Below are 133080 nucleotides of genomic sequence, written 5' to 3' on the forward strand. Positions count from 1 at the left end.
TTCCGGGTGAGGCAGATAATGTTATGAAGTTACCTAGTAGCATTACCTAACTGTAGCCTTACAAAGTTCCTGGTCATAACAACGAAAAATAAAACAAACATTTGTCTTGAGCACTGTGTGAATTTCATTATGTTTATACTGTGTTCCAAATCCTTAGCCCAGTTGTCATTGTTGCCTAGCTGTGGCTCAGGTGGTAGAGCTGCCAACCTAATTGCAATGTTGGCAGTTCGATCCCCTGCCCCTCCACCGTTGAAGTGTCCTTGGGCAAGACAAGACACTGAACCCCAAGTTGCTCCCAATGGCAGGCTAGCACCTTGCATGGCACCATTGGTGTATGAATGAGAAAGTAAAGTGCTTTGGTTACCACCAAGGTAGAAAAAATAGAAGTGCAGACCATTTACCATTTGTTAAGCATGGCTTTTTCATGCCATCCAACTAAACTCAATAAACAAAGCAACTCTTCCTCTGCTGTCAGAAGATCACATATCCAACGTTGCAGTATGCATAGAAGCATGTGTGAATCTGCTGTTTTGAGTTTGAGTCCACAGCTGTCCATGAATTCATCTGAAAAATGCAAAGGTACACTTATTGATAAACCTTTTTACCTATAAGAAATAACTTGTGTTCTTGTTTCTAAAACTACATCATTTCTCGTTAAATGCATACATGAATTTCAGTCATTTTCCAGTGAAAATATTAATTGATGGCCTATTTTCTGGACCATTAATTGATTAATGATTAAAAACTAAACCTTCATGTGAAATACAGACAAATAGACAAAACACCTAACTGTGATTTTCATGTTTAGTGTTGTTCATTAACCTGCTTATATCTGTGAAAGCACGCTCTGGCTTCCAGATTACTGAAACAGTGTCCTTGTAGCCCAAAATATCTGTTGTCAAGTAATTGATTTACTGCAGCTGCTGCTTGACCGGAGACACTTAGGAGCATCAGTATTCATAATGTCCCTGTCAGACATGTTTTCAGATGATACTGTTTCTTTGAAGAAATAGATTTATGGACTAAACTGATTTACAATCCACTGAGAATTGGACAAGAATGTGGCAGACATGCAGGTCAGAACACCGGCACTTATAGGAACATAATGAAATGCTGTGGATGTAACATTACCGTGACTTTCAGTCTGCTGTCTTTCATGATGCTATAAGAAGGAATGAAAAAGTTCAAAGATTAATGGTGACTGTTAACCACCTAAATCTCCCTTTAGATGCTCCTTAAGAAATGTCACCATGTTATCTGACTGCAGCTTCGAGATCAAACAGCTGCGGTGACGCTAGGTGAGCAGGAGACAGGTTATTAGATTAGCGAGAGGAGTTCCATCCAGACACACAGAGTTTGGAAATCTCAGCTGGGTTTTCTGAGGAGAGTCAGTCTGTTGAATCATTGCAGAGCGGAGTTACATGGACGCTATGTGTGTGGACAACTCAACTAGTGCAGCGAGTGTTTTGGGTGAACGAATCGGAACTGAATCACTGCTTGAAGCGATCCATTCATTTCTTTGTTCAGGTTACAATGCATGGTGAAACTTTGCTTCTACAATAACATGAGGTTGAAACTGTTCAAACTCAGGACCAACAAGCTCAACTGTAGATCAGTTTAAAAAAAAGGAACATTAACAGTAAAGTCATTTAAAAACAGCAGTCATTTCCAATATTTAGTGAGGGGAACTTTTAAAATATCAAGAACCACAAACAGATTTTGTTTTTCAGAGCAACAGTACTTACGGTTCTGGACAACAGAGATCATGAGGTTGTTCGGTGAGTGCTGCTTGAATACTGATTGAGTCGGTGAACAAATCTTTTGAACACATCTTTTTAATGTCCTTATTCTCGTGACTCGGACACAAAAATGAGCACATTACTGACTTAAACAGTGCCTCTCCTACCAATGCAGACAACAGCGACACTGTGATGTAACCAACCCAGCCTAACCCAACAGAGGCGGAAACAGCTTTAATCTGAAAACACTGGAGTAAAATGTCTGTGGTTTCTGTTGACTAAAAGCACCGACACGACACAGATTCCTGCTTCACACTAGTTTTCACAGCCTTCCTCCACACACATCTCACGATGTACTGCTGATGTTAAAAGGCAGATAAAGTTGGAAATGATGGAGAATATAATGAAGATCTAAGGAAGAGAGCTCATTGCTGCCCTTTGAGAGGCTGGCTGACATTTCCTCCACCTTTGCCAATCAGATCAGCACAAATGTCCCGGGGGTGGAGGTTTCTGCACTTTGTCAGCTTTAGTTTGAAGGATGTAACCCCCAACAAGAAGCTGGCTTTTTCTTTTTTTCTTTCGTTTTTCTGAAAAGTTTGATCAGAAAGTTGGTCTTCATAAAGTATGCATGTGCACTTTATGGGAGGAGCGGTAACTGTGAACGGGTCAATTTCCATCCTGTGTTTTAGTGTCTCAGTTTGACCGAGCCAGTTTGAGGAAGCCTTTTTTTTATTTACTTTGACTTTTACATCTGAACACGGTGCACTTCTGAATCAATCGGAATTTGTGTTTCGCAGAAATATTTAAATGATTCATATTCACTGGCATTTACTATCAAGTATTCAAACGTGATGAAATTTTATAATTTCTCGATTCCGTGCTTCAGTTTCCTTCCCCACAAAGAGTACAAACGCACAGCAGTGTATCGTGGGTCTGAGTCTCGGTAAAGCCTGGTGGTAAAAAGAGCAACAAAAGGTTTGTTTCCAGCCTTCTCTGGCTGCTGAAACCTGCGGGGAGTCGAGGTGACACAAGCAAACATGTTGATCACAGCTCAATAAGCAGCGCTGAGGTCATCAAGAGCTTCTTTAAATGAGACAGGCTGACCGTTACCCCGGCAACAGGCTACACCGACGAGCAAACAGGAGATCCCCAGACAATGTGAACGTGCACACGTCTGTGTGTCTGCACATCTTCATGTTTGAATGTGAGGCTGAGAGATGTTGTGTTTATACCTCAGTGAAGTCTGGATGTCTCGGTGTGTGTGGGCTCCAGCTTACCTCCAACTGAGGAGTCATGGGTAGTGTTTTATCTTTTTGTGGAAAAGGAAAAGTGACTGCAAATTGTTCTGTATTAAAGTGCAGATTATCCTGCATGAAGTAACCAGATCATCAGTGATAATGGCAGTCTTTCCATAACACGCTGTAGTGAGTCTGTGATTGGCTGAGGCACCACACCATGTGACACCTGATACACCAGTAAGATGACTGAAAATGTAGATTTGAATGCAGGAGCTGGTGAAGAGATATTGAACTCTTATTAAACTTTGAGACATAAGATATTTGTAATACATTTCAGAATTAGTGATTTTGTATTTGTACCTGCTGTGTCTGTAATTTGTGAAGTTAAAAACCCTGGAACAGAATCATCCACCACACTTTCAGATGAACCTCGATAACGCTGTTTCTGTCCAAACTGAACACTGACTAATTTCTATTTGCTTCATTTCAAGGGGTGTTGAATGTCTCTCTTTCTGAAAAGCAGCAGTTTTGACCAAGATAATCATACTCATCATGTTTGTCATATTAGAAAGTGACATTTCAGAAAAGGACGAGCCAAAGAAGAAAGACACAAACAATAGTTAGATTTCTTATTCTGGTATGATAAATCAGCTACCAGGGTTGGGAATGATACTTTCAAAATTTATTCTGGTGCAGTGATTTCCTAGCTGGTAAAATATGTAGTCAGTAACCTCATACAGTGTTACAGTGACTGTAGTTCTGTGATCATGTGTCATTTTGTTGCGGCTCTGCTCTGGATGTCCCTGTTTTCTGATTAGCAGCCTGTAAGCCTGAAAATAACTTTTGAATAATGTACTATTCTGTTCCAACCTACCTGAATTGTACTGGTGAGGGTTAAACATGCTGTGTTTGTTTAAAATAGCAACAGATTCATTCTGTGTCAGTGTTTAATTACCTCTAACAATGGATCCTGGCAAGTTTTCAGACACTCACATGAATGTTATCTAAAAGTAGGAAATTGGAAATTATGGAAACTTTAATATAATGTGAATGCAACAGTAGCCTGTGAAAATTGAGGCTTTTTTTGACCACAAAAAACATGAACATTTTCATAAACTTCCAAAACTACAGCTTTCTTAAATATGAGTCACCAGTTATACTGTTAAGAAGGGCTCTGTGCCGAGGCTGCATGTGTGGTTATCAGTGTAGTTACAATTGTCAGTGTAGTTTTTTGAGTGACGTTTTCAACTTTCTGCGCCTTCACTCTTTTTTATGACACAGTTTGCAGTAAAATGGTTTATTTCAGTTGCAGGTGCATTTACTTTGTATCGTCAGCTCAGTGCCGACTGTGACTGTTTTTAAAAAAGGGGGGGGGGTTTGCCAGTCAAACCTGCTGATCGGTCAAAACAAATATGATTTGATCAAGACCACACAAGATCAGACTGTTGCAATGTCAAGTGACAGGAGGTTTCAGTAGTGTGCAACTGTGTTAATATTTGCTTACTGCTGCCAATACCAAAAGTATTGAAAGCAACCAGCCTGCTCGGGATGAAGGTCCGATGGGTTTTCCACAGAATGTAACCAGCTTCAGTCATGTTGCAGCTCCTGTAACGCTGTTTACAGCAACAGCTGCTGATGCAAGTGAGCGGAAATATTAGCCAAATGTTAATGCTGTGTGCTAACAATAGCAACGCTAACATGCCCATGCTTAGCAGGTCTAACCGAAGTTGCAACACTTCATACTTAGTGCTAATTGCAGAGTCCAGCTGAAGCTGATGGGAATGTAGTGTCAGTTTTGTATGTATTTAGTCATCACCTAAAATGCTGGGCGAATGAAAATTGAAAATGTTGAAGTGGTAATATGTGGGCACAAATGAGGGTCAAAAAGACTTAAAATAACTCGAGAGGCTGTGGTTGTGAATCAGCCTTTGTAAACCTGAAAAACAAAACTGCAAGATAAAGTCATGGCCACACACTTTCCTGCTCTGTATCTGTACACAGATGCAACAAATTACCTACAGGAACACATTGTTTTCTTTTACAAGTACAAATCTTTTCAACAAATACACAAACCGGACTGTACAGATTTATTGTACAAGTTTACAAAGGCTGATTTACAACCACAAACTACAGCACACAAACTCAGAATCTTGGAAGCCATGACGCTGCACCAACAGTTACAGTATCATCATTTCATCCTGTGGAGAGCTTGAAAGTCTGAACCAAAGTTCATAGCGAATTCACCCAATTAGCTGTCATTCAGCCTCGTGGTGGCTCGACGGGACAACTCGGTGGCTCACCAGCGTCAGCAGGGTGCATCCTCTGAGCACCGCGGTTATTTGAACCAAATTTCATGGAAATCCATCTCAGTGCGTTGATAAGCTGCCGACAAATATTTGAGTCTGGCTGCTAGCCTGGCTTAACACGACAAAGTTACACTTCAGCCATTAAATCATTGCAATGAATGTGGTGTGAACATCATGGCTGTAGTATAAGAACAGGATTTACGTTATACCTTATATTCTACTTTGTACTCTGCCAGCTGCTTTTGTCTACAGTGTGGTCTTTAAGTGTGGTGGTGGCTTCCTGCAAACTGTGTGAGCCTTCTGGCCATCGGAAAAGTTTGTGTATATGTGTGTGTGTGTGTGTGTGTGTGTGCGCATTAAGGCAGGGTCATTGAGGAGTAATAGGATTGCTCGGCCCCGCTCCTTCTCTGGACACCCTGGCAAAGACAGGCCTCCTAAATCATCCTCACATCTCTGAGCAAGATGGAGGACCTGGCACCGCTTCTCCCCGCCCTCCGTCCCCGCTGCAGCCGTAACCGCTCGCCCCACCGTGGTGCAGATACAGCTCGCAGCCATGATTTCCCTCCAACCTCCAGGAGGACTGAAATAATATCTACTCAGCATTCTGTAAATATCCACTGGGAGAATGTACTCCAGTTCATCGCAGCTGTGCCACATTTACTGTTTATGAGTGCGGCTGCTAATCCTCAACTTCTGCTCTTTGTTATTGAACTTTTCATCTTGTGACTCCTCAGAAGGAAGCAGTGTGTGAGGTGAAGGAGCTTACTCAGCTGCTGTAATTCATTATTCATGTTCTGTACGCTCTTATTCCTGTTCAGGGTCACGCAGGGGCCGGAGCCACTTACACCTGATGTCTGCACAACATCCTTTGCAGACAAAAGCCCAAGATACAGAAGCAATGACTTCTTCTTTTTTTATTATTTAGGACATTAGAATAGTAAAGTTGAACTAGCAGAAAGTCACAAGGCAAGCTTTTGTGGTGAATGCAAACCGTCCCCAGGTACCAAAGTTTACCACAAACAAGATGACAAAAACTTGCCACAGGATTCCTCTAAAAAGCAGCCTGATGGTTGCAGTCCACCCCCCATAGAACACATGGAATCCAGCTTATTGTGAGCATGAGAGGTAAAAATCAGCTGGGCCGAGGAAGAGTAACACCAGAAGTTATTACTGATGCATTACGTTCCTTCTTTTTCTTCTGTTGCGGTGCTGGAAATGAACGTAGGACACTGAAGTCCTGCACAATTATGTATTTTACATGAACATTTGTGCTTTTTAATTCTACATCCCCCACATTTCAGTTAAACGTTAAATAATATCATTAATAGCTGCTTTGCTAATTAAGATATTACATTTAAACAACACACAATCATCTTATAAAACATGATTAATTGCTGCAGATTAAAGTGGAACAGTATATAAATTTAGTCAAATAAGCTCTACCCTGACTGCTGCTACATTAAAATTCTGCTTACAAATTAAAGTGTCAGGAGAAATCACATAATGCTCAAAGGAAGCTCCTAGTCTGCAAACTGAGTGCTCTTTTTATCCTTCAAGTATATTCAACTGATAAAATGTAGTGTATTATCGCTTAAAGTTACAAGGATAAGTATTTTATTGTGAAAGTTGTTGCTAAATGCCCCAAGCAGCCATTTAAGAAACAGTTTTGACCCTTCCATACTGGCTTTATTTGTCAGGCCCAGAGGTTGCTACTTGGCTACTGTGCCGCAAATCAGCCTCGCTGCCAGTTTTTTCCAGCACCTAGAAAAGCGTCTTTTATTTACATGACATCACGTACAATGTGGAAGCTAGATCACTGTTTTGACTCATGCAGCAGGCTCTGATTTTTATTCAGTGTCCTTTTTGAGTTGTGTATCTAATTTTCCTGATCAATAGGGTAAACACAGGAAGTTATTAGTTGGTGGAGACCAAAAACAGAGCTAAAAGCTGGCAAAGTCAGTGTTCACAGCTTGTTTATGCTGCACCCAAGTGGACAAAAACTGCAGGTTTGTATTTTTACACTGTGGTAATTATACTTAGATGTACAAAAAGAATCTTCTTCAAGAGTATGATCTGAAGTGGTGATCATCCTAAAAGTCTTTCTTTTCTACTGAAAACAGGCGGCGTGAGTGGAATTAGCTGCAGAGCGACGGTCTCTAAGTGAAACTGACGCCTTCTCTATAACAGATCATTCTATTGGAAAGTGCTGATGCTTTGATTCAGTTGGCTGTTAGCTAAGCTCAATTCAAAGCAGCTTTCAAACTATCAATTAGACAGATTTAGATAGTTATCATACGACAATAATTAGCTCCGCAATCCCAAATTTATCTTATCTGTGGCAGATAATTAATAAATCTGAGAATGTACCATGAATTCTCCGCTGTTTGTCATTATTCACTCAAGCCTCGCGGACTTATCTGCAAGAGTAGCACAGCTTTTTCCCTTCTTCTTCTTCTTCTAAGATATGATGGAATTTTTAATTTGGAATATTTATAGCTGTGCTTTTATTTCCCTCTCACCCCTCTTTCCCTCTCTGTCTCTGAGTTTTCACTTCTCATTTCGCAACAAGGGCCCCATGTGCCTCTATGTTCCTGTCACCATGACGACCAGAAGCGGAAGGGGCTATCTAGTTTTCTGTCATTGCATCTCACCAACAGACCTGCTGCTCCTGTAAACCAGGAGTAATCTAAAAGAGATAGGAGGACTTTTACAGTGTTTTGCTCCGACAAACAAAATTTACACTGCACCTTATCAAACCACCGACTCCGTTTGGTCTTATCAGCCGGTGTTTTGTCTCTGGCGTTTATACGTGGAATGAGCAGAATGGAGAAATATTTAGACGGATCCCACAGTGAACCTGGCGTGACGTACACGATCCTACAGTGAAGAAAAAAAAACATCTCCACAGTCGAGGTTTCCAGAGGCAAAACACTGCAGCGTGGAGAGCACGGAGAGATGAAAGCAGCTGGCTCTTTATTTATCAGGAGAAATGAACGCTGCTGTGTGCAGCCACTGCTGTCAATCCATCAAGATCTTTGTCAGCTTTTTCCTCTGGCAGTGCTGCTCAAACTGCAGCACCACAACTAATGGAAACAGGAAATCAAAGCATTAACAGACTTTAGCAATTTAATTGCCTCTGAAACAAAAAAGTGGATTAATGAGATTTCTTTTTTCTTTCTTTTTTGTGATAAAGCGTCCAAAACAAAACAGACAGGAAAAAAAAAAAAAAGAAAAAAGAAGTTGTTTAATTGCCAAGTCAGGGCATGAATACAGATCAGGACGGAGGGAAGGAAGAGGAGGAATTTAAAATAAACTGATTACCAGGCTGGATGACCAACTGGACAAAGTGGGCAGTCACCCAGGGGCCCCAAAGCCTCAGGGGCCTCAAGTTCACTGTGTGGCGATCATTTATTTAACGGACAGTGACAGTTATCATTTATATAGCGGCTAAGCCAGAGTCCAAATTTCAGCAGAGATTCAACAGAGAATTTATGGTTGCACCTTTCCTCATCAAAGTGAAGTGTCCACATGTGCCACACTGAAATATTACTGGAGGCTGGAATTCCTGCTGACCGAGAGATGATGATATACAAACATGTGTTTTGCATTTTAGAATTATAATGAATTTAAAATACCTTTAAGATCGTATGTACAACCTTGCACAACCACTGGATGGCACTAGAGAAGCGGCACCTCACACCACAACAAGTGGGCGTGTCAGCAACACCTCCCCCTCCCTTACATTTTACTCACAAGCAGAAAGATTGTGTACATGAGGGTCAACAAAAAGCATGCAGACAACCATTAGCCCGAACTAGCATAGCAAAATATACTGAACAGCTGTAGTGACTAGTTGTTTTACTTCACTTGTCTCTCCTTTTCTTGTGTGTTTGTTTCCATGGTTTCCAGGACAGGAGCAGAACTGTGGATGAAAAAATCACTCCTGTTTATCCATTAGTGTGTGGAAACAGACACACAAGCACGGGAGCTGAATAGAAACCTCAAAATATCAAAAGAGATGCTCACAATGAGCCAAAATGAAACCAGTGCAAAGTAATGAGTTAAATAACGTAAATTAAATCATTTGTTTTTTAAGTCTTTAGATTTTGGGGCTAAACTGCACTTATACTATTCTGACACATTGAGGAGCTCACTCTCACAATGTTTATAAATGCAGAGAAGACCAATAGTTTGAATGAGAGGCATTCACTTGCACTAACATGCATGCACAGCTAAACCAGCGACTGAAACGTAGAACAGAGAAGCTCAGATTGCAACACCAATGGGTGGAGTATCACATCATTCTCCACTAAGGACAACATTACCCTACTGTATCTATACAAAGCAGGCACCTGTAGTTATTTGCTGCTATTTGAATGTTCAAACTGTTGCACCTTTAAAGGGCATTTTTATGTTGACCAGAACAGAAAATATGAACATTTTGTTTTCCTCAAGTAAAAATATTATTTGACTATTTATCAGAGCAACACTATATGTACAAAATCAAGGCCTGTAACTGTTTAATAAGGACAAACAAGTTAGTAAATCACAACAGGTTGTTCTTAGTGTTACTAATTTTTATTAACATTTAAATACCCTCCAGGCAGGTTTAAGAAAAAAAAATGCTCTGCCTGGAATAATAATTGGCATCTGATAAGATTTGTATTCTCATTGAGCAAAACCCTCCATGTGTGAATATGCAAATATTGTTCTTTGAAAAGTTTGCTACTGAACACGAGATGCTTTCATTGAATCCTTTCTCACTGTCAGTGAAGTACAGGTGGCAGGTGTCCATATCACAAATTCCATGTCAGACCACGCGTCACTAAATGCAGCACGTCTGTTTGATGCTCTGATGTCAAAGTGTATCATCAAATGGACTCAAACTGAGATCACTCTTGTACATTCAGGTTTAAGGCGAGCACAGAGAAACTTTTCTTTCTCAGCAGATTGAAACAAAACAGCCTTTTAGTGTCAGACTGCACAGTGAAGCACAAACATGACAACATCAGAAAACACAAAGTAACAAACCCCAAAACACTCAGTATGTGTGTATTATGATTTTTTTTTATTATGAGAGAAATATGCCTTTACATTGTTCATCACCCCGGTGGTGAGAATAAAACATAAATAAAACATTCTTACAAAATGTTGCAATAAATCACAAATCAAACAATTAATTTTTTACATTTGATTTGTTTTATACATAAATCATATTTACACATTTGCCCTTTTTTACATTGTTGAGAATGAAACGTCTGTGTACCATTTGTATAGTACAGACACTTCCTTCGTTTCAAAGCAGAGGTATAAAAGCTCTCCTCTCTCTCCTGAGGAGACGCTGGGTTCTACTCTAGTGCATTTTATCATTAAGATTTAAGGCTACGCAGGGTTCACCTGATGGACACACTCGTCTCTTACGGACAGGCTTATCATCATCGTTTTCCCGACTTGCGTCTGCTGATTGTCCCTTACAGAGACAGGTTTGTGGTTCTGTTGGTCGCTCCCTCCAACCTTTATCCCCCCCACATTAAAGCTGCTGCTGACTGGTTCCACTGAATAACCAATTACAGTCTCTGACAACTTATTTGTTTCTGCAGTCAATTACAAATGCCGTGGGGAAAATGTCACAGAGTGTGAGAGCCCACGCTCATCACATTATCTCTGTACGGCTATGACCTGCTGAGAAAAATATGTCAATTTCTCACAGCAGGGAGAACATAGGAAAAAAAAAAAGAAAAAAGGAGGAGATCATTTCATACTTTGTGGTTGTTATTGTGTGAGGGAGGGAATTTATTTAGTTATAGGTGCAGTGCTCCCTAGTGGTCAAAACACACCTAAAGCGACAGAGAAAAAAAAAAATCCCATTCCTCTCTGTTTCTTTGACAGGATTACACCAAAGCCATAAACAAAAGACATGAAGCAACTAATTGGCAGGCCCCGTAAGCCTCTTACAAGACACACTATAATAAACCAGCCTGGACATGAAGTCAAATCCTCAACACAGACGGGGAGTTAACAAACAAGCACTTAAACATGAGACAAAAGAGGCAGCAAGGAAGCAGTTCAGTGTCGCCGCTCTTCACGGGTTAAGGATCCTTCTTTAACTTCCTCTGTTTCTCCTTCCTACCTGTCCAGCAGGTAGTTGTGTGGCCCACAGTGTGGGCTTAGTGGATTTAAAACACAGGCATAAACATTAAGACAGATCACCTTGGAAACACTCCATAAAAGCTACCAGCCTCTTCTTTACTGCTGAACCGCAGCATCTTTTATCTACTAGAACACATTATCTCTCTTTGGATCATCGTTGCTGCCCCCGATTAAAAAAAAAATCCACTGAATACAAAGATCTCCTTGATTGATATCTCACACCGACAAAAATAATGTTTGAACATTTTAGGACCAAAGTGCTTAACAACACTGATGAGTGTTGATTAATGTAAAATGATCAGAGACTCAGGTCTAGTCATTAAAAAGGGACACATAACATGTTTTAGTTAATGTCCTTTCTCATTTTTCCTAACCAGCTGCTTTGTGCCTAAATTAACAGCCTCCATTTCCTAAAACCATCAGCCGTGTGCGTCTATCGAGTCTATTATCAGAAGTGAAAGACGGAGACAGAGAAAGTTGAACTCTTTAACAGACAGAAGCCATTAGTATGCTACCTGCAGAGTTACATGCAATTAAAAAACGAAGGAAAGCCCCGCTTGTCTGCGTTCAGATGAAAGATGAGGGCTGCATAAAAGCCCATTGACAGGCAGATAAAGCGAGGATCAAGCTAATATCCATCCAAGGCTCTAAAACACACTAAAGGATATGAATTGAGCCATTAGACACAGGGAGATATGTCTCAATCCGTTCATTACTGTTGAGCCTAAAAAATACACACGCTCATCTGAAGAGTTTCACTCCAAAATGGAGATATCCCTAATTCAAATAAATTAAAACCTCGTCAAGCAACGTGATTGATGGCTTGAAGTCATCGTCGAGGATTACTTCAGTTATCATGTGCCAGCTCCATTATGCTGACAAACTGGAGACAAAATTAGGGGATGCTATCACATCCGAGTACAGGAATGTCAGCCTGCGATTTCCTTTTATTGCAGAAGCATCTTGGAGTGAAACACTGGAACCAACACTAAAACAGCACTGGGCTTTCTGGATTAAGAAATGTTACTAGGACACATATTGCCTTCTGGGGCTTCAGTCTTCAATTAACTGTCAATGAATATGATTAAGAGTGAGGCGTTTGCAGTGCCACATGGAGCCTGCTGACTTTCATGTCTGTTTCTGAGTGGCATTTGGACACGGCTAGTACGTGCAGTTGAAGTCACATGGAAAAGGCCCTGCTTCTGTAAATTAACATAACAGCCTGCTGGTGTGGGGCTTGATGCCAGGATGGACTGTTGAAAAAAGTCGACCCTAACAGACAAGCAGACAGAGAGGCAGTGAAGCCTTGGTCGAGCTTGAGAGGCAATTCACTGTGAAATGCTTTCAGTGTGATACTGAGCTGTCAAAAAATGTCTGATTCTTCAAAATGAAGAAATTCTGACCATTTCTTTGGAAAAAGGAAAAAGGCTTTTTGGACAGAGAATACCCAAAAGTGCACAGCTAATCCACACCCCCTATTTTTATGTACTGCGAGTGTATGGATGAATGCCTAAACGCACACCATGACAGAATCCCTAAAATATTCTATTTTCCAAAAACTAAAAGCTGTGGACTCCAAACACAAGAAAATACATTTCTCAGCTTTTTCTTGCGTGTACTGTTAAATTGTTCTACGTTATGATATGGAAAATTCACTAAAAGCCTTTTCAAGGTGCCAAATAGCCTGGCAGTACACTGCAGTATCACATACTGTACAGTATGTAGAGGAATGTACTTGGCAGTAACACATTCCTCTGGGTGTCTGAACGGCAGGATGGGTTCAGGATGATGATGAAGAGGAGGATGAGGAGGAGGAGGACAGCCACTTCTCTCAGCAGAAGAAGATCTCTCCATCCAGAGAAGGCTCTGGGAGGTGCTGGGGGTCTGGAAGGAGGAGAGGAGAGGCATCAGTGTCACCGTCATTTTGATTTGTGATCTGTCGTGGGGAGATTTAGTGAGCAGCAGCACCAAGCTCCACACAGTACCATCAAGAATTGTCAAAAGCTGCCATGGTGAGCAGCTTAATATGCTGCATGTTAGCTCACTGCTCATATCACAGCCATCAGTTCACACCTACAAATGTATTTGTATTCTCATATGACTTTGTGCTTCTCATATCAAATACGTGTTATGCTTCTTCTACTGTGTCTCTCATTTTATTCAACGTGCTGCTGATCTGTAAACATAGGGAGACTGAACTCTTTGTAAAAACAGCTTTACAGCAAAATATACATGCAGCTGTGCAATATTACTTCATTTCATAAACTCCTGCTCATGCTGCGAGGGTGTTTAAGCTCCAACTCAAATGTAGGACAGCTGAATTATTTACTTTTCTGACTGGTTTAATATTGCAGCAAATCTAAGCTGTGTCTCAGACCCATATGATACCCTAAGCAGGTTGGATTATGTAGCGAGTTCAAACCCTTTTGGTTTGATTAATGCTGTTCTTACACAATGCAAAGTCAAAGGAGAAGCTCTAGAAACACCTCAGACAACAGATTCTACACCAGCAGCAACGTGATCAGACTATCATGTGTGCTGTTTAAAAAAGAAAACTGTTGTCAAGTGATTTATAATCTAAATTAACAGCAGTTAAATTATGATCTTTTAACGGCTGAAATGCTTTCCACGTGTGGTGATTATCTAACTACTACTTTACAAACTGTAAAATAAAAATATCCTGACAGCTGATGAAACTCAGGACTCAACCTGAGGATGGCTGCTGATCCTGATCGATCCTGTTTTCATGTCAGGGATAATGTACAATTACAAGCAATTAATGAAGTTAAAGCTGTTGTTACTTTTGCATAAATTTCTCTCTTGTGTTCTCTGTGATGTCTTTGGACCAATATCGGTGCTGAAATGTGGAAAAAGTCCTCCCAAAACCACTTCACATAACTCAAAGTTCTATTAATTGAATGTTGGTATTTGTTAATTTGACTACATGCAGTTCAGACTTGTGCTGCAGTTAAAGTGATTCAGGAATGTTCTCGGTCTGAATGAGTCAGACTACCATTGCGACATTTATGGAAAAATGAGCAGGCTGGTCATTTAGACACGAAGCCGGCACATTGACATTCTGTCAGATTAACAGAAATGAAAGAGGCTTAACAAATATCCATACCACTCACAGACCTAAATTAGCTCTTTTACATTTCTCTGTGTCTCCTTACAGGATACGCTCACAATTTTTCAGTGTTTTAAAACAATAGCTCGGCCCCCATATGAACACTGACAAAGGTTTTTCTTGCTGTAATCCTTCTGCCTGTGCATACTGGACCTCCTCATGCTCTTCCAAGGGAGATAAAATCCACAGTCCTCATTTAGTGCAAAAAAAAATGTATTCCAGTGTCTGCCAGAAGCATATATGAGGCTTCAGAAGTCTGATTTAGTTCAATCAAGAGGGTATCTCCTAAAATAACTTTTAGTCTAAAATTCCCTGTTTTCCGAGAGTGTGTTCGTACTGAGCAGCAGTGGAAGAATACTAACAAAAAGAGGGAATTTTGTACTAAAACAGGATAACTTTGGAAGATTTCCCCTTTGTTTGTGTAACTCAGACATGCTGAAGTTTCATGTTAGCTTCAGATAAAACTTGGAGTATATTTTTACACAAAGGGAACGAGTGTGGATTTTGTGCCACATCACTTACAAGCACAGGAGGAACAGTCTTGACAGAATTGTGAACCTCACCTTTATTTAATACAATAGAATTGTGAGTTTAACATGAGCAGTTCAGCAGAAATAAACTGTGGAAACATTTAAACCTTCCTGGGTCAAACATAAACTCTCATAGGTAATATTGTCATAATAATAAAGTTCTTTTGTCACTCATCAAAGTCAGAGCGAACAGCACTTATTTGGGCTGGTTGTTTGAAAATTTCCACTGGGAAATAGATGATCTACCCAGAATGCACTGTGGCACGAATCACAATGATAAAACCTTGAAGCTTTGCATGCAAACGGCTATAGAGCCGACGTATTCATTCTCCTCTTTCCATTATCCATCTAACCGCGCATCCACCCATCACATCTTCTTTTCAATACTAACCAAACATCGTGTGTCTGATCTGAAGCGTCCTTGACAAAAACACAAGCTCCAACTTGCTGACTCATTGTAGGACACTGAATAATTCAGCTAAATCCATGCAGTACCGCCTCTTCGCCGTTCTCTACCTGCTGACTGTGCGCTCCCTCCTTTGCCCTTCTTCTTCTTCTTCTCCTTCCCGTCTTTGCTCTTGTTCTTGGCCAGCTGCAGGAGGCTCTTTGAGATCTGGTTGTTGGCTTCGCTGCCCTTGAGGTTAGTGGAGGATGAGGTGAAGGGATTGAGGCCTTTCCCTTTGGCCTTGGTCCGCTGGGGCTGCTGTCTGGGCAGCGAGGAGGAGAGCTCCAGAGGGTCCAGCTCCAGAGAGTGAGAGCTGCCGGGGAACTCATCAGACGTAGAAGAGGGAGTCCTCTGGAAGGAAACGAAGGAGAGTAGACAGATGAACAGCTGCTGTCTACATCTGTGAGTGAATATGTATGAAAGGTGCATATTTTAACGTTTTAATGTTAATAAATGATGGGCATAACTGTTTCCAACAAAGTTCAATGCAAAGAAGAAAATGTAAAAATGTTTATGTACACACACACAGATTTTGGCATTAAAGCCTGGAAACATGACTCGGCTGTTTGGAGTGTGATGCAGCAGTGCTTGCTGGTTAATACATTGCCAAGAGCTTTTTTAATTTAACTTTCAAGAGGACCCAGGTTCAAGCCTTTGCTTTAAGCATCTATAAACATCCACGCTGCTGAAGTGTCATTGAGCGAGTTACCGAACCCCTCCCAGCTCACTAAGTGTTCCCCTGCAGCCGAGGGGGTGACAGAAGTGGCAGTTTTCCTGCAGGGATCAGCAGATCATGTCATCGGAATTTGTAAAACTTCCCTGCTTACCTCAGACACCCGGACCTCCTCCATCTTGTCGAGCTGTCGCTGCACAGCCTCCCTGTCCCTCTCCAGCTTCCTCTGGGCGTCTCTCAGCCTCTCCAGGTCTTTCTGGTACTCCTCCTTCCTGCTCTGCAGCTCTTGCTTCTCCTCCTCCAGCTCTCTGTGCTGCTTCAGCATCTCCTCCTCCTGCAGTGGTTGGGAGGCACATTGATTGATTTATTGAAAAGACACAAGTTGGAAACATGAGACATGCTTTTAGGACTGGTAGAAATGCGTCGTTTCAATAATTAATTCTCTCTTCATGCCAAAGAAACGTAGAATTGTAGATTTTGCAGAGGCTGGAAAAAGTTATTCTGTGTCTGCTCATATTTCTACTAGTAAACATTTACATTGGAGGAACTTTACTTGAGCATTTCCAATTTGCAACCATAGAGTTGTACTCACACAGTCAAAAGGATTTATTTTTTAAACTCAACTACATTAATTTGAAAACTTTAGTTACCTGTTGCTTTGCAGTCTTCGATTAATAATCAGTCAAAATTTGAAAAGATAAGATGTAAAAGGCCATAAGTAAAATTGAAAACATTAAGTCATGGAAGATGAAATACGATTGTGGTAATTTACAGCAGCTTCTCCTCCTGTTGTTCAGCCTCTCACAAGTCATAAGCAAATTCTACAGCAAAGTGCTAAGTTTAATCTAATCATAGAGTGAGGTCTTTTTATTACCACTGCAATGCTTTTGACACTGTAACTTTCATCTCAGTGAAACCAAAGACAGTTGTAGAATTTTTAGGGTTTTTCAGTCAAAGCTATATTTTTAAGGCAGCCTGCCATCACTAATAGCACTGCAGGAAACTCTGACTGTCTTGCACAACTACACATTGTAATTTGTCAGGTAAAGCACTGCACACAGTGAATTACTCCAGTATGAATCCATCCCACTATTGAGAAAAATGGCAGGGGTAACATTAAAAATTACAGCCGCCAAGAAACATATTAATAATAAACAGACCTAGTAGAAGATGATGCATAGCTACCTGTACGTGCACCAGGGCCTCTCTTTCGGTGAGGTGCTGTTCCCTGAGCTCCCACGCCTTCTCCCTTCTCCTCTTCTCCTCAGCATGAGCTGCCTGTTGTCTCTGCAGGGATGCCAGCTCCTGCCGCTGCTTCTCCAGGCTGCGCTGCTTCTCCTGCTCAATCAGCGAGCTGGGCCGCGAGGACGGCCGCGATAAAGACGTGCAAGAGGAGGAGCGCTCGCTCAGGGCCTGCCGCTGGTCCTCTATGAAACTGTCCTGCTGGACCACCACCGCCTGGGTCGGACAGAGCCAGAGATATTAGGACGGACACCTCTCTCGGTGCTGTCACATTTGGCTCTTCAAGATATTATTATCCCTGTCTATATGGCTGTGTTCACACTGTACCACAGATGACCTCAATTCAGATTTTTTTTTCTTCTTGCTTCACACATGAAGACAGACGTTCAAATTTACATTGACAGCAATCGCTTCACAGAGTTGCATCATCTCAATTCTGATCTGGAGGGCATGCATGCACTGTAATGCCCTGTATGGAAATCATCGTACCTGCAGCGTGCTGAGCAGGAGGTGCAGGTTGGAGACACTGTGGAGGACCTGCTGTTGGAAAAGAGACAACACTGAGTATCATACAACATCGAAACATCCTGCTGTGCTCTTGTAATATGGGAGAAAAATCCATTGCACGAGGAAAACGGTTTTATGTTGCCTTGCTTATTGCTGCACTCGACTTTGCTTGTTCAAACACACCATTAATGGTAAAAGTGCTTCATGTAATGGGAATTTACCACACAACTTTTAGATAAATCCAACACTGACTTGAGTTAAGAGAGATGGGACCTTTTCTCTTTGCAAACACTGATAGAGGGACAGGGACACTGACCTTTTGTTTGCCACTAGTGTTTACTAGGACATAAAAATGATCCAAATAATGTTACTGGGAACTCCATAAAAAGCTTTTATGAGACAGCACATCAGGAGATAGTGTTGTGGCATCCCACAGAAATACAGAGAGGCTGTCTGTACGACAACAAATACCGAAAAATAAATGATCAGACTGCACAGCTGCAGGACTTCTACCTTCGTTGACTTAACACCGTCGCCAAACATTCTGAGAACTTGAAGCCATTTTTTACGTATCTGCTTTTCAAGTGTTTTGGAAAATATATATGCGAAATGGAGGCATTTAGTGAAATATCCACAACTAGTGGATGGATTGTCATGGTATTTGGTCGAGATTTGGTCCATGAGCATTTGGTCCATGCGGCTCAACTACTAGATTAGATTGGCACTGCATTGCTTACAGATACAGTATTACTGGCTTCCTTAGAATGAATTATAATAACGTTGGTGATTCTCAGATTCTTCCCGTAGCATTATTATGAGGTCAAAATTTGAATTTTCACACTGCTTTGCTTTATGACAAAATGCTTTATTTCCATCTGCCTCAGTGGTTCTGTGTGTTTTGTGCAAATTAGCAAACATTAGCATGTTAAAACGCTAAACTCAGATGAAGCCCTGGTCTGCCAAACAACAATTGTAATTAGGGTGTTAACTTGCTAAAGCCTGAATTAAGTAAATACAGTTTCACATAGCTGCCAGTGTGGCCGTTGTCTCGCATTCACTGTTCAAAGTGTTCTTTAAAATATGTGTGACATAAAGGATGCAGTCTGCAATACTAGAAAAATGTTGTTGATGGTTAGTTAGTAATGATATTTAGACAGCTAGCATGTTCCCGATTTACAATCCGTCTCCCTTCCACCCTATCTCCCCCCTCTCACCCTGTCCTGTGCACGAACATGAACAGAGCACACTGGGAGAGTGTAGTGTGGATCGGTTTGAGCCACTTAGTTTGCTTCCCATTTACAGAGCCAGGACTGTGTAAAAACACTTTTGAGCATTTTGAGCAAAGAATTCTAAGACACGTTCTGGACATATGAGACTTTCATTAATTTGGTAAGAAGGGGAACAATATGAGACCTTTAAAGACTATATTTTTCTTTCTTGGTAACTAATACTGCTGCTGTGTTTGAACTGCTTGGGATTCTTGCTCACTTTCATCTTAATTTTAGTTTAAAATTCATCTTACAGCTTCTCTTGTCTTCATTAAATGGCTTCTTCCTCTTACAGTTTACTTTGCCACATGTGTTTTGGCTGTCAGCTGGAGTCATTCTGCTTTTTATTGCTTGGTTTAGTGTTGCATAATGCTACAAACATGGAATGGTACCACTCCATCATCTGTGGTTTTACTGCTGTTTCAGCTAATGAACTGATTAATGCCAAAAACAATGATGTTGACAAAGAGTTTTGACAGTTTCCATGTAAACAGCAGCTCTAATTGAGTTAGTGACAGGAAGTCGGTGTTACCTCACTGTTCTTCTTCAGCAGCAGCAGCAGGTTGGCGTTTCCTCCCTGCACACAAACATGAGCACACAGTAAGTAAGCAAGAACATGGTGATGCTCTCACATGCACACATCTGCTGGTGGGTCTTTTCCTGTATACTGTATGTGTACATCGGTCCATATACTGTGATTTGCTGCGTGAATGTGATTAAAGCTGCACATGTGGGTGTGCTGCAAAATCTAATTGTATCCGGCTATGATTATGTATGAGTCATACAGTAATACAGCACCCTGGCAGCTTTTTTAAAATTAAGATGAGTTGAACATCTCTAAAAATGTATTTTCCATTTACAAAGAGGAACACAAACGAAAGTGAATACAATAGGAAATGGAACGGTTGAATTAACGGCATTGTATTTTTAATGATGACTCTGACTTCTACACAGCCTTCTTCTTTTACTGCTGAACTGTCTCTGAACTTTGGCTCCGTGCCCAGGATAAAATGTTCAGAAAAAATCAAATGCTTCCCTTTTGTTTTGTTCAGGGAGCAGGATTTACAAGGAATGTCCTGGAGACTAGTTTGCTCAGGGACCAAAAAGCTGCTTTTGTTAAACCACACATTACAGTAGCTTGGCTCTGCTAAAACATTCACGAAACAATTACGTGCAGTCCAGCTGCTGGATGTATGCAGGATAACTGACTACAAAGGCTAGCGTACGGTGCAGAGATATAATAGCAGCACCTAAAGGCGGTCCATTCATTTTCATCCACTATTGAATTCTTACACAACGGATGGTCGCCATTAGCAACGGGACCTGGCAGGAAGAGTCAAGAGGCTAATTCACTGGAGGGAGAGAAGCATCTAAATTCATCTTAATGGTATTGTTAATGTTGGAGGACAAATACACCCCCACACATGCCCTCAGGTTCTATCTGCGACGTCGGGGCATAACAGCTTCAGAGTTACGAATAATTGGCTGCTGAGATACCAACCTTCTTTAAAACACTGTCAGACTCTGTCCTGCGCAAATCTCCTGCCATATCCTCGCTCTCGTCTCTGTCTCCACCTGACAAAAAGGGAAACCACAAGAGAAAAGATGAATCAGTCAGCGAAGAATACACATTGAAGAACAGGTGTGGTGCAAAACTCTATGAGAACAGGGGCACAATGCACAAATGGTGATCTTACATGCAGAAACTATGCCTTAAAGATAAAATAAATATGTATGTCTGGTGAAAAAAATGAATGTTTTATTTGATGTTGCAGTTCTTTATGTAAGTGAATGTGAAATAATGTAGTGATGATTAACAATGTGTATCAACCTCAGCCTGAAGCTGGTCATATCAGATCAACACCCACCTGCATGGACTAAAATCTATCATGTTTTCACAAATACTGTTTTTTTTTGTTGTTGTTTTTTTACCCTCTTTATTTTATGGAAAGGGGAAAACTGTAAAAATTACATCTGAAGATTTATTTCTGACAGGCCTTACAGGCATTTTGTGTTTACTAGTAAAAAAAATGTGCACGCTGATTATAGTGAATATCTATGTTTATCACAAACAGACATGATACAGATAATCCTGGGTGGCTCATGCTTTTTATACTAAGTGCTCTTCCTCGGTGGCTATCATCTCCTTGGGTGAGAAAAAGCATGTGAATCTATCACATACAATGATCCTATTCATGGAAAAAAAAAAAACATTTGGTTGCTCTACAGTGGAAAGAACAGACTTACAGATAAGATCGGAGAACGACTCAGACACACAAGCTTTCTGCCAGTCAGTAGACAGACAGTGAACTTGTTTTGATGTTTTTGACACGTGATGCTGTGATTATCAGCCGATTGATTTCATCATCAGGTGTCTCTGATGTTACAGTCAGATGATTCATTGTCATGTTAGAAACTGTTGGTTCTTAGATGGAAGATATTTAAAATATTAGAGAGCATAGCCAACTGTTTACAATGACCATTTATGTTAATGTCGCTGTTAAAGTGCTATTATGAGTTATGTTTTCAGTACCATTACATAAACATTACCCAGCCAGATTTTATTAAATGTGGTGGAAAGGATGACCATGGGAAGAATTGATAACATTTTGGTGCGGATCTGGATCAATTTTTTTTTTTAATTGCAGGATAGGCTATTGAACTTGTTCAGGCCTGTGCTCTTCAAGCGAAATTCTGGTTTACACTTTGACTTCCTTTGTATTTTATTTCCTCCCCACTCACACAAATTCTTTAAAAGTCTACATGTAATCTAAAACGTGAATGCAATTAAACTGATCCTAATATCACAGACACAGCCACACATTTTGTCTAACTGCTATAATGTCTTGACAGTCTGTAGTGTTTACATTTGTTATGTTTACGTACTGAATCAAATAAAGGCTAAAATACAGTTGTGAAAGACAACACACTGATAAAGGTGTCATTGTTTTGCATCAGTTCTCCAGGTACTGTTATGGATGTAAAGATCTGGAACTTTTATGGCTCAATATCTGCCGCACTTTCAGCTTGCAAGCCAACAGTTCAGAGGTATCGCCCCAGGCCACATTTCCCCCAGGAAGCTTCAGCTCTGCTGTCCAAGCCCCCGTCTAAAATGTTTTATCTAACTGCACTGAACAGGAGCATTGTGGGAAGTGCTGAGTGTGGTGCCTGCTGTTAAGGGACCACCAAAAATCTGTTTTAAGATGAAAAATGAAATATTTTACTTTTAACACTGTTCTGGGCTTTCAGCAGTGTCAGCACACATTTGCAGTCCAGTCACTGAGTCAATGCAGTTATCTGGACAAGCAGGTGGGGGTTCAGCATGTTTCACTGTTACAGGCTAACCACCAGACTGGATTGCACAATCTTTCTGTGAGAAACGACATCAGCACACATCCAGAGCAACAGACTTACTCTTACTGCTATGCATCTGGTGACTGTCGAAGCCTCCGAAGGTTTCGGCCCGACGGGGCAAACACACCGGCCCTGCCCCTCCTCCCTCCTGGACGCTGGCCATCGCCCCTCCCAGGCTGCCGTTCACCAGCGCCTGTAGCGTCTCCACTGTCATGCACACACAAACAAACACACACAAGCAAACATCAATGTTGAGGTCAGTAAGTGAATTATCTCTGCTAACTGTGTTACAGTTCAGCTCTGCATGAATCCTAGCAGGCACTTCTGCTTTCAACCTGGTACTGGCTCCTGTTGCTAAGCAACTATTGACAACCTGTTTGAACCAAAGGAGCTCTTTGGTTACTAAAAGCTTAACTATCGTTGCAATCTGAAATTCATATAAACTCTGGGAAGACGGACATGTTGCAATAAGCATATGGTGTACACTGTAGACGCAGCACTGTGACCTTTCCGGTGAAAATCAGGCGAATCCAAGCTGCTGCTGGGGGATGCAAACTCACAATAAAACACAATAACCTCAGGAGGAGAAATTACATTACTGCTGCCAATTCACATATCAAATAAGGACAATTACTGCTCCAGGCTTTAGGAGGAAGAGGTGAAAAAGACATTCTGTAGAAGTGTAGCTAAACATTTGCTGCTAGTTTCAAAAGTGAAAATCATTAAAGAAGTTCTTCTTCACACATCTATTCTCCATGAGAGCTGCAGACTACTTCTCTCTCAATTGTCACATAGTTACCAAACCTGTAAACTGCAAAACAAATCCTTGGTATTTTTAACCAATTTTGTCTTTTTGTGGGACACTCTTGGCCTGCAGATGTACTTAAAAATCAGGGAGAGCTATAAAAGACTTCCTCACATAGCTCACAGCTCTGACCACTACAGTAACTCAACTCTTTCACAAGGAAACACCTGCTGCCTGTCAGGAGACTGTAATTTTATTGTTGCACATTTTTTTAAAAGGAAAGCAAATAAGTCAATGTTTCCGCTACTAATTATATTGTTGTCTGGACAATAATTACGACTACAACAAATCAAACTGTCCTGGAAACAAGTGACATTAGGTTTTCCTTCAGAATACTTTTTTGTCACACACAACCTTGAAACACTTGCAATGTGTGCAAAACTTTTATTTTTCAGTCTTTCAAAAATGTTTCCAGACCCAGTTGTTTAAATTTAAAGTCATCTTAATGGGCAGAGAATGCAGTGTGCTTCGCTGTCTTTCTCCACATTTCCTTTCTCTTTGTCACAACATACAGTAGCTCTCTCAGTTCACTTCTTAGCTCATACTTCTTTCTTCTCATGCACATTTGATGAACAGGGCTGCCAAGCAAACTGGAATAAAATCCCAAAACACACCCTGACTTCCTTTAATGTTTTCTATACACTTTTTTAAAATCATCCCATAACACAAACACTCTTTCTTAAACTTCCGCTCTCTGAAGCTCTGTTGAGATCTAACTACCAAGCCAATTAGTTTTGAAACAGAGTATACTTCCATCTGAAAGATCTGAATGAAGAAAGAGGTTTTCTTGCCATACAATTCAGATCTGTGTCATGCAAAATTGATTAGTAGTGTAGGGCGTCCAATTTTTGTTTTGGATCAAGGATTAGTGACCATGAATCCCTCCAGATGGTTGCCAAAGTAGAGCCTATTCACATGCCGACTCAAAAATGAGTGGTAGGGAAAATTTATGCAAATTGCATTGTAAACTGTAGATGAAGCTGGCTGAAACCGCCAACATGTGCCAGTAAAACTGTGTCCAGATGCAAGTATTTCTTTACAAACAATAGGGCTTTTTCACAGCAACATTTTTGACTTGTCACACCATAAAAACCACAAGTCTAATTAATGATATGAATCAGCTACACAGTATGGGTGCTTCAGTTTTGCTATTTTGCTTTGCGGCTCGCTGGCAAAGCTTAGTTGGACACTTGATATGGAATGGAGCCATCATTAATTTCATTTGCAACAAGTGAGTGTTTTTCCACTGTGACAAGTCGTAGTTTCCCCTGTGAGAAAAAAACTATCGCACAAAAAACCTGCTAAATCTGCTGTATTGATGGTGGTGGTGGTTTAATTTAATACATGCAAAAGATTATGCCATCGATCCCTCATGTGAAGCCCGTTGTGAATTGCTATGCACACTACTAACAGATAGTGGTCATGCTATCAGCGGTAACTACTGATGAATTTGCCGGAAGAAACTGCAAACTGGTCTGTTACTGTTATCTGTAACTACCGATGGGAAAAAAAAAAAAAAGTCCTATTTCTCGCTCTCTTCTCTGTTCTGAGGTACAACCATACAACTCATGAGGTTTTTGAGCTTTCTTTGGTATCAGAGTAGTCCAGGGAGTTGTCTGTATATCAAAACAGGAACTATTGTACGCTGGTTAATTCTACACACTTTTAATGGTGCCAATCTGAAAAATATCTAGAAAATGTGGTTTAAGGTGCACTTCCTGTTTACGAGGGGGTTGAGGAACGTGGGGTTTGGAGCCAGGTGTAAAAATGACGCCCTAACATGCTGCTATGTTATTTCATGCTTCCTTGCAAGAATGAAAACATCATTACATGCCAACAATGTGTCTACAACCACAGCAGGAACTTCATACAGCATGTGGGTGGCAAAGCATGTGTGACATTTCTGCAAGCTGACAACATTGACATTGCGTATTTGTTAATTTTGAAAACCTTGTGTGTTCATGTTAAATGTTTCAATCATAATTTACCATGATATGCATGAATGGAAACTGAGAAAAGGTGCTGTCTGCCTCACTCTAGCTTCAGTCCATTCTGTATTATTGCTATGAACACTCAATGAACCCTGCGTCTACAGCGTTGTAGTATTGTAACCCCGTCTCTTCCTCTGTTTTACCTTCCTGCAGGGCATCTTTCATGATGGACGCCCCCCTGGGTGGCTCCAGGCTGCAGGCTGACCGAAAGAAAGGCTCGACCTGCCGGCAGGCCTCTTCACCTGCGTTCAAGCCCTCCCACATCCCTCTGAAGAGCCGCACCTTCTCCTCCAGCAGAGACATGATCTCTGTATCCTTCTGCCGCAACATATCTGACCAGCAGAGACAGACACACAGGAAGACAGGCAGACAGTGAGGAAAACATTTTGTGGCATTTGGAGCAAATGCATGTCTGCTTTCTTTCACACAAACACAATGAACGTGCTTCTCTCACCTCTCATCTCTTTGGCTTTAGTCTCCAGTTGTCTCTTGTCATCTTCTGTCTCACTGGGAATCCCTTCATCCTCATCCTTCTCCCTGTCCAATCAGGGAATAAACAAAAATAATGTACTACATCTAGCAAACAACAATTAAACTGATTAATCAATTAACTAATCAACAAAAAGCAATCACCACAGACGTTGATATTAGAAAAAATATTGCAAGTCATTTATCAAGCACAAATGCAGAACATCTGTGGGTTTTGGCTTGTGTAAATATTGTGTAAATGTAAATGAGAACTGCTTTCTCTATAAATTGAGAATTTGGAACCTTTGTATTGTAAGTCAGACGAAAAACAATCGATTTGAAAATGTCAGCTTAGGCTCTGGGATATTTTGAACTATTTTCACCATCTTCTGGCATTTTTCAGACATACAGACTTCTCTAAAAAGAAAAGACTAATGAAAACAATGATTAGCCTTAGTCCTATCTACAAACAACCACTATGTGTAACAATACTACCACAGGACAACAGACAACCCTGGGAGTATGTGATGTTTTTTGGTAGAGAAGACAGCCAGACCATCACTTTTGTTTTTATCTCTATTCCTGCCAATAGCTTGATCTCAATTTTGTGTTTTGACAGAAGTCAGACAGGGAGGGAGCGAGACAGAGTGCTAAATCTCTCTCCTTCCCGCTGGCTGCATTCGAATAATCCTCTGCTTATAGTGAGCTGCCCTTGAAGCCAATCCAGCATTAGACTGTCCCTGAGTACATCCCATCCCCAGGTAGAGTAGTGCTAATCCCCCTGACAGCACAGTTCTCTGTCACAACTTCCCGTATATTACTATCTAGAGAGCTGGGCTGGGTCTAACTCCTGGTTTACAACACAGATACACCGTAGGTAAACTCTAAGAGGCCAGCCTGAGAGTAAAGCACCGTGAAGACTGAGTTTGTTTGGCAGCAGAGCTTACAGGTTAGAGAAAATGGGGAAGATTAGGTCAGAGTGGAAGTTTGGGCTTACATGCTGGAGTAAAAGTTTGAATACAAAATTTTAAAATACTCCTCTGGGAACTGAAAGCCCTAAAGCTTATAAATATTAGCATATTTATCCCACAAATGTATTAAAGCAGAAACACTAAAATGCGCACACAAATGAACGTCACTTACATGGACTGCATGGCTTCCTGGATGAGCTGCATCCAGGTGTTGCGTTCGTCCCTCGAGCTGGCCAGAACCTCCATCATCTCCGGCTTCTCTATGCCTGCCGTGATGAGGAAGAGGCCACGCTCTTCGTTAGCGACCTCCCTGACGATCAGCTTCTGGAGGGAGATGACCGTGGAGCGCTGGTCCTATAGCGAGAGAGGGGTGAGGAAGAAGGGGAGGGTTGGATAGAGGCGACATGGGAGGAGGATTGGAAAAGAAAAAAAAACAATTGATGACAGTGGGAGGGTTGAGAGGGAAGAAAGGGGGGAGGAGGGAAGACATGAGGAGAGGATGAGAAAGGCAGGAAGAATGGTGGGTTGAAAAGCAGAAGAAAAGGAGGGGTGAGGGAGCAGGAAGATAATTATGGGAGGAAAGGAAAGACAGAAACAAGTGCAGTGAACATAAAGGGACAGACAGAAGGAAGGTCAGTATGAGAGGAAGGTTTATAGAATGAGTGAGGAGGTGGGTGAGAGAATAAAGACAAACTGAGATTCTGATTCAATGTTATCACGTCAGTCAGCCGATTTAAAGAGAACTCTGCATCCTTCAGGCTGCCAACACTGTGCAGCACATGTTAGTACACTAACACCACAAACTGCTTTTTATTTCTGCTTTATCCACTAAAAGTCTAAAGTTGTAACCACATTTTTCCTGCAACCACTTGTTGCTTTAAGAATAGGCTTTTCATGTTTGTCTTCCTAGTGTGACTTCACTGTAAACAACTGGAACAAAATCCAAAGCCCCTGTTCTGAAGTTCAAATTACATCAACTGGGTGTCTTGTAAGAGTGTTTTTCTGGTCAGAAGTGTTTGTTTTTACCTTTACCCAACTGCGGTTCAGTAAGGGAATACTATTTGTGGAAACAGAATAGTTGAATTTGCACTAAAAAAACAGAAGAAAGAGAATGCTCCGTGTCTAGTATAAAGAAGACAGAAATATTACAGAGACCAAGTATTCTTGCATGTAATAGATGAGTGTTGTTAGAATCCATATCTATCCATCAAAATGATGGATTCATCTCTTGCCTAAAATCCACTGTCATTTTAGCTTTACAAGAAAATGTTCTACCAGGTGATGGTGATCTATGACCTTGCTGCTTCTAGCTGCATGCAGTAATCCACAGAACTGAAGACTATTCTCCCCAAAACACAAGCCTGTTCACATCCATTTAGAACCACATGTTATTCCCCTTTTCAGTGTCAACAGCCCCAACTCAAACATGCCAAGCCTTTTTTTCCCCTGATGGATGTGATTATTATGCCACAGGCCTGCCTCTGTTTTCGTTCCCCGTGATGCGAGTGTGTGACTGCGAGAGAGCGTGCCATGCCATCAAACTGTGAGTCCTGTAAACATGGAAAAAACGACTCAAACCTATATGATTTATCACAGCTGGGTTCGAAGCCCAGGGCCAGATCTGCTTTATTAGGTGCAGTGAGTGTGTTAGCTAGAGGCAGGCATTATTGCATTGTTGCACAATGGGAAAGCTAAGCAGGGCAGCTAATGCTAACAGCAACAACAGTGGGAGAGGAAAATATGACAACATCATCTCTGGTAGCGCTTTTAAGATGTTTATTACGGGAGGAAAGGAGAAAGAGAGAGTTAAGAAAGACATATAGAGATGGGGGAAGGGAGAGCGAGTGCTGACAGTGAGAACCTACCAGCATGGCAAACACATATTTCTGGTCTTTTTCTTGGAGGAAGACGAAGACATCTGATAGGAGCAGAGCATGGACGTCTGCAAAACCCCCAGAAGAAAGAGTTGTTTTGATAAGTAGGTAAGGTTCAAATACATGAACATATTTCCACATTTCACACATTTACAAAGAGAAATAGAAGTATGTCAGCCAGTAAAAACAACAATAAACATCTCCTCACCCTTTAGTCTTCCCTGGCTGTTCTTCAGCTGCAGCGCTCCATCGTGGATCAGCCTCCTCCTCAGCAGGTCTTCCCTGGCAAAAATCTGACCGCTCTTCATCATCATGATGGACTTGCTGTCCGTGCGGCTGTGAAATTCCTTCAGACGCCGTCTTTTCTCGTGCTCGTTTACCTTGCTATCAACCGCCGCTATCACCTCCTTCACGAGCCGGACAGCCTCCGTCAGGTCGTCGTAGTCTTCCTCGCTCTCTGCAGTGGACATGTGAGAGGTCAGACGGACAGCAGTGTAGCTCAGGTTTCATTTCACCACTTAGCCTTGTACCAGATTATCAGTGGAATACGATTTTAATCCAGCAAGGGCACACATGCAGGTCCATTATTTTTGGGAAAGTCCATTTGGCAATTTAGCAGCTCCAGACGAATACACTAAAACCTGATGGGGAAAGTGGCACAGCTGAGAAGGTGTTTATGCACAGCGGAAGATGAAGTGACATTTCGGTTCTCATTGTGGCATTTAACTGTGTCTGGATTTCCACTCGCTTGCAGAGAGTGCTGAAAGCTTTCTTATGGTTTTAGTTAATTGAGTTGGGCACACTGATTTCTGTAGTCGGCTACACTTCATCCATTTGCACTGACGTTTTTCTCTTTTATCCCTTGCATTATTCTTGTTCCTGTATAATTTAAAAGAAAAAAGAAAACAAACTACAACTTAATGGAACTGAGATGAAGCTGTGCCAAAACTGCATTTGCACATGTGTGCCTTGCCCACATTCCTCCTTCTCCAGGAAAGGAGGTGAGTCCTTTGTGAACTTCAGCAAGATTATCGCATCTCAAATCATACACCACTTGTCTTTCCTGTCAGTTGAGATCATCTGTATGCAACATCAGCTGCATTGTCTCTCCCAATAGTTTCCGCTCTGTAGGTTAACTAAAATGTACTTCCATTATTCTAAAAACAGCATTCAACATGTCTATGCATGTAGAGTGTAGACGAGCTTAAAGAACGCATGCTGATGATTAGTTGACATTTTTGCACAAAGCTTATCATCACTTGTCAGGTTCTCCACTGACTTTTGCCTTAGACTCACTGAAAGGTAACTGAATAAGGACCCCGCTGGACCTGCAAGTGAGAAGCTGACTGAGAAAATAATACCTTCGAACAATGCGGAAAGCACAGGTCGTCTAAATGTGCTTCCATGAAGGTGGGCGTTTGACCTCTCTGCAGGTGTTTAAAGCGGGCTTTTCCTTCAGCTGTTGCTTTTTTAACAGTATGTCATTTGGCCAGTTATCATCTGTGGTTGTTATATGCTGTTTTTTGTTTTCTGAATTAATTTATGATCTACTGTTTTCTAGTCAGCCAGAGCGGCATCATTCTTCTCATGTAAACCTTCGTAAAAAAGTAAATAAGTAAATTTTTCAAATATGATATATTTAATTTATTTCTTTATATTTTGTGTAACTGAAGTTTATTTCTGAAGCCTCTCTTTTCTCAGACGGTTACACAACTTTGGTTATTCCTGTTCATGCTACTATGTGGCTCATCTGAATATCCACTGTAAACTGCACATATAAAGGCTTTCACTACCTTGGCATTGGCTGAGTCATTGTGGCGTGACTCAGAATGAACTTTTAATTGTTTATTGTTACCTTGTTTGTGTTTATTGTTCTCTGGTTTGGTGTTTGTTTCTCACTGCTATGCTTTTTGCTCTCTACTCTCTTCTCACCCTAACTGGTCAAGGCAGATGGCTGCCCTCCCTGACCCTGGTCCAGCCAGAGGTTTTTCCCCCTGAAAGAGGAGTTTTTTCTTCCCACTGTCACCAAGCGCCACTCAAAGGAAATAATAATACTCTCTATAATGTAATAGTGTACGGTCTCGATGTTGCAATGTGAAGTGCTCTGAGAAGGTTTGTGTTGTGAACTAGCACAATATAAATATTGAGTTACTACAGTGTACACTGTGATACAGCAATGAAACCACAGAATGACCTTCAGGGACTGCCAGGATGACAGTAAAATCACAAGTGGCCTCAAGCTCCGCACACTGAGGGAAAATACACCGCTGATATGTCTCTGATACACATGTTTGCTCTTGAGTTTTGAATGCAATATGTAACATTTTTCGCAAAAGTGGAACATTTTTCTGCTGTGGCTGTTGTACTTCAGTGCTTGTAAGTACCAAAATACTATCTCTAACTGTGAGTGTACTGCGTTATTTCCTCTCAGTATATGTCAGAGTTGGCAGGAGAGACTCTTCCTAAAGCACCTTGGGGATTAAGGCAGAGCTCCCCCATCCCACATAGAACTATAAACAGGCTTTGGGGAAGGATTAGAGAGAATGTACACAGTGGGAGGCCAGCTGACGAGCTGCTTTAAATCAGATATAAATATGGTGTGAAATATTTCAGCTCCTCGAAGTATGCTTGATCTATTATCCCGAAAACATCCATCCAACACATGTCTCATTTTTCTTAAAATATATAAAACCAAGTGTGAGAAATTCTATTTTTCAGGATGTTTCCTAAAACAAGCGCCACAGTGTGGGATGCTTTTCAATATACGACAAGAGCTGAACTCTTACAGGAAAAAAATAGCAATAATGAGGCATTTTTAGATCATTTAGTCTTTCCTCAGGATCAAAATGTTGTGACAAATACTAAAGTAAATAAATATTTTAAAATAAATATGAATCATAGGATAATATGGAAGAGAAAAGTATTATTTAACTCTAGATTTTGAATTTTCTTTCTACAAGTCTGGCGATACTGTTTCACATGAACAATTAACTCCAGCTGAGTTAAGCTTGACAATGCTTCACAGTAAGTTGGCCTTTACACTTCTTATGACTTTTAACATATGGGTCAATGCCGTGAAATTTACACATCTCAACAACTCCTAAAACTTTACTTTCCTAATAAAAAAAAAAGAGAACTGCCTTACTAAAATGTTTAGAAGTAGTTTGGACTGCAAATCAACTTGTTCCTCCAACAATCTATATTCCAGCACCAGTTTCTGTATACTAATGCAGTGATTGGCCTTATTCTGTCCTGTTTCTGACACATGTTTATGGGAAAATCCTTTCAATGCAATTAAGGCACCCCAGGGAAGAAAAAAAATCCAAGAACATAGTGTGATATTTTTCTTTACTGACTTCAAATCTATGACTTTAAATGTGCTCTCTTGCTCTGGGGGGAAATATCGTAATACAGTATACTAGGCATAAACTTTAAGGCTTCTGCACTTAGCCTGCAAATATCAGTGTGTGTTTGTCCAGGACCTTTCTTCTTCCACTTCCTCCAGTGCTAATAGTTATGTATACACAGTAAGAACATGGATGACTAGTGAGAAGAGGCCAACATGAAACTCACCTTTAGTGTGTTGCAGCATTCTCTGAATCAGCACAGGGTACTTTGTTATTCTCTGGGTCACAAGCAGGATGCATTCTGGGATACCAAGCCTCCGCACAATGCTGCTACTCATCTTTTTCTGAAACAATGAACAAGAGGTGCTTCAGTGAAACATGCCCACACAACAGGTAGCGGGGTTTCACATAATCCAGGAAGAAACCTTAAATTCATTTGTTGTAGAACAATGAAGCAGTAATACTGAGATGATCATTGTGATTACGCCCTGGTATTTCTATAGGAATACTAGAAAGTCTCAAGCATAAAGTGGCTTTTTATATCTTTGTCTACTATACACACACCGATTGAAATGAAGCATAGATACAAAAGTACAAAAGCAAAAAGAACACAACAAAAAAAAAAAACAACACAGAACAAGAACAGGCCTTTTGGTTAACACTTGTTGTAGCAAGTACTCTCTACAAGAGAAGACAATATTTGTTTAGAACCCTATTCAACCAAAACAATCATGTTTGGAAAGCTAGACATCCTCTACAATAATTCTGCAAAAAAAAAAAAAAAAAAGCATGAAAACATACTACTCCAGAAAGTATCACTGCTTCTTGGCAGATACTTGATAAATATGTGAGAGAAAAAGGCTCACACTAACTTTGTGAAAGGCTTTGAAGCGTTTGTCTTTGGTCAGGAGGTCCTTATAGAAGTTGACAGCTTCGTTGTGGCGGCTGCAGAATCTTCCATAAACCCTCTTCATACTTTCACCGTTGGATCCTGAGAACTAGAACAAGATTTGACAGATATGAATACACAAAGCAAACACTGGTACAGCAGAGCAAAGGAAGTTAAAAAAAGCTATAATGCTGTATGTGGTCAGGGTCTAATTTCAAAGTTTCAGAAGTTTAACAGTGAATTGAGAGAAATATTTGTGATTTGTAGGCACTACTTGGTGCAATATTTGGCTTGGAATGTGCAACTTTACATACTTTACATATGAGGTCTATGTATGCTGCAAATTAAAAGGTTAGCATTAGCTGAGGATTCAAATTATTGGCTGTATAATACTTACGGACAGCTATCTTTTACAAAAGCCCTGAAACTTGGACAAAATCTAGTTAATGTTTCTTGTGTATGTGATTTTTCAGATGAATGCCCTTTTTACACACATGTTAGATTCATACTAGCTTGGGCAAAAAATCCTGTAAAAAAATACTAAAACAAAATTAGGACCACATTAGCACCTCCCTCTACTGACCTGGCTGAGCAGGATGTCTCCAATCCTGCTGATGATGAATCCTCCCTCAAAGAGTCGCCCCTCCAGCTGGCTCTCCCTCTTCCTCTCCAGGAGGCGCAGGAGGTGCTGCGTATGGAGCTCCAGGAGTTCATCGAGAGCAGGAAACAACTTCTCCACTGTCTGCTGTTCTAGCTGCACCTCCTTCTGCAGGCCTTTGCTGTACACCTCTGACATGATGCGCAACGTCCGGATGTGATGAATCTCTGTCTGCATCAGCTCTGCAGGACATAAAAGAAAGTGACACTTATTCAAAGTAATCACATAAGCAGCAGTTTCTATATCCTTCACACATCTAAGAATCTACACATTCTATGTCAGAGTTCTGCAAAGAGTTTTATAGAATTCATAATATGATTTTGCAGATCAACACACAGCTTATATAAATGAGAAAATGCTTTTCAGAATCATGTCAATAAGATTTGTCACAAGTAGATTCACATCAAAAGCAATAGGGATCTCAAGGACCTTAACAGAAAGCAGGATGTATCTCAATGCATACTTAAATTAAGTACATTAAGTAAAGCCTCAATAGACCATTGAGACTTGGAGATGCAACTGAAACAAACTTGAGACAAAGTCATCAAGGCTGGCTGAGGGAAAGTAGGTCTGCCACTGAATCAAACTCCAACATGCTTGAAAATAGCTATTGCAATCTCAGGTGACATAACAGTGACTTTTTTTTCTTTTATACTGCTGATCTAGGGCTTAAAGGCATTAATTCATGTCTCTAGGTTTATTCTCATGTCTCATATTACCATTAATGGTCTACAATGACAAAACGCTTTCTTTTTAGTTGACATAAAAGGGAAAGGAAACCAACCAGGCCGAAGAGAGATCATCCGCACTTAAAAAGCTTGTGTCTTTCCTAATTTATTAACATCCTAAGAGCAAGTCAAGCACATATAATGTTCAGTCACCCACTCAAAGTCACTGCATTAAGTGTGTAGTAATCAGATGTACCATAGATGACATCTTGTCTCTTCACCAGCTCTTTATCCAGTTGCTGCAGGAACTGCTGCTCCACACCTAAACTCCATGAGTCAGCCTCCATCTCTTTGGCATCTGCCTCAAACTCTCCCATCAGCTGCCCGTCCATCATCTCTGTTCCTAAACCAACAACACAGATTACACTGACAGTATTAGCAAAATATCTTTTTTTTTTTTTAAAGTTGACTTTCTGTCAGTGTGTATTGACCTTCATCAGTGAGCGATTCCATGGATTCCGTAACCTGGTTGGTTCTGTTGAGTGAGTCGGTGGACTGAGAGAGATACCGCAGGCCTTTAATGGGCATCTCATCAAACACCGGGCTGAATGGAGAAATGATCATAATGCAGTGGTCAAATGAATTGTTAAAGCAATCAGAGAAAGCAAATAAAGACTCAACACCAAACAATTAAAAGTGACTTTATACAAAGGTTAGACAGCAACAGAAACATTTTCTGTCATTTAAATGGAAATGTGAATGCCTGAGGCTCCTTGTGCCACTACACACGAACACACAAATACACACAAATACACACACACACACACACAGCTGCTCACCCAGCGATGTTGCTTATTGAGAGGCTCTTTGAGAGGTTGTTTCCATGGAAAGTCATGATGCTGGTGTGTCTCCGTGATGATGGCAATATCAGGGAAGAAGAGTCTTCAGGTGATAAGATGGCCGACCATGGACGTTCCCTCGTCCCACCAGCTGGACCAGAGACAATTTATATTACAGTTTACACGTATACAATCAGAACCTGCAAACCCATTAACAACCACATGGAATCGTCTTTGAGGAATCTTTTTGTGCTACGAATGTTTCTCTGTGTAAGTTCTATCCTACATCTCCATAATAACAACTTTGCGAGAAAAAAACTAACTTTTGTTTAGTTTGCTGATTAAACAGCTCACAATATGGGTTCTTAAAAGCTTTGAGTATAGGCTAGAGGACTTGTTTATTCATTCATATCCTGTGTACTGATGAATTTTCTCGAGAGTAACCCTGTGATAGAAAAAATACTGGATCCAAAAACAGCCCAAGAAGAACCCCTTGTTTTCACAGTGTACATACAGGAAATACTCTTCTCGCTAATTGTGCGGCAAATAAGAAATAAAAAGTAAAAATATATATGCCCTTCTATTAGAGGTTTGACAGTGAATCTACAAATAATTCTCTGACATGATTATTATGAATTATGGATTTTTTTACACCCAGTTAAGTTTGACACTCACATTTGTTCCTCATCGTGACTGTAGGGAAAGAGCTTGAATCTGGCACTGCAAACTGCTGTTTGGGCAACTAAACAGAGAGTAAAAAAAAAATCGATATTAGCTGCAGGACAACAGAATACTACCAAATCAGTGGTGGATTAACAGTGAGGGAAGTTTTACCTTCATCTTCACCTTGGCACAAACAGGCAGGCTGTCCCTGCAGCCCTTGTGGACGGAAGCATTGCAGTCTGGAAAGAAAAGCAGCTGTGAATACTATGAGCCTGGTGAGGGTGGTGGTGGGGCCAGTGAGGGTGTGTGGAAAGGTGGGGGCTAGAATTTCTGACTGGTTTTCATAGCCAGCCAGGAAACTCCACCAGCCCGCTAATGAAAGCCAGACTGGAGCAGAGCATGTGATGCAATCGGAGGGTAATACTGCTCGTGGACGAAGGGGGAAAAAAAACTGATAGACTGTGGAATGACACACACACACACATAACCACTGAATTGCATGGGAAAATTTCAATTATGTAAACATTCCCAAATCACTATTTGGGAACAAAGTCATCATTTGAGACTGCTAAAATAAGATCTACTCTGTAATCTGATCCTGTTCAAAGAAGGTCTCAAATTCTCCTGTTTTTCTGTAGAAGCAGCCATGTAGTGTTCACATTTCATACTGTCAATTGTTTACATACTTGCAGAAAAAAACAAAACAACTGTTGTGGTTAATCAGGAAGTGCTTGACAACAAGAGGAAGAACTGTTTCGGGTTGTGTCAAAATTCAGCCGTGCAACAAAGCTGCACCAAGTTTCCACTAATTTTCACACCAGCAGGCTCCAGTACACAGAAGCATATTTAACAGAAATGTTGCACAAGTGAAACTCACAGATCCACTATCAGATCTTGTCATCCTTGCTAACATGCAGACAACATTTCCGCTCATGGGATTACATCAACAAGACTTGTGCTCTCTGTCAGGGTGAGAAAATAATGCTGTGTAACTCAACAAGTACAGAAAGGCAGCAACACTGTCACAATAAGAGGTTAAAAAGCACCTCTACCTAGCACCCAAAAATAGTCTCCTGTGTTACTGAGAAAAAACACTGTTGGGAAAAAAAGTATGTGCCTGGCAGATCATGTGATATCTAATTATGACCTGCACAGTAAAAACATCCAAAATCCCTGCAGTGATTTCTCCCTTTCTCTCTTCTTTCTTCGTGGTTTTATTGGGTACTCTACTGCTTTATGTGGATGTCCATTTAATTCCAGCTAATCTTAGACAAAGGATCACTGTATTGGTGTGCTGAATGGACACCAGCCAGACATCTGCAAGTACAAACCTCCAGAACACACCCTCACAACTGTCAGTGGCTTTAATGATCTGAACCAGACCGACTGAACACAACAAGAGCTGTTTTCACCAGTCTGGAGTATCTGAGGCAGCTTGTGACCATTGAGACGATCGCTGCGATCCATCGCAATGCTGGTTTCTCCTTTTTAGGCTTTTTCTGGGGTTGTGCCAAAGGCTTGTGCAATAAACTACATCCTCTTTAGGGCTGCTGCTGCTGCTCCAGTGGAAAAAACAATGCAAAAGCTGTTTTGTTGTCTGTACTGAAAGCCTGACTTGGGTGCATTAGAAGTAGCACTTTAGGGAGTTTCACTACTTCACACAAAATCATGAAGCTGGTTCAGACAAGTAGACCCATCCAGCCAGACAGCTAACTGCCAATAAGAAGGATACAGAGTACAGTGACTGGTCTGTTCTGACATGGCAACACCCTGGCTCCACAAAGTTAGAAATACAAAACATTCAGGCGTCCAGGTACTATTAAAAGCTTTGCTTACATCACAGGCACTGGTGGACCTGTAGTTTAAATTGTGATTAAATGCCAAGCAAAGAGTCAATGATATTTCCCTATAAATCTATCTTTTTAAAGACATACGTGCTTATAAGATGTAGAGTGCATGGTCCGGAAATACACACTGAACCTTTACAGTGCATTGACATGACCTGCTGCACAGCTGTGTGACTCATGGCTGATCATGTATGCCCCTCAGGACATTTTACTTTCCACTATGGCATTCTGCTTCTGCTCTCTGTATGTTCACTGTTGTGTGTTTCTGGCAGTGTTCACAGCTGAGTGTGTTTTGATATTAGAAATGACATTATAATAGGATGAATCCTGTTAATAAAGGGTCACAGCACTTAATGGGCTTTAATTTGACTTAAAGCAACAGGAGTCCTGATCACTATCAAACAGCCAAAGAAAAAGACTGGAGCAAAAATCAGTGCAAGAAATGAAATAGAAAAGAACAAACAGAGGTACTTACATGTGCAGTAGAAAACTTCCTTGTTGTTAAAAGCCTTATTGCACTGGGAGCACTGGGCAGCCTGATTTAAGCTGACTGGTGCAAAAAGATGACCGTTCACAGTCTTCTTGTCTTTCTCCTTGCCCTCCTTGTCTTTCTCCTTTTTATCTCGGTCCTTTTCCTGCACGAGTGGAAGTACAACAGTCAAGAACATAACCAAAGCATGAACTTTGCTTCAATAATTACTTGAACTTTTTACAATCCAATTAGAGGTTTAGAAAAGAATCAGACTCCCAGTGAATCAAGGTTACATGTGGAGCAGACTAACATACCAGACACTGACAAAATGTTTCACCATTTGGCCAGTTGCTAACGTTAAATTCCAATCTAAACCCTGCAGAGCAGCATTATTACTCGGATGTACTACACAGCAGGGGGTTTTGCATATTAAGTGATGCATTATTTATGCTGACAACAAACTGTCTCATTAAGGGACTCTTTTAAATGAAAAGTGTTTTTGTTTTAGACAGTTGTTTCTGGTTTGTCTCATTTAAAGACAGTGGGACTTTTCAGCCAAGACTCTGATAATTTAGCTTTTTTAAACGTTTGTAATGCTTCAGATGTCTGTAAGTAGTACAAACAGTAACTGTTTCTACTGCAGGATGGCACTTTCCATACTACACATTGTGTTGTTTTCCCAGTTACCGTAAAGCTCCTATTCAGACCCTCTTATGATGAGACTCTTCTGCAGAATGCACGACTGCTGACGGAGACACACTGTCTGGGAATCAAATCTTTGACCTTTCCATAACAGGGCTGTCTTTCTGATGCCTTGGCATTAATAGACGAGGTCATCCTTAGATGTTGGTCATCTCTGTACACTGAGCTGAATCACAATCCCATAAAGTGATGCAGAGAAGAACAGAGCTCTTATTCTCTTGGATTTACATCACAGAGCCTCCACCCAAACCCAGAGGAAATGGGAAAATGGAGTTTTCCAGTTCGTTTTAATGGCCAGCCCTGGGCCTCTTGGTTTGAGGGGACCACAAAGCTCTGACACACTAGAGCACATTTTGTTCAGCCGTTTCAAGATACCGAAACGCTGACTGGACCACAGCATGTTTTATAGCCATTACAACACACAGGCATTACAACACACAGCGTTCGTTCTCGACAGCAACTGTCTTACCAATGATGAAACTAATTACCAAACGTCTATGAATTAAATGGCTAATAAAGTATCCTTCCCAGCAGCAACAATCGTTATTTGATATTTTGTAAGTTTATATTAAACACAAAATACAAAAACACTTCAACTTATTAGAAAAAGGATGATTCTCAGAACGCTTTTCATTTGGCTACAAGCAAACACAACAGGAGAAGCAATCACTTGTGACATCTAAACCATAGATTTGAACAAAAAGACATTCTAGTGAAACATATTCAAGCAGGCAATGACTTCACTGGAAAAAGCCATCAGCCCAGAAGGGAACACGAATCACTTTTAACATGATACTGTGACAGTTTCTTTTAGTACAATTTGACTGGGAAACCAGAGCACTGTGTTAGCCTACCTCTAGCCAGCTTTTCCATCTCAGTGAGAAGCAATGGCTCCCTGTGAATCTCCTGTATAACATCCCTGACTGTGGCTGAGCGGCTGCAGCTACTACCAGCACCGAGGCGCCATTAGGAAAGCTGCAATGAGGAAGTGACTGCCTCGCTACAGGAGGTGCTATTTCTGCAATGACCCTTTAGTCTAGTACGGACGATGTCACAAAACTGCACAAAGTAGATCCGCTTGTTGAACATCTAGACTTTCGATATTGTGCCAAAGCTGCATCTGAGCAGTATGTGCAAAACAACGGAGGAGTCAAAGAATAACTTCAGACAGTCAGAAGAGCATGGTTCCCTTCCTAACAAGTCCTATTCTTGTTAGTTTTAATGTGGTATGTAGCTGTTTGCGGACGCTAACTGTAACCCTGACAAGGCCTAACAAAATTGAAAATGAGTCCATTTTTAAACATCAAAGTTTTATTGACAGCCAATAATTTTGACCTTTGACAGAAACGAGCAGCTGCCAGCAGTACCGAGCTTTCAGAATCCTGTCACTTTAAAAGCAAGGCGATGGTTGAGGTTACAGAAGAGATTCTAAAACCACAGTCAACTCCATCTTCCTGTTTTACTTCCTGTTCACCCCTCAGTGTCTCTTTGCAGGAGCTGCATGTTTACAGAAAGCAGACATCTTGGTAACTATATATGTCTACTTTATTTCTCAATCCGGAATATTTACCCAAGGTTTTTACAAGGTTCACTACACTAACTTCAGGAATTTCCAAACCCTTTCAATACCAGAGAGAGTGTATTTTACTGCTTGTTTCATAATCATTCCAATTATGGATGACGGAGGAGCAACAGAAAAGATACGGACAAGAATTTTTTATTATTATATCATATTTTTTTCAGTACTTCCGAGCAGTATGTAACACGAGTTCCTTATGATGAAATTAAGTGCGTTAATGAGATCTCACGTAAGCAGCATTGCATGAGTAGATGATTAACTATGAAAATGATGAATTCATTCCTCATTTTTCTAAAGTCGGTTTTTGCGTACTACGAGCAGATGAGCTTCCAAGTAACTCGTCAGAGTGTCTGTGTTCACTTTAGGTCTGACTCAGAGTCTGTGGCACAATCTACTGTCGCAGCCACCACGCAGAGTTTATAGCTGTGTAATGTCTCCTGACAGCCTACAATTGGATATAAAAACACCATTTAACAAAAATTACTGTCTATAATGTCTGTAAATTAACTGTAAGACTTTTTAATACTTTCTATGGCCATTTTTGAGGAAATCCAATTAGGTGCTTTTTACTCTTAAGGACCTATTATGAGTACAGTTTAAAAGTCCAGATTTTCACAACTGTATTCCCTCATCACATTAATGGTGATGACAATAGAGTATGTCAGTGACAATTTTGAGAGAGCAATACTGATCAAGGTGTTCCCATTAAGATTTTGATGGTATTGATGTGAGTTTTTCTTTCACTAAAATAATTTTATCTAATAAATATTTCATCTAACAGATAATGGAGGATGATCGTCCCTCTACATGTATGTATGTAGGGAATGTTCTACGTTCTCACAGGAAACAAGACATTTTAGGTCAATCATCTAACATGCCCTTGTCATGTATGACAAAGAAAGATCATTTGGACCACATCTTACAAACAAAATTCAGATTCCGATCTGTGACCACAAAGTGTTGTGCGCTCAAAACCAGTCCTACTGGGGAAATGTGAATGAGGGAAGTTACAAGGAACACTGACTTGCCCTTAAGCAAGACAAGTAACCCCCAGCTGTTCAACTGGGGCTGCTCAGAGGCCAACAGAAGAAGATGCGCAGGGCAGATCCCAGTGTGAATGTGTTCAAACATACAAATGTGGAGCAGTGTGAAGCTGAAAAACAGTCTGGTGTTCACTCATCCTCAGTTAAAGGGATAAATGTTTAAGGAGGAGGCTGAAATTTGACTAAGCATACTGCTGAAACTGGATAATAACTAACATATAGAAAAGTACAAAAATGTTCATTTAAAGTCTTGTAACAACTTTATTAAGAAGAATTAAAATCTCCATGTTCACCCACCCTGGTCTTTTTGTACATCTTGTTCTTGAGGTAGCTGAAGGTCCGGCTGACTTTTGTCACGCTTTTGCCCTCAGTGTCGCTCCGCAGAGGCCCAGGCTCCTCCTCTGAAATACTGGAACACACACATGTGCACACACACACACATTTAATTTTAGTCTCCAACAGCTGCATTCACAGAGCATACCTGTTCACACATTTGGAAATGGTTCTTTACAGCACTGTAATAGTTCCATGGTCCCATGGAATCATTTGACTGCTTCTCCACACTGTTCTTTATAGGACTATAAAGGTCCCAGAAGCAGTAAAAGTCTAAAGAACAGTTTTCTGGTTATGTGTATGCTCAGAATTGGACTGACCTGTATGCTAGTGACCCAGAGGTGCTAGAAAACGACCTCATACCTGGAAAGAAACAAGAGAGGAAGTGAGCAGGAGGGCAAAGATTCAGGAGCAGGTAAAAACAGGACAGGAGTTTTTTTGGTTTTTTTTTTTTCATTTTTTAATTCACTTCATCCTCTCAGGTGGAAGGTTTTCTTGTGCCCTATATTTAAGGTGGTGGAAATCTCTGTGTAGGGGCTGACCACACAAGGCACCATGTCCTTGAATATACAGTCAGTGAATGACCTCACTAACCTAATGGTTAGGAAAACATTTTTGACCAGGAGGCTGTCAGTTCATGTCCTAGCTGCAAAGATTTGGCTGAGACTAGACTGAGCGACTTTTAATGCCCTTGGGCAAGGTTTTTAGCCTTTAGATACCATTGTAGAGCTCTGTGGAGGCTGACAACCAAATGACTCTGGCACAGAGAAGAGAGCAGCAACAAGGCCAAAAGCTAGAGCCAGTATTGCCTTCCTATCCAGTGCCATTAATGTCTGCTGGATGGATACTGACTCCAAAAAATCTCTGGTTGTATAGAGGTACAGCACCACAAACTCTTCAAATTAAGTCCATGCAATACACACACACACACACACACACACACAAATATATGTTTGTTTGTTTTGACATGCAAAACATTATGATCTCATTACCAAATATATTTCATATATTCTGTGTCTATTCAGCTTATCACAACACAAAAGCCATGATGGTTTCAGCTAGCTTGTTCTATTCAGATATTACATTATTCAAACTGTGATTTTCTGGCTTCAGTGATGTTGCTGTTTTTAATTCATCTCTGACCTTGTTGTATTTTTTCAACCGATAAAACATGATACATATTCAAAAAAAATGAATACTTAAAGCACACACTGTGGTTTCTTGTCAAATAGCAGCCATAGTGAAATATAACTCATGGATCTTTTCTAGAGAGAAATCTGCTTTATCCTGAGCAAACATTTCCACCCTGTGTTTAGACGCCCAGGAAAATATCCAAAGCATTGTTTGCCTGCTCTGCATCACAAAGTCAAACCCAAAACAAGATAATGAGGGCAAAGTTTTGGCCTCCCCATGTTGCTAGCAACAGAGTCAAGGAGACAAAACACTAATGGAAATATCTCACAGATAAAAAAAGGAAGGAATGCCTCAGTGTTTTTGAGTAAAGGTGACAGGCTCATATTAGTCCTGCGGGAAGAAAAGGCTCCCTAAGTTCACCTGCAGTGTTTATGATGATTCTTTTCCTTGTTCTCTAGTGACTGTGTTTCATTTTTTCCACAGAGACTAAAGAAAGGCAAATTTTCTGTAAAGGTCAGTTAAATGCTGGGCTGTGTAGGGGACAGGAGAAGCCAGGGTCTTATTTAGTCTGAGCAACAGGAATTATTACCCCAGCGCCTGCTGCTGAGGTGAAACATGGTTTTCTACACCAATGAGTACACTACAAGCGTATACTAATTGCACATTCACACTGTAAGTAGCTTAATATTAACAGCAATTAATGATTTCCTGAGACAAGTTTGTTGTATTTGAACATTCAGGCTTCCTTGGCTTTCAGCATTTAGTTATATTCAGGCTTAAATTAATTTCTTTCTGTCCCTGCAAAGACATCAGTTCTATAGAGAGCACTCTGTGCAGAACTGTAAAAGCCAAGGGGAAGTTTAGATACAAACAACTGAATCTTTCTTTTAGGACACATTGGTTCTTCTATTTGAGTGATTTCAGAACGATTTCTGACCCGTCTGGAGAGGGGGCACAAACACCTTTCATCCAGTCACAGGTGGGCACTTCAATCTGGGTACTTGGCTGACTACCTCATTATATTTGGGTGTGTCTGTGAGTTTAATGTCTTCCCCTTAATAAAACACAAGTTTTGTTTGGCTGCACTGCTTGTGACCCTTCTTAGCAGGATAAGCCATCATTATTTTTACATTCACATCGTGAATGGGTGACAGTCACTTCTAGATCCAGGGCTCTAACGGGAACAGCTACTGTTCTGATACTGACATCACATCTATTTTCTACTGCAGCTATGTTTACAGTTCAGTACTTACTCAAGTTATCCTCATCATCACTAGATGAGGAGTCCCCATAAATGAACTGAGACTTAGATTTAGTGAGAATGGGGGAAAGGTTGAAGGAGAAGGAAATTCGCCTCTTACGTCTCAGGCGTCCTATTGCTGGTGGGCAGGGAGGAAAGAACCAAAACATGCACTGATCATTTGTTAAAATTAAGTAACTACAATGAACTATTGTGACTGCGGATGGCAAATGGTGATGTCATGACAGCACCTGATAAATAATAACTGATAAAGATCAAGAAATCTGGCAAATTAACAATTCTGCTGCAGTACCTGCATATTTAACTGCCCTTTTACTCTTTTTATGTGGCATTTTATACTTTATCTTGTAGTTATTTCTCCATCATTGCTCTGACTGACACTAGGAAAAAATACACATCTGGCCCCTAAAATGATTGTGTCATTCTGTGTACCGGCCCTTTTACAAATAGGCGCATACAAAGTAAACTTAAAGGTAAATTCAAAATTGACACTTTGAATGCTCTAGTTATAATCAAATAAGGATTTAAAGCAAGAAAACAGAAAAGAAACTGACTGACATAAAGTTCAGAGGGGCTGAATGGCACAAGTCATGACTTGAAAGAACTGGTAAATTTCATGTGGTACTGATGTTAAAATAGCAAAGCAGCCTCCTAGCTTGTCACTTACCATCTATGTCTCTCTGGCTGATAGCAAGCATGGATACAGACTTGGTAAGGGGCAGGCTCATGGGAGGACAGCTGTTTCGCAGAGGCCGATACCGCCTTGATTTCTGCAGAGCAAGAAGACACAAGGTTGAATCGAACCTAATGCGTGACGATGTGAAAAAGCCAGGCAGACATAATGTGGAACCAAACATCATCAGCTGCTTAACTGGAAACAGGAACCGCAAACTAAAAAGGGAAACTACACATTTGATTAGTGAGGTTATGTTCACAATTTGTTTTAAATTCAATGAGAACAGAGTAAGGTCGCCTGAGGAAAGTGATGTTTATTAATTCTCACTAATCCCCACACTGACAAATCTCAAATTTCCCCTGACTGTTTATACTGTAAGTCTTGTTTATGTACAAGCTTTACAAATCCTTTCCTCCTCTCATGAATTAGGCTGAAAATGTTTTTGAGGATTCCTCTGGGCTAACTGTGTGATACTATGAAGATCTGACATCTAGAGGACAAACTTGATGTGCATGTGTTTGCGTGTGTGTGTGTGTGTGTGTGTGTGTGTGTATCAGCTGACCGGGTCATACAGTCTGCCCTGCTCCCCTCTTTCCTCCTGTTCCTCTGTCAGAGAAACCAGGGAGCCTCTGTCATCACTGTCATGCCTGGGCATCCTTGAAGGCTCCAGGATACGGGGCCCCTGGGCTGTGGGGCCCCTCAGCTCTTCTTGGACCCCACTGAGCCCCTCCAGGCTGTAACTGTGTGGACAAAACAGAAGGCAAAGGTGACCTCAATGAAGGAGAAATGACGGTACTACAAACACACACACACACACACACACACACTTCACTAGCCTCTCTGGACTATTAATCACAGCTTTCTGGATACACACATGTACTACTGCAACAAACACAAGCAGACACAAACATGCACACATGCACCTGTTGACAGACATACACACACAGCTGGTCCTGCACACTGTTTAGTCAGCTGAGTTATCACTGGGCTCTGGTGCAGATTTACAGCTGAAGCAGCTGCAAATGACTTCCAACATCAGCATCAGCATAGCAAGCTGTGCAGCTGTGATTTACAAACCCAATTACATCGATCTATGACTGGAAATAAGAGGCCTTGAAAAATCCTATACAATGATTATGGAGAGGAAAACTACAGCTACATTTCAGGATGAGCTATGCTACGAGGCTGCAGCTCTATCCGCTTCAGGACCGACTCCGTGATAGTTAAAGCTCCAGCAGTAAATCTCTCTTATCTCCAGCCCTTGGCTTTGTATGGTACTCCATTATCCAGCAAATCATCAGTCCAACATATTCAAGCATCACTAACTAAAACTGGACTAAAAGAATCATGAGTTGGTGATTATCAGTGACCAGTGTGAAGCTGCACTCACCTATCCTCGGGGCTGTAAATGTAGATGACTATATCTGTCATATTAAGGTGTCCTTCTTGGCAGTATTATTATATACTATCCTACAGAGCCAGAAGGTCTTCCATACTGAAACATGAATAACACCAGCAGCTACTGCAACTCTCTGCTGTAGGAAGCTACTGACTGGTTGGGCAGGGCATTCACACACACAAACGCAGGCATATACAGCCAGAACAACGACATATGCAAATCAAGCAGCATGTAAATACGCCCTATTCAAAGAAGGTCATGTGCTCTTAGCAAAAAAGGAAATATCTGACACACACGAGCACACTGTACCTGAGGGATCTAACTACCTCCACACCGTGGCTGTGGGGAGCAGCAGGAGGGCACCAGCTGATGCTAACAGAGAGTGAGGGGGAGCGGTCAGGAGATTATGAGATAAAGAGGAGCAATGGGAAGATGGACAAGCGAGTATGGCAGAGTGACAGTAAAGCAGGCAGAGGCGGATGTGGAAAGGACAGAGGCACAGGGTTGTCTGAGGACATTCACACTGTTCTGGAATTAGTGGACAGAGTACGTACTGTACAATCACACTTTCACATTGTGAAACATAAACATGGTAAATGGGTTCAAGTTTTTTCCTGCTGCAGTGTTGTGTTTAAAATCAGCAGCACATAGGAGATCAACCTCAACCCAAGCTGCTTCCCTGACATGCAATAATGGCACAATAGCCTGGGCACTATTAGCACTGCTGGAACCACTGCTGTGGTAGCCACTGCTTTCTTGAATGTGACAGATGTGGCCAGATGGTTACAGCAGTGGCCTATGACAATGAGAGACACGTCTTAATTAGAGCCTGACAGATATGGAGGAGCCCTGTTATTATCGGCCATTATTAACTAGTCACAGATGCAGTGACAAGAATTTAGAGCACAAATGTTAAAGATGTATGTTTCAGGTCATATTTAAAAAAAAAACAGTCTGGCTGCAGTTGTAACTCTGTGAAGCTCTAATTTCAGCTGACTTTAGATCATTACTGGCACCAAAACATTCTGTTGATGAAAGATCAAAATCTTACTGAAGAAACAGGTATAAGCTTGAATAGCCCTTCACAATCTTGAACACCATCAAATGAGCCACTCCTTTAATCTGTTTTGTACAGAGCCAAAAAAGGTTACTGGCATAAATTTCAGTGAGAAAATCACTCTGTCTTAATGATTTTGCATGCCTCTTATGTCTACACCATTGCCTGGCCAAGTATCTCATTCTGGCCTCCATCTAGAATCTGTGAGGCTTGAAAGCTGTTGTATGCGTGCACAGAGACAGTCATGATCACGTGTGTGCAACATGCATGAGCAGCACTCTGCCATAAACAGTGGAACCTGTGTTTTACATGTTTTCGTGACAACTGGTAGGTGTACATTTGCAAGCACAAAGGACAACATCCCCTTCTGGGTCAGGCATCACAAAGATCATTACTGGTGACCAGAAGTGGGTCTGCAGCTACCAACAACAAAACAAACAGCAGTTTTCACAGTGTAAAAGCCCGCAGTTTCCTAAACCAGACAAGGCATGTCAGTTCAGAAGCACAGCAGGAGCATGCTTGTTTTTTTCTTTAATATTTACATGGCTGTTCACCGGGAATTAGTCCCACACAGTTGGACAATCAAGGTGGAGTTCTACTGTCACCTCCTGAGGTGTCAGGAGAAAATTCTGCAGTCTGAACTGAGGTGCAATGGCATGTGGGTGGTCCAATGCATTTTGCATAAAGTTACAGCATGGTGATTACATATCGCTTCTTTTGGCCACAACAACGCAATCATTGCTCCCTGTGTTGTTGCAGGAGCACTGGGAGCACTGTATCACTGCAAAAGGGGGCGACTTCTACAGGGATGGTGGCGAAATTTATTCCGGGTACAGTTTTTTGATTTTTATAGGTACAGTCTCTGAGCTTTTTGATCAACCCTCATACTATAAGCTGTACTTAATGCCAGAAGGCTGAAACCTAAAAGTGATGTGTGGCTTGGATCCAAACCCAAAGGACTACTCTACTCTACCCTTGGACAAATTTGTGACTGCAATCATCAGCCCTAACTAGAGAGGCCTTTCATGGATATGGGCATACTGCTTGAGTACAAATTCAAGGCTATTTCAAATTCAACAACCCTCATGTGCTCAGGGTGAGAATTTTGGATCAGCCTATAGAACTGAAACAGCTTTTCTGTGGGTCATACTAACAAGATTACTTAATGGTGGAAGCTGGCTGGCTCCTTCTTCGGTGCTTCCTCCTCGTTACTTCTGGGTCAAAGAGCACCAATTCACACAGTCAACAAAGTCATTCTACAGCTAAAACAACTTCCAGTCTGTTTTCACTGCTATGGCACGCTGTCTTCTCCAAGATTGAATTTAAAACTTCTCTGATGGTGTTACAGTCTTGAAAAATTCTCTACAGGAAGTTATTACATCAAAAAAAAAAAAAAAAAATCTTGGTGCATTTCTACCTCAATGCAGCTGAGTGTCCACAGCTTTCTCTTTCTGTGGCTCTGGCTGCTTGTTATTACCACTGCAATACAAAACACCAATGCCTCAACCATCTATTTGCCACTGTATTTTGTGCACATTTCCACAGGGGTGAAAAGAGAGCAACATTTTTCAGCGCAGTAGCCTGCAGGGATGGAGCAGAATGCAGCAGCAGTTCAGCAAGCATACATTAAAAAGTGAGGGATCCACAAAGGCCACAGCTACATAAATTTGCCAATGCATGTCACCAGGAAACAAGTGAATGTCAGCAATAGATGAACTGGTGGAATGTGATGTATTAGTACCTTCTCCTGTGAAAGGCCGGCTTCCCCTCACCAGGGCTACGAATGGAACTGGAGGTGATGGAAACAGAGACAGCAAGTGGTGGATGATGGGTGAGATGAGTTGGGATTTGAAAGGATGGAGCATCAGCAAGAACACATGCGACGTATGAATGAATTAATTATTCTAATTGAGGATAACTCCCTAATCCTTTTTGCATGACAGATTTTTATGGGCACTATTGTGTGCGTTGGGCACATGCTACCATTATGAAGTGATAAAACTAGCGTTTGTTCAGAATAATAATTTGACAGGAAAAGATATTTGCTTTCCTGCAAAGAGTTTCAATTAAAGGACTGACACTCTTCTAATATCTGTCCATTAAAACTGAAGCAGGAGTAAGGAGACAGCTAACTAAGTTTAGCATAAAGACTGAAAACAAGGTAGCCTGGCTCTAATCAAAGCACAATTTCTAAACAAGGAGCAGTGATTTCCTGGAGTCTCTGCTGGTTGCCAGACAACTTCTGATGTTAATATTCAAGGACGTTGCTGTACCCAACAGAGAAATAGCAGTGTGCATAACCCCCTGTAATGCCACAGATAGCTATTTTTACACTGTTTGTATGGGTTAAACTAAAAAAAATTGATAAAGGACATGTTTACAATTTTCAGCATTCCTGTCAAGTTCAGTGTATTGTATTGTATTGTATTGTAGTGCATATACTTTTTAATTAGTGAGCCTTCAAAGAGAACCCTTGAACATAACCAGTTCAGGTGTTTATCTATGCTAAGGTAACACCCTGCCGCTGAGAGCACCATGTTTACTGTACAGATACCATCCTTTCATCTAAAGGCCAGTTAAAAAGAAACAAGTTTTTAGAGGTGTTTTGATCTTTGTTACTTGTCCATCTTACAGGCAGACTTCTATTCTTCAAATGCATCAATCCATGTCAACTCAGAGAAATCCACCTGAGAGCCTCACAATTTTGCTTTTTTTTTTCTCCTTTCTGATATGCTTTGTGGCCTGTAATCGCTACGGAAAGTTGTTTAAATCAATCAATCAATCAATCTTTATTTATAAAGCGCTTTTCATACTAAATATAATTCAAAGTGCTTTACAGATTAAAATCACCTTAAAATCATTCCCACCCTTCCCTCACGCACAAACAAACAATATCACACTCATACTCAACACACACACACACGCATACACACCAGCACCAACAATATGGACATGGGGCTGAGTACGGATGAACCAGGTAAGTAAACACCACCAACAGGAGCCGTCTGTATCGAGGTATAAATGGTACAAGTATAGTCAATTCAATATACTCAATAAATATAATCATATATAGTGTATAACATAACAATGACACATACATTGCTGATTCTGTAATGCGGAGACCACATGAAGAACTACTTTTATCCAGCAAACTTCTGTCACTCTGTCATTTTGCCTGGCAAAGACAGTTTGAGCAGCTGCTCTCCTTTGCCTTCGTCTGTGCTGACAGACAGACAGACAGCTGGTTCTGAGGGCAGAGATGCTGAACAGAGAACAGTCATTGTGGACTGAATGAATCAAATGCTTCGGTAGCATTTATGCGTTGCTCACTGTTAATATCAATTTCCAGTAACTCCTGGCAACTCCTGGTTGCTTTTAAATGTTCCCTGGATTGTAACAGATTTTGGTAAAACAGCATTCTCCTATCATGCACCATGGTCGTGGAATAACCTTCAAAAAACTCTCAAACTAGAAACATTCACATCCATTAATGAGTTTAAGAGCATCATAAAGAATACAGTAAAAGAGGAATGTCACAGTTTTTCATGAGAGCCCACTGTCCTTGAATAGCTGTCGATCTGTTTTATTGTTGTACTCTTCATTATTCATTTGTGTATCATGTATCTGTTTTATATTAGTTTTTTTGACTTTGTATGGCTGCTACCTTGGCAAGGTCTCCCTTGTAAAAGAGATTTCTAATCTCAGTGGGACTTCCTGGTTAAAGAAAAGTAAATAAATAAATAAAAAGCAAATAAGCACAACTTCCGAATGTTAAACTTCTGATTAAAAATGGGACTAAACCATAGACAACTCAAGACAAATCCGACATAACACACTGATTAAATGTTTTTCTCACCAATTAGCTCTTATTACATTCATTTTGCTATTTCTGTAAAGAGCTCAAGGTTCTCTAAATGTGTGTCTTATTTACAAATCTTTAAGTGACTCATGTTTGTCTATGAAGTGCACCTGCGGTCAAAAACTAATTCTCTTTTCTGCCATTAGTTACACTATAAAGCAAGCTTGGTGGCCTGTTTTTGGCCCAACTAGATATCATAAAAATAGTCGCTGATAAATGCCTGCAGTAGCCGCTATTTATTTTGTTTGGTTTGTTGTTCGTTTTTAGTCCTTCTCTGTGGCACAGACTTTAGGAATATAGATTATATATCACAATGCACAATATTTTTACATAACTCAGAACAGAATATATTATTGTGACCCTGTTACACAGAGCACACACTATTCCTAAGTAATAAAATGCAATGATCGCTGGTCATAGCATAGTAGAAGAAATTTAAAAACTGCCTCTGCAGATAGTCTGTAAGAGGCTGCTGTTTAGTCAGTGATGGAAAGTTTGTTGTCAAGGTCTTGTTCCTAATATGTGCTGCTGGAGAGCCACTGAGAATGAAGTAATAGTAACTCTTGACGACCGTATGTGCTCCGGTGAGTGCGGTTGGGTGTGTGGTTTTAAATGTAGAAGCGTGAGAACATGTGCATGAAGTGGATGTGTGTATCTGTGCTGTTGTGTGCATTTGTGTGTACAATTTTGGTAGCTCCCCACCAAAGCCAGACAAATGGCAACACAGCTGCTCACAGCAGGAGGAGGAAACACACAAAATAGCACAGAGAGAGTGACATCAACAAGCCCTAATAATGCTGACATCTGCACACATCAGGTCTACTGACATCTACTAACACCAGATTAACCCCAAGACTCAGCGTCTGGGACAAAAGAGCAACATTCCTATCTCACACTCTATTCAGTTCCATCCACAATGTAATTAGAAAGTCTTCATCTACCAGCCAATCCAACATAATCCAGTCCCCTTCCCACTCTCACCTCCTCTGGTTCATCTCTGCGTCTCCTCCGTTGTTCTTTCCAGGACCCCAGCTGTGGCGGCGAAGAGGCGACAGGGAGCGGATGCTGTTTCGGAAGAGAGAGGAGCGCCGAGGCACTTCTGTCACCCTGTCCTTGGCCTCTTCTTCAGCTTCTCCAGCTCCTCCTCCTCCTCCTCCACCACCACCACCACCACCGTCCAGTCCTGCAGTGACAGCAGCCCCAGTCTGGATGCCCTCCTCTGGGCTCCAGCTGCAGCCGAGGCCCTGACTTCCCTCCGGACTGGAACTGGACGGGCAGACACTGGCAGTGTCGTCTGTGGAAGAGCAGGAGACGGAAACCTCGCTGGCACTGTCGCCTCCTGTCAGTGGTTCATCATTCTGCAGACATCAGAAAAAGTAATATATTAGTTTTATTAAACAACATCACTGTCCAGCATCATGCCTCCACAGGGAACTGTAAAAGTAAAAGAGGCAGTGATAGTTTATTATGAGCCACATGAGCAGCTTCGTCAATTCAGAACAGAGTAAATTCAACGCCAAACTCTAATGGAATGTTGATTTATCATTTCAAGGAGCTTATATGTGTTAAAGTAACTGCTTTCTCTTGAAATCATTCACTACTATCCCAGATTTAATCAAGTAGCGCTCTAGTGGAGAGTAAACTATATCTGGCAGAGCTAGGAGTCTTGCTCTGCTCACAAAGGAACACAGGAAGCAGAGCCTTTAACCCTAAAACACGGGAAAATAACTTGTTGGTCGTCCAGCTAAAATAACAACGGAATCTTGAAATCTAGAACCCAATTTCAGTATTTTATCATGCCCATGACTGCAACACAGAGCAGAACATAACAGAACGCTATACAACACAATTAAAATACATATAACACAACAGAACAGATGTCCTTCAAATCATTGTTAATTACCGAGGCTATCACATTGTGTATCCATCAGCATTTCTTCACCCAAGCATGAGATGAATTAAGAGCAGACTGGAAGAGCTTTTTAACCCACAGGAATGGAATATAATGAGGACCAAATGGCAGGGCTTAAGGATAATGAGCCAGAGCCACTTTATAGCAACACTGACATTATAACAAACACCAATAAATGATAACAACCTTGTTAAAACAAACCTTTCCCAGGAAAATGTTTCTAAGTGATACACAGTCTTTTCAAAGTCTATTTGTCATTGTCGCAGGATGGTATCATTGACCCAAAGCCTCGTATAGTTGTCATTTAGCAGCTGGCAAATATGCAGTGTGTAAATGGAGTATGTTGTGTATTTGTAAACTCATATTGGCAAATTAATCAGCAAAATGCTAAATTTATGGTGGAGAAGGAAAATATTTCCAAATTTCCTGGGATTCCTTGACGAGTCTCGCTTATCTGACAGCTCTGTAATATAAGAAATGAATAACGGCATGAAAACAAATTAGTACTAGTAAAACTACTCTTTGGCCTGGGACTGGTGGGAATGAGCTCTGGCAGGCACACACACACACACACATACAAACACACACAAACACACACAGGTTTGGGATAGTCCTTTTAGAGCTAATTTGTAGGTGTGAGCTTTAACTGGGCCTATTGTGCTGCCAGCTGCAGTGTGAGCGCCAAGCATAGAGCTGCTTCTGTTGGAGAGCTGGGAATGAAAGATCTGCTTTATGCTGTGGACACAACTTCCTCTGGGAGTGAGAGAATACATGAGTTTGTGTGTGTGTGTGTGTGTGTGTGTGTGTGTGTGTGTATGTTGAGGGCAGAGAGTGCATGTGACTGTCGTGAATGTTACTGAGTCACATGACCTTAGTTTTAGAGTTAGGGGAAGGTTACAGCTGAGTTTTTAACTTTCTTTTAGATGTTTGGCCTTAATATCTTCATTTCTTTATACACAACCTTTAGTGAGCAGTCAAAGTTGCGCTGTCTTGCTCAAGGGCACATGAGGGATGTTCCACCCACATTTTACTGAGATCAAACCAATGACCTTCCTTAGCATTATGAAACTGTTTCTCTGCCCATTATTCTACATTTACAGTATTGTGTCTTGCAAAAGAAAGACACTTTCTCTTCAGAGAGCAGCAAAGACGCTAATCCTCTTTTTCAGAATTTAGCTCCTGTGGTCTTTGCTCAGAATCAAAGCCTGTGGACTTCATGGCACATTGTACCCATCACTGTCTATCTACAGTGTCCTCAGCATCCTCTGGTATACTCCCAGGCAGCTGATATTCTCTCCTCTGACTTTGTCTATTGTTGTTTACAACAAACAGGACACATGGTTCACATTTCCATGAACATGTTTTAAGAGCTCAACACAGCATAAACTAAGAGATACAAGTATTTCAGCTTCAACCAAATGGTATCTGGCTTCAAACTGAATTTCAGCAGCAGCAGAGTGACAGCAGGGACCGTGGCTTGCACTTCCCCAACAGCAAAGCAGCGCTACTGGCCTAAAAAGATTCTGCGTAGATGCTTGGCATCTCAACCTCAGGGTGCTGATAAATAAAAAACGAGCAAAGACTGAGAAACTATCTCCTTCATAGATACTGCATAATCCCTATAGGAGTAGTTGCAGAGGCAAACACAAAATATATTCTCGCTGTTCAACATGAGTGAGCCGGATGTTTGGACCGCAGCCAGCAAAGGCTTTGGTCGACATTGAATTTGCTGGTAAATCAAAGTGAACGCTGCACATTTTCCTCTTTTTTAAATGTATTTATTGATGTTTCTGCAGCTTGGTTCTCTAACAAGTTGGCTCACACTTATACAGCAACACGTATAGTCACAAATGGGAGCTAAGTCTTTGTTTAAGTTATATTGACATATTGAAGACATATTTTGTTAATTTTTCTAGTTTATTTCTGTCTCGGTTATTCTTGATTTTCCTACTTGATATAGAGTTTTGAACCAGTAACCAGCAGATATTGTGAAAACACAAATGCATTATTAAAGAGGCCCTCTGCATTGATGTGATTTTAGGGAGGTGGAGGTCAGACCTTTCTGAAGATGCTGTCATAGCCCGGCTCTGCATTCAGGAAGCTTTCTATGTCACTGCCAGAGTCTCTGTGAGCTGAGGAGGGACAGCTGCTGGTTCTACTGGGCAAACTGGGAGACGGTGAAGACTGTGGAGACCCTGAAAGACAAAACAATAAAGTGTCAACACCTAAATACAGCAGGTTGAAAACAAAGAGATGGAGAAAACAATGCTAAATGGCAAGCAGTGTATGTTCTACCTTAAAAAACTAATATGAAGATAGCTGAAAAAATCTTGACATTTTAATCAGAAAAACATTCTTGTAAAATATGCTTCAAGTCACATTGTTATTTTCTCAACAACAGCAGTTAAACTGAAAAAAACATGTTTCCAGAAAAATGTGCCTTCATTCTCTCTGAAACATAAGCAAGCCTGCTAGACATCAGTGAAAAGACTTCTGGGAATCTGAGAAAGTGTGAAAAGCCTGGTGGATCAATGGCCGACTGTCCTGACTGAAGCGGTCTGTGCTCAACTGCAAAGGCAAACAACTACTGTCTGTATGTTTAACAAGGTATGAGGGCAGAACTGAAATTAAAATCTAGCTCAGAGAAAATGATACCGAGAAATGTTATTGATGTCCTGCATAACAACTTCCATAAAGGAGCTGCATTAGTCACCCTGAGGCCAAATGGACACTGTGGCTTGTAGAAACAAAGACTTTCTGGAGTACTTTGTTTTACCTTTAAAATAAGAAGTCATTTTCACGTCCATTAGCAGCTATTTTCTCAGTCGAAATGACATCTATCACACAGATAGTTTGAAGCCTTGTGTCTGCAAACACGAGTCACACTGATGTGTACTTAAGTCACCACTTCCTCACCTGAATCATAGCCAGCACATGTAACTCAAATCATTGCTCACACTCTAAACACTCAGCTAAAGATCCAAGTTCAGTTTTGTGTGCTCTCTTCAGTGCTCTTTAACCATAACAGGTATTTACCAGCAGCCCACTGTGAGACATATTTTGGTTTACACCCACTATTTCTCATAGCCTTCTCACCAAATATTAAACAATGCACTCTATAGTCAGCACACAACACAACAACTCTTATGCAACGGTGTTCTGGGCATGCAGGATTTTGTACATGTAAGGACATGTACAGACAATATTCCAGCACAAACTAAAAGAGGAAGACTGTACCCAGCCACAGATGTATACCAGTGGGCTTACTTTAGCCAGCTGCCAAAAACAACTGGATGAGCTCATTCACCGAGTTTGTTATTTTGCGTTCATTTGACGTCTATTTCTGCACGAAAAGCGGAAGTTGTTCTTCATCCCTTAGGAACATTTTGCATTCCCTGAGCTCATGTGAGCTGGAGGAAGTTGTATATGTATATGTATGATCATCTTTCAAGACCCTCAATTCTGTGTAGCTAAATAAGTACAAATAAGGAAATAAAACATTCATGCTTAGTGGTGTGAAGTGAATTGTCACTGTCAACATCCAAAGTAGAAAACCATAAAGATGTCAACATCTACTGATAACTGAAGGAGTTACAGAATTAGAGTTTGCACCAGCAGCAACACTAAATGCAAGTGACCTCTGGCTACACCGAGGGGTTACTATAGGAATCCTGACGCTGGTAGAAACATGAAGCTACAAAATTCAGCTCTAGTCAGCTGCTTTAAAGGGTGGGGGGTGGGATGAGGGGTTGCAGTGGGAGTGGTCTGTTACTCAAACACTTGACATTACAGCAAGTTGTCACACTGCTCTAACAAGCCAGAAAATGAGGGGGCACCATTAAGAGACTTCCTGTGACAGAATTTCTAACATACAACTGACATAACTACTGCAACTGTTACACCTGCCTGCAACTGCAGGAACATGTAGGCGGTTGGAAGAGGTGACGTATCGACATGAGGCCAAAACACTCAGCCCTGACTGAAAGCCTGCTAAGCCTAAGAAGCCAGGAGGGATCAACGGTCTTCACAACACTGACCAATGCAGTAACACAGCACTGACACACACACACTACACATTAAGCAAAAACACATGATAAAATCAACTACATCAGCATCTTCTGCTGCCAATATATTTTTCTCAGACACTTAAGAGTTGGTGTCACGAATAAGCACATTCTTGAGCCGAAAGGATGGACTAAACAGCCGTTTTAGATTTTGATGAAAACAAAAACATCCCGATGGCATAATGTTGCACAGATTTGAGAACCACTGATATAAAATATCAACATTTCTAATTATAGGGTTTCAAAGACTTCAGAATCGAAGTAATATCAAATTTTCAGTTTGAACTATTTTGTAATCAGAAGCGTCCGTAGGTTAAATCCTATTTAAGAAAGTAATGTCTCTATATTTTCATACAACACTCAAAGCTGTATGAATGCAGCAGCAAAGCAAAAGACCACAATATGAAGGGCACAGGATTATTTCTGTTTTCTTTTTTAGGAAAAATAGTTTTCAGCAATAGCAAAGGTCAAAAGTTTAATTACTGCAACTGTTTCTACTCGTCAAGTAAACACTGGGTAAAACACTACACCACACCGTGTTCCCTCATACAGTACGCAGCATGTAGCAATAAGCAATAATGCAAACAAGGAGGTGTCCTATTGGCTGCCACATCATGACATCATTACAACCATATTTGTTTTCAATACATAGTACAATATAGTGGACACGATAACGCTCTGAAAATGAAATCCACACCGACCTTTGACCCCAAGCGCTGCATCAGACCTTGACCAAAGTGGTTCTGGAAGTTGATGCAAAAGCATTTGACCCTTCATTTGTCATATGTCTCGGGTCACAAGTCCACTATGAATGGAAAATCCCTCACTGGAGAGGTGAACTGTGTGCGAGTTTGTTTGAGGAGTGGTAAGTGGGAAAGACCCAAGTGGATGCTGGGTGTTTATCTCAGACTCCACCCCCTCACACCTGTCCACCAAAACTAGCAGGGGACTGTGAGCTTTGACAGCTGTCTTCCTCCCTCTGTTTCAAACAGACCCCCAACACCACCACACAGAAAGAGCACAGAGAACAGGTGTAGAGCTCTCTGCGGAGTCAGTGGGTGGTTGAGGATGAATGTGATCCAGCTCACATGCCTGTGAATATTACATTAAATCATATATTTATATCATTCATTTGGATTCAGTGTGACTAATGCTGTACTGTGGTGTGCTGTGCTTACTCGGGTCAATCAAACATTGCTTGCAATCCAGACAGTCACTCTTATCGGGGTTTCGACATGGTTTGAAAATGTAAGACAGGAATAAAAGAAGTGAAGTGGAACTTAGGTTGAGAAATGTGTTGTTAGATGAACACAGCAGAAGACAAACTGCGAAGTAGATATGATCCAAACAAATCATCCAGTCCGAAGCAATCAAGGTGGTAGGAAGTAACGGACAAGATAACGAATCCATTGGGCCTCCTTGTCTAAAACACTTTTCACTGCACATTTTTACTGTTAGTCTCGATAAGATCATTTAAGTGTTTTCTCTAAATGCAGATACTATCAGCACTTACAGATAACACCTTATTTATTTTTCCTTATACCTTATATTTCCTATTCCTGTATGTCTCAACACATATCATGCTGAAATTGTACAAGATGCTCTGCGCAACTGGGATGACTTTTGCACATTGGGGGGATTTTAGGAGATTCCAGTCAGTTATTTTTCAAAGCTGAGAAGCCACCGGGGGCTGACTGCACTGGATGCACTTCTACATCATCAAGTGTGCTGCACCGACGTCTTGTTGTGAAATGATTCAGTTCATAATCAGCTAACACTCTACCATCTGCAGTTCAACGTGATGGGTAATACACACTCAGAAAATTAAATAACTATTGTAAAAACGTTAATTAATTCATTTATTAAATGCGGAATGAAAGTTTTGTCAAGAGGTTGCTGAAACATAGCTTCCCATTTTTCACTGTGATAACAATCAGCGTGCACACAGTTTAGAGAGTACACTAAAGCAAACTGTAATTCAGACCTTCACTATGATTTATGTAAAAACAACACTTACTCCTATATCTTTGTTTCCCGTTTTCATTGGATTATTTTCTCCTTGAGTTTAAGACACACCCTGCGAGTCCCCTCCTATGTAAGTGAGGGTTGAGCTGAACTAAACCGGACATGGCTTCACCCATAATGTATGCAATGTCATGCAACATTAGAAGCAATGCTGTAAAGCTGCAACGTGACTCAACAACATGCTCATAAACCACAGGAAGACAGGCAAGCTACCAAACTGTAGCCTTGTAACGCAACATGAACTAGCAGTAAAACAAACAATACACAAAAACATGTAAAATGGCCTTGATTGTTTTTGTTGTCTTTTGGATGAGCACATCAAATTAAATGTAAGTGTTTAGTCACTAAAATAAGGTTTTGCACAAACGTGTAAACCATTTGCCCCAGAGCCCCCTCTATGCTGTCCTTGCTAAGCAACACTTTACTGAGGTCTCAACCCTGACCTTTTTTCTAGATCAATCCGTTGACGCTGACCTTAAACACTGACAGAAGGACTTCAACCCCTCCAACTCCCCACCTCACTTGTATGGTTTACTACAGCACCATGTAAAGTTTAGTTTTAGTCTAGAACCAAGCACCTTTTAAAGGCATCTGAGCTTTGAACTGTATCTGAAAAAAGCCACGGTTCACTGACACGCTACGACTTACATAATTAAACTAAGAGTCTAAAGTCGTACTACTGGCTCCACAATGCTGTGTTTAGGGACAGCGACACTTTGAGCTAACCTCTATTGTCTCACCATGACAATGGTATCATCTTGAGGGAAAGCAGGTATCACATTTACCATAAGCACCACTTTATATAGCATGTAGCATGTCAGTCTGCTAATGTTTACCAATTAGCACAAAGTAAAGAGATTGATAAGGACCAGAATCAGGTTGACTTTGTAAACAGTTGCTTAAATGTGTAAACGTTGTAAGATTTTATAAGATTGCAAGAAAATATTGGAGTCTGAAGTTTCATGTCAACAGAGTAAATCGCACCACATGGTTTCCACTTTAACAGAGAAAGGATGTAAACGGCAATGCATATATAAACTCCTGGACATGCGGAGTGGCCGTAGCCCCTACAGCTGGCAGTTCGCTATCTGGACTGCGCACACATTCCTTCACGATAATGCGACCAGGGTGGCACCACTTGTTTTTAATAAAAGCGGCAAGCCCTCTGCCTCATTCCTTACCACCCTAAGATTTATTTCTGTCTGCCTGAACAGTCTGAAAGCTGACGACGGTAACGATGGGATCTGGAGTATTTTCCTGTATCCATGTCTCTGAAGCACATAACAGTACACTCACAAAAAAGTTCCTCTATGTCTCACTGGGCCTGTTAGCTTATCCATCTTATTGTTCAGGGTTCTCACATTGTCTGTGATGATAGAAGAGGAGATATGAGTTATATCTCCTCTTCTCTATCAGTCTGTGTTGTCAGGACCCTGCCTTTTTCCGTCACTGACTTGTTCTTCCTCCGCTTCCTCTGCATGTTCTCCTTCTGATTTCTGTGGGGATGTCCGTTTGTTATTCTGGTCACCATGCAACAGCAGCACCAGAAGTAATAATACGGGAAAATAAAGGGAAAAAAAAAAAAAACTGAACAGAAGCCTTCCAACCAGCATCCAGCATGTCCACAGATGGGGCAGCTCAAAAAGGTCAGCAGCAATAATCCAAACAAGTGTGACAAAGAAATAAAAATAAAAAATGTCAATGGAACTTAAGAAATACTTCATTAAGAAAGAAAGAAAGAAAGAAAGAAAGAAAGAAAGAAAGAAAGAAAGAATCCTGTCATCGAGGTATATTGGTTAAAAAAATTTTCAACAACTTTAGATTTGACTGGATGTTGTCATCAGCTTATTACATGGAGAGCCGAGTTTGTGTACCAGACTTCATGGAAATCAGTTACTGGGGTCACAGTGAATTGTGAGGTTCCACTCTTTTTACTTCCATACATGAACGCTGTAAGATATTACAAATACCTCTCAGTATGATGCAATCCAGTACAACACCATCACAACTGCTGACCGTAACACAACCTACTGTTACTAACCTGACTAAAACAAATAACCAGAGAGAGAGGCACATTTTTATCAAAAAAGGAAGTGATGTCAACTTGTCTCAGCTGCTACAGAGGAAATCCCACCCTCACCCACCACCCATTTTACTTCCGCTTGACACTCGTGTTTTTTTTTTCTTTCTTTCTCTTTCTATTTGTATCTTTGTTTTTCCTTTTTGCACCTCATCCATTTCAACCTCTTTTTCTCTTCAACAGAGGACAGACCCATGTTTCATCGGTTTTCCACCACAGATAAAAGGCAGGTTGTTCTCAGCCTGATCCAGCTCATCGATCTGTTGGTCTTTTTTTATTGAGACTGGTCTGTCTGAAGACAAACTCATCTTACGAAGGTCAAAGAATCCTTTTTTCTTATCTTGCTATGGGTGCTGCCCAAACACAGACATATACGTGTCAACATCTAAAATGTTTCAGACTATTTCTCTTCGAGCCATTGCTCATAGACAGACTGAAATATGTTGACATGGCAACAACCCACCGCTTGCTGCACTGACAAGTGAACTCATATTGTTTTTAGGCTACCATTGCATCACCAATCAAAGAAAGGCAGTGTTGGTCAATCTACTACTGTGGTCCAGAATAAAAATGACTCACCAAATGCGAAACAGATTTTCCAAAAGTTGTTGTGCAGACGTTTATAATTCCCACAGGATACGTTCTAATATGTTCGGCCAAAACCTTGTTTATGACCTACTACTTCATGCATTATCACCGAACACATGACATTTCAGTCTCATTTGTACTTGTGCAAGAAACATGGTGACCACAGTTCACCCGTCTTCCCCCGGTGAAACTGGATGAAACGAGTATCACATCATCACCATACCTGTGGGGTTTTCTTTACAGAACCAATAACAGTTGGAATTCCCACAGAAAACCACAGCTATTTACACACACACCACTGTTGTTCAGCTTTTTCTTTCTTTTTTTTGCCAGCTATATGCTATATCAGTCTGGGCAACAAATAAAACAAAGTCTAATAAAAAATTAAAAAAAATCTCTTTTTCTGCATTAAGATCTTTTAAAGCCTAGCTGGGCCCTAGTTTGCTAAGTGTCTCACTTCTCCCATCTCTGTGTCCTAATGTTAAACCACTTTTAAACAACTGAAATTAAACGAAAACAAGTCTAAATCCAAAGTTTCTCAAGACTTAAATGCCCATTTCTAAAACATAAACTTTGTATTAAAAAAAATAGAAGCAGGCTCTGAGTATCTTCAACAACAGTCAGAATACAACTACTCTTAATGTCAGGTTTCAGTGAACATTAGAGCACCGAGCCAGCCGTGACACGTGTCATGGGTGACATTTGTATTAGTAGCACTACTCAATCTTGACTGAAAACCTATGCAGACAGACTGTCAGCTGATTGTAACGTTCACATTTGTCAGCCTTTGAATATCAAAAATTCTCTGGCATGAAAAGGGCCAAATAGATAAAGATATTTAATATCAGTGAGATACAATCATAGGATATGAAGTTCCAGAAATCCCAGTATCTGCAAACACAGTCCAACTCTTGACTTCGCACTTCAGACCATCTAAAAGATAATATAGAACGTGCAAAAAACTGGCAAACTGAGGCTGTTATACTGACTTCACAGAACGTATTAGAACCAACAAGAAAAAGCTACTGTCCTAATGCTAAGACTCAAGTCATGTAAGTTCCTCTTCTGTGTGTCTGTGATACTTCAGTCAGACCGTCTGAAAGGCTACCAGGCCAAACACCAGTTTTCTGTCACTCCAAACAAATGGGTTTCATAACATACAACAACACCTACTATAAACAGTGATGCATAAATGACCCAGTGCGACACATTTGTTCTGATAGCAAGTAACTTTGCAGTGTATCTCATAGCAATATGCAGACGCACACAACAAAGCACAGAAACGTCATCATTCAGAGGACATTGACAATGTCCAAAAACAATGACCAAAAATACAGCGGCTGACGGTAACTCTTACCTGAGTGTTGAGTGTTGCAGGGCTGATGGAAAGACGCCTCTCTGTCTCGGTGGATCTACAGAGAAACAGGAAGACACTGAATCAGCCTCAGCAACATGTGATCGTCACCCACAGAGAAATAATGATGCAGACTAGCGTGTCTATTAGGAAGTGCTCCTCAGTACAAAGGATGGGAGGCAACGATAAGACACCCTGCAACAGCGGTCTTAAGAGTATACACGGGATTAAGTAGCTACGCTCAGGCTCTATCACGCCCCAGAGGAACTGTTTGGAAAGATCCAACTTTGGTCGGTCTTCAGCCTTGAAAACTCACAGTCACACTGACACTACTGACACTAACTCAAACACTCGGACACACACACACACACTGCCTGTCACAGAACTGTGGTTGGCTGTGAACACACAACGCTGTGGCTCTGCTTCCTCTGTGGTCTCAATGTCTATACAACAGCTGTGTGTGTAAGTAAGTGTGCATGTGTGTGCGTGTGCATGTGTGTGTGTGTGTGAGCTGGTTTTAGCTACAAAAGCCACAGGCACCCACCGCCCCTCTCCGAAGGCAACACAAAAGCTTCAACAGTTTGGCCAAAGCTGTGCAAATCTGACTGACAGCTCTGAATGTGAAGCTAACAGAGACTCAGAGAAGCTCATTGTGTTTTAATAAACTCTGTCAATGACACAAATATAAAGATGATGAGCTCGGGCACTAAATATGTCTCTCATAAAAACCAAATAAACCAAACACAGATTAATAATCTATTAATAAAGCAGAGACCTTGATTACAAAGCATAACTGAACACATAGCTTTTTTAAAATATATATTTAGGGATCTAGTGATTTCTGAACTGAGCTGAAGCTACTGTAATTATGTCAATTGATGGTACATCCTTTAAAATGTGTCCTCCTCCATTGGTTTGCTCCATCCTTTTTTTAGCTTGTTTCCCTCATCTTTAATTCTTCCCATTTAACTCCCAAACCCAGTAAGCTCAGGTTAAGCCGGGCGCAGATCAACAGGCTTTAGCATTACCCTTTAAACTAGGCTGTGTAAGATTTGTATAAAGGCACCTCAGAATACAGTATAAACAGGTCCCTCATCTAAAGGCCACAACCTTTCTTTCAAAGGAGGAATTAGTGGAACAAAACAAAGATTCTGTACTAACACAGGCCACCAAGTCTGCTTTTCAGTTTCCCTCACTGTACGCTGTAATTCCAGCCACTATGGATCCTGTAGCTTTCATCAGATCAGTGGGTGTGGGGAGTGCTTTGGTGTATTAAGTCAATTAACCTTGTTTTTGTGATGTTGAAAAGAACGTGAATTAAAACAACTATTTCTGGGGTGAGGTGACGAGTTTAAGTAGGATATAATGTCTGACTAAATGAGGATCCAAATAAGAAAATGCTAATGTAAGAGAACAGGACTGCAGCTACTAATTCAGAATGTGTTTTGCCAGGAGTTATGGGGCGCCAGCATGCAACTATCTATCAAAAAAAATTGGTCAGGTTCCACTTAACATTTTCATTGGTCACAATGATGTGCCTGGCATTTAGCAGGTCTGTTTCTGTGTTTCTCTGGGCGTTCCCCACAGGTAGTTAAAGTTACTCTGTTTCAGTTTTGGTAAATGTTACATTAGAATGACTGATTTTATTCTTTTCAAAGTAATGTTTAGACAGACAAGTAAATTCTCACACTGTGTGCAGCCAAAGCAGAACTGGCCGGGCATCAACATTCCAAATTGAAGACATTACCACTCTACATAAGAACTGGAGGAAAAAAAAAAGGTAACACTTAAAATGTATAATTCATGGTGAAAATTGTTGGCTGCACCAAAATGATGTGCTGGTGCAATTAAATGAAAAAAGTTAGATACACCACTGTAACCACTGTAAAAAAAAAAAAAAAAAAAGTTAAACTGAAGTTCTGAGTTAGATGAGAAGCTCAATGTCACACTTATGTCTGAGTGCTAAATATGGAGCTATAACTAGCAGCTGATTAGCTTAGCCTTTTTCAAAAGTAAGAAATTCCACCAACAAGCACCTTTAAACTGTCAATTAAGTACTTACTTGTTTAATTAGTTCAAAAACCAGAGTATAAATAAAATACTGATAGCAGAGGAGTTCTGTACTGGGCTGCTAGCTGGTTGGATGCAGTGGTTTCTTGGTGTCCTGTGACCGTTACCAGCAGACACTGAAAAATGCCCATTGCTATTTCACAGAGTGCAGGATGACATCTTTTTTATGTAGACCAACAAGCCCACACCCCAAAAATATTCCACTTTCAGATATATAATGAAAGGGAAATGACACATACCTTAACATCTTATTCAGAAGCTGAAATAAGGACATGTTTGCATTTTAAAAATTATAGGATTTTGGTGAAATCAAACGCCCCTTTATTGTGGCTATTCATCGTTAGCATTTTATAGCAGGAGCCTTTCAATGTCTTTACATTTTAAAGTTACCCCTCAGCATCGTAGTTTCATTGTAAATGGCTGACTGTAAAACAATGCAACAATAACAGATGATGATACAAAAAAAGAGAAAAATAAATTGAAACTAAACTAGACCTAATACACTGGAGTTATGGAGTAAAATAGAGAGCAGAGACCGAAACAACAAAGTGACAAGTCAAGAGATTAAAAAAAAAAGAACTCAGACATTAAGTGGAGGAGGATGAGTGAGTCCCAACCACCCAGCAAGGTCGACCTTCCCAGAGAGTCTAACCCTCTCCTGTCCCAGTGCTCTCTATTGACAAGCCTGCTGAGATCCAGAGAAACACTGAGCGCTGTTGTCCACGCCTGGGAGTGGTGACTGTTTCAAAGCACCCGCAGTGACCGTACACTTTTGCATTCCTACAAACACTCTGACAACTACTTGCATACCAACTGGCACCATGTGCAGGCACCGACATGGCCAACAGTGTTGCATGCGCATGACAAATACTTACCTATGCTCCTTTTTTTCCCTTCATCAAGTCTCACGTGCACACACACACACGCACACACACACCCACACACACACACACACACACACACTCAGATGCATACAGAGAACACACAGGCTTGTTCTTTTCTCACAGCTGTGTTCAGATATCAAACAGAGCCCGCTGAGAGAGAACAAACACGCTGACGAGGAAAGATTAGCTGGTCACAGAGGGCGCCAGTACACACACACACACACACACACACACACACACACACACACACAATTACAAACACACAGACCTAGATGCATATAAAGGTTCTGGTCAGAAGTACAACGACTGCTGGTGACTGCAACAAAGAGGAGCAAAGGCTACACGGCCTGACCTTAGAGGAGAACAGTGACAGCAGAACTTCAGAAACAGAAACAAAGCACTTCAAAATAAAGGAAGCAGCAGCAGCTTTATGTGTTTTAATATACTGTTTACCCACTGTGAGCCTCCAGACCGCTTCAGTGTGTTTTGGCACTGGCTATACAAAGAACTGAACTCTTAGGCATGATGGGGTATGAAGTGAACACTTCTCCTAGGAAGTGGACTCACAGTATGTGGAAATATCTGCTATTAATACAAGTTATATATTACCCATGCGCGTCCCCCATTTTGGCAGGTGGCAGGTGAAAGGATGAATGGTGCTTTCATGATTGAAGAAATAGTAAATAGAGTTCAGTCTGGACACAACAGAAGCGTCTCTGATTTCAGACACAGCATTGACTTCTTGCTACTGCACCTTTCAACTCATAACTCCTAATTCACCTCAGTGATGAATGTTGCAGAGCGACCCTGACACTGCCACATAATTCAGTGATTTGATTAAGGACCAGATGCTTGAGCCATTTTTGTGATTATTACATCCAGAAAAGCATCCACTCAAGGTCAACAATAAACTGCCTCGCAATTTATCGGTCACAAAAATTATGAGACACACAAAGGAAGGTAAAAAGTCAGAGACATGTGCACAAGTATATGATACACACAAAAAGAGTGTCAACAAGCGAGGAAGCCACGCATTGAAGCAGTCAGCAAATCACATATTCATCCAAACCAGTGTTCCAGCCAGTTAGCAGGCCTGCAAAACAGTCAGTTAGCCAACGAGGAACCGATCCCCCATCTGAAAGCTGGCAGCCCAGATTCTGAACGGCCCAGTGCATATTTGTAGTGTCGGGGGAATCTAAACTGTACCCAGTAAAAACACATCTGGTTTAAAAATAAAAAGGCGGGATGGTGTGTGTGTGTGTGTGTGTGTGTGTGTATACCGGGGCACGCAGGACTTGGACTACTGCCTTGTTTCTAAACAGGCAGGCAGCCAGAGTGGGTCTGCAGCACTGAAGGATGCCATGGCTGACTGAATGACCAGGCGTGTATATGTGGTTTGATCCCTGAGGCCGGCTAGCAGCAGACCTGGGGATGGGCTATTGTCTGGTGCACCTTTGAGATAAGCCACTGGCAGAAGGACTTTGTCTTGAATTGTTCTTTTCAGAATGATTTCTTTCAAGATTAACATTATAACGAGATTAACAGAAAAAAATAGAGGTTTCAGCCATGAATACAGAAGGAACAACTATCCTTAAATAACCGAGAATGCTACAGGAAATACAGAAGTGACCAAAGAGGGAAAAGCAGATATGTGAGAAATATGAGAATTGTTTTTCCAGCCTGTTCAGAGAGCATGCTTGCTTTCTATTTATCAAACCATGTGAGAATATACACATGTATATCTGGTAATATTATTGTAGTTGCTATAAAGGCTTTTTTGCAGTTACTGTACTTAGTAAGTGGAGTGATGATGATGTGTTTTGTGACTCCAGGCCAGGAGAGATGCTGGGATGTGAAACGCTGGGTGGAATGAAGTCATTTGGCCAAATGCCTGTTTCCATCCCAGGCCAGAGGAAACCGTTAGGCTGGCGTTGCCTTTTTCCCACACCACCATATCTCTCTCACTCTCTCTGCTCCTCTGTCCGTCGCACACACATACACATCCTTGCTATTTCACCCCTCTGGTGAAAAGAAGAGCTGACATTAAGGACGGGTTTAGAAAGTGACAATAGACCAGAGAGAGGTGTTACATACACCAGAGCAATCCTCTTCATAGATATTCTCCGGCCCTGCCCTGCTTCTGGATGTCACAAGCAGCAGACGGTATGACAGTCATGGGACATGTCAAACGCCTGCTGCTGTGTAGCTTCTGGTTTAGTTTATGCATGATAATTAATATTCCAGCCTTCAGTGTGTGCTTATATTAGCATTAGATTAATAGTCAATCAGTAGGAAATAATTAAGCACTGGGTCACTTGCTTAGAATTAAATGAGTCCAAGCTAAGATGTCAGTCAAATCTTATTTTGTTGATGCCTACTAGCTAATATCAGCAATGTCTATATAACATTATCTATTTTTGTCCCTTTTATGGTTCACAATTTGAAGTATGCTGTAGTCTAATCTAACTACTGCACAGTTTCATCACTGTCCATTGTCTCAAGTTTAGTTCCAATAGCAGTTCCACTTGGCTTTACTGTATCTGGCACATGACACCAAGTACAAATGAGGCTCATGGGAATGGCATGACATGTGCAAACTTTTGCTCATATCTGTTCACCAAACAACAAGACTAAGTAAGATTTAGAGGTGGTTATAGTGGGAAATTATTGCAATTCATCCTAAGGGGGCATAGATGTCATGGTAATCCAACCAGTTGTTGCTGAGATAATTCAGTTTAGACCCGTGTGGTGGAGTGACTAACTCACATTTGCCACACCACTTGTGTTTAGAGAGTAAAAACAAGGACATTATATTGCAGTCAGAGATCTAGCAGTCCTACCCCATTGTACCGGTTTTAGGGATTACAGATAATTTTCAGAGGCATGTGTAAACCTGTGAAATCTGATCCAACTGTCTGCCGAAATGAAAATTTGGCTGGCAGCAGGCTCATCACTGTCTTTATTGAATGGGGGTTTATTATGATTAATATTTACTTACATTAGACGCAAACACTTTAATAAGCAGTCAGCGGGACTAACAGCTGTCCTGCAGCCAGGAGAAAACCCCACAGTGGAAAAAATGGTATAAAGGGTTCTATATATGTAGTGCAGGGAAAGTGCCATTTGGGCTTTAAATAGCACAACTTTTGGGTGCTATAAAGATCCCATTTATAAAGATTCCATCGAGCTCCTACTTCAAATGGTTGGACACTGAACCTTTATGGTACAGTAACAGGACCTTTGAGAGAGAGGAATTACAGTATGACAAGACATTTTCAGTGGACTTTATATTCTGTTTTAGTTGTACAGTTTGTCGGGCAACTACCCACAGCGCTGACCAAATAAACCCGGAAAGACCTTAAACTGCCTGAGCCTCATTAAGTTTCATACACCGTTATTCCACAGAGATGGATCGAGTGCAGGCATCTGTCTTGGTGTCACATGCAGCATACTCATGCAGCGTACATCCAGAAACCACACTCCACCCCAAAATAATCAGTACTCTTTGCTTGGAGGGCCACAATCAACAACCATGCAATCATCTCCCAGGGTGCAACACAACGAAAGCCGTCACAACATGCCTGGCAGACGACTGCAGGTTTGCCGAAGCACATTGAAGCACTTTGTAACTCTTATGATTATATTTTGCTTAAGAAATATCTTTTTTGAAGACCTATTAAGAATAAGTGGGATCAGGCCTTTAAAAACGACCTGTCTGTGGACCTTAAGCTTCTAAATCACTCATGAACTTCCATTTAATGCACTTAATTTTGTGTAATAATGTCATTAATTATCTCTGACCTCCCTTTTTATGGTTTACTTTAATGAATTAAGTCTTGCTTTTATATTTCTTACCTTGCTTTTATTGCTTTTGCCTTTATATTTTATATGTCTAGAGCACTTAACAGCTCTGTTTTCAAAGCTTCTGCTCAAATGACTGTTATTACTGCGGCACTAGCAGTATTATCATACCAAACAACTTTGTTTGAAAGTGCGGATAGGTAGCCTACCTTAATCAAAACCACGTCTACAGCTCTCTCTCCTTTGGCACAGAGACTGTACCTCCGCTTGTGTCGTTCGTACATTTTCCTTTAAATATCCAAAGCAGGTTTACTGAACAGAAGGTTAAAATCCAGGAGAAACACTGTTGAGGAGAGCTGAGGCTGTCTGCTAAGCTTCACATCTGGCCACAGAGGCAGCCTTCTACCAGACTCCAGCTCTACTCCCTCCCTCTCTTCTTCCCTCCCTCCCTTCCTTTTCTTTTCTTCTGTCGTCTCTCAACTTCTCTCTTGACTCTGCCTGACTCATGCCTTTGCTCTCTCTCTCTCTGTAAGGCTGTGAATGCCTCTCTCTCACCCTGTGAATCAGTCATCCAAAGTACTACATTGTTAAAGTATGACAGATGACAGTAGGGCATTATTACTTCAGTTAATGTGATTCAATCACCACAATTGATGCTGTTGAGATTCGACACCCCCTGCTGGATGAGGATGTACTTGAGGCCATCTGTGAAACGCCTCTTTCAGGGATTGCACCTTTTTTCAGACAATGTCCAGATCACACTACAAATTTTTGCCCACATGTTATATACAGTATATTATGTAAAGGCGATATAGTTGAAATTAATTTGAATCTATTGTGTATATATGTACATTATGGCAACTGTATGCTAAATCACACATCAACATGTAAAACAATAAGAATATATCATCATATCATATATGATGCAGTTCTGGTGGACACTAGAAGGGCACTCAAAGAGCAGATCTTACACCAAGGCAAATACCCTGTTTCTCAATTTTAACGAAAGTGATTCAGAGCCACAAAAAAAAACCTAATCCTGTGCCCCTGCTCTCCACCTAATCTGACCAAAATTCAGCTTGATAGTTTTTAAGTAATCTTGCTGACAAACAGACAGAAAGACAAACGGAACTGATCACAGATGTCGGCTTTGGCTTTCACCTTGGAGGAGGAATAAATTTTCCAGCCCTAATTATTTCTAACTGCATATTAAGTTACTGATTAATCTTTTATCCCCAAACAAGCTCAAAGGCAATATTTTTTTTTTTTTCCGAAGCCGTTCATTTTCCTGTGGCAAAGCAGTAGTTCATACAGGAAGCACTGATACAAGCACACATGCAAACAACAAGGTGGACCGCAAAAGCGCACACAGTTCTGTGTGTGTACAGACGAGATGTTCTTCACACATGTGCAGATGGTTAAATATATGCGTAGCCTCACACCTACACAGTTGCAAACTCGAATTACTGCTTCACAGCTGTGTGCCTCTGCCAGCTAATCAGGTTACCGTTTACATCCATGTCTGTCCACACTCAAATATTATATGTAGCCAAGATTTTGAACTGTCAAAACAACAACAGAAAACTAAGTCAAATTTCTTGTATGTGTTCACGTTTGGTCAATAAAGTTGATTCTGACAGAACGCAGAGTTGTAGCCACGCTAGTAGTCATCACTTTAAACATGAATGGTGCTGCAAAGAAACTATGGACACACATCAGCACAGGAGATCTACACAATCACAACAGTTTTAAAGTGATCAGCAAAGATTAGTGTCACCAATTCAGCAAATGTGAAATATGGTGACAATCTTTCCTTCTGTTCCTGAGTAATGATGTTAAATAATGGACAGAAAAGTGCCTCTGCAGAACGTTATGTTGTCGCTGTGATGCTGACCTTTGACCACTGGGTTGTAAAACATCATCATTTTATCCTCATAGACATTTGTGTGAAATTTTGACAAAATTAGTGTATGAATTCTTGAGTTATGGCGAAAAATGTGCTTTTCGTGAGGCCACAGTGATCTTTGACCACTAAATGTAATCAGTTCATCCTTGAATGCCAAAATTCCCTCAAGGTGTTCCTGAGATATCATTAATGAGAATGACAGACCGCAACCTGAAAACATAAAGTCTCTGGCTGTTGCTGGCACAGAGGTGTAAAAATGTAATTTGGCTAAAGACCCCTATATTTTAGCTATGAAGAAAAAAAATACAACTCAGACAACATGTGGAGATGTGCTACTTCTCTACAATTGTTAAGGAAAGCAGCTGGACAAGATCCTACAGAATCATCTGTGAATATTCAGATTCTTGGTTGCTCCTTGATGTTGTATAGTTGCATGTCCTTATGCTCCTTTTGGAAAATAAATCCAAACGATTTTACTTACAATTAACAAATCAAAAGGGATAAATTGCAGATACAACTAAAAAATATGTGCTCCACCACATCAATAATCAACCACTGAAGTTAAGGACCTTTAGATGAATATAAATGCATCTCTGTTCCTGCAGTTTGTAGACTGTCTCTGACATGTCCCTGGTCCTTGCTGGCCAGTTTAACACAAAGGTGTGAGTCCCTGAAGTCACAAACAAATGAAGCTCACCCCCAATCCAAACTCTGACCTTCAGAGAGCACCACTTGTTTTATTGTTCAAGGAGATAACAATGAACTAAATAAACCACAATGTTTAGAGAATATATAGGCTTTGATTAAAAGCAGCTGTTTGTTTTAAAAACTGACCGACTGCATGTTGTTCGGCTGTAGTTCATAGAGGGAAGCCAAAAAGTAAATGACTCCCTGAACAACCTCCCAACCTGCATTGCACCATTTTTCCACATTCTGAAGAGGAGAAACTGCACACATGCACACACACAGAGTCATATTAAAACACAGCAGAAGAACAAACCTGATCCATGGCTGACCTGACATTACACTACTTTTTTCACAAAATGTCTCTACATTGCATCGCCTTGCTTTAATAGTCAGAGGTCAGTTGTTAGTTCTAATAAATTGTTAAATTATATTCATATGGCACCTTCGCCACTTGAATTGAACCTTGCCAAGAATAGTGTCCTGTTTTATCTACCTTCAATGAGAGGAACAAAGGAACTATGCAGCATCCATGACCAAAGTAAGGAAACAAATGGAGCTGAAGTAAATGGAAACATCTTAGTAACTGAGCTGCGCTGTGACATTCATTCTAAATTTAAAAACAACACAATGCTCGCTTGTTTTTAACACAGCAAATAATATTTAAAAGTTGTTTCTATTTTGCTGACCTATTTGGTTATTAATACTGTGACAACAACAGCAACATTAGATGCCAAATGTGTTTACTGAAAAGGCCTCCAACTAGAGCCTTTTAACTTTTGCTCTCTTCTCTTATAGCACTCGCTGCATGCCTCTATTTATATGAATGCCATTTGCAAAATAATAGAAGTCTAATCTAAATTGATCTCATCCTCTTTTCTTAAATGTTTCACACTTTTCTGCACTTCAGCAGACTCACAGCTGTTGATGAAAAATATGTTCAGAGCTCTGAAAAGCACTGAACGTTATGGGTCAAAGCGCTGCTGTGCCAATTGGCTACTACAAGCAACTGAAGTCTAAAATATGAAATGCAAAAGATGTCACACATGCTGAAACATCCAGGACTAAATTATCCACTGACTAAACAGCTTACGTGCCGTCAAAACATTGACACACTCTTTGTGGTTTTAATTACTTCATTAACCCTACATGTCATTTCGTGCGGCTAGCTGTTTCTGCTGTCATTTAGATTCTGTTGTTTTGTTGCGTTTATTCATTCATTTGGCGTCAACACTGCTCATTGATCTACATAAAAACGACTGTAAATGAGCCAGAGTTAGCCCTATAGGCTCATTTTCATCTGTTTCGTTTGTTATTCTGTTAGCTTTTTTACTTGTATGGTGTCTCAAGTTTCAGAATCCACTGCACTTTATGTACATTTTCCTTATGTTTAATTTCACTTTACACATCATTTCACCTATTACATTTTATATTTAAATAACACTAGTTGACTATTATGGTTGTTGGAATACTATTAATCATAGTCTTGTTATAAATGTCTCACACATTTTGCATCGAAGAGTGACGATTATTCAGTGTAAATTAAAATGCTAAAGAAAAGTTCTGAGTATGTGTCCTCAGTCTCCACCTCAACTCCTACTGCAGTTTGTTCAACACCAGCATGGCTCCAAATTTCCTGCTCATCATAGAAGGAAGACTTTAAAGGACATTTCAACAGATCAAATGGCAGGTCAAACTGGTCAATGGGAAAAAGCTACGATGACGCCATTGAGGTTACATCTCCCTCTGCTGGCGACCCCTCCATTCTGCATACTGTGTGTATATCCTTCTGCAGTCAAACATCTGGCATTCAGAACAAGCCACTGACCTAAACCACAACCCAGGAATAAGCTGAGCCACTCCAGTCTATGGCTGCAGAGGAATCCGTCAGTCAGCAACATTTCAGAGTAAAGCCCCGTCTGCTGAAGATCGCATCCATGTGCTCAGTAAATGAACTGCATAACAAGTCTCCCGCAGGACGAAGCAGAGAGAACTCGTCAGATTTTATAGTAAATCAAATGTATAGATCTTACATGAAGACACTTCGAAGAGTAATTTATTCCTTGTTGAATGACTGCACTAACCAAAAAATACAAAAACCAGGCAAAGCTGGAAGACTTTACTCGAAGGGAAGAATGTTCCAGACAGCTTTCCTCCTGAAATCTCTGCAAATATCTAGTTGGCACATCAAGCTGCTTATGAGAACATCCTGCCTTTCCTTCTCCCTTCAAATTTTTGGTGTATTTTTTTTTCACCCTGGATATTCCTGCCAATCTTAAAAAAAAAAACAGGAAGAAAAAAAAAAAGGATTCAATTCCTAATACAATGCTAAACACCGTCACTGTTGAAGTAATATCAAAATCATGCAATTACACTGCAGTCATGACCTGTGTATTCTACCAAAACATTGTAACTGAAGTCAAACTAGCAACAAAAAAGCCCATTGACCATTAACTGCATGTATTATTTCATGTATGTTTCTCATTAGATTCTACTCAAGTGCAGATACAGGCCTGAGCAAACATCGTCACATCGCCTGGCCATGCTGAAATAACACAGAACTCTTAAGCTGAACAGATCAGAAATCAGTCCGCTGAATTGTGTCCAACATTGCATTTTATTTGTGAGATCGGTTCTTGCCCATATTTGACTAAATCAACAACAAACTGCAAGCATAAAGTTGTCTTGCATCATGTTCAATATATATGTTTACTGTACCCATCAATGTAACTATTATGCGTGATGTGTATGTGTGTGTGTGTGTGTGTGTGTGTGTGTGTGTGTGTGTGTGTGTGTGTGTGTGTGTGTGTGTGTGTGTTCAAAACATCTTCATAAAAGATCCATAGGGTTTTAACAAAACCTCAGCAAACAAAGACTTACATCAGACTGGTGTTAATCGACCTCACATCTAAAACAAATCAGAGCTTGATAGCAGAAAACAACAACAGAGACTTTAAGCTTACCATGGAGATGTCAGTTCCCTCTGCTGGGGCAGTTTCATCCTCTCTTGCTTCACTTACAGTGTCTTCAGACTGGATGACATCCTCCTCTGGAGTAAGGCAGACAACACAATGCAATCAGTCCAATGGTAAATTTTACAAATACAGGAATCAATAGCAAGTGTTCAGAGTAAAAAGAACGGAGACTGCTCTATTATCATTGCAGATGTACTGATCAGTTACACACTGTGTACAATAGTGAAGTAGCAGCTTGTCTATGTATGTATTAATTTACTAGTAAAACTTTCCTGAAAGACAGATTTCCCCACAGGGGCACTAACCATTTGAATGGAAAAGAGTTAATCATTCTTTGATGATAAAAACAGAAACCAAATGGTCCAGTTTTTGGTACTACATAATTATGAGGGGGATTAAAGGAATTTATCATGGTATGACTGCGTAAGTCAATATGAGTTGATGAATGTTAGAGGAAATGAAAAGTCTCCGAAATTGCTCTCCATAACAAAAAAAAAGGAGTAATGACTTTGTGTTGTGTGGAGGCATTAACTAGAATCAGATTAAATATTCACATCTTCATACTAAAAACCAGGAAACAACAGAAAGCTTGTCTCTCACAGTCGATAATATTACCTGATGCGAGGCCCCCATCATGCTGTAAATACATCCACTGATTCATAATGACACCCCACTCTCTGTGTGACGCACAGCACTAACCTTGCCCTTGACCTCTCTTTATTGGACTTGGGTCCAGTACAATTATTTCAGATGAGTGAAAATTGCCGACAGAGGAGTGCTGGAAGTCCACTTAAAGACAAGAGGCTCGGTAGTTCTCACTTCCTGCTCCACACTCACATCAGCTGGCTTGTGTATGTTTGTTTTACAAAACCCAGCCTTCTGGCTCGCTCACATGCACTGGAAATGTGACTGCGCCTGCTGACATACTGTAGCCAGAATGTGCATGTAACGAAGTCTAACACAGAACATATGAATTTAAATGAAATCATTGTCAGACTAATCATGTCCTAAGGTATCAACGATTTAAACCAGCTTCTTGTTACATAACATTTCACAAACTATCCCAGTGTCCCAGCGTGAACTGATATGGCCAAACTACTGTGCTGATGTCAACCTTTGATCAGATTATTTTAAAATAGCCTCTTTTTAAAAATACAATAATTAAATCCTTCTCTTAGCTGAATGCTAAATCTTCATAAGAAGGACAATTAGCCCCGGGAAGCATAAAGATCAAGCACAACACGTCATCACAACAGTAATATATCAAAACAGGATGTCACACAAAAGCTAAAAACCTCTGAGCACAATTATGGTGATCTACATGGCATTTAACTTTGTGGAGCTTTTGCCATTAATCACCAGAAGAGGACTGAATCTGATTTAGCATATTTGCTTAGGAATAAGACTTTGACAAACATATTGCCCCGTGATATATGAGTGTGTGGAACTGGAATAAATCTGAAGGACTGAAACTAATTAGTGTTTACCCACCTTGGATTGCACTGCTGCAGCTCTCCAAGCCTCCATCCACTGCATCGCAAGTCTTTTGAACCATCTGCTTCTCAATGAGTGGTTCTGTGGATCCTTTACTGTTGGAACCAGGTGATTCTACTTCCAAAGAACTCACATCCAGAGTGATCTGATTTTCAGGTGACCTCTCTTCTGCCGTCATCTCTGAATTATCCTGTAGCAAAAATTGCACATTTCCACTCTCCTCTGCTTCCACCACCACAGATTTATCCCTGGTCTCTATCAGTTGAACATCTTCTTCAACTGGGCTAATGACTGTATTCTCTTCTGTGACAAATAGGCCAGATTCAAATGGGACCCCACTGTCCAACTCTGATGTAGCATTCTCAGTCCCAACATTCAGGTCAGAGCCGTTGATCTCTCCAGCTTCACATTCTTCGACCTCCACTGTTGTCGCGTCCTCACTCTCCAACAGCACTGGATTTAACGACAGATCCTCTTTGGAAAGTTCCGGGGACAGTTTCTCTGTCCCCTCAGGATTCAAAGCCTCCATTGTCTGGATGTTGGGTGACAGTTGTGATTCAGGCTTAATGCCATCCTGGTTGCAGTCCGTCACTGTCTGTGCACTAACAGTGTCAGGCTCAAAGGGGAGCCCTACGTCCATAGTTAGAGAACATTCATTGCTTTCATTTGGTTTTAGATCATTTGTCTCCTCAGTCTTGAGTCCTGATGACGGTTCAGCCACCTTGGTTTGAAGCAAGTCCTGATCATCCGTTGTGCCACCATCCTGAGTGGGGTGAAATATTTCTGATACAGAGCTTTCAACTGATCTGAAACTTCCGTCATCATCACTGGAGAGGCCATGGGCCATGCCTGAATCATTATCAGTGCGTCTTTCAGTCGGCATCCTTTTAGGTGATAGTTCACAGTTTAATGGATCCAACTGTGTTTCTACTACGGAGCTGCCAGCTGTCCGAAAATCAGGCATATTTTCAGTCTCATCCACAGGTAAACTCTCAATACTGTATCCAGAAGGTTCAGCTACATCTCCACCATCCAGTTCTTCACTACTCACTGTTCCAGTACAATTCCCAGAATGACAACCAGTTTCTGGAGCCAAGCCTCGCTGCTGCTCCATAGCGTAATCCCTACCAGCTGTTTCCTGGTTTTGTTCTAGGCTGTTTATGTCTGGTGGAGGTTCCCCCTCATGGAGGCCTTCTATCAAGAGACACGGAACAGCAGATTTAGGCTCCCCGATTACATCACCACAGTCTATGATCGATGGGTTGGGGAGGTCCTTTAGAGCTGATACAGGGTCTGTTAACCCTTCACTCTGCATTTTGTCTTCATCTAGAAAGAGTCCATCACAGAGCTCTTGGCTAAATTCCATTACTTTTTTCCCGACATTGTCTTCTTCCTGGGAGCATTCCTTCATTTCAGAATCAGACGTGTCTGAAACCTGGGAGCAGTCTGATGAAGGCGACTGGCCCATGACTGACGCTTTCGTATCTTCACTGGTTATAAGATCTGTTGACTCTGAGATAGTTTCCTCCTCCCTGCTCCTGGCAGTGCTGTCCTCTGCTTCCTGTTCAGGTCTGTCCTCTCCCTTCTTGGCCTCCCGTCCTTCCGGGATCACAGCCTCTCCTCTATCAGTTTCCTCTGCCTGTTTACCACAACCTGCTGGTGGTAGGATTCCCACAGTGACGCTTTCCCCTTCAGCCTCATTCGGTGCTTCGTCACTCCTGTCGCACAAGCTCAAACTCTGGGTGGAAACAACAGGCTGTTCTCTTCCCTCCTCCTCCGTTTGGCAGTAATCTCCCTCAGTGTTTGAACTAAGACACACCCAGTCCTCTGGGGGGCCAAGGCCATGCTCCTGGGGGCGTATTTCTGATGTTGGTGTACTCACAGGCAAACTCCTGTCTTTTTCTGCATTCCCATTTTCACCAGGCCCACGTTCAACCGTGCTGCTGCTTTCCAGTGGGCAGTTTTCTACCCTGTTCCCTTCACTTGTTGTGTCCAAGCACTGTGATGCTGTAGCAGGCTGCTGGAGTCGCTCCAGACAGGTTAGCTCCGTTTCTACAACATCACAACATTCAGCAGCAGTGTGCAGAGAATCAAGCTGCAGCTCCAGAACAGAAACTCCCTGCAGAAAAAAGAAAGAGAGGAGGATAAATGTTAGCTTTTCCTTTACAGAAACCAACAGAGCTGCTCTCTAGTTCTTATCAAGAGCCAACTCTGTGATTGCATAAGGTGTTCCGCTGGTTATACAAACGAAGCGTGAAGGTTAAAAAAATGAGGCCAGTGAAAAGATAAACAATCCAACAAAGTTCAGCGGCAAAGCTCCTGAATAAAGCCAACATGAGTGGAGATAGCGTGCTAAAAGGGCAAAGTGGCGCAAGTCACCTTGGCATGTAGATGGCGTATCAAGTGCAACAGCTGCTCCACACTCTTCTGAAGGGTCGGAGTGTCGTGCCCAGGGTGGATGTTCAGCGTCAGAGTGTGTGTGTTCAGTCTGGGAAGGTGGCAAAACACCCGAGCGTCCGTAGACCCCAGCTGAACAGTCTCAGTCCCTTTGTCCGTCTCGGCGTCCGTCTCAGCCCTGCCGTGAAATAAACACTTAGATCACCCTGAAGAGTCTGTAGTCTGATTGGCTAACAAAGAGCAGAACTGCATTTGAGAGAAGGTTTTAACAGTGATGTCAGCCAGTCCACATCAGTCTTTCTTCAATAATACACAAAGTTTTACTGCTTTAAACTCTTTTCTAGGAGTTTAGCAGGTAATCAAGCAATCTATAGAGTTTCTATCAAGCATCTAGTAAATGTTTAAAAAAAATCCAGATGCTGTGGCCAGTCCAACAAAAATGACACTTTCCTTCTCAGCAGTAAAATACACCCTGTTATACCCTTTTTAAGACCACTCCTAGTTGATAAAGCTTTCCAAGAAACCTCCCCCCCACCATACTGCATTTGCTTTAAGTGTTGAAGGTAAAGTATGTGCAGTGTTTCTTTTCATAAAGATAGCACTGTAAAGGGGAGACACCTCCCAGTCAGGGAGATCTGTTTGCGTAATCCTGGGTGGATTGCATTAGCTCTGAGGCCCGGCGGCTGAGGTCACCAGCCAGGCTGCAAGTGACTTCACTTTTCATGAGGGAAATGTAATTACCAACACATAAAGAGAGAGCTGGAGGTTGTAAAGCAACTTCAGTGCAAGCTTGGCAACAGGAACGCTCACTAAGTGGTAGTTGTCTTTCAGCTTGTGGCATCTTCATTTTGAGTTAAGTGAAAACTATTCTGCAACAAATAAGGAGAGAGCTTAAAAGACATAAAAGTGGTCCATTTCCACTTAAAGCTGTGTCTCAGCCCATTTACTAAAAAGCAGTTTTTTCCTCTGCAGTTTAATGTTTTACTATCAAGGAATGAGAGAATCTGACCTCACTATTCACTCAGAAAGAAGGCATTACAAGTGATGATACCTGCAACTCCAAACTAAACACACACACATCTCTTTGCCATTAAACTGTGCAGAGACAACACTGCAGTGTGTGTGAATTAAAGCAGAGATGTGCATAGTGAGATGTTGGAAAGGAAACCACGACAGGTTAGCAAATACAGAATCGCGGCTTTTGTGTTGTAGAATAGTTTCCCATCACTCTGGCTCGCCTCGGAACAATACTGGCAGCCCACAAACTTTTCAATTTGCCCTCAACTATCCGACGGCAGCTGAAAGTGCTAAGCTAGGCTGCTGCGTGGCTTCATGGTGATGCTCTTTGAATACTTCTATTGTTCTGTGAAGACAACAGACAAACAACATTCATATAAAGGAAGGAGGAACCACGCCATGTGACCTCTGATATATTGACATGCAATTGTTTGTATAGAGAAGAGGCCAATGTTCACTGAAACTCAGAGCTGTCACACAGTTTGAGAACAGTTTGAACAAACTGAGAGACCTTGTGAGGACATAGTTGCTGTGAAAGAGCCCGTTTTTAGTGTAGTCAGGATATAAAACATCAGCTTGATTGTTGTCGATTCCCAGTAACACTAAATAGAACATTTCTGTGACTGTACAATCAAAACAGCCTTTGCTCATCATTAAAGGATAATCTTGGTGCTTACTTTGTTAGGAGCTCATGGAGGCATTTGTGTCCTCGTGATGCCGCGATAGCAGACGGTGTGCAGCCTTGTCTGTTGGACAATCGCAGGGCTTCTCTGGCTCCGGGCTGCTGCAACAAGAAGTGCGTAACACGAAAGAGACCTCGACGTGCTGAAAAATGCAGCAGAGTCTCCTGAGGATTCAGGTCTGAGGAAGAGACAGAAGATGGCAAATACAAAAATAAATACAGAAGGAACAAAAAAAAGAGAGTGCAGCAGTCCAGGCAGCCAATTTGTGGTGCAGTAGCCAACATACCATCACTTGCGGCAGCTTGGCAACACCACAGTGCCTCCTAATTAAACCAGTACAGGATCCACAGTGGCCCAGTAAACAACAGACCTTTACACATGTACAGACTGATAAAATCATAGCTTGTCCCTGTCAAGCTGCCTTCAACAATGGGCCCACTCAGATATTTGTAGAACAAAACTTTCGCTTTTTATTTAAATCTAGTATGTCAGCTGACTAATTGTGCATGAAATTACAGAATATGTCAAGGTTTTGCCACTTCAAGTGACTCAGGAAAAGCCTCTAAAACAGCATCTCACATGTGATAACAAAACAAACAAATCACAGCAACAATAATAAAGGGACTAAATCAAACAGAACCATTTCATTTCAGCAAAGGTGAGCCACATACAAGTGCCCTAGACTCCCATTTTTAATTTAAGTCCATTATAGTCTCAGTATATCAGTCGAAGTCCTAATAACACCATCAAACACTGAAACCCTCCCCTCTGAACATCCACCAAGACAATAACGGAGATTCATGGGCACCCACACACATACACACACCTCCATCTTTCTGCCAGAGCAACAGGTTGCCAGTAATGCATCCTCCAGTGCTAAAGCCAGGCTGAGTGGCTGGTGGCTATTGGAGATCTTCTCATCTCAAGTTGAATCTGTGTAATTAAATCTCTCTCTGTGTTCTCTGGGAAAGATTATGAAAACATTTCTGGAAGTACAGGAGTTGCCCAAACTTTTCTGTTGATATTAATCTCTTTTACTGCCCAACCACTGGCAAATTTATAGTCAATTTGAAAGGGCATGCTGACATAAGGATGCCCTTGTTTAAATGAGTGGGAAGTTGAGTCCTGGAGTGCAATAAATGATGAATTCACCATGAAAAGCAGGACATACAGATCGCTAGAGAGAGATAAAAGCCCTAATAAGTCAAAACTGTCAAATTAAAACACTAGACAACATTGCAAGCTTGCTAGTTGAATATAGTGTTCAACTTCAGTACCCAGATGTCTTGTAATGCAGAGTCAGTAAACTGCACCTAAAATGCAAATGTTTATCAAACCAGCAGGTCTGTGGTTATTTATAGTGACAGAAAACTAATTAGATTTTTATTCTTCAGCTTTCATTTGTCACTGCCTATAAGCAGAGAATTTGCTGCCTTCGGTGCTCATACAGCAAACCAGGTATTTATTTGAACAAACAGGGAAAACCTAATGGTTTTTCGGTTAGACACAGACAAGCAGTTCTATATAGCACTTCCTCTCCGATTCCTTGTAAGACTATTTAACGCTGCCTTGTGCAGAGTTCAACTGCAAGATATCATCAGTTGGAAAAGAGTGAAAAAAAAATAACTAAAAACCGCAACAGAACAATCAAAGGGGCAAAAAACACATTTTCCTCTGTTTCCAGCACAACAATAATCATTAGGCAACTTTTACAATGCTGGTTGTGTACGCTGATGAGAGGTTTCAGTCCATTTCCCGCGGGCCAGTCTGAACCAGCCTGCCCTGATGAACCTCAAGCTAATTGGTCAAATTTAATGCTCCACTTGGCCGAGCTGGGCTGGAATGTGAGGTGCCAAACAGCAGCAGGAAATGCTTCGCAGCTGAGTTTGTTGATGGTTCCGAAAAAAACTGACAGCAGTGTTACTTTCATACTAAAGTCAACGTGTAGTTCCAGCTATCTGCTGCAGTATACAATTTACAGAATGTTTGGTCAGTGTGAGCCAACAAAGTGGCTTTAATATGTCTTGGTAAAGATCTTAGCTAGTTAGTTTTACCAGCAATGGAACGGTCAAGGGTTTTCCTTACTTCTTATCAAGCCGCGACCTCCAGTGTTGAAAAATCGAGCCAATGCAGAAGTGTCAAAAACTGCTGTTCACTGAATGGCCAAAATGCAAGTCAAACCCTGGAGACTCCATTGTTAAAATACCCAACTTTAGATCAGAAATACAGGTATACAGTCTGAATGGTTTCGGTCTCCATAGCTAACTTCATCATTTGTGCCAACTGTCCACTTACATGCACAAGTCAGGAGATGGGAGAAGTCAGGCACTGCCAGGATGTTGAAGGCTGGAACATCTTCACTAAGCTTCAAAACTGCACCTCTATAAACTCATGTATGACATCACAGAGTGTTCATGCATCTTTATATTCAGCCTATGCTTCTTCTCCAGTGAAATTATTAACGTTTTGCACTTTTTTTCAACACTGCAAAAACAGTTAAGTCTAAAAAGACATAAAACAGAGGAAATCACTAAATCCTCAAATTTGTTTTGGTTCTAGTCTTCCTAGCAGCCTGACTCTAGGGATGGCCGCATCAGGCTGTCAGACAGTCTAACACACTGATCGAGACTGATGTATTTCCAAAACTATTGGATAGATTGCCATGAAATTTAGTCTAATCGTGACAACCAGAGGATGAATCCTACCGACTTTGGCAAGCTCCTAACTTTTCCTCGGGGGTTACCAGAAACTCTTTAGGTTTTATGTAAAATGTCTTGACAACTATTTAATGACATTTTTTTAATGTAGCACCATCATCATTTACTGGTTAAAAAATAAATAGCATTTCCATCAACCTCAGGACAACATTATGTTTGTTGCTAATGGGCAAATGTTTGCTAAAATACTATACTAAGATGGTTAATACAAGAACACACTGCTATGCCTCACACAAGCACAGCTGAAGACTAAAAAGCTATCAAATGGTTTAGTTAGTTCTATGGATTTTATCTTTTGTACTTGTTAAACCACATAATGGAATGGTACTGTGAGCCAACCCAGAGGATAATTTCACCTTGAATTTAGTTACTTGTTCAAAACTGGTGAATCAGTTGGAAATTGTTAACCATTTTTAATAACATGCACAGTTTTTCCAGTTGGAGTGAATTTTCCAGACGACAATAAATGGCGGGCTACGGTGAGATCAGTGGCTGCGGCGTGTCCACAGCGTGAGGGATGACTGAGATAAACCACCGTCACCTCCACCTATAGTCTGTTGCTATCCATCATCTGACAGATCTGATAAATGGAGAGCAGAGTTGTGCTCCTCTTCCCTCCCTGCAGTTCACCGCAGCTGAGCGTCTTGTATTGAAGCAGTGACATATTGTGAAGCACAACCTATTAGAGCACACATCACTCACCACAGCTGGAAGCCGCCTTCCACATTGACATCATGACAGCTGACTTCAATGCAAAGGAGCCTGTGTGTGTACGTGTGTATGTCCATCTTTAGAAAGCCCAGACATTTTTCACAGTAACAAGTGGATCTTGGGCTATCAAATCGGGAGGGAGGTCATTACTGAAATTTGATTTGATGAGTTTCTTTTCAGACTAGAAAACCAATAATGAATAAAACATTTTAAGCACTGTGTGGGTTTTCAATCTCCGCAATATACTTTGAGTCTTCAGTTTTTGTCAGTTATGTCTAAAATTCTGCTGCTTCTTCTGGTTTGGTCTAATTTCCAAATCCAAGTTAAACCATAAGCTATTATCTTAGCAACAGCCAGAGGCAGAGGCAGCGCTCTAACTACTCCCAAAAGTCTTGTTTATGCTGTTTCGCAGTGAGCAATTACCTCGAAAAGTTTATCATCCACATCGGCTCGTTTGGCTTCCTTTAACTGATGAGAGTCAATGGCTGGAGAAAATTGGCACTTTAACTTTAATAAAAATGTATCTTTGTTTGCACTGACATAGCTGTTTCTCACAATCCAAACGGCTCTCTGCCATGGCTTCAGCAGTACATGCTCAGCTCTGCTTGTTCATACTAATTCCTTTAGCGTGTGTGTGCTTTACATCCTATAAATATAAGCTACCAATTGCACTGACCACATTAAGATCAGCCTATAACTTTCACAGATAAAGGATGTGTATGGTCTCGCAGTGCCAAGCAGAGCTCAACAGGCGATCATTTTTATTTATTTATTTTTTTTTTAATCATCTAGAAGTAAAAATGTACATATGCTGATTTGTTGATATAGCACATGAAAAGTTTTGTCTTTTTGCTACTGCTCCAGTCAAAACTAGGCTTTTATTCATTGTTTGCATTGGATTTTAACCAGTTTTATCACCGCTTACTGATTACATACAAGGGTGCAAATACTGTTGTATTGGGCCCTCTAGTTGACAGGTCGGCAATGGCAGTCACATTGCTGCCCGTTAGCTCCAGACCTCCAGCTCATGTGCCTTCTATGCCACAGCCTGAAGCAAGTTCTTTCTGCTGCCTTTACAGTTCTACCTACAGCTGTTATCCTTCCTCTCCCTGATATTCCCAGTGCAGTGATCATCAACAGCATGGACTGCACTGGGAGTCCTCCACACCCAGCTTTGACAGCAAACTCTCCTTGCACTCCTGGACAAGGTCCTAGTACTTAGTATATTTCTTTAACGAGCTTCATCACACACCCGTGAGATAGTCAGTTCAACCAGGATGACCTTCTTCGCCTGCTCACATCAGATGACAATGTCTGGCCTCAAGGCTGTTTGGACAATACCACCCTCATCTCCACCCATGGTAGGGTTCACAATCTTTTTTTTTTTCAGCTTTTCCACACAAGACAGCCAGTATAATAGCTCCCTTAGTATCACATCGCCTCTGTGTGGTATCTCTGTCACAGCTGTCTTGTATTGTATTTACATTTCTGAGGAGACACATGTCAGCAATGGCATAGCCTACGGCAGCTACATGCATAAGCTACATAACAACAAGCTGAGATGCTGGGGGGGGGGAATGAAAGGTGGATGCTACAAGTCCCAGCTCATATTTTGGAGAAGCAAAAGAGCAATCTGTGTGCACAGGTGAGCCATTACCACAGTTATCTCTGGCATGGACGATTAGCTGGTTAAAAACACACTGTATCGTGTGCATCTATTTTATATGAAATGGTGCATTTCTATTTTAAACAAAGAAAGAGCAAAAAGTTTGGTGATTTAAATCATAAGCTAGAAAATCATTAATGCTGGATTTAGTTCTCTAATTTATATTTACAGACATTAAAGGTCAGTCAGAAGTTGTGTCCTAATATTGTTCTTTCCCAAAAGCTGTGCCATAACCAACTTCTGAATACTGTTGTCAAATTGGATAACCTCCACACGCATACAGACTACGTTCATCTGTCAGGAGTGTAAGAGCTGACTGTCATCAGCCTAAACATGAATGCTCCCACTGTCTTACTGTGAAATGTGTCCAGTTCCACTCTGTAACTGTAGTAATGGAGGCTATGCATGAGAGTGACGTTGCAATATAAAAATGAACCCGAACATTCATCTATAAGGGCTGAAGTTAAATGGGAGTCCTTTCTACGAACAACACAACGCAAAGCAAACACATGCACACATAGACATCCTGGAACCGCTAAACTATATGTTAAATATGTGTGCTTTGCTGCAACAATGAGTGACAAAGTCTTTTAACTAGTAATTTTCGTGTCCCTCATAAGCCAAGCGGCGCTGCTTTGAAAATGTTGCAACATAACACCCAGAGTGATGGGTCTTCCTTGTTTGATTGATATCTGGTCAAGGCTATGAAAGATATTACATGTGACATACAGACAAACACACAAACAGAGGTGCCATATGCGTCATTATGTCTGTGTGGCAACTATAATTTGTCAGTATATTCCTGCGTCTGTGCAGAGACACACTGTCTGACTCTCTGACATTTTACTGTGTCAGGAAATTACATGGTACAAACAGTCCACTGCCCTCCAGTCTCACCAGTGCTGTTGGTTAGTTTGTTTCCCAGTAAGCTCCATCCTGAAGGCAGAACAAGGTGGTCAAGGGCCAGTGCCAGGTTCTCGTCCAGACGTTCACACTCCTGCAGGGGAATCTGACACTCATCCAGCAGCAGTGCCCCGTCGAGGCCATCGACCCGGCCCGCTGTGCTCACCTGTGTGGAGGGTGATTACAGAGATGAGTCAGGCTTTACAGAGGAGGAACTGAGGCTTAGTCTAATGGAAGAATTCACTTTAAGATGCTCAGCATAAGAGCCTTAACAAAATGCTTATGAATAATGAAAAATGTAAATGCAGGAAGACACATCCGCATGCATGTATCAGCACTGAGCTCAATTTGGGGTTGCGCTGTGTTGACAAAAACAAAGCATGTTCAGATTTTAAAAGCAAAAAATGTTCCATTAGAAGCTTTAAATTTGAATGCTCAAGAAAGTTATTTTATCTTATCCTCCTACTTGGCAAAGCAAACTCAACATTAAATTTCTATGGGATGATGAATTGTGCTGAAAAGAATTCAATAATTGAATGCCAAGGACTGTCAGACATTACGCCTTGTCAGGGAAGAAACAATAACATGGCAGTCTTTTGTTTTACTGTCAATCTGCCCACATTGTTGTATCACTTGTAACCAGTGGTAACCATTTTTTTCCCGTTCTGTGATAAGCTTCAGTTTTGTGTTATTTTACTGCTGACATTGGAATGAAAATGACAGGTCTTATTGCTCACCAGAAACTGGGCCATGTCAAAAGCCAAATCCTGAACAAAGCTGAATCGATGCTCGGCCAATGGTGCCACGCGACCCAGGCAGGACTTTGGGTCATCGGAGGCCTCAGGGATTCCTCGCGCGACTGAACACAAGGTGACCAACACCGCCTCGCAGCAGTCGTGAGCTACAAGATAATATGAGGAGAGGCACAAAAACAAGAGTGAGAAGAAGGAGAAAGAGGGAGAGACTATACTGTTGTTTACAGCATTTTCACAGAGATTAATAGGTTGTAGTCTATGCTATCAGAGTGTCTGTGTACATGATTTAAATTGCCGTTCATAATGTTCACTGTTCTTTGACCATATGCAGTCTGCTATACCCTTGTATGAGTGTTGAAGTTCCCCTCTGGTCACTGATTTAACCCCTAAAAACGTACCAATGTGTATCATAGTTACATATTTGGACTTATTTTTTTTGTTAAAACTAATAATATAACACAGAAACTTCCATGGGCACACTACTGTTACCATGAATGGCTCTGTAGGTTATAGATATTGTACCTGCTCTGTATAAAGACAGCTTGCAGTTTAGCTGAACCTTTTTCAATATAACATATTTTATTATTGACTAACGCCATGATGAGTTTGATTAAACAGCTAGCTGCTTCAGTCTCAGATTATGTCATGACCTCCCAGCACACCTGAACAAAACAGAGCTATTAGGAGTCAGTCGCTAACATTCTCAGTAACTCCAGTGCTTTTTCAGTGAAGACAAATCTAAATGTGAGCTTACTAATGCAATGAGCCAAACTAAGGGCAAGGCGGTCAAGTTTATATTTCACTTCTACATGTACCATCAATTATTTCATTCAGTTAACCTAATTGCACAATTAAATAGCTATTGTGTAATTTTAAAGGCACTACTTATGTCAAATGGTGAACCCCATGTGTGACGATAATGTACAATAATGAGGTACAATAGTGCAGACCTGCACTGCTAATTTAAATCCTAATTATGACAAATATATCAGAACATTACTTTACTGAACGACACGTGTGTTCAATTTAACTGACTAATAGCCATTCAGTCACAACTCAAACATGGCCTGGCAACAAATTAACAAACGCAACATGTTATCAGCTAAATGAAACTTTATGCAAATGACGTTTCAGCTGTCACAACAAAAAGAATGCACAAAGAGGACTGCAGTCCGCACACATGGCCAATGTCAAAACACTCATAACACAGGGAATAAAGGCTCTGCATCGCTGCTTTGTAAATACATGCCATGCTGACAGATTTCCTGCGTCTAATTTATTGGGTATTATGTGAAGTTCTGCTTTAATTTACTCTCTTCCCAAATGCCTAGTCAAACTCTGTGGATATTGTACCTTGGTATTCTACTCTCTACAAAAAACCAACAGGAGCTGAACGTCCAATGCTCTCTGCATCAGGAACAAATTAGTATCATGTCACATCCACTCATTTACCAAACCTTTCCTTTATATATCAGTGTTATATTTCCCTGCAAACACAGTCAGAGTTACACACTCAGATAATAAACAGCATAAGATATTTTTCATTAAGATAAATAATAGGCCTGATAAATATTAATGCTTAAATGCCTTGCTCAAGAGCATCTCAAGCTAAGCCAGGGTAGTGTTTTCGTGAGTCCACAACCATTTTCCCAGGCCATGTGGTAATTCTATCCTGCGACCTTCTGGTCAGTCACAAGCTCAGTCACAGCTCGGTCCTTTGGAGCTCAGAGTGGCCTGATGGAGGAAGCATTGAAGCAGAGCTAATCTATTAGAAGAGAGTCACACCTCCTCCTCCTACCCCCCCTCAGATGACTGTAATTCAGTCGAGCTCTTAACAAGATAAAACAGTTTATCATGTTCTGCCTTCTTTTTTCCCTGTCTGGGAGGTAGACACTTGAGGAAAACATCGACTTCAGTAATATCTTTTATACTTGTTTCTTAAAATCATATTGCATTTCTTTCCTGGCATTTGGTCAACATCAACAATTGTTACAGAGTCACAAGTACACTATAATTTTACGACCTATTTTCTGCGTACAGTAATCTTTGACACTTTCAGTGCTGCCTGTTGTCGCTCCTACATTCACCTCAGAATAAGTATCTCTGACAAACAGCACTGGATAAATATGTTCAATTTTGCAAGTAGAAAAAGGAGCACAAGCTCAAAGAGCCAGAATGAACCAGACTCTAGAAAACCTAAAGTGAGAGGATTTCTCTCTCTCCATAACACAACATTCGTTTAAAGATGAGGGCAGTAGTAGTGGATGATTAATTGTTTTTTACTGCAATAATAACTACTGACTACCCCACACTTTCTGTGTGATGTGAGGGCAGAATAACAACATTCTCTTCTTACATACAATTACTTTTTTAAAGAATCTATACTCTTTAGGCAAGCTTTACCACCTTTAATATTCATTTAGGCGAAAGCACATGGTGTTATAGAGAAATAGCCACCCAGTAGTCACTTTCTGGGTTGTTTTGATTGATGTTCTGAATATGTATCTTAACCCTGTCATCCCCTGTCATTTTAAAAAATTGCCAGAATTACACCATTTATCAGAGCCAGAAACTGTAAAAACAGAAAGAATCATTGGACTTTTGACTCTTTGACGATCCTTAATCTACTAATCTATGATTCGAAAACTGGAAACTTTTGTCAAATCTAAACTTCCATCCATCCATCATCTATACACCGCTTAATCTTCACTAGGGTTGCAGGGAGGCTGGAGCTTACCCCAGCCGACTTAGGGTGAAGGCAGGGGACACCCTGGACAGGTCACCAGTCTATCACAGGGCCACATTTAGAGACAGACAACAAAGCACACTCACATTCACAACTACGGACAATTTAGAATCACCAATTAACCTCAACTTGTTTTTGGACTGTGGGAGGAAGCCGGAGAACCTGGAGAGAACCCACGCTGCACGGGGAGAACCTGCGAACTGCAGAAAGAGCCTGGTGTCCTCACCAGGACGTGAACCAGCGACCTCCTTGCTGCGAGGCAACAGTGCTAACCACCGAGCCACCTTGCAGCCCTAAATCTAAAATCAAAACTGTGAAATTTCATTAATATCACATTTTTGGTTTGATTTTTGCAATTAGTGACTCTCCGTCATCTGACAAAAACTTGGGGACTTTTCAACCATATGCATTCTGTGTTTACACAGAGAATACTGGAGATGTACGTATGAATTGATTTTTAATGGCACTATATCTGTGGTATAGTGCACAGAAGACATTTGGAGTTCTCTCTACTTCTTTCCATGGTTGTGCTGTTTCTGTGGAGGAGTAAGACTTTACATTGCTGGGAAAAATTTGCCCACAGTGGGTAAAAAAAAAAAACCCTCAGGAACTACTTGTGGTTTAGTCTTTTGGAGCATTATGACTGTATTTTAACTCCATCTTCCAAAGTATGTCCCTGGCCTACAGGATACACTCAGGTACAATCTAATGCACTTCAATACAGCTGCTCTGTCATAAAGTCTACTTTCATCATGACTATAAAGGTTTAGCATGGACATCTGCCTGAGAACAGGTGTCTCCAATTTTCAGCCAGCCCTCAAGTATGTAAATACTAATGCAATACAAAATTATAAAAGCCTGTACAGGTGCTAAAATGGCCACTCGGTATGTAATACACCTTCACAGATCTATATTTTAGTGTTATTTAACCATGATAGCTTATGTAATGGCACATGTTAACCAGTTAACCTGGACAAACACAACAGCAGAATTCAAATTAGATTTAGCATGTATTAAATGCTGTAGGTGGAGCTGCCCTCCCACAGGTCGGTCGATTTGAGGTGACAAGGAAGCTGCAAGGCATTGTGGATGGGGTGGCTTACGGGGACACAGCGCTTGCAAGGTGTCATGACTGCTCCTTAGGGTGCTGGTCAGGTGCCTCTGTGTACTGCCAGCAAACAGAAGGAAGTAGTCCACGCCCTCCTCATCTGTAGCCAGCTCTTCATCAGCGAGCTGCACTGTGACAACACAATGGCCCTGCAGAAATAGGCAGACAGAAAGAGGAAGGAAGACAGAAAAAAAAAGAACCGAAAAAAAAAAAAAAAATGAACGAAAAACAAAAAAAAAACAACAGACATTTAGAGAAGTGTCAAAAGAAATTTGCATATATTATTATTTAACTGGCAAATTGGAAGAAATGATGGTTTGCAGTAAATCTGACTTGTGTGCTGTTGTGATGCAGCATTCTCTTCTCAAAATAAAAAAGTATATTTATCTATTAGATAAAAATTAATACAAGATAACAGAAAAGTTAGTGTACTTTCTGACTAGATAGGCTGATGAAATGCTTGAACCCCTGCAGTTAGAATAGTGCAACTGGAATAAGTTGAAGAGAAGCACTTGCTGGTGCCGTAAAACAAGCCCATCAATGTTTAATTAAGGGGAACACAGACGCTGTTCACGCTCACTAAAATTCAACTTGGCCAATCCTATGAGAAGTAAATAGCTCTAAATAACTGAAATTGATTACGAATGTATTTAGTAGCGATTTGCACCACCTACAGACACTTAAGGAACACAAATGCACAGGTTAGAGAGTGCGTGTATAGCATGACAAACTCCAGTCTCTAACAATTAGGGTTGTAAAGTCCACAGCCGAGGCAAAAACTAGGAAACCAAGTCTAACTCTGTCATCAAAACAATGAAATTTGGTCACAGCTTGTCACTTTTGATTCATTTTGGGGAGGTTGCAATGGCAGGTGTAAACAACACTCCCTAAAAGATCCGGTGAAAAACTGGACGACAAATTTTGACAGTGAAAAATCGTGTGTGGAAGCCACCAGCCTTCCTACCGCTGCAGTTTATTACAACAATTACACTAACGCCCCAAATTAAATATGGAAATGTTTTATTGATGTTAAAATGGTACACATCACATCATTAACAAGCAAACAAGGCAGCAGACGGAGATGAAACACAGAGAAGCAGCTGGACTTTTTGCAGACTCAGTGTGTGAGCTCAGTGAGACTCATACAAGATAGGAGAAGGAGAAAACAATGAAGCAAAACAACAAAGCCACATTTTTAACCCGTTTATATCTATGTTGAATGAAAGTAATGACATAATGAACACAACAAGCAAACACAATAATAAACACAAGCGCATATGCTTAAGAAATGGATTAGACTGTGTTTGTCTACTCGACTGTAAGCTGAACCTGTTAGCTTAATTAGCTCAGCTTAGCTTAGCTTACTGTCTTCAGTAGTAACCAAGTGTGACTTCTGAGGCCGAAACTTATTAACATTAACGAACTACAGAACCAGCCTGCTCACGACTACCACACCCACTGCGTAGTAGTTCTGTACAGTGCAGAAACTAGTCCTGGATGCTACTGGAGTTTATGCTAACGTTAGCAGCACAGTCCCACACTTCACTGGATTTGTTTACATTCCATAAACAATATTGAAACACTTAAAGAGCAATTTGCAGTTGGAATTTTAAGTAAATTTATACTTAATATTTAATGGAAATTATTGTCTTCAAAGATAATGCTCAAATTATTTTGTTTATGAGACATAAATGCAGAAATTCAGAAGAAAAACTTTGCCTTTCTTGTTACTTATTTTGCATTTTACAGTTTTTTATCATAGTGAATTACTGTTTGTGCATGTCCCACAGACTTCAGCCTGTCTACTGAGCTACCGTTTGTGCCTGAGCTAGTTTTGTGCAGGTGAAGAGTCGAGACTTTACTGCTGCAACTGTAATGAAAAACACATTGTGTGCAGTGCTCATTTTAAACAGCAGGATTATGGTTATGAAGATACAATGTAGTAGTGTAGTCATGGTGCCTGCTGCCAGCGTCTGGTACTGGTACTGGCGCCAGCAGGAACAATGGTTCAGCACAACAAAAACATGAACTGTACACTAGAAGTCTTTTATGTTCGCAAACCTCTAAATTAATTTGCTCTCTTTTCCATGTGATACTGTAAAACGCAGTGTTGGCTTCTGTAAGACATGTGAGAAATGACTGATACCAGCTGATCTCCGTGCATTAACTTCTGTCACAGTAAGCATCAACAGTCCTGCCAGTATTAAGCAGTCAACATTAGTTAGATTTATTCCGAAGTGATTAAAAAAAAAAAAACAACTTTAGAGTACTGTGATGTAACACAGCGCTAACGTAATCAAATGTCAAGTCAGTCGCAAAGAAACCTTCCAATCTCTCCATTAGTTCTTCTCACTACAAATGAATTTCTTGCTGACGGCCATCAATTCTTTTAATCCTTGTCGGGTCGTGGTCTCTGTGACATGTGCCAGGCTCATAATTAGAAAGCTGTGGTCTGCCATATGAATATGAATAGAAATAATCGACCTCCTCGGTGTCAAAGCTACTGTGGGGATCCATGTTGCTCACTGTTAAACTGGATTTAGCTTGGCTGGTTTCCTCTTTGTGACATCAAAACCAGGATGATTTTTGAGGTAGGCATCCGATTTTGCGACAAAAAACAATGTGTATGTCAATACAGTGCATATATAGACAGGTTTTTGTCAAATAATTAGATTCGGCTAAATATTCCTCTATAATACCTCACAGGGGTCGCCAACCTGCAAATCGCTCTAACAACTGACATTGCATTATGTTTGCAAACCACATCGGCTGGCAAGCATCCTATAATCTGTCTCAAAAGTGAAAACATACTGTTTTCAAATACAAACAATATGCAAGCTAAGCAGGTAAATGGGGCGATTTTAGAATAATGCAACAGCATAATCTGTAATTTATGATACAAGGACTGGCTTTAATGTTAGCCTCAGTCCTTTAGCATGGCATCCCATGGGTTGCCATTGCCTATGAATTTAAGACTTCAAAACTAGTTGGATTAAAACATTTAAAAAGCTGGACTGAGACAGAATTTTCAATCAACTGACAGAACCAAGGTTACCTTAATTAACATCCAAATTTTGTCTCCACCTTGTCTGAAATTAAAGCATGCTGAGTGGTAAATAGACCATTTTTTTCACTTTGCACAATAAAACAAAGTGGCAGAAACATAACAACAAAAGCAAATGTGTAGGTGAGATGTGCAGAAAAATAAAGACATCTAACTTTAATGATTTTAGCTATGAAAGCTGCATGTGAAAGTTATGAATCAACATAAATTTGCGTACAAGCTGCCTCAGGATAAAGAACAAGAAATCACAGTAAACAGATAAATAGACACCGTTACCATTGCACACTGCATGTGCGCTATGCAAGAATGGAGAACAGATGTGACTGGGGTGGAGCTTACTAATTTTAGTAAAATCCAGTTTATGTCTATCTTTTGTTAACTATTGTATGAAAACTAGATAATACACATTTTGCCAACGTGTAAAAATATTCAAAAGCACAACTATGCGTGGTAATTGTGTAGTACACCATATTTCTAAATCAACAATTGGGTAAATTGTGGCTGAGCAATGTGGGGGATGATGTGGTGTCATCTGAGGACAGACTGAGGAGGAGGAGGAGAAGCGACAAAAAATAGGGATATTGTTCAAAATTAGCTGTTTTCCACTGGGGGACTGCAGCTTGTTGACCAAGGACCGAGGAGGGATAATGGGACATTTCATCCTACTTAATCTGACCAGCTTTGCAATCTTTTCGCCAGCAGGTCCAACATGAGCAGTCTGACGTGGCAGGCTGAGCTTAACAGGGTTAAAGGTGCTTCCTCTTTTTCTTGTAAAGTGGTAGCCTCAGGGCCTCGTTCCTCATCAGGGAGATCAACAGGTAGACAGCAGCGAGGCTAACCAGCAGCCTCGGGATCGGCAGGTCTCTGGCAAGTCACTGCTGCTGCTGAACAATGTTGGAGGGAAAAATGTGTTCAAAGGCGACCACATAGCCCTGACGCCACAGGCACAGAAACAGCCTGCAGTAACTTTGTGAGAGCCTGGACTGAATACATTGACTTGCAGCGTGGAGGATGCAGACTTTTCTGCGCACGTAGAGTATCGGCTTTAACAAGCTGAGCAAAGGCACTGAAGTAAATGAGTTGTAGATGGGTGGAAGCCAGCAGGCATGACATTCTCTCCATTAAAAACTCATCTCTTATCCAGAGCCCAGATTGGAAATTAGGGTTTGATGCTACTGAACGAAGTGGTACCTCAGTGGATTGGTGAGTTTTTACTCCACGTGAAAATGAAAGCGTATTAGTGTGAAATAAGTTCCACATTTTCACAGAGAACAAAAAAGAAGCAAAAGGAGAAATGGTTCTCTCCCTTCTGCTAAAGGCGGGTGACAAATCACCTCAGTCAGAGCACCATCCTGTTGCATTTTGACACAAAAGCTCCTCTGACTTCTTACAGTATCAAAACAGTTTCAGAATTTGTGAAAATTCATATCCACTCATCATACATGTTTTTTAACAAACAAAATATTTTGCAAATAATACCATTTATAAAATCGTCCCTACGCAATAGTGGTTCTTGGACTGAAACTTAGAAGATGAGAGAATAAAATAGAAAACCAACTGAATAAGATCACTGTGGGTCCTTTTGGAGCAAAAGCGTTGGTAGGAGGTGGGGGTGGAGGTGGAGAAACAGAGATGTGAAACATCTGCTGGAGACGGCAGGAAGCACAGCTGCACACAACAACCTTTGCAAAACATGCAAACGAGCACATACACACACACTGAAGCTAACGCTGCAGACAATATGTCTAATAACAACGATAACTACAACACAAAAACGAACAATCCCCACCGACTCTCATGTGTCCAGCTTAATTCAATAAACCAAACCAGCGGTTTAAAAGCAGAGCAACATGTGCACAAAAGGATGTCTTTCAGCCACACTGTATGACTGTGCTCTCTGCTGGTTATAAGTACTTAACAAAGTGACCTGCTGGGGTATTGACCTGCTAATCATGGAGATTCAAAACAGGGAACAGGCAGCTTTTAAGCAACATCAAAAGCACAGCTGGAGGCTATGAAGCAAACCCCCTCTTTTTAAATATGCATGTGTGAGTGCTACTCTTTCCACACATCCTGCTGCTGTAGTGGATTCGTCTATCCAGGTAAGGCAGCGGTTGGTTTTCAGCATTCACATATACTGTTATGAATTCTCACCAATGCTGCTCTTAATTATGATTTTTGAACTTATTTTGCAATTTAAATTAATGTTCGGTCCCCCTAGCTGGCTTTCTTACTATAGGCAGCACAATCTAGAGATTTGCTCCACTTCACCACCCAAACTAATTGCCAAGGCGTCACATGGAACCTAAGTGCTTGATTTTTTTCACATCACTTTTACCTAAATGCAATAAACCTGCCTTTGTATCTTCTAGTTCTTTCTGTGGCATGTAAACTGCTATAATAACAATAAAAAAGCATCCTTAGGACAGGATGTCATAGGTGATGTTCCATAAAGAGCTGCCCTGACACAAACTTAAAGGTTTATGGTTGCACTTGTTTGACAGTGTGATTCATCCCACAGCTCATCCTGGCATTCAGACATTTTTACTGGTGAGCAGAGCAAACTCAGAGGCAGAATATTGAAATTTTTTATTCAACGCCGCGGTTTTTGTTCCCAATATAAAATTTAAATGACAATTTACAGAGATTTCAGCTAAATCGGCTCTTATTGACACACAGGACTAACATGTAATGCTGCCAGAACAAATTCAACTACTGACACAAGCTACTGACATCTACAGCATCATTTCTCACTGAAGCAGTAGTCCATCAGCTGGCACAAAGTTCACAGGTTCAGTCCAGCCAACTGCTGCCACACCCACAGTCATGTGTCCTGTGTTAGAGACTGAACCCCCTACCTGCTCATTTAATTGTAAGCCGCTCTGGAAAACATTGTCTGCTAAATGCCAGGAATGTAAATAGCATGTTTACTCACAGCCAGAACAACAGAGTCCCTCACTGTTATTGAAAGAAAACTCATTTTGTAAAAAGCACCCACAAGTTATCCTTTGCCCAACAAATCATATAACCTCCCCCCAACCTCTCCCATTGCTCTCTAAAATAAAATCAGCCCTTACTCAATTTCATTACCCATCACTTACTCATTAAAAATCCTTCTTTAGAGAAGTAATATTACAAGAACATCAAGGACTTGACCTTCTGCCTCCTTAAAACTTGTTGTTTTTACAGCTAGCGATGTAGAAATGTACACTTGCAAACTGGGGCTGCCATTGTTACTCATTCTGAATGGCAAAGTCCACAAAACTATGCTGTGTGATTTTTTTAGAGATACAATTACAGGCTGACTACTTAACCCCTATGAGCTATCTCACTGTGAACTGCTGTGATAAGTGTCTAAAATCTGATGTCTAATGAGGCCTGACTGCCCGCCTGGTTCCACTGAAGAGTCTGACTGTAAATCACAGATAAGGTTGTCTGGGTGGTTAATGAGTGAGCCAGTCTAGCCTTTAGAGGCCAACACACACACACACACACACACACACACACACACACACACCTCTGACTTGTCTCATTTCCTGTGTGCCTTCCACTCTTGCTAGTGATAGGGGACCAGTACGACCACTAAGACCTAAGACCCAGCAATGTCCCCCAATCCACACACGTCATTAAATATGTAATAAATAATACAAGAGCAACGGTGGCACCCGAAGACATTTTAGGATCTCTGTAAGACTACTTGGAACTCTATTGAAAACTATATGAAAATTTCTGAACAGTGAAGCCGTGCATCTTGGGGATTCATTGACAAGCACTGGTAAAGGCAACACAACATTGAGAGGATGTTAAGGGCACTGGGGGCAGAAAGCTGCACCGTATGACCTGTGATGACAATTGGGAATATGAGCCATTCATATTCCCGAAAGCAAGTTGAAGTTGAACCCCTGCTGTGGTCACAAGCTTTGGGCAGTGACAAAGAATGTATCTAGAGAATTAAAACTGCCCAGATAATCTCCACAGGGTGGTTATCGACTGGTTCTGCTTGACACGGTGGGTAGTTCAGCAATCTGAGAGGACCTCAGCAACAAGCTCCACCTGAATCACCTCATGTGGCCTTACTGGTAAGCAGACCACCCAGGTGCCTCCATCTAAAGGCATTAGTCCAGCACAATAGACTGAGAACACACCCTGAAAGAAGACTAAAGCTTGATTTATAACATTGTGTTGAACCTAAGCAGAGTCTTTACCGTAGTCTACACAAGTAGCATCCGTAGTTGTGAGCATTTATGCTTGGTGCACTTGTGTGTCCCTGTTGCTCTGCAATTATACCACCAAAACACTAGTTAGCTGTGGGGTTCTCAATGCCACTGTGTTAAGTTTCTTCATGTACTTCAAACCATCATAGATCAACAAGAGTGACTTCTACTGAAATTAAAGCAACACAGGAGAGCGAGAAGCCACAACACATGACAGAGTCTACACCCAGATCAGTAGAGCTACAATAACAAGGAAACTGTATATGGTTACACTGGCAGAATGCTGTCTCCTGTATTTGCATTATGAGCAATCCAGATTCAATTGCAGCTGTTTAATTAAATTTTGTTTGCCAGGGGCATTATTTTTACGCAAATCAATATGTTCTGTAAACAGAACATTTTACTACCAAGTGGAGCAACAGTTCTTGTGGTCTGTTTCTCCACAACATGTTACATGTTACACATCAGGCTACGCCACAAGGTGTGCAGCTATGCCATACCTGCAGCATAGGTTCATCACACATATAAATCAAGCTTAAGTCTACGACCACACTAATATGTTTTAGTTTTAAAATGTCTTTTGCGACATTTACACCTAGCGTCCACACTACTTGCTTTTGGCAACACTGACGAAATTTCAGTTTAAAAATTGCGTCTCAGTGTGAATGTGCAAAAAGTGAGAATTTTGGAAATGATGATGCAGACACCTATGTTCATTTCCTCATTGGGTCTGATGAGTCACTGTGTCCTTCCCTGACTCATTACACTACAAAATATCATGTGAGTCTTTACCGGAAGTAAACAAAGACAACAGCCATGATTTCCATTGGGTCCAAGCAAAAACAAATCTTTGGTCTCACTTTTTGCCACTGTTGTTCTTCCTCTGTTTTCTACAATTAAGCAACCGATTCCTGTTTACAGCGACATGCACGTGCCTGTTGTACATGAATGGTCATGGGATAGGAAGTTTCAGATCCCTATAGAAGGAGGTATTTGTGAAATGGTGCTAAAATGCTTGTCTGGATCAGATAGTTTTCATTCTAAAACACTGTTTTCAAAGGAAGGGTATCAGTGTAAGTTTCACAACTGAAGACAGAAAGTCTGGGGATCCCCACCAAATATGGAAAATTAGCAGGTAAAGGATGGCAGGGATCCACCCAACCACCCATCTGTCCATCCATCCTGATGTATAATATAGATGGATATATAAGTGGTATACTGTCAATCAAAAACTGCAAAAATACAGAATTTTTTAACATGACCCTTTGGAACAACAGGATGCTTAGAGAAAAGGTTGTTGGGTGTTCATTCCAACATCTATGTCAAGTTGATTGTAGCTACGGCTGCTACATGCATAAACTCCCAAGGCACACTATGTTTGTGTTACTGATATGTGCCCCCACCAAAAACAAATCAATGATTGGAGCAAGACGTTTTCATGGATGGAAGAACCAGACCGCAGCCATCATACAAAAATGTTACAAGAAACGGGCCGGAAGAAAAAAAAGCCGGTTAAAAAAAAAAAAAAATCTTTATATTGTCTTGTGAGTAGCCTTGCTGTTGCCCCGGCATGTGGCGCTATTTTTGTAATATTACCAGTGTGTCATCATGCAAAATATAAACACTGAACACACAACAGAGGTAAGTAAGTACAGTTCAAACCGTTGTAAATGTTTGCCAGTCTGCAAACATTAAACAGCCAGCTGACCTGCATGCAGTTTGATGTTGTCTTCACCGCTATCTAGTCCTGAACTTCTGCACATTTGTAGTTAATTAAGCCTACATTCAGGTTGCAGCCAGGTAGTTATTTCAGGAATTACAAAGAGCCACCATATTATAATAACACTGATAAAGGTTTAAGTTTATCACACAAACATATTTAACAAAGAGGTATCCAGACACATCTGCACCATACATACACAGTCGTGCTAAGAAGCAAAAACACCTGAGTGGGTGGACTGACAAAGTGTAGTGGTGTGAAAATCCAACTGTGTTGGCAAAACAGCTTTGATGCAAGCTCTAGTATAATTAGTTATACTTACATACAATGGAGCTTGCTGTGGATTGAGTTTCATGTCCCTGGACACTGTAAAGAAAAGAACAAATTGCAGGTTAACGCTGTGTGGTAAGTAAAGCTACTATCTAGACTGTGACACAAAACAACACCCATAAAGCAGTAAAAGACTTCTACTGCAACTTGAGGAAGTGCAACAAGCTGTAAAAACACCAGAAGTATATTTCAAAGTCGATATAGAAACACTTGCCAGATTAGCAGCAAACACAGAACTACATCAACATTTAATATTGTCTTGTCCCAGGAAGATCTAATTTTAACTCTGTTTTGGTCACCACCAACCCTTGAGGGCAATGGCTGACTTTTTAGCTGTTACAGGCTTCGCTTGTGTTTTCTGACCAAAAAGTAGGTCAGCTTTATCAGAGCTTTGCAGTAAAAAAAAAAAAAAAACCCTTCCTTCTGCAGCTGGCAATAATCCTCTGTACGTTCAAGGGTTACAAGCAACTTTTGATATCAAATGTACGAAAAGTCAACTGTACAATATCTGCCCAGAAAAATGTAGCATCAAGCCTGTAGACATGCAGTAAAGCATTGAACTTCTATTCTGGGGTAGCAATGATTAATCGATTAATCAGTTCGACTAGTTCGACAGAATTTGGTGTCACTGTATCAGATTTTCACAGGATTATTGTGGCCATATAATTTCACAATAACAATATTAATAAAACATCTGTGAAAAAAATGTCAAGGTCAAAGTCACCTTTAATCTGGTTTATTGTGTGTCTCATTTTTGGTAAATTAATAACTTGCAAAAGTAGGGAAGTTGAGAGAGCATCTGTAACTGTACTATATACTGTTCCCAAGTTGGAGTGCCAACCTGACAGTTACTGGCACTGGGGTAATATCATTTGATTAAATATTATTGTTTCTTTTTTTTTTTTTTAATATCATAGTTATCGTCATTATCGGTATATTCTGACACACGAGACAAATTATTATTCAGCAGCTATTTTGATAATCAAAAAACTGTTTAACGTATTTCTTACAGCAACTTTTACAAGTTCCATTTCCTCAAATAAAAGGATATGATGCGTTAAAATTAGAAGCATTTTTACCGTTTGTAACCGTTTATAGACGTGCATTATCTGTTAATCTGAAATATAATCAGTAGATTAATTGATAAGCTCTACTAAGTACTATCTCGGGGTTTTCATACTATGGATAAAGCTAGCCAACTGCTATTAGCAGTCAGTAATCTGCGAGGCACAGAGGCTGTTCTGTCCTCTAAAACGTCTGCTGTTGTTTACTTACTGACATAAGCTGCGTTAGTGTTTTGCTTGAATAAAAGGCTGCAAACACGTTCATCTGGATAACACAGCACTAAACAAAAGGTAACTTTTTCTTCACAAAAAAGCACGCAGATCAGCTCAAGCAGCATCAGAACATTGTTGTCGACAAGGTGGCAGATAAGCTTGACCCTGGCAGCGACCCCAACACTCAGTGGGAGGTTAACAGTGCATGAGTACAGAGCAGACACACACTGAATCACACGTGGAAACACACACACACACACACTCATCATCCAACCAAAGATGACGCTTCCTTAACTTTGTTTGTTTGTCCAGATAGCTGCAGCAAACTTTTTGTGAGCTTTAAAGTAAGAAAGCAAACCACCGAAAGCACTACTTTGCTTCTTCTACATGGGTTTATATGCCGGGAAGATCAGTTAGCAGGATTTACCGGCTCATGTTCACGTTTGATTCTCCACTCTCAGTCTGGGACACAGGCCTCAAAGCTGTTTTCTGGCCACAAGGTCAGAAGCATTGGGTGTGTAATTACATCCAAACAAATGTATTACAGCTATAGACTTGAGGACGAATGGATTGGAAACCTTTTTGTTGAACTTTCTTAAGGAGATATTGGCCTGCTTGCATTCATCAATGAGTCAAGGGACCGGTCGGCTTTGAGAGCCTGTATTCTCCTCGGTTATTTGCAGAGACAATTTTCTTTTGTTTGCTGTTCCCTGGCACTAAAACAAGTCCTTGCTGCTGGCCTCAGTGGTCAGCAGTGCATTAATCACATGAACCCCACAGCGGGGGAGGCGGCGACAAAAGGCCAGGACCTAATGAGTTCAGCAGAGAACTCCAAAAGAGTCAATGTTGGACTCGACAGAGCGCTGAAGCGCAGCGAGGCCAATTCACTTTCTGCAGCCCAATCCAAACATTTTTCCACTTTTCTGCTAAATAAATAGGCTCGAGCTAGAATTAGGCGGATCAGGTAAGGGGATAATCAGTAGCTCTAATAATACTCTGGAGTCTAATCCGCTTGCCTTAAGTGCACTGGGCCAGGGACCAGCTTCCTCACCACATGCACAACTTCAACTGATAAGACTGTCACACAATGTCCCCAACCAGCCCAGAGCTCCTGTTAGATTTTGATATTTTGGACATTTGACATCAGCTGGTGCTGCCTTTATGACTGCTCCACAGTACATGAGAAGGCATGGTTTGGCATTTTGACTGACAGCTATGTTGACTGTTGCAGTTGTTTGGGCAACAGTCATTTTACTTTCGTAAAAACTTAGTGACCACTATATGACCTAACTCATTACACAACAAGGAAATGTTTGGTAGAAAGTATGTGCTGTGCTACATTCACAGCGTTCACTGTTGAGGACAGAGTTGATAACATTTATTCATCCGAGGAAGGTTTCTGTGCCCTTTATCAGCTCCATCCTGCTTTACATTCTCGACACATTCACACCTGGCAGCTGCACAGCTTCGTCTGCCACTGTAATGGCCACTTCTTCACAGTCCTTCAGGGAGGGGAAAGCCCTTATGACACCCTGATTTGTCAGGGTAAATCTTCTACCTGAATCTAAAAATGAGAACCTTTTGAAGAAAAGGCCCTTGCTGACATTTTTATCTATCTTTTAAATGTTTTTCATCTGCAGTTTCATCAGTTATGCAGGTGATTGTTGTTTGATTTTTGCGACTGAGCTTGGGGATTATACCAGGTGGTTGCAAACTTGTATCCCATTGATGCCAATGTGATTTCACAAAACCTTTTCAGAGATAATGTGCCATCACTTAAACTGATGTGGGAGGCAGACTCCAGCGTTGTTTCAGAAAACTGGCAATGCTGAGTCACTTGAACCTATAGAGAATAAGAGGCTTGAGCCAAAAAGGTTTAGGTGACAGATAGAATTACAGTGTGCAGACTGAACTGGAGTATCATAGTTTATGGTTAAACATACTAGTTAAACATACTTTATTCTAACTTCCGTTTCAGAGGTTTTTTTCCTCATGTGATGCAAGGATGGGCATTACAGAAATAAGGAAGTTGGCTCAGTTTTACTGCATCTTCTCAGGATACAATCGCTCCAGTGGTTGCTTTGGATTCTTGGACAGCCCTGTAACATTACACCATACTTTAAGAACTTCCTCTTGGGTGTGACTGTCAAGCAAAGCTAGTTAGTTTGGTCTAAAGTAGCAAACGTGTTCTGCCACCTGAGTAGACCTGTGTAACCACTTAAAGTGCAAGTGTTGTTTCAGAGGCTTTTCTGTTTGAATAAACTTGTGCAGGAAACGGTTATTAAACATTTCACCAAATACCTTCCATAAAAACAAGGGCATTTGTAAGAAGTACCCTTTATCTCTATAGTGCAATTTAAAAGTCTGCACTTATGCATAGGTTTGTACACTGTTCATATGAATTTTTTATGACTAGGGCCCAGGAAGATTCCAAACAAAGTTTCAAAAACACAAAGCTATCAAGCTACTGTGACTAATCAAGTAGTTAAGGCTAACGTGTCTGAAAATGGAGACTCCTCACAAATATCTGATGTTCATCTTTAAGCAGCTGTTCCGTCTCCACAAACTCCTGAGAGAACGTCTGTATCTCTATCTTGTTGTTTTCCAGCCGACAGTCTATTTTGGCTATTGTTTTGCATTTTTATGCTTTACATTTAGGGCACATTTGGTTTGTCTGAGCTTTGCCTGCTAAAATTATCTGCCTACTATTTTGTCCAGGGGGTTGGTGAGAGAGATGGGATTTAACAAACAGCAGTGAATCAAGCCAAACTAAAACAATGAACTAAAAGAGGCTACAGAGTTGGGCAACAATTCTCAATTCTTTGATCATGACTACAAAAAACTATTTCACAGGGAAGGAGGGGAATCACTTAATTCTATTTCAAAAGACTATAGAAATATTGCTGAATTTATGCTTGTTATCTGCTCACCAGATTGCCATTGATCTATTTTCTTCTGCTGAGCCCATAATAAGTATAGTGGGTGTGACAGTTCATCTGGTCTACAGTTCCTCTTGGCCAGCAACAATCATTCAGAGAGCACACGGGGGACTTCTAAAATAGCTACATCTGTGGGTCCTAAGTTCAATTCCTCTTGTAGGAAATTACAAAAGGTTTACACTGAATACATTGATTTCTGTATCACATAAGGCTGCACAGGGGTAAACACGTTCCAGGCAATTTACTGCTACAAGATATTCTGCTGATGTGGTAAATACCAAGCCTTTTAGGTCAAGTTACAGTGTGCGTTTCTTATAGAATGCCAAAACTGCAGACAACAATAAAAACAAATCTTAATCACAGTAATCACACAACAGAAAATAAACTGAATCTTACAATTACACAATGTTCTTGTGTGTAACTAACAGAAGTGAATAATAAGTTACACCTCTGCTTCACTTATGCTGGGATGGGTCTAAACGAAACTGTAATTTTTTAAGCAAAATCGATTATTATCAGACAATAATTGGCTTAAAACTGCTCCAAATAATACCATCATACATTCATCTTTATCTTTGCGGTCCAATTTCTTGAAGAACACCAGTGGCAAATGTTCAGGAAAAGAAAAATTCGCGAAAAACACTGTAAGTCCGTCTTGGGTAACAGAAGAACCTTGAGAAATGACATCCCCTAAGCTCACCCCACGGCCACCCGACACCTGCTTATAGAGATTAAACAAATCATTAACTCCAACTAAAACACTGGGTGCAGCCAGCCTTCAGCTTAGCTCTTTAAGAGTCTCCATAATGGCAGCGACTGCCTTTGAACTGCTATTAAAACTGAATTTTCTTCTTTTGTAGCAGGAAGGCTGCAAAGAAGCAGGGCATCAGCCACGTTCAAGTGCACAGCCGTTGCAAATGGACCAATAAATCAAGAGACAAAAGCCCCTCAATGCTGGGATAGGAGTGGTGATATGCCGAGTCAGGGTGGTGAATGAACCTGTTATGGCTTCCACAGGTCCCCTGGCTATCAAAATAAGCCATAATAGCCATGTGACTGCAGCGTGAATGGGAGGATGAATAGGATTAGCTTCACAACTCATTAATCGGACTGTCTCCTGCACCCTTTCCAATAATCTGCCAAGGATTCCCCAACACAACCACGTGCGAACCACAAAGAACAAGTGTTTTTTAGCTACATACATCAAACATTTTCTGGGATATGTGTGACTTCTGCTTATCCTTGTTCTTGGTGGGATTAATCAGGCTGCCTTCACAAGAGGTTTAATAATGTTCCTCAAGTAAAAAGGTTAACAAAGCCTAAGAAATTAGCAGTTCGGTTTAAATATAAGCCACAGAAGCAGATTTATAGTGGGAAGTTATTGGGATGAGATAACTTGTTGATTCCAAAAAATATATAAATTGTCAAACCCAACTATAATCCAAGTTTATGGAAATATTAGCAGTCTTCATACAAAGCTCACATACAACCTCTACAAAATGCAATCCCCTTCTTTGGCACCATCCTCTAAAGTCAAGTAAGTGTAAACTCAAAAGAATCACTAATTTAATTTGTGGCATGTAATCATCCTACAAGTTTTTAATCAACCTCCAGATTGATATAGATCTCATCACATTAGAACATGCATGAGTACAATGAATTGGCGGAAGTAAACAGTGGGGAGATAAGATGTGACTGTGGAGGCTCATGATAGCATCAATACAATCCTTTCTTCTTGTAAAACCATCAGAGTCCTCCCGTCCAAAGGCTGCATCTTTTCAAACAAATGCACGTGTTAAGTGCAGGTCAAGGTTCTAGCAGTTGCTGAGAGACCACTGAATACCTGCATATTTCAAAAGCAATGTGTCTCAGGAAATAAAGGTATTATGGTGTCCCACATAATAACCTAACTCCACCCTACAACCATGATCTACACACCCATTTGCAGAGTAGCATTGTCTCTGACTCATTTAAAGAGTTATTGTCACACCTTCATTTGTGAAAAGCTACTTACTGAACTGGTAGCAGTTGGAAAATGAAGATCAAACTCAGAATGTCAACAGTTCAACAGTTTACAGTCCTTGTACTTGCTGAACATTGTCTAAAAAACATGACATTCTGTTAACATGCTATAAATAGTATTCACTTTTAATAAAGTTATATTAACATTTTTTTTATACTGTGTGACACGTGTCTTTTTAGGTCAGTATGATTCATCAGTTCCAAAGAGTTCTTATGTAATCATTGATGTGAAAATCAACCCAGCTATCAGGCAGGCCTGGGGCACAGCATTGTGCCCCCGAAAACTACCCAATTCTAGATAAGGTATATAAAAAAAAGGGTATAAAAATGTGAAAATATTGCCTAATTTTAACAACTGCCATTGAGCAAGTCATATAAAGTGATTGCACTGTCCAACTCCTGGAATTGAATGTTTATCTCTGTCGTTAAAAAAAGAGAACAAGACACACCAGGTTAAATAACAGCAAAAAAAGCAACGTGCAGAATCCAGTTCAGATACTTTAAATGAAATAGGTCATATCATTTGAACTCAATGCACACAACAGGCAATGTAGAACTTTACATTAGTGTCTAATAGCCTCAAAGCTTCATACTGTAGTCTTTCTAGGTCAAAAAGCTCCCACTGGCCATTAATTAAATTGAAGAATGTCAATGCAGATCCGTGTTATGGGGACAGCAGTTACCTGCGGCTGCTTTTTCATGAAGCTTTTTCGAATTTGGCTGTACACAGAGAGCTGCCGTCAAGGACGTGGAGACACCTGTAAAGAAGGACAGAAGCCCAATATAGACTGGAGGTGTCATGCAACACCAGGGCTCCATGATGACAACAGAGACAAGACTTAAGTCTCAGGGAGGAACAGGACTGAGTCACCTATGCAGGCGTACCCCCTCTAATATTAACTAGACGAGGACAATCTGGCCTGGATTCTTCGTCCTTTCTACAATGTTTATAGATTAAACACAAAAAAACATCACTTATCAGCTTTTCAAACTATGAGTGAGGACAACAGGAACTTTCCAAAAACCCTGCAAGGTTTAAGGATTCAGAGCCCACTTGGGTCACTCTTGCTTTAGATGCAGGCATCATGCTACAGTAAGGAGCTTTGGATAAAAACCTCCACCAAATGGCACGTAAGAGTGCCAGGGAGACAGCTTCCAGAATGGTTAAAGCCTTGTGAAAGACAGGCTTTAAGTGTTCCTCATTCTCACTTCCTATGTATTCTGTTATCATCAATCTCTCTTCCCTTAGTTAAACACTCCTTGCTACATTTTGAAGTGCTGCACCTTAGCGTGGATATAAAATGACATTTTGCATTTAAGGACAAGATGAATTAACTCCACCCTTTTAGGCTGAACGGCTGCAAGTAACTTGCCTTTCTGTCTAAATAAGTTTCATTCCAAACACGAAGAATGTCTGACTTACAAGGCAAGCCTTCTAAAACTCCAGACGATGATATCACTGAAATTCATGAAGAATTCATTGGTGCATTTCAGCCTGTTGCTTGTTGCCTAAGTGAATGCATAACATTCTCAACTAAGGACTTCAAATGTGCCACACTGAGGAAGGATTATGTTCTGTGTGGCTCAACTGGGTTTGATGTTTAACTCAGATGTTTGTTTAACCTCTCACTCGTTCTCCCCCTGGTTAACCACTTGTTACTGGCCTACCACTACAACATGACGCATGGCATTCATAGACTGCTCTAAACTTTAGCAAAAAAGGAAAAAAAAAAAGCAAAAATAAATCCCAGAGTGCAAAGTGTGTCTGCTTTGTGCTGAACCCTTGTCTGACTCTTTTCACGGTTCACTATCAGCTCCGCTCTTCTGGCGCACGGCTAAATTAGTCAGGGCTACGTCACCTCCTCAACAACGCCACCACAGTAACTCGGACACACCATGTTGACCACCATTTAGATAGTCACGGCTGTTTGATTTAATCAAACCTGCCTATTGTCTCTATGGACAGATATGAGGCCATCGCGGTGACGCGACCTCAACCTGCCTCACAAAAGCTCCCTCTGTGCGAAGACTGCACACAAACGCTGGCTGACAACACAAGGCCCAGGGATGAAAGGTCTCCTCAGTGTTTGGTGACAGTTATTACCCTCTCCACTGAAACCAAATACCTGTGGGCCCAGATAGCATTATCTTATTGTGAGGCACACTGGGGGCCAGCCTGTAATCAGGGCCTGGGCCTTGAACAGCTCTCCTCCCCAGGTTTAATGCCACCCTTATCCTGTCTGTTTCCACCCTGTGAAGCTTTTAAAGGAATATTTGGGAAAATACTTGTTTGTTTTTGTTTTTTTTCTGAGAGGTGGCCAATATCTACGAAGAGGGATGTTTAAATTTTGTCACGGCTACATGAAAAATTCAATATAAAATCTACAGGACAACTTCTATTCCTTGAATTCAGCTGGACTTCAAATGCACAATCCAGTTTCTGACAGGATCCTGATGGGTGATAGCCAGGAGAGCAGTGTGCACTTCACTTTATTTACAGAAGCAACCACTAGTACGAAATCTCTCAAAATGATCAATAGGACATTTCACTGTCAACTTCCTGCACTTACTCAGTCGACCATGGTGTGTGAAACAACAAACTGACGCTGAAAAGAAGACAAAATAGAGGGTGAGGAGACAGCAGTTTTAGAAAAGGAAAGTGCCTCTTAGTCCCATCTGGGAGGTAAGAGGTTTAGCCAAGAGAATCCTGAGCAGCACTAACCCAAGCTTCACAGCAGGCCTGATCAGATTAATATTACCCCCACTGCAAGAACGGCTGATGTGCATTGTTAGGTAGGTGCTGCACAAAGTCCTGTGTTCATTTCAATTAGAAAACCAAATGTTACCTTTCATGAAGCAGTGCTGTGACAAGGTCAAAGAAAGTTATTCATGTCCCCAAATGTTTGATAGCAACCGTCTAGAGGCTCTGTTGTTAGGGCGAGCATTACACAGCAGGAACATCCTGGGTTTGAATCTTAGCTCGAGCTTCTTCTAAATAAGTTGAGGCATGCATGTTTGGTCAATCAGAAACTCTAAATTACCCACAAATATGCATGTATTTGTGTGCGTTACCCTGTGATACGCTCTAGACCGCTCATTGGTCATTTCAGTGGGTTTCACAGCAACCAGATGACACACAGCTGTCTGTGTTTCTGTAGAAATGGTTCATAAACAGTCAGGCTTCAGAGAAGTCTACAGTTTGGTTTTGCAACTGGATTGTCTGTGTTGTGCACATATTGCTAGCTTTCTCACTGCTTCCTCATCAATGTGAAAGCTGCATTATGGGAACTATAGGACTTTGCATTTTTGCCCCTTGACCCATACTAGCAGACAAAAATAAGTAAATCTCAGTCTGTGGTTTGATTTTTTTTTTCCATCTCTTTCTCTCATATCCATATCTTCTCTACCAAGTATATCCATGAAACACAGCCAATCACAGCCTTATTACGTACGGTGACTAAAATTAATGGAGAGAACTAAACGAGAATACACATACCACCTTAAAAAATTGTGAGCAAAGCGTAAAAGATTCAAAATAATAGCTAATGTGTCTGCATTAGAAAGCTATCAGAAAGTGGATAATCGTTTTCATCATTTGGAAGGAGTTTGGTAATAATCTGAACAAAGATGAGCATTTTTGTTATTGAAATTATTTGGACATCTAATGAGTAAAGCCTTCATATTCCACTGTTTTTTGGAGCGTCTCTTTCATGAAAATCCAACCAGCAGGTTTATGTGCAATAAAACACATTAATTCGCAGCTTTAGCAAACAAATGGCTCTCAAGGAAGTGTGTGTGCAGAGATAAACTATGTAATTTCCATAAGGAGAGACCAATTACAACTTTAACAGTGGTCACACATGTTGTGACTAAAACCATTAAGTGTTATCACCAAGGCGGGCGTTGCTAGGTGCACCATAGCCACACTTTGCCCCAGGGAATCTTTAAAAACAAAAACAAGGAGGACAACCTGTAAATTTTCTGTGTAGCTTCATGCTTGATAATGGTTTGTTTAGTCAACATCACCAGCTACAACCGAACGGCTACGTCAACTGCTCGTCTAACTGTCACCTCAAACCAAGGAGCACCTTAAAAAGCGTTTGTCTCAGCTAACAGGTATGAGGGCATCAACGGAAACCTTACCCACAGTTTATTTGACGTCAACGGCTGCAAGCAGACCTCTTCAGGTGCACATTAAATTCATTTTAAGTCCATCAGAGAGAGCAGGTGTGTTTATACTAGGCAGGTATCCTCAGTAGGCATGCAAGCTCTCACCACACTGATTACGCTGAGCTAAATATGGCTTTGTGCTAACACAGACAGTAGGCTGATCAAAGCCCTGATGTCAGCGGGGAGGAGGCGGAGCCTGCAGGCCACAGGTCAGGTGTCTCCTGTAACTGCAGTGGTGCAACTGCAACCATCCACCCCTCACCCTCTTTAAACACGCTCTTCCTCGTTGTGTTGTGGTTCAAAGCATGTGCAGATACACATTACTTCGAGCAATGTTTTGGTGTTCTCCATGCAACAGCATGGCCAACATGCCTTCAAACATTTAATTATAGGGAAGCTCTGGGATACATGGCATGTTGTAATGATTTTTTTTTTTTTACCAGGAATGCACGATATTGGGTTCCTGCCAATGTAACTCATTTTGGCCAGTTGCCAATGCAGATCCCAAAAATATGCACATATATTTTCCACCGCAACTGCAGAAAACAACGGCTCTCCAGCGTAGTGGAATTAACATATTATTATGCCTACTCTTATCACGATGATCCACTGGCAGGTGCAGACCTTAAATACAATGCCTTTCATATGTACGCATTCGCTGTGCAGAATAGGAAAACAGTATTCACTTTTATGTAACATTACAAAAAAACATATGTACATTTTTAGGATGATAGGTGTTATCTGCCTGGTAATCTTTATTTTGGGTAGATGTTGATATTTCATTTGGAAGACTTTGCTGGCTAATACCAATGATGACACCCATAACATTATGCATACCTAATATTAATATATCAATGCATCCGCTGCAACTAAAAATAGCAGAGAGAATATACAGTGAATTCCAATTCCCCAGTGGTGAAAAAGTAATCAGATAGTTACTTAAGGCAATCCAACATTACTTCAATGTTACAATAATCCATTAAAAGTAAAATCCTACTTACGAATGTGTCATTCAAATTCAACATCAGCAGCAGTACAAATGCAATTTATTTAAACACTATGTCCATTGACAGAAAATGAATCTGCTCTGTTTTTTTATAATGTATTCAATAAATAAATTGTGTAATTTTTCAAGTAAAGGGGTTAAGAAAACAACGAGCGAGAGAGGCATTGATAGTGTCAGGTTTTTAAATATAAGAATTTGATGATTTTTTAGTTTCACTGATTAAATACTTGGATGGGTTTTTCTTCTAGCAGTCAAACAAAACACAACATAAACTTGTAATAAGGACTTTCTACTGATGTCTAATGTTTTTCTAGACCAAAATATTACACTGCAGCCTGAATTAGCAACATAGCACATTTTAAATGTCGAATAAATAAAGTAAAAGTACTCATTACTCCTGAAGACTGGTCCATATCAGTACATTAACATATATGCAGTCCTTTTATGCCGTTGCTGGTCAAAGTAGAGTTTTTTCATTTGCTTTTTACACTAAATACTTTGGCTTTATTAAGTAAAAAATGCATAATATCTTTTAAATCGGTTCTGTAATTTAAAAGCAAAATCTTAATCTGCAATGTATCTAGTAACTATAGGTATCATGGATGACAGAAGTGGAGCAAAATGTACACCGTTTCCTTCAAATATTAGTGAACTTGTAGTAAAATGAAGGGGGAATACTTAAATGGTGAATATAGCTTCAACTTCTGACACAACTTTTAAATGTTTTTTATTGAGGTGCTCACGTGGCTTTAAATGCTGACTATGATCTGTGTTTCAGATGGAAATAAGAATTACTTGAGTTGTTGGGTTTCTCAAATCCTGCTTTGTCTTTGAAGATTGGTTTTGTCTCAATGAAAAAGTCTCAAAACCAGGCTGGCAGACGTGCTCTCACCCTAATTAACACATGGCAGAGAAACAACAAATCCAGAGTACTGGTAAGCAACACACATACAGCACAAGCAACACACAACTCTGGGTTTGCTTTCTGCTGGGTCGACACTAAAATAAATCACATTGTAATAATTTCTATATATATTGCGATACGAGTCACAATTTTAGTGGGAATCATTATTTTTGTATTTCTTTTCCACTGAAAGAAACACTATAAATATGATGATGCAATGTTTGCTGCAGTCTGTATCAAACAAGCATGTTCCCTTACACCTGGAGAATATGATTTATAGGCCAGGGCATCCCTGCAGAACCACAATGCTTCGTTTAAAATGTTTTGTTGTGACACATTCTATCTTTATCAAAAAATTGCAGCTCATGCGATTTGGCTATTGCATTTGCTCATATTGCGATTCGAGTCCTGGTCTGCACACAGATTTATTTTATTGCCATTCGGATCATTTCAGGAGGTGATTTTCATGACGAGACATCTGGGTCATTACACCTTATAAATTATTACAAGAGCCAAACTGATCAAGCAGAACACACATATAATAATGATGTGTTTAGCTGAATGCATGCAGGGACTGTTAATGTTATCGTACTTGTTTACAGGATGCTACACCCATGCTGCACATGTCAGTGCCAGAGAGTTGTAAATAGTTCATTTTAAGCCAAACCTCAAAGATGCAAAGTTGCCAATTTTTGTAGAAAGCCAACACAAGCTATGATGGAAAGTCTTTTTAACACCACAGGCACATTAACAATTAACAACAAAGTCTGCTTGATAATTTCCAGGAGAAAAGAAACACTACTCCAGGGCACAGCGTTTGGACAAGCTGTGGAGATGGCTGCTGTTTTGGAACAATGAGTGCGGCTGCTGTTTGGCATGCTGAGAGGATTCCAGCGATTCCAGTCTTAACAAAAACTAAGTCAAGGCTTTAGTGTGAATATCAGCGGGGAATTCGGCAGTCACCCTCCCGGGCATACCAAAACCCATCCCTGAGGCTGCGCTACATGATGAACTAGTACCTGTAAGACTTCCTCTAATGCTTCCATTCTATAGTAAATACAGTGTAATTACAAGGCCAACTCCGTGCATATCCTCCATCATCATTAAATTAGGGGGTTTGCACAGATGAGAAATTGGCTGCATTCAGCTTGGAGCCAGCAGAATCCTCATGGAAATTTACAGTACTCAAAATGGGAAGTCAACTCCTCTTTCATTTGTCTCTTGTACTGGAGCTAAATACATATTTCTGACTTGGACAGCCTCACAAGTGAGCCTAAATGTTGCTGTGAGAGGCACAGAGAGCAGACTAATAAGCTTTTGTTTTGTGGAAACATAGCGTCGTCCTCTCCTGATGTCTTCAGTCTTGAGAATAAAAAAAAATAAATGTGGATGGATGTTTACTGGATTTTGGAGTGTTTGCAGTTTAACAACTCAGCTGCAGCTCAGCCTACTGTTGCACTCACTGTCTGCCACTCCGGGTAACAGCATCAGCTGAAGAGGAGGCACTGAGATTACATTTTGGGATTAAATGCAGAATTTTACATGTATATAAATACATGTATATATATATATTGCGATGAAAAAAATATATATCTAGTGACTGTAACATGTTAACATTAAAAGTTGGTATTTGAAAATTCAAACCTTAAAGAAATAACGTTTTGAAAGATATATTTTTATGCTGCTTGCATTTCAAGAAAAACTGGAAGCGGGTGAAAACAGATAGCCTGCATACTTCTGTCCAACAGTAAACTCAGGCAGCATCTTCAATATCAACCCATTTTTATCTTGATTATTTCATCCATTCAAAACTTAAAGTATGAGAACCACAAGCTGTGGTTTATAACTATTTCTTGGAGGCACACATTCTTTTGCAAACTGGACAGAGCCATGCTAGCTATTTTCCCTGCTTTCTGTCTTTATGCTAAGCTAAGCTGGCTGGCCGCTAATATAAAATTTAACCCTTGACTACAGTCTTTTGTGGACACACACATAGACAGCTGCAAACACCCACGGTCGCGTAGTTGTTGTCATACAACTTTTCTCGTTTTCGTTTGGTTGTAATCTATTCCATACATGTGGATCGTGTTGTGGGTCGTATCTACGGATTCACTTTCTCGCATGCACACTACTGCCAAACATGAGCAAAACTGCACAATTTATTAACACATAAATGCAGAAAATATAACACTGGTCTTGCTGGACATTTATAAGACTACTTCTGATCTTCACATCGAATCCTTGGCCATAAAGTACACCACACACGTTTCCTAAAAATGTGGCACTAATCCTTCAACTCTTTGCATGCACATTTATTCTTGCAAAGCTTGATAATTATAACTTGGCGGATTAAGAATTATTTAATTTGCATTGTACTGACCAACACTTTCAAATACAAAGGATACATTTTAATGATTGCTCAAAAACACGAAAAAATTTCTTAACTCAACCGTTTAAAATTATTCAAACACACCCTTAAGTAGAATCAGAATATAAGAATGAAAGTTAACAAGGTGTGTGGTTGATGGTTCAAATCCCTGAGTTTACTTGGAGGACTATAAGGATGCAGCGTCTATCTAAAACCTTCTTGTAGAGGTGGCTGCCAAAGTTAAGCAAGGCACTGAAGGCCCACATCTCTCCAATGTATTTGCTCCACAGCCAACAGTTTGGAGGAAAGTCAGATTATACAAACTTCCCTTTGACACATAAAAGTTCAAATGCAGATATACTAGCTTAAGTGTTACTGTGAATCTGACACACCTCCTGTGTAAGAAGTTCCAGGAAGGAGTTACAGCATGTTCATTTCCTTCTTTCACTGTCACCTCCTCTGCAGAATATAATATGGGGATGGTGAATACTTGGCCTACATTCTCAGGCACTGACTCAGATTTACAGGCCAGGCCTACAGGGAAAAGCATCCACATACAGAAAAGGTCGATGACTGGACTTCCTGATGGACACCACAGCCAGTTCTAGTGAGTCGACAATGACTGTGGGAAACTTTGCAATGACTTGTCACAAAATGTTTGGGGAATAAAAATCTGTGATTACAAGGGGTCATGCCACTATGTTAGAGGAGTGACGACAACAGCGTCTTCTGTTCTGACAGCGTCATACTTGCTCTGTTATTTCTGCTTTTTTTTTCCCCTTAAAAACTACCTTAAAACTGGCGACAATTTCAGATGAAACATTAGTGTGGGATCCAAGGATCCAATAATATTATTGTGGGTGTTAAAGCGGGTATTAAGGAAGCGTGGAATCACTTGTCAGCTTAGTGTTGATTTTGAGGCAAGGGATAATCCTGAAAGACACTGGGAATATGTAACGCGTTTAGTGTCTGACTCTCCTTAAGGAGATCAGCTGATTCAGTTTGAACAGACCACTGATCAGCGTCACTGCAGGAGGTTGTACTCAGGCTCAGGCGGAGTGGGATGAAGTCCAAGTAGATGAGAAGAACATGAGGTTCGTGTTCAGAGCAAACTTATGGGTGTGTTATAGCATGGGAAGCCAGAAGGCAGCCATGTTTATACGCCTGGTCCTTTGAACATGTTTAAGTGGGTGAGGTCAAGCTGGTGTAAATGAATTAGTAGGCTACTGTTTTCACTTACATGTGTGTAGACCTTCCCATGAGTATGAAAAATAGAGGATGAAGTGAAATAAACTCTTACAGCTGGTCTGTGCTTCCCAACGCTGACTTTGTAATAATCTCACTGTGCTTAATGTAGGTTTTCTTTGGGATGTAGTCAATGTAAATCTTCTTATATATACAGCTAAGGCTGGGAAATGTTGGTGTTAATCATTAGTTCTATCACTAAAGTTGAAAACAGTCATTTTAATGTCACATTCTAAATTAATTAAGATTTAATAATCACAAAAATCATTTTGCGAAGTCAAGCTGGTGTAAATAAATTACTAGGCTACACTTTTCACTTACATGTGTGCCAACCTTCCCATGAGTATGGAAAGGGAAATCGCTTCTTACAGCGGGACTTTCTTAATGGAAAAACCCAGCCTAAAGGCATCTAGTTTGTCTGTGCTTCCCAACAGTGACTTTGTCATAATCTCATCATGCTTAATGAGGGTTTTGTTTGGAATACAGCAAATGCAAATTTTCTGATACAGACTGTTGGGGCTGGGCAACATCAAGGTCCATCACTTCATCAAATCATCAGAGGTGAGAAAAGTAACTGTATGTTGCATCATGACTTACTATGATTGATTAGTTGCAATATGTGAGGTTAAGCGGGTGTAAATAAATTAGTTAGTTACTCTTTTTTTCTTACATGTGTGCAGACCTTCCCATGGGCAATAAAAATAAAGTGTGAAGTGAAATCAGCTCTTACAGCTGGACAATAAAATAGTCTTTAAGGCTACAAAAAACACCCTAAAGTTATCTAAAGTTTATCTGTGCTTCCCAGCAGTGATTTTGTGAAACCCATATGGTGCCTAATGTAGTTTTCATTTGAGATATAGTCAATGTTATTATTCCATTATAGACGATTAAGGCTAAACAATGGCATTTTCCATGATTGTATCAACCACAAAAGTTGTACAGAGTAATTTAAGGTCACATTATAAATTGCTTTGATTAATAAATCAGAAAATTTTGTTCTACCCATGTCTTGCTAAATGTAATTAAATAATGCAATTTATTAATGGTAGGGCCTTCTGCATGTCCAATATTTCTCTGAGTATTTATAATTGTTCTGTATATTAGTAAATAGTGCACAAAGCTGCTTCAAGTTTCCTAAAGCCTACTCTTTAATGGCGACAACATGTAAAGCTACCTAGAAAGTTCTTAGTGATGCTAGCGCACTTGGTTCACTATGTTAGCACATTAACATCACTAATACCGCGGGGGTATTTTGTTGTTGTTGTTGTTGTTTTTTTCACCTTCTAAACTTTCTCTCCTTTGTATAGTATCATCTTACATGACTGGGGGGAGCCCTGTGCTGCTCTCTGGGTTCACAGAAACATGAGAAGTGAGCACATTGGCCCTACAGGCTCTGAATGAGGATGTCATGGCTACCAAGCAACAAGTTAAAAGCCCAGCGGCCAGCAGCCATTTAACAACTCTGCTCGGTGTAAAACGTACAAAGCGACGCCGGGCTCCATTCATTAGTAAAGTTAATAACGGTGTTGGTTGTAAACGACTCCTCTTACCTCCTGCAGTTGAAGCTCAGAGAGGAGAAGAAGCAACAGCAGCAGCAGCAGCTTCTGAACGCATAATAATCCTGCTAATGGATGAACCTGCGGTGCTGGTAGTTGGTGTCCTTCTTTGAGAGCTTCGTACAGTAAAGTGAGGTGGATGTCGGCGGCAGCGGCAGTTTCTCGGATCTCGGTGCGGCTTGTCGAGGAGCAGCACGACTGACTTTCTACAGTTGTTAGTGTTTCCCAGGACAACTCATGGGAGGAGTCTGCACGAGGGCTGCTCCAGGAGCCGCTTCACTCTGCGACTTTACAGACAAGAACAAAGTTTAGAGCCGTGAGACGGGCCCAGGCAACTCCAGGGCTTCACAATTAATATCCACGAGCAACATGAGGTGGAATATTCTGAAACTGTGACTGTCCTGGAATGTTAACAAAGTCGTGGTCGCTCCCGGTGTCAGGATGCAGCTAGCAAGATTTTATTAGCATCATGTGTGAGCTTTTCACAATTAAAGAACCTCGAAACAGTTTTACATAAATAATGAGGCTGACCTGTACAGAATACTGATAGATATGAAAATGATGCTTTAAAAACTTAACTTAATTCCTTGACCTTTGGCTTTTATCTTTCTCCTTTTTTTTGTTGTTGTTGCCTTACTTATTCATTGTATGGACTTTTTATCACACTTAGTTTGTCGAGGCAATTTAAATGTAGTTGTGTAGTGTGTGTGTGTGTGTGTGTGTGTGTGTGTGTGTGTGTGTGTGTGTGTGTGTGTGTGTGTGTGTGTGTTAAAAAACCAACGCATAGCAAGCTAGATCTCCCACCAGCTGTAACCAACCAAACATTTACTTTGCTTTTATTTTGAAGGCAAAGCTTGAAGCCACAAAAATCCAGCCACCAACTGCTGCATATTTGACAGATATATTTACTTTTCCAGTAATAAATTAGGAAGAAATGAAGTGTAAATACATTTTTTTTTTAAAAAGAAAAAAAAAAGATGTCGCTAACATTATTCACTCTTAGTTGTAGCTTCACTAAATTACAGTGACCTTTATGTGCTGGTTCAGACTCATTCTGGCATCACTTTAGTGGAGCCGCAGAACACTTTCCACCAGCTGAGCACGTTTCTCCACTACTGTAACTGATAACTTCTTTACACCATTCTCAAAGAGCAACTATAAATCACATCTCGTTGTAATGGGGGGGCTTTAGCATCGCTGCACACAGATTAAAATGCATTAACTTGTGCACTAGGAAACTGCATCTGTAGAAATATCATATCAGTGTAATGGTTGCTGCCATGCCAGCATGATTTATTACAACTGGTCACACATTATATGAATCTTTAGCTTCCTTGCTTTCCTTTATGTTAGTGCTGCAATATGAAGTTGTCTATCTTTAGAGCAACATGATCAGAGGTGGAAACTCTACCCACCTGTTGATAAAGTGTGAATCACAGATACTTGTATTGTAGAGTGGTGCAAACATCAGGCAAATGTTTTGTAATGCACCATGGGAAGATTTCATTGCTGTCTCATCATGACACCTTCTACGCAGAGTAAAAAACTCTTGTGGTTTAAAGTGCCCTCTACTGGTACAGGCCCTGTCCACTGATCTCTGTAAGCAGGAACACATTGTGTACTGTTGGATGCAGTTTCACATTTTTATTACACACATCCAGTTAATGTTGAGAAAGCAGGTTCAAGCGATTTTTCTTCAAAAGAAAACAACCAGAAAGCAGCATTCAAATGCCTGTACTTCTTTGCAACCCATGAAATGCATCCCACTCTTCTTGTGTCGGCTGTCAGCTGGAAGAAACTATTCAAAAACAAGACTTTGTGTGTTTATTGTATCCACACGTATAAAGGAGGCAGTGTTCAGAATAACCTTACCTTTCATATGTTTTCTTTACATAAGACTAAAATTGAGTGCAAAGCAAGGCATTGCTGAAAAGGAGCTTTCACTCCTCAGCTCTAGCCAAACAAATACCGGTACACATATGTTGTTTAAACCTTCCATCATTTTCCTTCAGACATCAACAAAATTCATTAGATCTTTAAACTAAATCACATGTTCAAAATGGATAATATGGACAGATGTCCTTAAAATCAAGCATCTCCGGAGCTGATTCTACATCTTTTGAGTGACGTGGGTTGAACAGAGCTTTTATTGTGTGGTTGTGAAAGAAAAAATAACATTTAGTGGTTTTCAGCTGAGCCTTGCTAGCATGTGAACCCACACTTCCAGATGAAATCACTGTTAATAATGTCACAGTGCTCCCTGGGGCAGAAAGAGAGGGAATCTTGACGACTGCACATCCTAAGAAATTTTCAGCTACTGTATTTTTATAACTTTATGAGCCAAGTATAAGAACAGACTGACCTATCAAAGTCAGACAAATATTTCTGAGTGTTAGTTTCCAACTGAGAATCTGGGTCTGAGTGTGTTTCACTCCATTCTCAGCACAGATCGTCTGCTGTTATGGATCACAGCTGTGACAAAAGCATTACTGATAAATCACAACATTGTGCTGCTTTTTTCAAGTAAATGTCTGTTGCCAGAAAGACAAAATAACAATAAATACCCCGTATTCTCAAATAGGTTGTCTCTAGCTGCAGCACACAGAACATAGGGACATTAAGCCTGATGGATAGAGGGGCATAAAGTAAATATTAGAACATTTTTAGACTAAAAAGAAGTTTCCTCACAATGTTCTGGGAACCATTGGGTATTACTTTTCCATTTGCACAAAAATGAAAATGCTGACTATTTGAAAAGGATGAAAGCTTTGATGTCTGACTAAGTGACACATATATACTTTGGAACAAAGTAATCATAAAAATCCGTAACAGAAAACCTGAGATATAAGTGATATAGTGATTTTCACTGGGTCTCGTAAAAAGGTACAAAGATATACGCCACAGTAAACTGTATTATTGTCCTCAAAGCTTACCCTTCTGCAAAACAAGCAGGTATCTGACACCTCATCAAACACATGCACACAGTGTCACAAACACACTAGGTGTACTCTTTCCATCACTGTATGTGAAATTGAACCGCAGAAAAGTTGTTTTGGAGGCCCAGCAGGGATCCATGCCTTCCACCCATCACAAACATCTGAGCTCAGAGCTTTGCCTCTCTCCTCCACCTGTAACCAGCCGAGGGTTAGATAAATGGCAGGTGGTATTGAAAAGGGTCCCCATTCACCGCCATGCTGAGCTGCACTTAGACACATTATTGCAGTCTGGAGGCGGAGTGGAGGGACGTGAGGGGGGGATGATGAAGCCGGGCGGTCCGCAGACCACCAGAACATAAGAGGGAGAGGGTAACAAGCATGACACAAAGAAGTACATAGCTGCCTTTGTGTGGTGATAAAAAGAGGTTTTGTAAGTTGGAGGACTTGGATGGAAGAGGATGGAAGAGATAGCACTGAAAAAACCCCAGCCAGAGTAAACACTTGGACAGAGAGACAAAAACACACTAGTTGCGAACGGCAGGAGGGGGGTGGGAGAGAGAGAGAGAGAGAGAGAGAGGGAGTGAGAGGCATATCATTTGGCTGAAGTGCCTTCAGACTGCACTGTCTCACAGTTCAGTGGAAGGCTTCTTGCACTCAGCAACACTGTCCGCATGTCTTCTCACTCCGTCTGGCTGTGAAGATTTTGTTGTTTTTCTTCAGTTAAATGTACTGGCAAACTTTTGCAGTCCAACAGGAATCTGGGGGGATATGCTTGAAAGGGTCAGAATTTCAATACAAATTATGTATGATGTATAAATAAATGAAAACTAAGCTATCAATATACAACATTCTGACCAGTCTGCAATCACTTAGAACGCTGCTGTTGAGGTGGGACTTACACTCTGCAGCTTTTAATGTTGGATGAATTCAAATCAATGTCAAAACTAAACACCTGAATTGTAGTGAAATTAATTATCTGGAAAATGATCTGCATGGGGGTTTCTTTTGGTACTCTGGCTTCTTCCCATTCTGGGTAGTCTGGTTTCTTATATAGAGCCACAAAATCTGTCAGACATGAGGTTGGGGTGGATGGATGGGTGTACAAACAATTTGGCTTAATGTAAGAAACCATTTCAAATCAATTGTTTTCCTTGAACCATGACTGTTCCATCACTTTTATTGTAGCTTGTATTGTAACTGTGATAACATGTGCTTACTTTGTTTCCTGTTTTAAACCAAAAGTCAAGTGTTCTCTCCAACCATGTCTGCTTTATAAAAATACCTGCTTCATACCAGCTTCATTTAAAGTCGATTTAAGTTAAAAACATTTACATATTAGTACCCTCTAAGGTTTTAGAAGCAAACATGTTGTCAACATTAGCATTTGTGTTGTGGATTTGTGTTTCTGGCCACCTGAAGAATGTGAGTCCAATACTCCGTCTTTCTTTATGCTGTTTGTTCACTTCTAACAGCTGAAGGACATTTCTGATACTTTAGCTTCTTAATGCACGACTGTGTTGAGCGGCTGTTCTCTAACTTTGTCAGTATGCTATTTAATGGTGGACAGGTACTGTACCGTGGGTTCGCAGAACTTTTTGGCTGAGAGTGGTTGATGAGATTAAAAAGACTGAGCATAGAAGATGCAGGCCATAAAACCTAAACACTTAATATAGACTTAGACAGTAAAACCCAAGGGTAATTGCACAGCCGGGTGATAATTCTCTGTGGATTTATCACTACAACTGAACCTCCTCACATTACATACAGTCACTGGATACACTGTTAATGTGAAGTATGGATTAATGCAGCTTTAAATTAATTGAAAGGTTAAAACTGAAAATCTCTTTAAGTAAATATATATCTTGTATCTAAAAGTGATTCAAACACAACATGCCCTAACTGTTGTGCTTTAAAGTTTCTGATCATTGTGACTTTGGCAAAGTTGACACATGTTCAGCGTAAAAAGTTCTGACACCACAAAGATCAAAAAGATCTCTAAAAGCTTCCTCTGGGCTGAAACTGTCTGTTTTCTTGGCAGCACAGTTCACTCAACTGCCACCCACCATTTGTTTTCGCAGAGCTTTTTACATGCCAACCGTACAGGTACAACAATTCTCAGGATATTTCATACCAATTCTCTGCAACTGTCAAGTTTAAATTGACTCCGGGTCTGTGAATTTTCCATCAGTTCCTCATTTTCTTCATCTGTGTGTGTAAAATGTCTTGGAGCATCAAAACGTACCTCAGAATTATTGTGATACTGTGGGGTATAATTGCACAGATAACAGTACACCAGCCATGCTGCTGTCATTCAGTGACTGGATTGGGTGACATCCAACACTGACATCCCACAGTCACTGCGTGCGCTCCTGTTAAAGGATAAATCTGGTGATATTCTTTGGTTTTTGGTGTCAACAGATGCCAAGAAAAGACCAAAACCAATGTTATATTGTATTTCCTGTTTAGCCTTGCATAAATCCTGATGTAGGTTTTTCCACAGTGATCAGTGAAAGGACACAATACAGAGCATGATGTCATAAACACAATTGTTTCAGTAATTAACAGCGTTGATGAGTGATTTTAGTCCCTGACATGTCCACAAGATGTCAGTGTCTGCGGTGCTGCAGGTCAGTAAGTCCAGTTGATCCCATCAGCTGGGATTTACTGTCTTTGTGGACTCTAAACACACCACAGTACAAATCACTGTCACACAATCTGTGAGAGTGTGTTCCAAGAATCACCCTGCTGAGCAAAACCACATTTTCAGAGCTTTTTTTAGATGTAAGAATGGAAGTGTTCCAATAATTTTCAATGCAGCGAAACAATGATTGAATTTTGTCCACGTACTCAGTAGCTTGCCCCATGATGCCTGTCCTTAGATCAAAGTTTACCAACCTCTTTGTTTTTTGCCAAGTATTCCTGCTTATCTGTGTCTGTGCATGCAGTCCTGGATGTAAGCCAGATAGCAGGTCAGGTGACTTAAGCCGAGTTGGCGCATCCAACCAGATGCGAGGGATTTGGGGAGGTCTGCACCACGCTGCCTCCCACCCACCTCCACATCCCACCTCCATTCACTAAAGCCCAGCAGATTAACTCCCTCAGATGTCTCCTCTTTAATTAGGAGCAAACAGGAGGCATGAAGGCACAGTGACTCCGTACTAATAATTCAGAAGGAGCCCAGTTGGGTCTGACTTAGATTTCATCAGAATATTTGCATGTGAAGACATCGGTCTAGTGGTTTTGATTAAATGCTGTTTAGTCCACGTGGGAGTGAAAATTCATACATTTCATGTCATTATTTCTGTGTGGAAGACAGTCAAAAAGTGAAGTTTGTTGGATGATATTTTTGCTGGTATCACTCATGAGAGTTTTAAGTCTTTACCCCGTGCATGCCAAACAATCAATAGACAACAGGGAGAGTGAAAATTTGGTTAAAAAATATCTTCCATCGATGGACTTTCTTTCTCTGGTGTCATGAGATCCATAATGATGTGAAGCATCCGCTCTAAAAGATCTAACATGGATTTTTATTAAGGCCCAGTCTGCAGAGGAAAAAGGCACAAAACTATGCTGCATTGTACTAGCAGGCTTTTATTTGCTGTATTCTTCTCTGCCTTGTTATCTTGAAGTTATTTTGCGCCCACATATAGAAGATGAGGCACTTAACAAAAGGAAACTGCAGAACTGAAAAGAATTGACACTTGAGTAGGTGATGCACAAACCCTGAGGGGCTTATGAACAATGTTTTAGATAAATCTGACTGAAAACAAACAACTGCAAAAAGTTGTCAACTGTTCATGTTAAACAGGAAAAGAAGAGAAAGTGAAGAATTTCCTGAACCAAAGTCATTATGCCCCATAGTATACTTTGTAGTTATTTGCATTTCACTGACTCTGTGAAATAAGCTTTAAATCCCTGATCATCAACAAGCAGCTAATTGCAAGGGTGTGAAGGGTCAGAGGAAACAAACATTCATATGACCCCCGAGCGATCATAGAATTCACAGGAGGAAAATAATAAAGCTAAGAAGCAGAGAGTGGATTCAAGTTATACCAAGAATAAAGGGAATGCAGGGAGTGGGTTTATCACGCTTTCCCAGAATCCTCCCCCTGGAAGCTATTAATTTCCTGGATGTTTGCATGAGACATCTCTGCGATGCGTTGCAGGGATTGCCCCTCCTCCTGAGGCAGGCCTATAGCAGGCACCATCAACAGTAATCCCAATGTGTCTGCCAGAGGACAAAGCTCTGCAAATGGAGGACAGAGACATTAGGAAGTGTAGAACCCAAACACTAATTTTCTCTCTCTGGACAACTTACATCTATGTGATTGCAGCAAAATGGGGCCTTTCAATGAGCCGTGCAACTTTGACTCAGTATCATTAATACTGACAGGATGCGGGGCCTGGATATTGGGCTGAGAAACTGGATTATTTGGCTGCACGGGTCCAAAAATGTCATGATGCCGTAATAAGGAAGTGCAGCATGTGATTGGTGGACAGCGTCCCTGCACGAACGGGGCAAAGGGAGCCAGAGGCGGGGCTTGGAGGAGGGGTTAAATGGAGACTGGTGAAGACTGAGAGTATGGGGACTAAATTTAGCCAATGGCTCTGCTGGGGTGGAGCTAATCCTCTTTGCACTCGAATTATCTGGCCTTTGGATTAGAGAGCTTTGCCTCTATGCAAGACATCTACTCTCTATAATGATGTCCCATAGCAGGCCGTACCATGTCATCTGGTGGGGGTGGGACAGTTGGCAGAGAAGCCGCTGTCACAAGAATGTGGTAAAAAATGATTCACTCTTTGCTACATAGAGCACTGGTGTAAGTGTCATTTTATTGTGCTGCCTATTTAGTGACTATTATTATATTTTGCTGTATATGGTGGATTTATTATCCCATAATACCACAAATAAAGTGATGAGTAGCAAATAGTGCATGACATACACACCATATTGTTTTTGGACAACTGCCACAGTGTGCTATATAGACTTCCTTGTGTTAGAAATGTTTGATAATGACATTTTTCCATGCATCACTGGAAAGTGATAAAATCTAAAAGGAACGGCTGTAAATGCAGCATGCCGACTTATATTACCTGTTTATGTCGATGTCCTAGAGTTTGCTTTCTGAGCAGGTATACACAGTGATGGTTTCCAGCCTGGCTGTGGGGACCCGACACATGAGACAGCAAGCCAAATCTGAGGAGTCACAAGATGATTGCCTGAATAGGAAAGCAGCAAAGAATATTTTTATTTTATCAGATTTTCTTCAAATCTGCATTTATGTCACACTTTCATACAAATTTCGCCTGCTTAATGCACACACTTTTTGGCAGAAAGCTGCCAGGCTGGGGTAACTGATCAAACCTCACAAACTATAGATACTTCACAATTGCTAATGATAGGTCGTCTGCAGAGGATGATGCAGAAACTGTGGACTGCAGTTTCCATGCTACAGATGTATGCGTTCAGGGTATCGATCAGTGCTTCACTATTGAACTATTCTCCCACAATTCAAGGAAACTTAATTTGAGTTCTTCATTTAAGATTTTGCTTCACCAAAAAAAACCCTGCAAGTTGATAAGATGGATTCAGTAGGTTTGTTATATATGAAACCCTGAACGCTTGAAACTATGCTTTAGGAACGGTCATAGATAAACTGTATTTTTAAAGTGAAAAGGCTCACCCATGGTGCTGACTGTTCACTTCACTCATGATGTGTCCTAGCATATAATAAACATCAGAGGGGGTCTTTGATAACAATAAGGGTGCTAATTCTGCAGCATAATGGCTCCTGCCAGTGTTTTACTCTCATATGTGGTGTTGTTGGAAAATTATTACACATGTATTAAAGGTGGGGTAGATAGTATTTAATGTTGATATTGGGCAAAATATTCCATCTAGCACATTGTAATTCAGGTGGTCTAAGAGGAAACTAAACCTCTGCACCTCCTCCTGGCCTGGTTTTCAGTTTTTAGAAAGTGTACATTAGAGCTGAGGCAAGATATGATGCAAGATATCAATGTTGTAGCCGGCTAAAGTGGATATAGCTAATTCTTGCTATTTTTTAACATTTTGTTCACAAATACTGAAGATGGCACCTTGGCCTTAGGGGAAATCTAAAGCCTGAGCACTGTTGTACTTTATGTTGTCAGATAAACCTATATACTTCTTACAGGGATGTCCCACATTTGAATAAATATACTGCTTCAAATGGGGGACATCCATGTAAGATCCACCACACAGCAGAAATTCTGAAGATTGAGTGCCTCGCTCTGGTACATTCGGATGCAGCAAGCCTTCCACTTTCACATTACAGGACAGTGTAAACACTCAGTAAAAACAAACTACATAAAGATGCTTTGGTCCAGAGAGACCGCAGACAGAAACTGATGGAGGCCTCGTGGGGCCTAAGTAATACATCTATATATTAAAGCTTTTTATATTATATAATATACTATCATTTGGGAAAAGCCTGGCATCAATCCACCATCCAACCATAACTGCTGTTCTCTCTGTAGCATCGACCCTCTCTTCTATCATAGTCCGTATATTTTCTGTATGTAAACCGCAGGAATGATATGTGGTGAAGGAGAGCTATGATTATCCATCTCCCGCACTAGGTGCCACTCAGACACATCCATAATCACCTCGGCACTCATCCACACCCAGAGAAATAAAACCACCAGCCCTTCCTTCCTGCTTCAAGGGAAGAGGAATATTTCAGCCATTTTTGCTGATATGCTTATCCGGAGCGACTCAGGATGGATGAGCAGCCACCGTAGCGAGTCAATGTCTCACTCAAGGACACTTTGGCACACAACTATTCCAGCGATGCGCCCCAGTGCTTATGGGACAAAAGGGTGCATCGAGGCTGGGGGAGCTATAGGCAGCCATTATCCAAATATGACACTGTGAAGTGGAAACCACTTGGTGTAGTGTTTAGATGGAATCTAAAATGTGCACACTCTTGAAGTTTTCTTCACAATGATTGCAGACCACTGAAGGCCCACATTCAAGTTTCCATGACAACAAGCGTCTGCCCTGCTGAAGTGTCCTTGAGCCAAAATAAAAAAAATATATGTATAAAAATCTATCTCAGGACTGGTGTTCTAGCGGCTGACAATGACCTCTGACCTCTGAGTGGAGGATCATTTCTAGAGATCAGCAATGCAAAGAAAAAAAATCCAGTGGAGTGACTACACAGTTTGCAGTCAGTGTCAGTGCAGCCTGTTGCTATTTAAACCTTTAGGACTGTACCATCCAGCCCCAGAGGTGGGGGGAGGTTGGTTCCGGGGAGTTTCCTGTGGGGATGAGCCCTGGTGAAGGAGGGGTGGTGTGTGTGTGTGGTGTGTGTGGGGGGGGTCGTGAGCTTGGATTCTAATCCCTCAGGTTTGGCTGCAGCACGGCCTTAGGATAAACTGACATGTAGGCTTTGGACATTTGAAAATGCTACTTGGACTTTAGCTTTTTTATTATTTTTTTTTTATGTTCATGTTGTTCAGAAGTCATTTTTATATTACGGGAATGCCAACTCTGGTAAGGTAACGTTTATTTTTTCAGTGTTTGTTATGTTGTGATATTTAATTTGTTGTTTTGTCAGATAAATTATTGAGGAAGTCAGATAATTAAAATGGAAATGATACCTGCAGTGCCATCATTTGTTTATTGAGTTTTATCTGCTGCAACAGCATCAAAATGCAGCAAGAGTTCTTTCTGAGCCAACAACTATTTTCATGTATAAAACAATATCCATATATCTAAATATAGACATTGCAGTCTATGAATAAATTCTCATCTTGTCAACCTGCTACTTTAAAAAAGGTATATCTAGTGCTACACTTTTTACCATTTGTCAGACACTTCAGCCTTTGATGAAAGAAGAATACTCTCAAACCAGGCTGAATGTAAGAGGAATCTCTCTGTTATGAGGCTCTTGTGGCAGTGTTGTACACAGAAACCAGTTGCAAAAATATGCATTTTACAGCTTAGCAGACAGGTTATCCCCAGAAATCACACAGGATTGTCCTTTGACCTCTGGAGGTCACTGAAGAACTGAGATTAAAATGAATTCACCGCTTTGACGGTCGAGTTATTCCACCAACAAATTCAACACATGTAGCAGAAGTAGTCCAACAGATGTTTTTTTCAAAGAAAATGTTACAAAATGATGCAGCATGTCTGAGTGATAATAAAACCACACAGCTTGTTGTTAATGAAACCCTAATGGTGAAAAACGGTCAAAGGGTCATTGGAATATCAGGAAGAGCAAATTATATTGAGTCAATCAAGTTGTTCTGCTGGAATCCTGTGCAATATTTGGTCATTTTAAAGAAAAAAGCATGTTTCTATTCCCAACCGCTGTTTAGATATAAGTGCAAACTCTACATTACCTCCTCATATACATATGACGAAGCAAATGAGCTGTCAGGTCGAGATCAAACAGATGTGCTGCAGTTGTTGTGAGGCCGTTTTCTTTAAATCGACTTTCTAGGTTAAATCTCAGTTTTAGTTTATGCGCGTAGATAAAAACATCAGTGAAGCAGACTGAGACAGAGAGACAAATAGCACAAACTGCAGGTAAGACAGAGTCACCCTGAAGGGATGATTAAAATATCGCATTAAAAAAATAAAAAAGATGGCAAAATGCGTACATAACAAGTTACACGTCTGAAGTTAAAAATTCATCAAAGCCTGACCCTGGCTGATAATTAATAAAACAGCTTGTAAAAAGCTTTGGCTTCAAGACTTGAGTCATGATTTTGTCAATCTCTGCATTTCTACAAAAGACTAGTTTTGCATGAAAAGATGGATAAAGAAAATAAATGAAATCCAAAAGAGGAGACCTTGAGCAAGGCCCTCACAGCTAGACAGGGGTATGTGGAGCTGCACTGTGGCCAACAGCACAAGACTGTGGTCGTCCTGGAAGCTTGGATTTAATATGAGATGTGTAGCTGGAAAAAAGTCTTCAACTGGACAGCTCTAATAGCCTATCTACTGTGTGTGGGTGTGTGTGTGTGTGTATGTGTATTCTTCCAAATTCCATTATCACAGCATTAATATGTAACCCGGCACAAGTTCCATTGCTCTCTGTAGAATGAGCTACAGAAACTGATGAAGCGCAGACGACAGTGTTTGGCTCAGTCGAACTAATAAATGATCTGAGCGGTAAAAGGTCACTTGTGAAATTGAAATAGCTTTCTGTAAATTACGCTGTGACCTCTCTGCTTCCTGTTAAACCTCAGTCTCACATTGATTTTCATGATTTCAAAGGCGCTCTCTGACTTTTCAACAACGGGACACTCTCAGTGGAAGACAGATCATGACCTATTCAAAATCTGCAGAGGCAGGCATAAAGTCTGATTTGACGTCTGAATTAGTGTCTGCGTGTGCGCGCGCGTGTGTGTGTGTGTTACGGGTGTGAATATAAACACAGATCAATAAGTTATAAGTGAAGGTAGAGGGAGGGAGACAGAAGGGAAACAAGTGAGGACAGGCAGCCTAACAGTTATGTAAGCGCCAGCTGTGAGAGTAAAGGAGCTGCAGCAGGATGATGAAAGCAACACCACCTCCCTCACCCCGACTGAACATCCATCCTCTCACATTCTCTCCTGAATTGTTCTTGTAGCCCATCATTCACGCCACTGAAAGGAAAAATAAATAGACGATTGTGATCCCACCACGGTTGCTGCAGTTTCTCTCATTGCTCCTGGAGACAAAAAACTCACTCATGCATACATTTTAACACAGACTTTGGGATTTAAAAAACTACACATCCAAGAGCAGCAAATATATTTCAGTGCTTCAATTCAGACTTCGTAATCCACCGCAGCTATCGGCCACCTCCATGACTTTCATGATGAAACAATAATGTGAGGCAACAAGGGCAAAATGAAAAAAATCTGCAGTCTTAATCTGGATTAAATTACAGTGTTCGTCATACTGGCTTCAAACCGGAACAGACTGACCCAAACCAAACCGAGCATTGTCAGATGACAAGACTACAACTGTTTCTGGACTGAGCAGTACACATGTTGATGGTGAAATAATGGAAGTGATAAAAGGGGTTGTGGAGGAAAATTTAAACGAAGCAAAATACCATTAATTTGAGAAAATTCCACAAAGAAAATGTTCTAATGTTCTTGTGAAATGTGAAATGTACTTACTGTATACAGACATTCATCCTATCAAGATATTTAGGAGCAATAAAAATATATTAAATGGAGCTAAATTGGTCTGTATGAGGACTAAAATTTGCACAAATAAAACATAGAAGTGCTGTAATGCTAACAGCGAACTGGCTAACCTGAATCTCTTGAATGTCTGAATCTCAATGGTATTGTGAGGTATGGTGAGATTGGGAAAAAAAATGCATTACTGCTGTCGTGGTGTGCTGTTTCTTTATCAACTTCATGACAGAAAATGCTTGAACACCACATTGCTAAAAGCTTCAGCCCTAGTTTGTCTTGGGGAAAGTGTTTACTTTTCTGGTTTGGTGTAAAAAGCAAAAAACAAAAATAAATCAAAAAAATTCAGCCCATGACAACACTTCATATTTCCCTGTAACTTCTGCTGTAAAGGTTACATGGGTAGCTTTACAATATTGCCAAGGTTCTTTAAAGGCATTATAATGTCATGCTCAGACATTGAGGAATGTAGTTGTGCTACAAACCTCACAGTGTGAATGTAAAACAGCAGCAGGAGAAAGAATTAAAAACTGAAAAGGCACCGTTGTACCACGATGGGCTTATGAAGGTTAAATCAAGGTTTGTGTTTTAGAGTTTCATTGTATGACTCAGAAATGAGTCAATCTCTCATGAATAGTGTGCTGTATAGCTGTATAGCTGTATTTGACATTCAACTAAGCCGCTTGGTTGTCTAATACAAAACATTTCTACAATATGCCATCATTTGTTATCTCTAAATTACAGAGGATCCAGCCTCAGGTTTACATTTGCTTGAGTTTGCAAGCGTATGCGCCTGACTTCACCGTGCAAGTCATTTAATCACGTCTGCAATGGATGTGACAACAAAGATCCTAAAATTCAATGAAATTCGTGTTATTGTGTTCTTCGGCGTGGGTGCCTCTGGCCTCTGGTCAGTATAAAAATCAAGACAGATCTGAATGTGTCATCACTGCGGCAGTGCTATGTGATGGATCAAAATGGCGTCAGAGCATTTGAGCGGGGAGACGATGAGATTATCTGCTTGTGTGGAAGGACAAACAGCCTACAGGGGAGACTAGCATTCCTGAATTTCCTTTTCCTGCCACAACACACTTTTCATTCTTTGAGAATAATAACCAGAACTTATTTTAGAACTGAAAGTGCCTCCAAAATAACTAAAGTAAAGAAAAGCTAAAGCTAGCAGCTTACATCCACTGTGGGAGTGTAATTTATAACAACAAAGAAATGCTTTGCCCTTGTATAATTACATGACCTATTGTTGGACAATCACATTCTGGTGTATTTTTCTTGCTTTTCTGGCACTTGCAGAAACCCCTAATGTTTGCATTAAATGAACTGCTGTAAAACCTGTTCAAACTCTAATTGTGACCTGACTTGTTAGGTCGCAAGCTGTCCCAAAAGGCACTGTTGCATAGCAGTGTCTCTACTCTACAAGTGCATTCTTCCTTGCTGTTAAGCTGACAGACAATTTGTGTTGTTTGGTTGTTGTT

The 133080-nt window shown here is 40.7% G+C and overlaps 1 protein-coding gene across 5 annotated transcripts; it reads right to left on the minus strand.

The window, feature by feature from the left end:
- Positions 1-10330: 10330 nt before the first annotated feature.
- Positions 10331-118785, minus strand: akap13 (A-kinase anchoring protein 13). Of its 5 annotated transcripts, none has more exons than XM_008284867.1 (39): positions 118464-118785; positions 100975-101018; positions 91650-91803; positions 87783-87946; positions 87040-87211; positions 81043-81226; positions 79331-79526; positions 76949-79070; positions 75446-75531; positions 63141-63195; positions 55085-55221; positions 52096-52472; positions 48997-49044; positions 45362-45539; positions 44791-44893; positions 42049-42091; positions 41693-41804; positions 38075-38234; positions 35924-35991; positions 35765-35831; positions 35090-35240; positions 34742-34854; positions 34507-34653; positions 33508-33764; positions 32908-33033; positions 32262-32379; positions 28897-29145; positions 28680-28756; positions 26987-27168; positions 25830-25912; positions 25519-25707; positions 22640-22786; positions 20727-20800; positions 19758-19802; positions 17940-17987; positions 17394-17666; positions 16363-16542; positions 15607-15886; positions 10331-13317 (listed from the first exon to the last, which is right to left on the minus strand). In XM_008284867.1, exons 2-39 carry the CDS (start codon positions 101005-101007, stop codon positions 13265-13267), a joined length of 7251 nt encoding a protein of 2416 aa, XP_008283089.1. In that variant the 5' UTR covers positions 101008-101018; positions 118464-118785; the 3' UTR covers positions 10331-13264. The 5 variants fall into 5 exon arrangements, with proteins under 5 accessions (XP_008283089.1, XP_008283087.1, XP_008283088.1 ...); XM_008284865.1 differs by having other exon boundaries at positions 17940-17990; XM_008284866.1 differs by lacking the exon at positions 118464-118785 and adding an exon at positions 111364-111384 and having other exon boundaries at positions 17940-17990.
- Positions 118786-133080: the final 14295 nt, after the last annotated feature.

This window comes from Stegastes partitus, unplaced genomic scaffold, assembly GCF_000690725.1.
Source record: "Stegastes partitus isolate 25-593 unplaced genomic scaffold, Stegastes_partitus-1.0.2 Scaffold377, whole genome shotgun sequence".
Lineage (NCBI taxonomy): Eukaryota > Metazoa > Chordata > Actinopteri > Pomacentridae > Stegastes > Stegastes partitus.

Coding starts and splice junctions, on each gene's coding strand:
- akap13 (XM_008284865.1), bottom strand. CDS start 101,007: ATGAAACTCAATCCACAGCAAGCTCCATTGTAT. Junction 87,212..87,782: donor TTGACATGGCCCAGTTTCTG/GTGAGCAATAAG, acceptor CCCTCCACACAG/GTGAGCACAGCGGGCCGGGT. Junction 27,169..28,679: donor AATATGTGTTTGCCATGCTG/GTAGGTTCTCAC, acceptor CTCTCGCTATAG/GACCAGCGCTCCACGGTCAT.